A 144,179-nucleotide genomic window follows, 5' to 3' on the forward strand; every position below is an offset into this window, starting at 1 on the left:
CTGTCTAAAGCTCATAATTTTTCATATTATGATTTTTCATCATTGTATATTTGACAGAAAAAAATTGCAAAATTACTGGAGTAAAGTTTGTAATTAATAGGGTTAAGATTTACATTTTAATTTGATAAAAACATTTTCCGCCTTTAAGAGTTTATGTGAAAACTTACGGCTTAAGCCTTGAAAGGCTTATAAAATGCCATTTTGCCATTCTATTTTTGACAGAGAGAATCCATGAAGATGACCAAATTTTATAATTATTTTTTTTCTCAGATTTTTATATTAATTAAGTTATATACGCTGCCCTCATAGTTTGGTAAACTATTAAATGATATTGGTATCAAATTTACATAAGAATTATTTAGCTTTGTGAAACAAAAGTGATTTATTCTCTATTTAAACTATGAACTTGACAGTTTTTGCTACTTATTTGTAACTTAAGATGAAGTGATTTTTAAGTGACTTCACTGACGTTTTGAAGTATCCTGTAACTAAAGTAATCATTTATTCGAAGTTATATTTCATATAGACCTACCTTAACCTGTTTCTAGAAATGCTATTTATCTTGCATCTCGGAAATGATTAACCTGCGCTAGCCTGTGTCATTAGTAAAGAGCCAGGCTAGCTCTAAATGAGCTGTCCCCAATTGACAGATGGGCGAATCCGTCTCACAACTTCAGAAGAAATAGGGTTATAATACTATTTTTCTTTGAGAAGATTTTATGTTTTGCCCACTCAGCTCCTTGCATGGCAGATCCGTCACAATCGTACAAAGATAAAGAAGAAAAAGGCTGTATACATAAATCATTTTACCATTTTCAATATCCAACAGTCACAGTTATATGAAGGAAATAATGGGATCATTATGAAGAGAAAAGATATAAAGTTACTGAACAAAATCGGACTATTTGGTAACTTCGTGCTTTTCACACAGCGTTTTAAATAAGATATAAAACATTAACAACAGTGAATGATCTAGTTTAACAAAGAGTTGTAAGTTACTTGGAAAGTGGGAGTTAACATCTAAGGTCTAATTATTTTGCTTGTTGTATATTCATGTCGTATTGTTAGCTCACCTGAGCATGCTTAGGGTGAGCTTTTAGGATCGATGAGTGTCCGTCGTCCGTCGTCCGTTCACATTTAGTTGTCAACACTCTAGCGGTCGCATGTTTGCCACAAACATTATCAAACTTGGTCAGGATGCTTATCTAGTAATAGCTCGGATGAGTTCGAACATGGGTCATCTCGAATGAAAAACTAATTCACAAGAGCTAAAAATAGAAAAACCTTGTTAACACTCTAGAGGTCACATTTTTTGCCTCAATTATCATCAAACTTGGTCAGGATTCTTGTCTAGGTGATAGCTCGGATAAGTTCGAACATGGGTCATCTCGGATGAAAAACTAGGTCACCGGAGCTAAAAATAGAAAAACGTTGTTAACACTCTAGCGGTCACATTTTTGCCTCAAACATCATCAAACTTGGTCAGGATGCTTGTCTAGGTGATAGCTCGGATGCGTTTGAACATGGGTCATCCCGGATGAAAAACTAGGTCACCGGAACTAAAAAAAGAAAAACTTAATTAACACTCTAGCGGTAACATTTTTGCATCAATCATCATCAAACTTGGTCAGGATGCTTGTCTAGAGGATAGCTTGGATGAGTTCGAACATGGGTCATCTCGGATGAAAAAATAGGTCACAGGAGATAAAAATGGAAAACCCTTGTTAACACTCTAGCGGTCACATTTTTGACACAATCATGATCAAACTTGATCAGGATGCTTGTCTAGGTACTTGCTCGGATGAATTCGAACATGGGTCATCTCGGATGACGAACTAGGTCACAAGAGCTAAAAATAGAAAAAAATTGTTAACACATTAGTGGTCACAATTTTGACTCAATCATCATCAAACTTGCTAAGGATGCTTGTCTAGGCAATAGCTTGGGTGAGTTTGAACATGGGCCATCTCGGATGAAAAACTAGGTCACAGGAGCTAAAAATAGAAAAATCTTGTTAACACTCTATCGGTCATATTTTTGACACAAGTGTCATCAAACTTAATCAGGATGCTTGTCTAGGTACTTGCTCGGATGAGTTTGAACATGGGTCATCTCGGATGAAAAACTAGGTCACAGGAGCTAAAAATAAAAAAATCTTGTTAACACTCTAGTGTCTACTGTTTTGATCCAAATATCCTGTAAATTGGTCTGAAAGTTTGTTTTGATGATTTCTAAGTCAAGTTTGAACATGGGTCATCTCGAATGAAAAACTAGGTCACACCGCCCAAATATGGGAAAACCTTGTTAACACTGTAGTGGTCACATTTGTGACTCACCTGTCATGAAACTTGGTCAGAATGCTTGTCTAGGTAATTGTTCGGATGAGTTTGATGGGTCAGGTGAGCGATCTAGGGCCATCATGGCCCTCTTGTTTATTTCCTTCTTTCCTGTTTCCTTTATTTTATTTTATATGTTTGTCTCTTTTTTTCCTACTTATTCTTTGTTGTTTTTGTTTGTTTGTTTTTGTCGTATTTTTTATTGTATTTTTTTTGCTGGTTGTTGTTTTGCTGTTGGTTTTTTGTGTTTTTGTTGTTGTTGTTGTTGTTTGGGTCAAATGGACATTGAAACAGTATATCCTACTGATAAAAGAAAACCTTGGGTGCCACTTATTGCCTCATTACAGGAATGAGCGGGTACATTAGTAGGTTCACAGTCTAGTATTGAGACTAATTACATCACATTTAATCTTTTTATGTCATGACTAAGTAGCGAATTCATATTTGTCTTTACATTGCTCTTTATCATAAAGCACGTTTGTAATCTCGATTTTCATTGGATAATCGCTTTGTTTACATAATTTATTAACATACATGATTTTCTTTTTAATTGAAACAAAGAAATCAATTGTTTAGCATGCAAATTCGTTATTTAAAGGCTATTTTTTAGTTTATATGGTATAAACGGTTGTTTGGTATAATCGTAAAATCGTTTTTACTGTTTTGCTGCATATAATCTAAAATCTTTAAAACTAATTTTATTATGTACCTAGTATTAGGTACATGTACCTAGTATTAGGTACAAATAAATTCATATATGTACCTATATCACCGAGTAGTACATTTAAACTTTTGGAATAGCATGCACATTTTGAGTTTTGATGCATACTGATTTTAAGATAGTTATAAGTATGTTTTAAATATTTCTAAACTTGTAGGTGTGTCGTTCAATTCCATTGACAAATTCGTGTTTTTTCGAATCATTTCTTCTTTTTTCCTGGTATTTAATAATTTCACTTCTATTAAGTATCGAAAATTGAAGAAATGGAGTAGCAAATATATGAATGATCATTTTCAAAATCATTTAATATTTTGCGCTAATGTTTGAACTGTATGTCATGAAAGAAAATGTCATGCTCCTCTCGAATAGAGGTCAAGCTTTCTGTGAAGATTAATGACATAAGTACAGGTATGAAACTATATGTCTGAATTTTTGCAAATACATGTATAAGCGTAATAAAGGAAGAAGTTCCTGGTGTGTTTTCCCCGTAGCTTTTAATAATTTGTTTCAGTGATCCTATAACAGTATGTGCCAGTTAAGTCAAATGGTTCTAAAATGTTAAGTACATTTTTATTGCAATTTTCATAAAATTGAGTCAGGACTAACACTAGATGGACAGTTGGAAAAACAAACAGATAGAAAAGAAGCTATATTTAACTCAAAATTACCTGAAGAACAATGAAATGGCATACCATTTGGTAAAGATAGAGACAGACGAACGTTCGCAGGCAAACGAACAACGAGATAGAACAAAATCTAGCAAAATATAGCATGTTTATGTTGTTTCATTATATTTAAGTTTGTGACAATTTTACTCTTTCATGTTACAGGAAGTTTTGCAACAGAAAAAACCTTCTCGCGTTGAATCCCCATTATTAGCTTTAATGGTGTCACAATATACAAAAGTTTATGAAATGACTTAAAAATAACATTTTACTGTATTTCTTTTTATTTACCACATCTTCTCTGTTTTTGTTTTCTTTTTTCAGTTTAGCATGGTGTTGTTACAATCTTAACCAATTAGAACATATATTCACTAATATTAACCAAGACAAGTCTGTGTTTCAAGGATCTACACTGCTGGCTAACTATATGATTAAAATATATCACCATCTTACCATCCCTTAAATGCCCATTAAGTCTCAATAATGCTTTCATTGTTATTTGTCAAAAGCTTTTTATTTTTGTTGACAATATATTGTTTCGAAAAAAATGTTACTCACCGTCCGTAAAGCTGAACCAACTTTTGCTTCTGTTGTGTTTCGTCAATTGGTACAGTTATAGTGACTTGTATGGAAGTAACAATACAACTTTGTTTACATTTTGCAATCTTTATTACTGATTATTTCACATTCAACACTAATTTCTTCAGTTGATAATCATCTCTCGTGTTTTAAATCTCTTATTTGCATACACATATTTGCTCATTCTACAGAAGGAAGAAATTCATCATTTTCTGGGGTATAATGTGCCTTAAAAATAATAAAAATAGAAGCGTCCATTCAATAGTCAGCAAGTTAAGGGTTAAAGTAGTTAATTCAGAACAAACTCAACTTCCTCTTCACTTAATTTATCAAGTAGATAAATTTGATACGTGTTTGTAAGATTACTTAGTGTGTAGTCATGCAAGAGTAAAAAAAGGAAAGTTATTCCTTCACTAAGAGAAAGTGGGATCATATTTATCTTTTTCTATATCTGAAAGGCCTAATACATTGATACAAACAAAAGCGAGTGAAAGTGGAGTAAGGAATTATTTAGATAGTATGTACCATTTTTAAATATTACTTTTGTTAACAATTGTCTTATTTGTCGTCTGCTGGACAACATCATTTAACCATAAATAGCCTGCTATAGGCAGCATATGTTACACGTGCGAATTGTGCATACCAAATATCTTCCGTCATTCTGGCACACTCATTCTGTTTGAGAATGGTCTGCACTGATCGCTGCTAAGCGTATACGTCATTTTGAAAATTTCCAAAACCCCCCCACCAAAAAACAACAACGTTAAATAGTTTTGTCCATTTTTAAAGATAAACAGGTGTGTTTAAAATATTTGGCGTGTAAATGGTGAAATAGATTTACTACTTGAAATAGTCTACTGTATATTTGCACACATAAATTTAATATGAAATGGATATGTTAAGTTATATAAGAAATAAGATATGGTACAATAAGTCACTTTTGTAATTACATCAATAATATTTCATATTACTTCAAATTATAACGTATCATGTCATATTATATCATAATATCATAGTAAGACCTGAATGCTCAATTTCACTAGTAAGAAACGATAATTCAACGCTTTGTCTTTTTACCAACATATCTTCCTCTAACTTAAAATTTCTTATCCCGTTCGTGTTTGAAAGGCCCACACAAAAGTTATCAATTTAGCCAAAATCATATTCAGTAAATTGACATGGTTAACTAGAATCATACTTTAATACTCGTTTGTATGAACATTTAGTGCAAATTGTTCGGAATGGTTGGTATTACACAGTCATGAATTTATAAGGATATTGTTATGTCTCCTGTTCGAACTGGTTATAAAGTTTCTAGCATATTTAAAATTCTTTACATATGTTAGTTGTATACCACATTGAAAGGCTTTTAGTTGTTACAACAAGGTTCTTCAAAGTGAAAACTTTTCCTTAAACCAGAAGACTGTTTTAGTTCCATTTACTCTTTAGCAATAATTTGTTTCGCAAACGATTAAAAACAGAAAAAAACGTGTTAAATTCTTATGTGTATACAGCTATATATTAGCCAATCTGACTAAAGGTCAGATCTACATAAGTTATTTCTTTCATGAAACGCATCATTTTCAAATTTACAAAAGCTTGCCGATGATTGGCTGTTTGAAATGTAACAATATGACCTTTTGGTACCCGTCAGATCCTAATGCGTAGCGTTACTAGTATTTGGGAGCTGATTTTAATCATATTGTATATTTACTGTCTGTGAATTGTAAAATTGTTATTTATATTGTGATTTAAATTGTATATGGAATACCTGATATTAAAGAAATGTGTATTTTAGTATATATAAAGGCACGCGTGCAAAATCATCGTCAGCCATGCAAAAATATCTGTGGAATACCGGTATTTTGTTCCGGTTGGCATGTAATATTCATTTATATTAAATTACATAGACATTCTTTTGATTTTATTTTGATGTTTTTATAAAGTACTTGAATATGACCAAAGCAAATCTTCCTCCATTGCTGGTGAAGGAAACGTTGCACTTATTTTCGGGTACGCATTAACTTTCATATTCAACTCAAGGATATGCACGGTGTGTATAAGTGAAACAGAAACAAAAAATCTACACCCTGTATTGTTTGACATTTTGTCAGGATTTCTCGGAAAGCATTAGTCACTGTGAAGACTCACAATAGTATGTGGTGTAAAACTGTGGTGCTTTCAACCGCACAATTAACAAACATGAATGAAACTACAAAATTTACCCAGTTACACTTTCTAAGAAGTTTTTAAACAAGAAAGAATTGTTAAAAGGTAGGTTGTGTTATTTGTTAAGTTACGTCCCATTTATATTCAATTTTCTTTTTTTTCAGTTATTACAATTCTTTGTGTATTTGAACTATGATGTTAATAATCACACAAATTAGTATTTTAATGTCTCAAGTATGGTTTGTTCTTATATACAGTTTATGTGGAATAAATTACATTTTGTGCTAGGCAAGAGCAATTTTGACAAGGGCCATATACGTACTCCATATCTGTTATACATCTAAAACGTAATAGATGTGCTCTACTGAAATTTAGAAAAAAAACTATCAAAAAAAATTTCTTCTCAAATGTAAGGATTCGCCGGAAATTATAACTGACCATATGGTCCAAGGAGAAAATAAGTGTGACATAGGTGATTAAGGCACATCGGACGATGGCACGTCATGTGTCATATTCTGTCATAATACGTTGTGATCAATTTCTCGAGTAATTTTATTCATGTCATTTATTATTATTATTACTATTATGATTATTATTATTATTATTATTAATTATTATTTTTATTATTATTTTTATTATTATCAATATTATTATTATTATTATTTTCATTATTATTATTATTATTGTTATTATTATTACTATTATTAGTATTATAATTATTTTTATTATTATTATTATTATTATTACTACTACTATAATTATTTATTATTATCATGATTATTATAATAATTATTATTATTATTATTATTATTATCCTGTTAAATAAGAAACTCACACACCATTTGTTTTGTGTGTAAATATTGCAGTGAAATATTCCGTTTCGATATTCTGTCCTTGCATTGGTTACAAATGCATTCTAGCTGAGCGGTGGATGTGGGGTTAAGGTATCTGCCCGTCAACCAAGGAATCATGGATTCGAGCCCTAACTGGGCTACGAACGTGTTCCTTCATATGACATTTAATTTAGTATTTCTTAGTTTCAGATAACGGTCTTAAATGTTGTTTGACTTTTGAAGGAAATAAATATTAATATACATCCAGGCTACTCAAATATCTAATTTTCATGGTGATAAAAGTATATGATTATAGGACATTCAAAAATAAATCCCCCGCTTATAACAATGTTTTAACAGCGAATACATTATATTAACATAAGCGCGTACATAACACGGCCGATAGGGAAAAAGGAATGCTTGCATTACAAATTACATTGAAAATGCATGTTAAAACTGGTCACGTGAACTTATTAGCATGTTCATTATTTTTAACAATACAAATATTTGCTAAACATACAATACTCGAATAGACGCAACGCTTTTTATCAAATTTACTTCAAAGATTATAATATAATTAAAACTATCGCTGCTGCTGCTGTTGTTGCTGTTACTGCTGTTGTTGTTGTTTTTTGTTTTTGTTCTTGATGATGATGATGATGATGGTGGCGATGATGGTGATGGTGATGATGATGATGATGATGATGGTGGTTGTGGTGATGATGATGATGATGATGATGGTGGTGGTTGGTGATGATGATGATGATGATGGTGGTGGTGGTGGTGATGATGATGATGATGATGATGATTATGATGATGATGATGATGATGGTGGTGGTGGTGATGATGATGATGGTGGTGTTGGTTGTGGTGGTGGTGGTGATCATGATGATTATGATGCTGATGGTGGTGGTGGTTGTGGTGGTGGTGATGATGATGATGATGATGATGATGATGGTGGTGGTGATGGTGGTGATGATGATGATGATGATGATGATGATGATGATGATGATGAGTTTGGCATTTTTATATAAATTATAAGATTTGATTTGAAATTTTATGGCTAACTGCTCCTTAGTCATAAGTATTTTTTGTATATAGAATAATGTCCTTGTTTTTCCCTTCGCTGTTTATAATATTGCTTGTAAATCCATCTGCATTGATATTTAAAACCTGTGTTATTTTATTTCAACTACTTCCTTTAACAAAGTCTTAACTAATAATAGCCGCTCAAGAAGTCAATGAACACTTAACATAATTTAGAGATCATGTAGCAAAATAAAATGTATTGTTTAAGATGGTGCAGTTATTGTCCAACAATATTGACCTGGCACTTCATTAACTTTCGTAAAGGTCATTTGAATAAACACTGACCAGTATCTATCGAATCTATCGATTTAGTTGCTAACTTCACTCCTCTGTGTGATCTGGTGTAATGGTATAGATGTCGGACTACCGATCTGAAGGTCGCTGGTTCGATTCCTTACCAACACTACGTTATTTTTTTTTTAAAGATTTATTTGCAAATATAAATTTGAAATAGTTTTTCTGCACTTGATTTTAGAATACCTTTTAAGTGTTGTTTTTATTACACAATTATATTTTTCTGTACAGTATTTTTCGACAGTTCGCTTTGTGACATTATGCAATCGTATATTCTTAAGTATTTATATAAAGGATTGGCGACTTTTTTCTGAGATGAGATTCTAAATTAAACATTTGCTTCCTTGTGTGATATTATACAATTATTGACTAGTGAGCCATTGAATATGATGTGATATTCACCGGCAGATGACATATTGACCGAGGCGATAGCCGAGGTCAATATGACTTTCTGCCGGTGAATATCACATCATATTCAATGGCTCACTAGTCAATAATTGTTTTATTTTATGAATAGGCTAAGAAATAAAAAAATCATGAAAAGTACAACCTTATATACATGTACAAATTTTGTCTCGTTGAAGCGCGGGAAAAAAGACGCACGTGTTAGGCGTGCAACGACTTCGCGAACGCTGCGCATACAAAAGTAATTCAATGTTTATACTCATCATTGCGGTGTAGCCTTTAAGTAAAATGGTAATGTATTGATATTTTAATCGAGAAATATGCCATAAAGAACAAAAAGCAACAATTATTTTTTTAAGTAACACGCGTATTTAACAGTCTACGGTGTATGATCATTGAATATGAGTCTCAATCTATTTTTAGACTGGGAAAATCCAATTCAGCCAGTGAATATGATACTACACCCAGTAAATATGATTTTATAAAAAGTTCTGTTGACTACTGTTTGGACCAATGAGATTGCAGCTATATTTAGATGATCATATATAATAAAATATATTTTTAGATGTCACTCCTGTAGCTGTACATGTATATGTCAGAAAAATTAATGTAATATATACTCGTAGACCGGATAAGGAACCAGTTTCAACGTCTTTTAAATAAAACGAAAGTATTTTCCCAACTTACTCTTTAAAGATGCATGCCCCCAGATGAGCCAATTTTTTTTAAAGAAAATCAACATAATTGTAAAAAAAAATGTATTAAGATTGGAAATATATGGTGGCTGATTTGGTACATTTCGCGTTGCGTTGTCGATAGCGAAGCACGCCAAACGGCGCGTTGTTGTGTGGCGCGTTGTCGCCCTGCCGCTTGGCTATAAGCCAATCCTTCGATTTGAACCGAGCGACAATGTGACATCGCGACAACACGCCGCACGACAATGCGCCGTTTGGCGTGTATCTTTAGCGACAGGACGACAAAAACATGTTATAAGCGATTAATAACTGATTTTGCACTATTTATCACCTTATTTCTACTGCGTTACTAAGGACTTTGTGACTTTTATTCTTACCTATGTTTGGTCATTTTCGTAGATCTAAAGTACCATTTTCAAAGTGAAAATCTTTTCGTTGTTCCCTTGGCAATATTTACATTTAAATACATTCTTAATTTTGTCATGAAAAATAGCACGAATCTGGAGGCATGCTGCTTTTAGGTCAATATTTTTTTTTATGCCATGAGTATTATCTACGGAAATTAAATGAACAATTTGGATATCATTTAAGTACGAATATACATTAATAAATCTGAAAATAACGACCCATTTAAAAACAAACGAATATAAAGGATAAACAGTTCTTTCCGATGAATTTCCTTCCACTTTCATCTTTCAAGTGACATAGAAACAACCTGTTATCAAATGCTTCCTTAACTTTTCAATAATTCACTGGCGTTTCAATTGAACTTCGAATGCATTGCAATATAGAGGTGTCCTTGGTTACTGCAGTACTTAATATTTTCGTCTATTTCTAATATTGAAAATGTCTTACTTTTACTACACGTCTTTTTACCAACTCATTTTACTGGTACTGAGTGTTGCATTTGCTCAGAAGTACAATATCCATTAGAATTTAAGTCCGTGCATGGTCAATAATAATAACTTTCAGTCAAGGTGGCGCTACTAATACAAAGTATCCTAGATATATTAAAAGATAGTACGCCTATCTCGAGCAAGTGATAATTTCGCAAGGGTATTTTTTCAACAACCTGATATCTTTAGTTGAAAAAATCTTTTCATTTGAGATCTATTCATGTTACATAATAATGAAATCAAATGTAATATTTTGCGTAATCTTATGGTTATGTGAACTGTATCAGCTGTGAGATATTGTGTTTGTCCGAACTGCCGTCTGCTATATTCATTTAACTAATTTCCTAGGAATTTTTAACTAATGTATATTTTATGTCTTATATTTACTTACACTAACATTGCCTAGTTTTACCACTGAGGAATTTGCAAGGTGCCTTTTATCTGGACACAAATGACAGCCAATATATGAAACATAAATGCGCCATAACAATCTCCTACTCAGTGATCTCCCCTTATCTGTACAGTCTGACAGGGGAGGTAATCACTGTCAGAAGATTAGCGCCATAAGGCATTACAAATTTTGCCGTCTATTTTTTCGTCACAATAATAATATGTCTCAATAACTGAATGTGGTTCGCAAAAATATAAATATTTCAATTAAAATATAATGTACAAAAATAAACCAATCAACGTATTTGGAAGATATACAAATTTCGAATTAATTTCATCAATTAAAAAATATTTGTTTGTTCGTGTGTAAGATGAAATTTTATTTCATCGAGTGGGTTTTAAAAACAGTATTCACACGAGTCGCGTAGCCACGATAGAAAATACTGTTTTTAAAGTTCACGAGAATACAACTGAAACCATTGTTAATAATGTCATGTAATTGAGATTTATTTTCGATACGGCGTTAACATTTTACCAAATGCTATTGTAACCAATTGACGCCACACTTATAAATAATTTGGGTACAATCAAGAAAAGAAGTTTTGTATATGGTTTTATTAAAAACAGTCATACGAAAATATTTTGTAATAAGTTTATACACGATATTATCATGACAAAAATGTTTATAAATAGCGAGATTTATAAGATTGAAATGAATAAAAACGTGAAAATCTGGGACATTGTAACATGACTATTATATATCAAATATGCTTTTCAAATTTCAACACCGGTCAATAATGTAGATTGCTTTATTCTTTATTTTATTTTTATTTCATTTTTATTTGATTTTTTTACCATGTAAACAGTATGTATATATCATTCAATGATACTTAAATGCAAAAGTAAATGTGTTTCTACTTAGCGGCTCTTTATTTACGTGATTTGCTTTGAAGTTCAGTAAGCAGATAAAACGATTCTATCAAATTTCATAGCAATTTATCAATTTATAATGTATGAAGCCATATATCTGCTGCCAATGTTGTTGCTTAAAGTTTAAAAAATAATACTTCCAAAATGCCCGTTTGAAAGAAATATGAACGTATATTTCCTGAATAACTAAAGGCGCATGTATGAAATCATTCGGTAAACGGTTAAAACCCTAGTTGAAATAGCGGCCCGGAACATTTTTTTGTCAAAGTATGATATTCATGTGTGTTAAATAAGAGAGAGATTCTTTGTTACAAATCTTTTAATAATCGACTACAGTATTATGAAATGTGATATGTGATTTTATCGTAAATAAATGTCAGGCCTCGACATTAGCGGTGGTCCATTGGTCCGAGACCACTTGATTTTGGCAAGGACCACCTAATTTTACAGGCAACTGGTCCGTTAGACCACTTGAATTTTCCAAATGGTGCAAGGCTCATCTGGGATAATGGTTATTTGGTCGAAAAACGTGTTCTATAATTGTTGTTCAAAACCATTTCTCCGGTGTACAGGTATATGTTCATTCATCTCATTAGTTCAAAAAGATCTTAAGACATCCATAACTTTTAATTAACTCGCTAACAGCGTAGTTAAAATAGTAGAAAATTATTTTAATAATTAAAGTATAAAATTCATTCAAATGTCTCTAGTACTGCATTGAATATCACTATGGGATATCGGATAAACACATGAATAATGGTGCAAACAAAGGCAAAGGAAAAATTAAATATCTAGTAATCTTGGCTACTTTTTTAAACGATCAGAGATCCATTTTTTTCTTATTTAAAGTACTTTAAAAGGTTATAAATACTTTGTCAAAAATAAATAAATTTCAACAAACAAGCATCTATAATACATCTGTGAGGAAGATAAGCTCAATTATAATGTAGGAATTTTTCTGTTTATCATTAATATTTCATTGTTTCAAAGACAAGAATATAATAACTTAATAGTTTAATTAAAATGGTAATCTATAAAAAGCAATTATTATTCTTATAAGATGTACCAGGAAAAAGCAATTAGTATTTGAATAACAGTAAGGAAATAAGTCATTCACAATTGGTTTCACTATTCCCTAACTTGAGTTGCGGACGAAGTCACTTAACCGAAGTATGAGTACTGTCATGTATGTTTCAATGAGATAATAAATACTTAATAGGATTACAATGACTTACTATCTGATCTAAGATTGAAATAGAAAAAATATATGTTTTCTTCAGTTGTTATAAATCTAATAATAAAAAATAAATATGTCTCTGTCACCAATTTTAAGTGTAGTTCTTCTAAATCTGAAGTTTCCTTAAAAACAAATGAGTAAAAATGAGTAGAAAGATGGACCACCTGTGTTCAGAAAGGACCACCTGAATTTTGGATCCAGTGGTCCGGCATACCACCTGCTGAAAAAGTTAGTGTCGAGACCTGAATGTTATAATAGATTTTATATAAAAAAAACAACATTTCATAAGATAAAGCCTTATAACCTTTAATGGTACACTGTCACAATCTGCTGTTGCATATTAAAGGTAAGCCACGTCTAAGTATTCTTAGGATGATATGCTATCACAAGTTTTTGTTCTACATTAATGGCATATGACGTCATAGTATCTTAAGTCGCACATTGATGGCTTATAACATCTTAATATCTTCAGTTGCATACTAATGGCATATCACGTTTTAGTATTTTAAGTTGCATATCAATGGCATATGACGTCTAAGTATCTTAAGTTGCACATTAATGGAATGTAACGTCTTAGTATTTTAAGTTGCATATAAATGGCATATGACGTCTAAGTATCTTAAGATGCACAATAATGGCATATCACGTTTTAGTACCTACAGTTGCACATTAATGGCAAATCACGTCTCAGTATCTTATGTCACATATTTATGGCATGTCACGTCTTGGTATCTTAATTTGCATATTAATGGCATATCGTGTCGTAGTATTTTAAGTTCCATATTTATGGCATATCACATCTAAGTATTTCAAGTTGAACATTAATGTCATATCACGTCTTAGTATCTTAAGTTGCATATTAATGGTATATCACGTCTTAGTATCCTAAGTTGCACATTAATGGTAAATTACGTCCTAGAATCTTAAGTTGCACATTGATGGAATATCAAGTCTTAGTATCTTTAGTTGCATATTGATGGCATATCACGTCTTAGTATTATTAGTTGCACATTCATTGTATATCACGTCCTAGTATATGATAGCAGCAAACGTCGTAGTATGTTAAGTTGCACATTAATGGCAACTTACGTCGTAGTATCTTAAGTTGCACATTCAGGGTATATCACGTCTTAGTTTCTTAAGTTGCACATTAATGGCAACTAACGTCGTAGTATCTTAAGTTGTACATTCATGGTATATCACGTCTTAGTATCTTAAGTTGCACATTAATGGTAAAAAACGTCGTAGTATCTAAAGTTGCACATTCATGGCATTATTGGCATACCACGTCGTAGTATCTTAAGTTGCACATTAATGGCATCTAACGTCGTCGTATCTTAAGTTGCACATTTATGGTATATCACGTCTTAGTATCTTAAGTTGCACATTTATGGCAACTAACGTCGTAGTATATTTAGTTGCACATTAATAGTATATCACGTCTAAGTATCTTAAGTTGCACATTAATGGCAAGTAACGTCGTAGTATATTTAGTTGCACATTAAGGGCATATCACGTTTTAGTATCTTAAGTTGCACATTAATGGTATATCACGTCTTAGTATCTTAAGTTGCACATTAATGGCAACTAAAGGCCTCAACAGACGGTAGGATTTTGAAGTACAACACCAATTAAAACTAAGATGTACAGACAAATCTTAATGTGTGAAGGCTACTATTTCTTGATTTCGGAAACCTTATGTCGAGATGTAAGGGATAGGACATGTTCTATTTTGAAAATCTTGTCGTACCGATTTTTACAGACCTCCCACAATGACAAGTAACAGATAAGCAAATTATCTCCTGATAATGGATGTAATGAATGAAATTCCAGAACAATTAGGGCTAAAAGGTAAACATAGTAGTAAGATGGGGTAAAAATGATGTTGAAAAAAACTCTTCAGGAGACCCAAAGTCGTGTTGTGTTCGAATCCCAAATTATTCCGAAAATGATTATGTCACGGTATTGAGTTGTTCTCTAATAACATGACTTTGGGGAGGGGAGGTAGTTTGTAGGCTTAGTCAGTAGAGCCGCAGTACGGTATTCCGAGGGTCCCAGGTTTGAGTCTCGGTCAGGCTTCACATTAAAAAAAAAATATATATATATATATATTTAATGGAGGTGTTTCAATCATTACTCATGGCGAAAAAAAGTATTAAGTGAGTAAAGTATGTAAAGGATCAATGTAAAGGGATCCTTTTTAGGGGAAACCTCAGAAGATTCTTACAGTATAGAATTACCGTCTGAATGCAAGTGTTGTATAGCTTTGAAAATTGTACATCTTATCTCTAATTAGTGCTGTACAGCTAAATCCTACCGTCTGTTGAGGCCTTAACGACTTAGTGTATTTAGTTGCACATTAATGGCATATCACGTCTTAGTATCGTTAGTTGCTCATTAATGGCAACTAACGTCGTAGTATCTTAAATTACACATTAATGGCATATCAAATCTTAGTATCTTTAGTTGCAAAATGATAGCATATCACGCCTTAGTATGTTTAACTGCACATTCATGGTATATCATGTCTTAGTATCTTTAGTTGCACATGCATGACAACTAACGTCGTAGTATCTTTAATTTCACATTAATGGAATATCACGTCTTAGTATCTTAAGTTGCACATTCATGGTATATCAAGACTTAGTATATTAAGTTGCACATTAATGGTATATACTGTCTTACTATCTTAAGTTGCACATTAATGGCATCTAACGTCGTAATGGCATAATGAATCTTAGTATATTTAGTTGCACAATGATAGCATATCACATCTTAGTATCTTAAGTTGCAAATTCATGGTATATCACGTCTTAGTAAGTTTAGTGGCACATTAATGGCAACTAACGTCGTGGCATCTTTAGTTGCACATAAATGGTATATCACGTCTTAGTATCTTAAATTGCACATTCATGGTTTATTAAGTCTTAATATCTTAAGTTGTATATTAATGGCAACTAACGTCGTAGTATCTTAAATTGCACATTAATGGCATAACAAATCTTAGTATCTTAAGTTGCACAATGATTGCGTATCACGTCTTAGTATCTTAAGTTGCACATTCATGGTATATCATGTCTTAGTATCTTTAGTTGCACATGCATGACAACTAACGTCGTAGTATCTTTAGTTGCAAATTCATGGTATATCAATTCTTAGTATCTTAAGTTGCACATTAATGGCAATTATCGTCGTAGAAAATTTAGTTGCACATTAAGGGTATATAACGTCTTAGTATCTTAAGTTGCACAATAATGGCAACTAACGTCGTAGTATCTTTAGTTGCACATTAATGGCATATCACGTCTTAGCATCTTTAGTTGCTCATTAATGGCAACTAACGTCGTATTATCTTAAGATGCACATTAATGACACATCAAGTCTTAGTAACTTTAGTTGCACATTGATGGCATATCCTGTCTTAGTTTCTTAAGTTGCACATTAATGGCAACTAACATTTTAGTATCTTTAGTTGCACATTCATGGTATATCACGCCTTTGTATCTTAAGTTGCACATTCATGGTATATCACGTCTAAGTATATTTAGTTGCACATTCATGGCAACTAACGTTTAAGTATTTTTAGGTTGCACATTCATGGTATATCACGCCTTTGTATCTTAAGTTGCACATTCATGGTATATCACGTCTAAGTATATTTAGTTGCACATTCATGGCAACTAACGTTTAAGTATTTTTAGGTTGCACATTCATGGTATATCACGTTTTGTATCTTAAGTTGCACATTCATGGTATATCACGTCTAAGTATCTTTAGTTGCACATTAATGGCAACTAACGTTTTAGTATCTTTAGTTGCACATTCATGGTATATCACGTTTTGTATCTTAAGTTGTACATTCATGGTATATCAAGTCTTAGTATCTTAAGTTGCAAATTAATGGAAACTAACCTCGTAGTATCTTTAGTTGCACATTAATGGTATATCACGTCTTAGTATCTGAAGTTGCACATTAATGGCAACTAACGTCGTAGTATTTGAAGTTGCACATTCATGGTATATCAAGTCTTAGTATCTTAAGTTGCACATTAATGATCTATCAAGTCTTAGTATCTTAAGTTGCACATAAATGTTATATTACGTCTTAATATCTTAAGTTGCACATTAATGGCAACTAACGTCGTATTATCTTTAGTTGCAAATTAATGGCATATCACGTCTTAGAATATTTAGTTGCACATTGATGGCATATCACGTCTTAGTATCTTAAGTTGCACATTAATGGCAACTAACGTCGTAGTATCTGAAGTTGCACATTAATGGCATATCAAATCTTAGTATCTTTAGTTGTACAATGATGGCATATCACGTCTTAGTATCTAAAGTTGCACATTCATGGTATATCACGTCTTAGTATCTTTAGTTCCACATGCATGGCAACTAACGTCGTTGTATCTTTAGTTGCCCATTAATAGTATATGACGTCTTAGTATCTTAAGTTGCACATTCATGGTTTATCAAGTCTTTGTGTTTTAAGTTGCACATTCATGGTATATCATGTCTTAGTATCTTAAGTTGCACATTAATGGGAACTTACCTCTTAGTATCTTTAGTTGCATATTAATAGTATATCAAGTCTTAGTATCTGAATTTGCACATTAATGGCAACTAACGTCGTAGTATCTGAAGTTGCACATTCATGGTATATCACGTCTTAGTTTTTTAAGTTGCACATTAATGGCAACTAACGTCGTTGTATCTTCAATAGCACATTAATGGCATATCTTAAGTTGCACATTAATAGTATATGACGTCTTAGTATCTTAAGTTGCACATTAATGTTATATTACGTCTTAGTACCTTAAGTTGCACATTAATGACAACTAAAATCATAGTATCTTTAGTTGCCCATTAAATGGTATATCACGTCTCAGTATCGTGAAGTTGATATTCATGGTTATATCAAGTCCTAGTATCTTTAGTTTGGTACATTAAGGGTAAAATAATGTCTTAGTATCTTTAGTTGCACATTAATGGCAACTTACGTCGTTGTATCTTCAATTGTTCATTAATGGCATATCAAGGCTTAATATCTAAAGTTGCACATTAATGTCAACTAACGTCGTATTATCTTAAGTTGCACATTAATGGCATATCACATCTAAGTATCTTTTGTTGCACATTAATGGTATATCACGTCTTAGTATCTTAAGTTGCATATTAATGGCAACTAACGTCGTAGTATCTTAAGTTGCATATTAATGGCATATCACATCTTAGTATCTGAAGTTGCACATTGACGGCATATCACGTCTTAGTATCTTAAGTTGCACATTAATGGCAACTAACGTCTTAGTATCTAAAGTTACATATAAATGGCATATCACATCTAATTATCTTTGGTTGCACATGAAAGGTATATCATTTCTTTTTTATTTTAAATTTTGCACATTTCATGATATTTTCAAGCCCTAGAAATCTTAAATTGCAAAATTAAGGGCAAAATCACGCCCTTTAGTATCTTAATTTTGCACTTTTCAGTATTTTTAAACTTTCTTAGTTTCTCAAGTTTGCACTTAATGATATCAAGTTTTTAGTATCTTAATTTTGCCATTTAAAATGGAAACTCCCGTCTTTAGTTTTTTTAAGTTACACTTTAAATTTGTATATCACGTTTTAAAGTATTTTTAAGTTGCCCTTTAAATGGAAACAAAACTTTTCGTAGAAATCTTAAGTTGTATATCTTTTTAAAATTTAATTTTTTATCATTTCACCCTATTGTTGCTTTTAAAAGGGAAATATTTTTTGGGTTAAAAATTTTAAAATAAGCACCGGGCAAGTACAAAAAACCGAAATAAAGCTATCTTGGATATTTAGGGCCCCATAACTTTAAGGGAACTTTAAATTAACAACAAAAAAAAACCTGAGTTAGGGTAATTAAGACATTATGCATAATAATTATCTCATACGGTTAGGTTATATGGATATATAGATGGGCATTCTCTCATCTCTTGACTCAAGGCATATGGCTTGGTTGATAATTCTATTGATAATTTGATATTTCTATTTAACCGTTAAAAGGAGACACAGGCAAAATTTTAATTTCTTCGTTTTGAATTTTTATTTATTATTCTGTAAATGTCCTCAATATGAATACAATAGGCAGACACAGGAACAAAACTTATAAAAATGAAATGGTTGTTTCCTAACTTGACCCACATGGGTCAGATTGGAGCGTAAAGATTTCATAAAACAGTTTTCACAGTGAACTATGGAAGCAATATTTCTTATTGTAACTTCCAGGGTTTGTTCAAGTCGCATGACTAGTTTTAAAATTATTCGGTGATTCTGTCGGCGTCTAAATTTCGTTCAACAATATATAGATATTTTTTACGTTTCAACCCCCAAAATATGGCTTTAAAAAGGGAAATTCATGCGGGGGACTTTTAAAAATTACATTTTAGCGTGTTTTTGAGTACAAAAGAAAATTTTATAATTTTGCCCCTTTTTTTTTGGGGTGTCCTTTTAAATTTAAATGTACTGTTTATCAAATTCAACCCCCAAAATACTTTTAAAATTAATGTTTCGTTTCATTGTCTTTAAATTTTACAAAAACCAGAAAAGTTAAATCAACTGTTTTTGGATTCCTTAAATTTCTTAGAAATTTTTAAATTGTATTTTTTTAATGGGGGGCTCGCCATGTTATTTTGTACACTTTAATTATTTAAAAAAATTCATAATGGGTATTTAAAAAAAGGGCCCCAAAAAAATTGGAAAACGTAAAAAATTTAATTTAACATACATCAAACGTTCGGCGTTCGGAGCCGTATAAGGGTTATGTTAAAAAAGTGAGTGGCCATGAATCATTTTATCTTTTTTATGTAAAAGATTTGAATACAGTAAACACAAAAATGATTTCACTGTGATAAGGATGATAGCACAGAGTTTAAGTTTGTCTTTTCGTCCGTGTATCAATGAAAAAAAATAATCATCTAAATGTTTCATGGCATGTAGTTGGCTAACACTTAAGAGTCAGTCTCTTGAATACAGAATACTTATGATTCCCCTACACCATGAAAGTATTTTTAGTTTCTACAGGAATTAAAGGCCCACTATGCTTTTACTTTTATTTCTCAAAACGTTTTATTGTTGGTTTACTATTATCGTTTACTTGGACAATTACCTGACCCATCTCTTGCTTTGCTGACCTTTGGGAATTAGTAAACATATAGCGATTTAGTATTTTGTATGGCAGTCAAAATACTACTTTGTTTACAGTTTACTACTTTAATGACAAAAATACTTTCACATTCAGCGCTACTTTTTTCATGTAAAAACGCTCTCTAAATCCATTGCATAAACGATGAAAAAACTCATGCATATTTTCCCTTTCTGCAGAAGGGAGTTTCTTTCCTGAGGTATAATGTGCCTTTAATTCAAACGTTGTTATTTCCTTCAGTGTAATGAAATTCATTTTACTACAGCAACCATATAGACTAATGTTTGCTACATCATAAAAATCAAAATTTGTTTAAAGAAATATCAACAGGCAGTTCTAGCCTAGTAGGTTGAACATCTGCCACTCTACCTGTTGATATTGCGTATAATACCTAAACGTGTCACGACCTTTATTTCTCATATGCCACAAGTACTGTTATGCTCGAAAAGTTGGAGTTGAAAATTTTTATTCACAGTGTTGATTATATGAATGTGTGGATTAATTGTGAATCATACTTCATACTCAATTCATTGTTGAATAAATAGAGGTATTAAATCATTTGTTTTGGTCAAAAAGTTCGTAATGAAGTTGAAAATGTCTACAATTAGTAAAATTGAATCATTTCATTTCGTTTCGTTTCATGTGTTTCATTTCAGTGCATCCGTTCAAAAATCAATTCCATAAATATATTTTCAGAATATAATTATATGCTCTGGTTTTGTTTTATTTTTAGATTATTACAAGCCAAACACGTGGTGATGACGAAAATTAAGATTTACGTGTTGCTATCGGTGTTAATCATATTAGCGCAAAGTGCTCATGGATTTCAATTACCAACTTACTTTTCAACGGAACTTGCAAGATATTCAAATATAAGTACAACAAGTACATGTACCGATGGTGGTCCAGAGAATTGCAATACTACCTGTCCGACAAGGACTAGCTTTCCTTCCTTTACGAAACCAATAAAATCGATATTTTCCAAATGCACTGTATACAATGGTTCACCGCCCACACACTCGGATATAGGCAATGGTGGGATCGAATTCAACTCTTCTACAACAAACTGTCCACTGCATGAGGAATATTATAAAGAAACTAATCAGCACTTTACTATAACTATGTGGGTCAAAGTATCAACTAGCACGTGAGTACACAATTATGTAATTGTTGCATTTTGACGGCATTTTTTTAAACTTATTTTAGTATATTTTGGTCACAGTAGATGTTGTTTCCACTGTGACATCATTATTTGAGGGGAAAAAACAATCGCATCTTTTCTGGCCTTTCCGTCATACTTCGGATAAGAAGTATTATGAATAAAAATAGCCGAGGATTTCCGATTGATAAAATACCAATATGGCGTCTCGCATATTGGAATACCTGATCCTATTTTCAAAAGTGTTTCAAATTGTTTATTAGATATACCTACATACGAAAGTCACATTTACAGTGCAGGATAGACACCCACGGGGAAGATCCTAGATAATGTTGGTATAACTTTTTATATGTACTTTGCATTTTGCTTAAGATAATGATGTTTAGATTGTGTAAATATATCATGTATAAAATATACGATAAAATATTATTAAACTAGATCGTGAACAATTACCAACATGTTGTCAGTTGTAAAAGTATTTTTGCAGTTTGATTAAGGAGTTAGGACAAAGGTATGACGGCCTTTTAGTATGCTATAATTTTACATTCAAATATAAATTTACCGGCATGCTCATTAGATTGGGTTTGCAAAGTTGTCAAATATTCCGAACGGTCTTTTTACTTATGTTAACGTGATTTTTGGAAGTGTAACATTGAAAGTCCCCGTTACAAATGTAAGAAAGTATAAGAAAATATATTTTAAAGAAGAAGTTTGCCTGATATATTTTTTCAAAGAAATCATCAAACATATATACAAAGATTGGTCTTTTTTATCTTCTGTTGAACTGACATAATTTTGGGTTGTTTTATATATATATTCTGACTTACTTCTTGTGTAAAAATATATACACAATTCTTTAATATGTAAATAATGATAATTTCAGGAATGTATTAAGCATTGGCAGTGGTCTCAATTTGAAATATGATAGAAATGCATTTGTCTTAAATACATCAAAACGAACAGTGTCGCCAGGATGGTATTTCATCACTTTGAGGGTAAAATGATCACTATTTACCTCCATTTAAAAAGAGTTACATTTCAATAAATGACATTCTGTTATCTTCTTTTTCTAAAAAAAACCCTAAAGAAACAAAAACAAAAAAACACAATTTATCATTTGTTTAGTTTAAAAGTGGCAATTTATAATCATGAACTGGCAACGTACGTTAATCACTTTGTAGTTCTTGCGTGCTTCAGACAACTGAAGAATTATGAATATGTCTAAAGTAGGGTTTGAAACTACGACACATGTGTTAAGAAATAGACACTTTTCAAACCAGCCACCGTTCCCATCAATCAATTTATTGTTTTGGCTTTAATTTAGAAAAAAACTAGTTTTGAATCTTTTGTATCTAAATTAAGCATTGTTTTGTTGTGCTTTCATATTATTTTTAATCTATTTAATTCATTTTGTCTTTCGTAGACATGTAAAGTGTTGTTAAAAACATTATAAGCATCTATTGGTGCATATGCCACATGGTTATAAAATAGCTTCTTTTCAATTCCATTCATTTAAATCTATTTTAAACGTTTGAACAAATATTATGTCTATTTTTTATTTCAGTTTAATGGCAAATTAAGTTGGTTTCTCAATGGTCAGCTGGTTGCGGATGGTCTTTCCTTTACCGCATCAACATCTTACAGTGTTAAACTCGGACCAGGACAAGGTGATAAATAATTCTTCGATTCGATTCATTTTTTGAAGTATTATATTTCATTAAAATTATAAATATGTAGTTTCTTAAATCTGTTTCATTAATGTAAGACACAATGTAATTATCCGTAGTAATCTATCAGATGTATTGTTGATGGACGTGTTCATTTACTTGGCGAATTCTATGCGATCACCGATATAATAGGAGCAGTGCATGCATCTCACGTATCCATGATTAGAAGTAAATTGTTTGCAATTTTTCACAGACACTTAGGTTTGGAGCTTAAAACGCCTTTAAAATTCAAATAAAATGTATAATTGTCAATCCCAGCACATGTACTGATCAGATATATCAAAATCTTAATATAAGCCGTTTTGAAAAAAAAAAATCATATTTCAACGTCTATAATAATACACAAGATAGAAATGTTCGCCGGAAGAAATCCGCACACCTTTTATTCCTTTGGTCCATCGACACAGAAGAGATGATGGTCAATTTTAAACTTCAACGGTAATATAAACGACGCAACACCCGAAATAAACACCAAGATTATCGCCGTTTTACTCCATTTTCAAAAGCTTTCGATACATTCAAACGTGGCTCCCCAGCTTTGCCGTGTGCAAAATGGGCTGCGCTTTAAAGATGGGAACCAGTCGGCTATTGGCGAGGCCATTCGGTAATATGTGCACGGAAAAGCTGGGGCCACGTTTGAATTTATCGAAAGATTCTTTAAATGGAGTAAAACGGCAATAATCTTGATGTTTATTTATATTTAAACTTGACATGTTGTTAGAATATGTTAACAGAAACATTTTAAGCGAAAAATAAATTATCTGCCCTTGAATTGGACTTTTTTGTTAAATTCAAGGGCAGATAATTTACAATGAAGGGATACTATACAGTTTTGTTTCTTATTTTCATGAAGCTTACCTTTGTTTTGTTTCAAGAACAAATTTAGAGTGGGTAGTTTTTATTCCCACTTCTTCTTTTAACCTGTGCATTCTTTCTTAAAAAATGGCATATTTTTTCAGAATTTAAAGTACCTTTATTATGCGCCCACTTCGAAGAAGAGGGGGTATATTGCTTTGCACTTGTCGGTCCGTCGGTCCGTTGGTCCGTCGGTCCGTAGACCAAATGGTTTCCGAGTGATAACTAAAAAACCCTTAGGCCTAGGAACTTCAAACTTGGTATGGTGATTGGTCATGACCAGAAGATGATCCCTATTGATTTTAAGGGTCAAGGGGTCAAAGGTCAAGGTCACATTGACCTTGTAAGCAAAAACGGTTTCCGATCAATAACTAAAGAACCCTTAGGCCTAGGAACTTCAAACTTGGTATGGTGATTGGTCATGATCAGTAGATGACCCCTATTGATTTTGGGGTCAAGGGGTCAAAGGTCAAGGTCACATTGACCTCTTAGGTCAAAACGGTTTCCGATCAATAACTAAAGAACCCTTAGGCCTAGGAAATTCAAACTTGCTGTGGTGATTGGTCATGACCAGCAGATGACCCCCATTGATTTTGGGGTTAAGGGGTCAAAGGTCAAGTGCACATTGATCTTGTAGGTAAAAACGGTTTCTGATCAATAACTAAAGAACCCCTAGGCCTAGGAACTTCAAACTTGCTGTGGTGATTGGTCATGACCAGCAGATGATCCCTATTGATTTTGGGGTAAAGGGGTCAAAAGTCAAGGTCACATTGACCTTGTAGGTAAAAACAGTTTCCGATCAATAACTTAAGAACCCTTAGGCCTAGGAACTTCAAACTTGGTATGGTGATTGGTCATGATCAGTAGATAACCCCTATTGATTTTGGGGTCAAGGGGTCAAAGGTCAAGGTCACATTGACCTCTTAGGTAAAAACGGTTTCCGATCAATAACAAAAGAACGCTTAGGCCTAGGACCTTCAAACTTTGTATGATGATTGGTTGTGACCAGCAGATGACCCCCATTGATCTTTGGGTCAAGGGGTCAAAGGTCAAGCTCACATTGACCTCTTAGTTAAAAACGGTTTCTGATCAATAACTTAAGAACGCTTAGGCCTAGGAACTTCAAACTTGGTATGGTGATTGGTCATGACCAGCAGATGACCCCTAATGATTTTGGGTCAAAGATCAAGGTCACATTGACCTTGTAGGTAAAAACGGTTTCCAATCAATAACTAAAGAACGCTTAGGCCTAGAAACTTCAAACTTGATATGATGATTGGTCATGGCCAGCAGATGACCCCTATTGATTTTGGGGTCAAGGGGTCCAAGGTCAAGGTCACATTGACCTTGTAGGTAAAAACAGTTTCTGACCAATAACTAAAGAACGCTTAGGCCTAGAAACTGAAAACTTGGCATGATGATTGGTCATGACCAGTAGATGACCCCTATAGATTTTGGGGTCAAGGGGTCAATGTCATATTGACCTTGTACTTAATGACGGTTTCTGACCAATTACTCAACAACTCAAGTTGCCTTTGTTGATATTTTTATATTAAACTAAAAATGCTTTTGGTATACACATTTAAAGGTTTGATGTAATATAACAACTTGGCTGTCATTAATGAGGCCTACATGATTCATAAAATTTATGCATATATTATTTGGTAAGATTTGTAATAACTTAAATTGCTGCACACAACCTATGGGGTCACAATAATTATTACCTTGTGATTAGTCATGACCAGTAGATACTAGATAAACCTTATTTATTGTTTGTTCACTGGGTCAGAAGTCATGCATAATAACATGATCATATGACTAATTGGCTGCTGATAGGGGGCATACATGTTTTACAAACATATCTATTTTTTATTGAAAAAAATAACAGAAACGATGTAAGGAATTGCATGTTATTATGTATTGTACTCAGCAATAAAAAGAAAAACATAATCCAGAAGTAAAAACAAGAATTCAGTTAAATATGTATATTAAATTATCTGCCTTTGAAATGACCTCAAATATGTAGAAATGTATGATTCAGGAGCAGATAACTCAAAAACGAGAACGGTGACCCCAATTTTTATTCACTTAAAATGTTACTGTTATCATATTCTAACAACATGCCAAGTTTAAAGAAATTATATAGAACAGTTTTAATTTTGCCTATATATCTATATGAAAACTCCCGAAAACGTCCTTAACATTACTTTTACTTTTTCAGTTTTGACATCATCCTTAATTTTAGTAGACGTTCGCTGGTACTCGGATGTAATTACAGATAGGTAATCCTAAAAATTGTTTTTGTTATTGTATTTTTTGCCTTTTTATTTCTTGCTGACATTTCTTTGGTTTTCGAAAAGCTTTGTAATAATATTAAACGATATCATAGCGATCAATAGGTGCATAGGGTGGTGTTTTATTAAAGTTCTGCCATTTATAGTAACAGTGTTAATATTGGGCTAACTTCGTTATTCTAATATGTAACCGTTAAAATATATTAAGATATGATTTATTCTTTGTTAAATACTAGAAACTGTACAGTTAATTCGTAAAAAATAGATTATGTTCTGTTCTCTGTTCTACTTTTATAGATGCATATTTTTACTTGACGATAAAACAACATTAGTTTTACTATGAAATGCATATGTGTCTTCTTTTTTCAGAGAAATTGAATACCTAAACAAAGGGCTAGACGACAATGATTTTTGCAGGTAATAATTCTCTATATCTTTGTAGCTGTGATATTGTCCATGTGATATAGGTCATGTGATATAGGTCATGTGACATTGCCCATGTGATATAGGCCATTTACAGCCTCGACATTGTCCATGTAATATAGGCTATGTACAGCACTGTGATATGTCCATGTGATATAGGCCATACAGCTTTGACATTGTCCATGTGATATAGGCAATTTTCAGCTGTGATATTGTCCATGTACAATAGGCCATGTACAGCTGTGACATTGTTCATGTGATGCAGACCATGTACAGCTGTGACATTGTCAATGTGATAAAGGCCATGTATGGATGTGACATTGTCCATGTGACATAGGCGATTTGACATTGTCCATGTGATATAAGCTATGTACAGCTGTGACATTGTCAATATAATATAAGTCATGTACAGGTGAGACATTGTCCATGTGATATACGTCATGTACAGGTTTGGCATTGTCCATGTGATGTAGACCATGTACAGCTGTGACATTGCCCATGTGATATAGACCATGTACAGCTGTGAATGTCTTGATACTGAAGTGGCTATTTGCACTTTCTTCTTGGTCTTGATTTAGTTTCCTTGTTTTATTCTTCATATTACTCTTATATTCCAACTTTTAACTAATTTTGTTATTAGAAGTTAGTTTATTAATAAATATTTACAACATTTTAAAAACCAGGTTATGTATTTGATATTTACATTTGCTGTCTTTTGTTATGGCTTATGATTTTTAGTGACAATTAAATCTCCAATTAAAAATATCGCTATATTGAAAGAAATGAAAGAAAAGATTTATAAACAACCAGTGATGTGTTTTGTCCTTTTAATTGTTGTTTCCTTCGTTTCCCTCGCTCTTTTTCCTTTAAGTTTTCTTTAATACTCAAACAAAAGTTTACTCAAGAATTCAAAATGATAAATCGTGGGATTGTAAAAATGTACAGACTCAATAAAACAGGGTCTACAATTTTCATGTTAAATTGTTGTTATTAATGCTCCCGTGAAGGGATCACCCAACTTAACTTAATAAAGTTTTTTTTTAATTCAGATGCCCACCAACACACCCTAAAGTCGTGAAAGATATCCTTCCAGTCAAGAACATGAAGTGCACCGATGGAAGCTCGGAGGTCTTGCGTCTTGGTGAAAACGCTCATAATCCTGAATACATGGCTGATGCCAACGCAACAACCAAGTGGGTGTCTGGCACCGTTAATGAAGTCAATATAACTCTAACATTGAAGACACAGTTTCAGGTAAACATCAAAAGACTCATATTGTCACCTAAGTGCAGATGTATATACTCTTTATAAAGTTTTATAGGAGTTAATGCCCTAAGGTGACGATATATATAAAATATGCATTTATGAAGTTTATAATGACATGCTTGCAAAACACACCTTATTACTTATTAGATGTTTAAAAGGAAAATTGGGCTTTACCAAAACTAATCCCCTAATTATAATACCCTTTACCCTTAAAGTTTCACGGGGGCCCCCTCATAAAAGGGTTGTATTTCCCGTTTCCCCTTTTTTTTAAAAAAGAAATGTTTTTATTAAAGTTGTTTGATTTCCCTGGATTACGGGAAACCAAATTTAAGTATTTTTTAATGAAAATTTAAAAATAAAATACAAATTTTTTTTATTTCTCTTTTTGAAAAAATTATACTGGCATTTACCCAATTTGCAACGTTTACCAATACCCTTTTTCTTAATGTTTTCAAGTTTTTATAAAAAAAAGATTTGCATTTCTGACAAATTTTTAAGAAGCAGTCCTTTTGTTTCAAATGATTAATAATATGAGGTTATATAACATTTTTGAGTACAATAACAAATTCTGTTTGACGAGTACACAGCTTTATAAACAATATTGGACGAAGCATAGTCTGATATAGGTTTTACACCTGTATACAAGTCAAATAGAATCAGTATTGTTCTCAACAATATAAAATGATCTCTTTTTACATCTCCATTTTTGACAGTACTATTACTTCAGTTACAAAAGGGATATGATATAGATTTTTAGACTATCGTAAATGTAACTGAGACTGGATGGAGTATGATATGGATTCGATATAGATATTTTGGACTCTGAAAAATAAAAATGAGCCTTATGAGGTCCGATTTGAATTTGATATAGAATTTTTGGTCTTTAGAAATGAAAATGAGGCTAGATGGTGTGTGATATGGATTTGATATAGGCATTTTGGACTCTGGAAATAAAAAACGAGGCTAAATTGATAAGAATGGAACCAATAATGATTTCTTTTGGAACATCACGTGGTGAAAACTCTGAAAGTTTATAAGTTATATTTTATAAGGTTTGAATAAAGCTATGGATATCAATTTATTCTTATATTCCAGATCAAACGTTTATCGCTCATTGGAATAGCGAAGCCACCAGCAAGTTTAAATGCCATCCTTCTCTTAAATAATGCCGAGGTTCAAGCTATCAGATTAACGTAAGATATGAAATTTATTACGAAATTATAAACCATCACAGTATTATCAAATATATAGTCTAAAGTAGTCCTAGACTAAAACACGCATGGTGTTGTGATTAGTTAATACAAATTTTTATTTGAAGTCATCTGGGTAACACTCTTTTTAAATGTTACAAACGGGCGGTTAGACTAGTTTCGCATTCAAGGTTTTTGGTAACTGCGCCGTATGAGTACATCTGCTGAAGTTTCTTAATTCACAGTTTCACCATTTTGATGTTAAAATGTTCAATTCTGCTAACGCCGGTGCTAGGGGCGAGAATGATAGCTTACATGTACCTCTACCATTCATGAACAGGCTCAATCAACCCGAGCCTGCAACATTTTATATTTTTACTTCAGGGATACCGTTTTTCTCTGTTTTACTTGTTATTTGTGGTCTGTCAAGAAACTAGAACTCCGCGAGTCGGATGTGTCGCCTTGTGAACAATATAGTTAAGGAGAAATGGCCAGGATAAAAATGAAATATAAAAATAAACAAAGCGCCATAACTCAAAAAATAAGCTCAAAGCAGAAGTTTCTGTGCACTGCACTTCTTATCAATAAGATCTATCATCCTATGAAGTTTCAAGTCTATAGCTTTTATAATTTATGAGAAATGGCCTGGATAAAAATAAAGTATGAAAATTAATAAAGGGTAATAACTCAAAAATAAGAAATGCAGAGTACCGGTTCATGTACACTGCACTTTTTCTTAATGAGATCTATCATCCTATGAAGTTTAAATACCATAGCTTTTATACTTTAGGAGAAATGGCCCGGACAAAAATAAAGTATGAAAATTAACAAAGGGTAATTACTTAAAAAATTAAGAAGTGCAGAGTACCCGTTCTTGTGCACTACACTTCAGGTCATTATAAGAAGCATGATACCATAAATTTAAGTCAATTCGAATTATAATGACTTGACTTATGCTCCGGACAAGCTTTAGGGGACGCCGACGCCGACGCCCGAAACGACGCTGCGATAACGAACCGCCGCATAAATAACCCCTAAAAAAATATGGTCGCCTTTTTCAAGGCGACAAAAAAAAATCTTTTATTATCATTGTCTACATGGTTGTTCTTTTGCAGTTTTTTAACTGTATTGTCTTATTGTAACATGTAATTCATTTTAAAACGCGACCTTTTTTCTTCGGCTCGGAATCTTTGAAATTCTTATGTACTTTTTAAACCATTGCATTTGGTGAAAAAAGATAAACGCGTTTAGCTAGGCAAAATTAGTTTGTACATTTCAAAATGATGCCTATTTACGCTCCCTTTCCTATTTCTAGTCACTAGTTCCAACAACAAATGCAAATGTTTTAATTAAATCTTATGGTTCTCTCACATCTAACAAACAATCAGAACAATAATGTAACGGACAGCTTTTTCTTAATGGTATTTATAAGCACGAAATAACTCAATACCCATTTTCAATAGCATTTAGGGAGCATGGGAAAATTATCAGAACGATAAACCTTTCATGTTTTCAAACTTAATACCTAAATGAACATGTAGATCGATGACAGCTCTGGTTGATTCCTTCTTCTGTCTATAAAGTACTTCAACTATGCGGTCGATAGGATATATCCGGAGATTTGGAATGATTGTCACTCATTTTATTACAGTGTTCCTATATTTATCTGGGCCTTTGCGGTTTGTCAGATCTTAAAATTGACTTGTTCTTAAAATGGTCCGGTTTTGGGCACAATTATTTCTGCAGCCTTCGGATTACAAAACATATTCTTAAAGTTCGTAGAATTTTAAACAATTCATTTCGTGGTCATATACAAGTATAGGGAAAAAAACAAGTCATGTTTCAATACTTAGGATATTTTAAGCAGTCGGGGTTTTAAGATCTGTCATAAACACTTTTTTTTTATAAAATTTTCCAATAATATTATACATGTTTGCATTGTGCTGGTATTGATGTTTCGCTTTCTAAAGGAATGGTTGACCTCGCGAGATGTCATTCTTCACAAAGTGAAAGTGTGTTTCATCATTACCGCGATAGAAATTACTGTCTTTGGTTGTCCTTGGTCGAGTGAGTAATATCGTTGTTTTCAAACCACTTGACTCGTACCACTGTGGGTTTTACTTCCGCAAAGGAAATTATTTTAAGACATACTGCATGCTTAGTGTTCAACCGTTTCACAGTTGGACACTACGCTTTCCTTTTTTGATAACATCTGACGAACCAAGTGGGAGAGACAGTTCTTAAAGCCCTTTGGGACTGAATTGTCTTAATGTTCGTCTTCTGCCTTGCTTCGTCGGACCCTTTTAGGTGATTTTCTTGCTGCTCTGTGTTCCTTTAGGGCATTGAGTACTCTTGTTATGGTCATTGGGTTTACGTTTATATGTTTCTACCTGATCATTTTGGTGCTTTACTTTTTTAACCTTTTGTAACCATAACAACTGTTAGAATTGCACTTGGCGGGGATTCATTTTATTTACACTGTCTCGTTTATAGGAACATGGTGGGGCTAAGAGTGGGGTTTGGTGCACCAGTACTTGTGCTGCTGACCGTTCCAAGGCGGCGCCCCACTGTGTTCCTCAGATGTATGTCTTATGTTGTTTCATACTGTTTTGATGACACTTTTGCTTGTGTCCCTTGTTGTTTTCTCGTCTACGGTAGGTATCTCCCCCTTGCTCCTAGTTTTAATTATTTAATTTTACGCCCCCCCCCCCTTCCCCGGGTTTCCGGTCCCCTTCCCCTGTGCACTTTGACTTTATGGGCGGCCTATTATTCAATCATTTATTTTTCTTTGAACTCCTTATCAGTTTCAAAATATTTCCTATTATTCAATCATTTATTGTTTTCTTTGAATTCCTTATCAGTTACAAATTATCATTTTAGTGATTGGTATGTCTTGTGCCCTGTCCTGTTTTTTGTTTGGGGTCCGCCTGGGCTCCTTGCTGCCGGTTATTGTTGCTGGATCGTATGGGGGTTGCGTTCATTGAAAGCCGCTTTTCCTTGTTGATCTTATCATATTTTACCTCTTACTAAGGACCTATGTCTATCAGATGTTAAGGTATAGCTACTTATCAAGCAATTACTTTGTTTCTAAGTGCGATTCTTTTTCTTTTGGTAATTATTCAAAGAAACAGTATGATTTTATATGGCATAATATGTTATCTATAAACAATGTCATGAATTGCACAAGTGAGAAAGGTAGGGAATGGCAAAGGTCTGGACCGAAAGAAAGAAGCTTTACTTTTCATTCTGATCTTGGGCGGGATTCAAGGTGGAAAATATAGAAGCCTTTAAAAATATACATAGAAATTTACTTTTGCCTTGCTGTATCAAAAATGGTGTAAATGTTGAAATCCTGAAGTTCCCATCTTATTAAATAGGTATAATAACTGTTCACCTATTTTTTTAACATATAGGTATTTTGGAGAACATATAGGCCAGCACATTGGTTGAGCTTGTGGAATGGTGTTCCTGTATTCTCGGGTTGAATTCAGGCCAGGCTTTCACATTTTTCATACACTGTGACACCATGTTTGCATTGCCAACCCTGAATTAAGCAAACTAACAGCCGTCAAAGTTCATATGTTACAATCTTTTCTTCTTCTTTTTTGTTTGCTTGTTTGTTTGTTTGTTGTTTTTGTTTTTCTCTTTGTTCCCAAGGCCGATTTAACACATTTTTGTTCATGTCTTTTTGCAGTCGGTCTATCTCTTTCCTTAATAACTTACGAGTACAAAAATGTAATTATCAATTTTTGGAACGACATTTTTTGTAGATAATTACTAGTATTGTAATTTCAGTGTGACTGGTGGAAAAGTTTCGTATGACTTTGAGGAAGGATCAATCACTAGTAGAACACAATACCAAAAGTTCATAGCTAACAAAGTTATTGTCCAGGCTAAATTCAGTACTAATGACTACCTTACTGTAAGTGAACTAACGCTCGAAGCTAGGTAAGTACCTCGGTTAATTTAGATTATTTACATGATTAACAAAAAAAACTAAATATTTGGGTCAGTGTTTTAGAATTTTGAGAGATTTCAATCGCTACAGACAAAATATGGCTTCTTACAATTTAGAGCCTGGTTAATCTGGAGGCTGCATGATAGCCCGGCACTATATTGGTGACAAGAAGGCTATTACGATGAAAGGTTAGGCTCTAGCAGGTTAAGGGTTGACGGAAATCCCACCAGACAATTCTCGCCGGACGTATTGTTCATTATTTTTAAATAATGTACTTTTTAAAAAAATATCTTATCTAAATATCATTTCAAAGAATATCTATTGCGAAGTGTTGCATTTCATAATTCTGGTAAATGTGTAATATTTAGTTTGAAAGTTTTAATTTTTATAATATTCTTAGATAATTTTCTGAGTTAACATCTTATTTTCATTTTTTGCTTTTTTTTTAGTTTTTGTCTGAAAAAGACTTGCAAATTAACAATATGTATAATTATTTTGTACAATGAATGAATGATTGAAGCAAGTTTTACGTCTTGAAAAATATGTGTATTGTTCAGATGTAGTTGTTATGGTAACGATAATGCGTGCAGGATTGTCAAAGATGGTTACACGTGTAGTTGTTTATCGTCCTCTAACACCAATGGGACACATTGTCATGCATGTGGAACCGGCTACTTTCGCAGTGCTGAGCAATTTGTCTGTAACAACCCATGTGGCTGCAACATGACCGGAAGTATTGACACTCAGTGTTTGGAGGTAACCATTCTTTTATTAATTCCATCATCTCGGCCCTTTCCGTCAAACTTAAGACGGATAAGAACCTCGAACACAAAAGTAAGAATACACAGAACGGATACAGTATTTTGGTCTAAGCTACGCTAAAAAACTAAACATGTAATCAAATATTAATTTAATACTAGAAGTTGATGACTTAATTTATACCGTGTGCGTGTAATAAGGTTGGAAAGGTGGAAAAGTACATATGTGGGCCTCCAGGGCCTCACTAGGTTGTTTTCAAATAAACATAAAAGCATGAGAAAGTTTCTGTCATAAACTTTACGACAGCAGCAAACGGCCATTTTTTATTCCCACCGCTTCTGCGATGAAATTTCCACCGCCCGCTTCGATGGACCCAACGCTTCCCTGCGAAAAGCTATGACAGTTTCATTATTATGTTTTTGGTTTACAATAAATCATTTTACTTTTTCTTCGTAATTTAGTGTTATCGTGATAATTTTTTACAATTTTAACAGTCCCGTTCAAAAATTGGTTTGCGTTAATATATTTTATTTTAAATAATCTAACTTTGTTCTTAGTTGTATTATTCTTTTTATTTTTCTTCATATGTATGATACATTATCGGCAAAAATTATATTAATATAGACATAATATTAGTTTATTACATGTTGGCGATTTTACAGACAATCAAGTTATAGAAGGGAAAGAACCGGTCGCTTTACATGCACATTTGATTAACGACATAAATTTTCAGTTGTTATTTTTTCTTGTTGGTATTTTTTCGGTTTCTATAGGGGATATATTTCAATTTATTTGTGTATTTTTATGTAAATGCATTTTACTTGATATTCTTACTAGGTTAAATCGTGTTAAAAATAATTAGGGCATATTGAAAAAACCATTTATTAAATATGAAGACTTTAAAAAATTAAAATTCCATTTTTTACATATACACATTTAAAAGATTATAATGATATGCCACTATTTACAAGGGACGTTGATCGTTTCCACAAATTATTATTCTAGTTTAATGAGGATGATTTAAGGTTTTAAGGCATTCTGCTTACTTTATAGGCGGGGCTTAGTATGCTAAGTGGGTTTTATCCCATGATTCAAATTATCGAAAAATTTTTTCAGTATATCTTTACAATAAATATTTTATACAATATATATTTTCAAATATGGAACATACATATAGAAAATTATCGTACACAAATATTTTTATGATGAACAAATATTCAGCAGGATTGAATAAATATTATGGTATAGAATATAAAATAAGAGTTATACAATATAAATATTGGCTATAGAACAAAAATTTAATTTACATTTAACCTGCCATATTAAATATACAATGTATATATCCACCATTTTCTGTTGTATAATTCATTCACTATAATAATGTTTTTGAAACAAGATAATTGTAATCATAATATCCCTATTCTTTAAACAATTTAATTACGTACGGTTGTTTCTTTCTCGTTACTATTAATCTTCATTCAAAAGACTCTTTAAAATCAGGGGGTTACAATTTATTAAAATAGTTCATGAAACAGAAACACTTCTAATTACTTTTAATCGACTGTCAATCTTTTAATTGACATGAACTACTACAAAGTTTGAAACATTAGAATGAAAATGTCGCTCAACTCGGAAAAATTTGAAAATTTTTCAGGTTGATTAAACTAAACCTGGTATGGAAAAATCTAAACAAATTTTCCTGTTCCCCGAATGCAGAAGGGACAATTAAATTTTAAAATGAAAAATTTTAAATTAATTTTAGAAAAGGTTAAAACAATGATTTTTTATGGGTTTTAAAGTCAAGTCGCCGGAAGAAAAATTTTTGTAAATTTTTATAAAAAAAGAAAAACAGTTTAAAGGGTTAATATAAAAAAAAGAGGAAAAAAGGGTAAGTTTTTTTATAAAAGGTTTTAAGTTTTGCCACAAATTTTTTTTTGGTATAAAAATTTTTTAAAAGAGTTTTTTTAAAAATTTTTTGATTTTTAAAAAAACCCTATTTTAACCCAAAATTTTTTCAAGAAAAAGAATGTTTTTCAAATTTTTAATTAAGGGGAGTTTGTTTGGGAATTTTTTTCCCCAGACCCCTTTAATTTTCAAAGGGGGTTTTGTTTGTTTTTATAACTTATTATCGATTAATGTTAACTATTTTATTGTTAGTATAAATTACATGTATTATCAATTTAATACTGCTCGAGGCCTAGTTTGTAATATGACGAAGTTTTAACCTAGTGGCGCAAGTTCGAATCTTGGGACAAATTCGTGTTTTGTAATTTTCATAAATTTGATTTTTATTATATTCTTTTTTAAATTTGATGAAACTAATTGGTTTAAATCTGTTTTCTTTCAGGCACTTTTTTATTTCATAATTTTGATAAATGGTCAAGTTTAAATTGCAAATAAAAAAAATATTAAAAGAAAACATAAAAAAATTTCACGTTATAAACATACAATCTTAATTTGAAACTAACGGATAAATATACACCTTGTCAATCAAGGGTTGTAAAGCAAGTGATTATGGTTTTAAATTCTACTGTAATTTTCTACTTTATACATATACTGTTGTACCATACAAAATATTACATTGAAATCCGGAATCCGATAATTACCGATCATCGATATTTGCAAAGTGACTATAAAAATATATATGCTTAATTATTGCATAAAACAGTGCAATTCTACTGTAAAAATGGTGTCTGCATAAAAAATTATTCTTATCGAAAAAATATATAATTTAGTTGAAATCAATATTCTCTTCATTCCATTGCGATAAACTATCAACAAAAAGATAGTTCATTAGTTTTCTCTGTATATCCAATACGATTCCAGCCCCATACCGTCATACCGAGATTTTGTAATTATTCATACAAAATTACTTTGATTTGCACTTTATCAGCTTCTATACCTTATGTGTCTGTCTAATATGTCTGTCTTATCAGCCATTTGTTACTAGAAATAGATTTTATAACAATAACATACAATGTATAGTCACGTGATTCTTACAAAGAAACAAGGAGAAATAGTTTATAACTAAATGAAATAATAAAATAGAATAGGTCTCATAAGATATAAACACACAAATAATTTAAAGTGTCATTTCAAATATCATGCATGATATTTTTATCATAAAATAGCAACGCTTGACACTTTGAAATAAGTAAAAGTATCCCTAAATTCAATGACTTATCCATAGGGATACATCAAAAATTCATTTTATAAAAATTGTAATGTTGCTTTTTAAGATGTCAATATTTGAATATTTCATTTCATTGAGCAACGTTACTGTACGTTTGAATTTTTGAGATTACTGAAAACCGTATTGTAGTCTTTAATCGTTCAGTAATTGATATGCTTTTATTTACAGATTTTAAGGCCTTCTCCTACCATAGGTATAATATTAAACTATTACAAATATACCGGTTTCTACCGGGACTAATAATATGATTTTCATTACTGAGTAGATCTGTCCCTAAATAGATTATAAAAATATTTTGTTAACAGGTAGATGGGCAATGCACCTGTCACAGCAACATTGAAGGTAAACAATGTTCCGTCTGCAAGCACAATACCGTGAACTTTTCTGATAGCGGATGTACAGCATGCCAATGTAACCCTGACGGCATCACTAGCTGTAGTGATGATCTAACCTGTAACTGTAAACAAAACGTAGACATTACGTCTGGTAAATGTGACAAATGTCTGCCTAACTATTATAATATATCTAGTCCTTCCGGTTGTGCTGCCTGCGAATGTGATCCATCCGGCACCAGGCTCACGGAGCCTTACTGTGAAAGTGGCAAAGGCAATTGCGATTGTAGAGCTAATGTAGAAGGTTGTTGCATGCTTTTTATTATTTACCACTTTGTTTTATTTACCACATATCATTTTTATGTCATATTCTTAATGATAGATCCCTACTGTGGCCTTTCTTTTGAATAACAATAGATTTATCTACAAACAGTGACATGTGCTCTTTTGTTAACAAATAGGTTGTGGTGAAAACTAATCTGATCATTAAAATTGGTAAAATCAGGGATCTATGCATTGTATTCAGTATTTACAAAAGTAACAGATATACTAAAACCCGTGACGCCCGTGACGTTCGTGACGGCATCATCACGGAAAATATAATTTACTGTCACGGGTTATGTCACGGGTTTTGTTATTTTGTTAAGTTAGATTATTTATTTAAATATAAGATACTAAGGATTTTATTTGATTTGATGAAAGATCACAACTTTATATTACAATAACGTCACGTGATTGACTTAGTAACGACGTCAGTAAAGATGGTAGAAACATAGAATTAAATGTCATTGAGTACAGACCAGATTTTACGTCTTATACGGTCTGAACCGCCGATATCGGCGCTTCCTTTTAGACCAAGAGGTGGCGAAACGTGGATTTTAAAGGGGACGGTCTAAAAGCACAGGATTGGCGAGCTGACGGATATCGTTGGATAAACCAAGGCACTGTGGGTCTTCCACGCAAAAACCCGCGGTTAAAAAAAATATACATACCGAGAATGGTGCATCAAAAGAATTTGTTAAATTTGTTTACCATGAACCTGAATGCATTAACGGTCCTTTTGTAATTCAGTACATCGGCAATGAACAAATCTCACAGCCGATGTCCCATGGAAATTCAAAAAACCAGGAACGCCCTTTTTTAAGATCAAAGCCAAGCAGTCTAGAAAAATGGCTAAATAAAACAAAATCGGAGGATCCAAATTTAGTTTATAAGAAAGAAATTCATGACAACGACGAACAGCCAAGGGACTTAAAACAAATCCAAAATCTGCGACATAAAGGAAACACAGAACTAAGAATATCTCGTGATGCCTTATACAATCTGCATGCTTTAGCTAGAGACACAAGCAATCAGTTCATTCAGGTAATCAATACTTTCCCAAATTTAGTTGTTATATGCGGACATAAACTTATGTTCGAAGAACTGGAAAGAGTTCTTTACCTTGACAATGAAAGTCAGTGCCTCAGCTATGACACCACTTTTCAACTTGGGGATTTCTATGTATCTACGCTGATATTTAGACGTATTCTTTTTAAGGAAATGCCATGCATGCCAGCAATATTTATGCTGCATGAGCGCAAATTCCAAAAACACCACGAATTATTGTTCAATTTTTTCAAAGAAAATATAAGACTTCCAAAAACGCTGTTTGTTTGTGTCACAGACGGTGAACAGGGGATCATGAATGCTATGTCTTGTGTTCCAACACTTGTTGATGTGAGATGTTGGAACCACATATTAAATGATATTGGAAGATGGCTGACTGAACATGGATTTTCCAACTCAGAAGTTCTAGCATACAAGGATCATATTCGATTTATATTTGGAACAGATTCCAGAGATGACAGTATGGCTGCATTTGCCGAATTAAATACAGCCTGGGAAGAACAATTGCGAAAGTATTTTGAAGAAAGAATATTACCTCAACTTGGGAAGGTTTCAAAATGGGCAATAGAAAAAATTACAAAGTACGACCCGGAGAATTGAAAAACCCGTGACAATACAGCCATCTCGGAAATTACAGTCACCCGTGACGGATGAAGTCGAAAAACCCGTGACGATTCAGTCGTCACGGAAATTAGATTCACCCGTGACAGTACCAACTCGGGACCATGAGGGAAAATCCGTGACGACTCAGCCGCCGGAAGAACCATCGTATACTATATATATTGAACAGGGTATTGAACCAGGAGAGCCAGTACAGTCCAACACATCGGTAAGTGGACCAGAATGGCAGCTTAAACTTAAGGACGAAGAAAAAAGTATCCTGTATTCACCAACAGAGTGGTTAAATGATCGGTTGATTGATGCGGCGATGTCTCTTCTAAAGACACGTGCTTTTGGAAATTTCATTCAGATCGTCAACAGAACGCCGGAACAGGGTGGGTCACATTGGCTGACATTATCCACTATGAAAACAAATAACAAGTCGGAAGTAAAAATTTATGATTCAGGTTTCACATCACTAAGTTTGTCTACCCAGCAAGTTATTTGCAATTTACTTAGAAAAGATACACCACCAAAAAAGAATGATAAAATATTGTTGAATTTTATGGACTGTGCAAGAACAATTAATTTAATTAATTAATTAACAAGAACAATTATTTTTAATAAGTTAATTAATTGTTCTTGTTCGTTATTAGTATGTATATCATAATGATAGTGATAAGTGTGAAACTTGTAATTAATAATTTAGCATAGCGTATTGAAACTATTACGTTATTTCAGGTAAAACGTGTAAAACATGCAAAGATGAATATTACGGATTGTCAGGTAACAAAACAGACGGGTGTGATGCTTGTGAGTGTAATATTGTAGGATCTGATTCGTTTATATGTGACAAAGATACTGGTCAATGTCCTTGTTTTGGTGAAAGCAATCATACACAAATTAATAACAGACAATGCGTAAGTTTCGTTGTTATAATTGCACAGTTTCACGAATTTCATGGCATGATTTCCCTGTACTGTTTTTTTTTCTTCTTTACTTTATTAAGCTAGCTTACGAACGTCGGTGGTTCCGCACCGGTACACGTTAGTGCCTAAATATATATTACACGGAGTAAAACTTGAGGCTTCCTTCCATCAGTAAAGCTTGAAAGTCGCCATATGACCTTTACAGTATCGGTGCCCCGTAAAGCATAACAACAATAAACAAAAGAGGGGTAATAGCAATTCGTTTTTATTCCAAACATAATGAGAGGTTTTGTACTGACACAGGAGTTGCGTTGCTTTCTTATCCCGAAAGCAAGCAATGCTGAGCTTAAATTACATCAATGTGAAGAATTAATTATAAGCCAGTAAGAAATGACAAAAGAATTATCAATCTTATTAACATATTGTATTTAATAAAAGCGCCGGAAAACACGTTGTTTTACAGACAATTTTTTTCATGTGCAATGAATGTTATATGAAGATTGAAATACAAGTGACATTAGAGCTACAATGTAAGCTACTACAAAGACTAATTAAACTATTTCAGATACCGACAGCGTTGAAACTGGAACCTTTGTTTGGACCAAAGGCTGGGTCAACATTGCTTACCCTCACTGGAACATTACTTGGTACAAACGCAGATGTAAAACTTACCATAGGTGGTGAAGAACAAACTGTTGTTGATAGGTAAAGTATATTTTGCTTTCACTTATAAGTCAAGTCACTTAAAAATCTACTCCGAGGCTCCTTTCCCGAATTATCGAGGACTGGTGTTACACGAGGACTCCCCAGTAAAGCTTACTCCAAATATCCCTGAGTTGATTAACATAGATGAAGAACACTTTTAGTTTACACATGTTTTATTTCAAACAGAATTTACCTACAATAATTAATAACACAATAAAATGCTTAAAAAAGGTTCAGAACACAAAGCATAAAATGCTTAAAAAGGCTATTGATAATGACTTTTAGTGTCTATCTCTTAACGGATATTCTTCCACAGCTTCATAATTATACTATATGAGTATGAGTATCTCCAGGAAATTTACATTTAGACAAAACCATGTCTTAATGTATCAGTCATATTTAGTAGTATTTCATCTTATTTTAGTAAGCATCTTGAATGTGTTCTTTTCTATAAGGAAAAAAGATAAGACAGTGATTTGTTTGGTATATATGTACAATTCTAAAGTAAAAAACCCCCAAACAAATGGTGTTTAAATAAGATATGAGTTAAACCTGAATGCCTCTAAATGAGCCAAAATATTTCAAGAAAATCGTGAGAAAAATGTACAAAGATTTTAAGATAGGTAAAAATATTTTAGATTAAGATGATTGAGGGGAAATCTGAAATATCTTTATAAAAGATTTAGATATAGATGGTGAAGATCAATAGGCAAGGCATGGGAAATTTGATCAGAATAGATAGATATGAATGGTCAATTATAGTTCTTTGTGTACCAATCTCCGGCTAAGTAATAAATTGGCCGATAATCAATTTTGTATATTTCTTCTTTGCTTCAGGAATCTTACTTCCATAGTATTCAGAACAAAGGAAAGTACAGAAATAGAAAATAAACCAATCAGATTAGTCTGGAGTTACGGAAGTCACACATACAGCGATAACAACTTTGATAACACAACACAAATGTTTGAATACAAGAACAATCCCCAGATGATAGTACCCACATTAAATTTAAGAACATTTGCAAGGTACCGTTAAACAATAATTATTCTTTGGCACTAATTTTCGTGGTTTTCGTGTATAGATTAATCCAGTTTTAAGGTTCAACGAAATATCTTTTTTTCTGCTTAATCATTTTAAGAACCAACAAAAATGTACTTTTTGACAAAAACACGAAATTTCATAACCACGGAACTGAATTAATTGACGGTATTGCTGTAACCGTTTTAGACAAGTTCAGCTACTTCATTAGTTTATCACTTATACAAATGTCTTCCAGGATCATTGATTCCAATATGTATTAGTGTACTTCTTAAGCCCGTGCTATGGGGCATGGAAGATGTTGGAGTTTTATTAATCAGATTCAACTTAGTCTCAATTTTCAACTTTTTGTTGATTTTTAGCTCTACTTTTTTTTAAATAAAAGTTGAGGTATTGTTATAGTCGCGGCGGCGTTGCCGTTGGCCATGCCGTTGCCGTTGACGTTGCCGTCCGCAAACTTGTACCTGGATCATAACTTTTCTGCGTGTTTCTATTTATAGAATTTTCTATTTATAGAATTGCGTGTTTCTGTTTATAGAATTGCGTGTTTCTATTTATAGAATTGTCCTTTTATAGAATTGCATGTTTCTATTTATAGAATTGCGTGTTTCTATTTATAGAATTTTCTATTTATAGAATTTGCGTGTTTCAATTTATAGAATTGCGTGTTTCTATTTATAGAATTTTTTTATTTATAGAATTGCGTGTTTATGTTTATAGAATTGCGTGTTTCTATTTATAGAATTGCGTGTTTCAATTTATAGAATTGCGTTTTTCTATTTATAGAATTGCGTGTTTCTATTGATAGAATTTTCTATTTATAGAATTGCGTGTTTCTATTTATAGAATTTCGCGTTTCTATTTATAGAATTTTCTATTTATAGAAATGCGTGTTTCTATTTATAGAATTGCTTGTTTCTATTTATAGATTTTTTTATTTATAGAATTGCGTGTTTATGTTTATAGAATTGAGTGTTTCTATTTATAGAATTGCGTGTTTCTATTTATAGAATTGCGTGTTTCTATTCATAGAATTTTTTATTTGTAGAAATGCGTGTTTCTATTTATAGAATTACGTGTTTCTATTTATAGAATTGCGTGTTTCTATTTATAGAATTGCGTGTTTCTATTTATAGAATTGCTTGTTTCTATTTCAAGAAATTTTTATTTGTATAATTGCGTGTTTCCGATATAGAATTGCGTGTTTCTATTTATAGAATTTTCTATTTTAGAATTGCGTGATTCTATTTATAGAATTTTCTATTTATAGAGTTGCTTGTTTCTATTTATAGAATTGAGTGTTGCTATTTATGGAATTGCGTGTTTCTATTTATAGAATTTTCTATTAATAGATATGCTTGTTTCTATTTATAGAATTACGTGTTTCTATTTATAGAATTTTCTATTTAAGAATTGCGTGTTTCTATTTATAGAATTTTCTATTTATAGAATTGCGTGTTTTTATTTATAGAATTTTCTATTTATAGAATTGCGTGTTTCTATTTATAGAATTGCGTGTTTCTATTTATAGAATTGCGTGTTTCTATTTATATTTATATAAATGAGTTTATTTATATATACAAAATATGAAGGCAAATCTAATGTGACAAGACAGACCGATTAAATTTATAAAAAGGAAACGTTAAGGTTTGTTCAAACATTTCCCGCCAGGCCTAGGCTCTTGTTTATTAATCAGATTTAACTTAGTCTGCAGTTTGAACTTGTATTAATCAGATTTAACTTAGTCTGCAGTTTCAACATTTTATTTCTTTTTTTCTTATTTATACTGTGTGTATTTGTGATACAAATTGTATACACATATGCCTTTGTATTGCATACGCTGATGTTTGATTTTTCAGTATCAGTACATGTACTTGATTTCTTGTAAAGTTTAGTATTGGTTACTTCCACCATGGCTTTATTTTGTATATGAAAATGTCTTGTACTAGCTATGTGGCCTAACTTTAGTAAGGTGCTCCTGTTAACACAGATGGACTCATTATGAGTGCTCCATTTACCGTTGCAGTTAGATATATTTGGCATTGTAAGGTAACATGTTTGAAAATAATCATTTTCCTGTTATGCAACTATGCCAGTAATATGGAAGTATTTGTTCAGTTTATCTAATTTCCAGATTTTTAGATGTGTGTTTGACAGTTTTAATACTTACAGTTTTTTAGTTATTCAATTATATACCTGCTCATTAAAATGTTTCTCTTTGGCTTGATAGTGGGGGTTGCATCATTCAAGTTGGAGGTGACAATCTTGACAGTGTTCCGTATCCAAAGTTGCGACTTTATCTAGATGGTGGCAAGGAGATTCAATCGGTAGGTGATTTACTTACCTTAGTTTTTTATATAGGAATTGTGAATTCCCATCAAACAACCGTTAAATGTGTAGAAAATAACTTACGTGAAATCTCTATGTATGTAAAATAGACAATAATCAAATATGCAAGATCAGTGAAATGAACGTGCATGGAACCTTGGATAATATTCATTATTTCATCTTTATAGATTCTTCCTTAAGTGATCCCTATTCAGACACAAAATCGTGAGCTACTTTTTATCAAATCATTTTCGTTAGAAATGTGAACAGTGTTTTTTAAATACATTCTCTCTCCGTGAATCATTATTAGGTTTGTTGGGAATCTTGATTAGGCCTAATGATGTTAATTATTGACTGTGTTTCTTTTAATATCTCTAGCCGTGTGTGGCAACAAAAAAGACATTAAAGTGTCCGACTCCTACTATCGATATAGATGATAAAGATAGGAATGTCTCGTATGGATTTTGGCTGGACGGATTAATGTTATACGAGAACGTCACTGACAGACAGGGCTCTGAATTGGAAGTAGTAAAGGACCCTTCTATTTACACCAACATGTCGGAAACCTTCCGGAATACGTTTGATAATATATTCAAAGTAAAGGTATAGTGCTTTTAACATTCCGAAATGACATATCATTTTACTTAGTTACATGTATTTTGAATAACCATTTTTTGTTCAAATTTCTGAAACAAGAAACCAAGTTAGCAGCTTTTCGTAGCAAGTTTATTTCTACAAATGTGCAATAACATGATATTTTAACGACAGTTTGTTTGAATAAATAAAAAATTATGGGATTTTAATACCTTTGTCGAGCTGGTTCAATTTTAAACCATGTTTATTATTATGAAAGATAAAGTAATAAGCATTTATCAGATTTTCAAATGCTTCATTTCATTATTTTATCCTCCTACAAAATAAAAAATAAAACAAACAACAACAACAAAAATAAAACTTGTATTGTATATATGAAACCATCTAATTAGTATAAAAAATGTTTTATCCTTGTACTGTAGAGAGTACGTGATAAATAATAAATTAAACGAGACTTACCTGGAAGTTGAAGTTCAATTATTATTCTACTGGACCACAGGGTTTAATGAGATGAACATATTATCTTATCAGATGACCAAGCAGACTTTCAGAGCATACATAATTATGCAAAATGCGACATTGGCTTATACTTATGGGAGGGGTAACCGGGTGGGCATTAAACCCTCTTGTCCAGTAGCAGGAGAATAATAATTGAACTTCAACTTCCAGGTAAGTCTCTTTAATTTATTAATTCTACTGCACTGGACCACCTAGGGTTGATGAGATTTTAGAGACCATGCTCCCATTTTGATAAGTCGTTAAAACTTCATAACAAAGTACAATGATTACGCTTTTAATCTACGACTATTAACTTTTCAAAAACTCAAAATATAATGCACAAAAGAAAGTATGCAATAGCCATATACATAAAATGATGTAAAAGTAACAATCATTATAAAAAAAAAATACTATTCCCTTTTTCTACTGTGCGGAAAAGGTCATTAGGCTTGACCCCTGCTGCAATGTTATACATTGCATAATTGATATTGCATATTGTAAACAGAAAATTGCAAACAAGTTTGACATTAAATGGTATACACATACGTGTAGCATAAATTCTTTCACATGTAGTGATATTACTTAACCTTATTACTAAATTATTAAAGCAATTGACATTCCCTCTGATTCTCAAATGAAAAATTGAGAAAAGTAATTGTGTAGATAAGTGATCAACGATATTCTATTCGATGTTTCTATGGTTTTAAAACAACACATTTATGCTTTTAATTATAATTACTTTAGGCATGATTTCTGATATCTTGCAAAATCAGTGTTTTGAAATTACTGATCTGCGGTTAAAGGCCCATTAAGCCTAAATCTGCCATTATTCGTTTATATTATTTACATTTTCTGTACATTCAGTGCTATTTACTTCAGATTAAAAAGATATTATAAGCAAATCACATGTTTTTGATGCATTATGACAACTGTTACAGTATAAATGCATTTTTTTAATGGAAATTGTGTTTATTTCTGAGGCTTAATCTGTTTCTTTAAAAGAAATAGGTATCACGGGTTTCCATCACAACTATCTAATAAGAATAGAATACCAGAAAACCACATATGACTTGTGTTTTAAAAAAAACAACTTTCAAACTTCTATCTCGCAATTATATAATGCGAATGACGTATATATGTAAAGAACTCTCATTACATGTTTTCTTCAATAAACACATGTATATTATTTTCAAAATCAGCCCTGTATTGCAGTTACAGACTGTTTTGCAGTACATATTTCTATGGTTCACGTTTTCCATTCCACTCGATACAGGATAGAATATAATGAAACAAGCAAATGAATTAGTTCATATTTCCTATTAATTATTATTATTATTATTATTATTATTATTATTATTTGTTCGGAATCAATCAATCAATTAAATGGTTAATTAAGTCATCAAATGATTTATTTATTTCAAAAACGATAATGAAAACTACCAAAACAAATGGCTGCATCTCTTATCACCACTTACTTATTCAGTTGTTTGAAAAAAAACTTCTATGACCATGCCATTTGGTAGAATAATCTGCTTTCCCCGGGTAATGTAGGGGCAATGACAAGTACGGTACCACATCTACATATAATGATAAATACATTATTAATTTATCTGGCATTTCTTTTTCAAATTTTATAACATTTCTAAATTCTAGTTTACTACTTATCATGCTATCTACAAATATAAATACGCTCATCAACAGTAGAAATGTTTCATAAACTAAATAGCAGCTTTCATTATATAATTAATATTTTAATTGAAACTTGTTGTTTTATGCAGTACTTTTTTAATCAAAATTTTGATGACACTTTGACAGCCCTAGCACAATCAGGATTTTGTATGCTTATTGTTGTTATAGGTCCGACACAAATCCCTCTCTGAGTGATTTATAGTGCCATGGATCATAACACAGTGAAGGTTAATTAGCAACCCCTCCTTGCAAACAAACACATCAAATTAAGACATATGTTTGACCTACAAACCAGGCACGGCTATTAATACCTGCTGTTTTCCCAGTGATAAGTCTGATGATAAACCCTAACAAAAACAATTCTCTGAGAGGGTCCAGTGAGAGATTTATCTGAAGATGTAGTACATGTATACAGTAAAACACAAATTATCCGCCTTATCTAAACCATCTAAACCTGCACATTGCAGCTTTGTATAAACTATCATTATTGTAATGAATGGTAAAACATTGGTCCAACAGTGAAAGATAAGCTTCAAGTGGCAAATGCAAATGATTACCTAGATTTTTTTAATTATCTTTTTTCATCTTATTAGTTTATTAATTTCAATATATGCGAACTACATCAAACATGTATTTATTTATGCATTTAGCTATCTCTATATACACCTTTCATTCGAAGAAAATTCTGGAGTGATTAAATGTTTATTTTCTTCACTATAAACTTTTCATATCTCATTTTATGTTCTTCCATTTCGAATGACATGTCATTTTCTTAAAAATAAAAGCAAGTTCTTTACAATTGACATTGTCAGTGTACTTTACTTGAGATATACAGGTAAAGAATAAAATTCATTCATTATTCAATATAAATTTCATTATTGAATCGTCTCAAGCAGGTACCAATATTAAAGTTATCAACTTACACTGTTCAGGATATTTCGAAATGTTAAAAATTGTTGCCCCTGAGATTCTTACTTCACACTTTATACAACCAATGTTATATAATATGTGTTAACTTTCCGTAAGGAAAGTAACTATTCCTTTACAAGATCAGTTCCAAACGGTGCGTTTTCCCAAGAGCAAATTTCGGATTCACAGTTTTTGGCATTTCTATGCAAAAACTTGCTCCAGCATATTTGATCTTCCTTTATAACAAATTTGGAGTATTCAGGTTTTGACATTTCTATGCAAAACTTGCTCCAACATATTCCTTCTTATATGACAAATTTGGAGTACTCGCAGGTTTTGACATTTCTATGCAAAACTTGCTCCAACATATTCCATCTTATATAACAAATTTGGAGAACTCGGGTTTTGACATTTATTGCAACAATTGCTCTAGGGTATTCACTTTTTTATAGATAACTAATTTGGAGTACACAGTTTTGACATTTCTATCCAAAACTAGCTCGAGCATATTCCCTTTTATATCACAAATTTGGAGTACACAGTTCTTGACATTTCTAGGCAAAACTTACTCCAGAATATTCCTCTTATAAAATACCATTTTAGTGTGCAAATATAATCTCTACAGTACGCTTAAAACAGCAAAACTGAAAATGTTGCATGCTTGGTTTGAATGTGTCTCTTCAAGGATGAAACTGTAAAATGCAAGTTACTGTTCACCCGCCCAAAGCATCTGCTTAAACACTTGTTAAAGATATACTATGCTCATCTGAGAGTAAAATATTTTTATCCCAGAATTATTTGAAATCTATGTATTTCTTTCTTAATATGTCTAATTTTAATAAAAGAATGTACAAACTGTGTGATGGAAGCTGCATATCATATTACAGGTCAAGTAAAGTTGACCCTTTCTTAAAAAAACTGCCAGTTTTTTATTTTGTTTTTATTGACACTATATATTCTTATTGTGTCTACCTAAATTGTTTAGAGTTTAAAACATAAGATATCTTCTTAGTGTGTAGTCAAAACATGTTTATTTTATATTTAAAAAGAGACTGTGTAGCAATTATCAATATTTAAAGTGGCATTATGCTCATATTTTCATAGTCAAGTTGAGCTGAATTGACTTTCTATTTCAAAAGATTGACTATCAAAATGGTGTTCGACCAACAGTTGATTTTGGAAAATGTTTTGGATAAAATTATAAATCTGCCCAAAATTTAAAAAGACTGCCCCACTCTTTTTATAAACTAAGCGTTATAGGTAAATTCTTACAGATATGTACAGAAATTTCGTTTGGATCTGTGTGTTGTTTATTGTTTATGTGAACTTAATTATTAAATTAAAAAGAATTATGGCAAAATGAAAACTTATTTTGATCTTCACCCGTTCACTCACTATATACCCTTGGATGGGCATAATGTCACTTTAAAAATACAAAATTTGAGCATAATTTTTTATTATATCTTTAAATCAAATAATTGTTATTTTAACTTATCATACAGTTACCCAACTAAACACAATTGGTATCACAGAATTATTTATATTTCGTGAGCAAGAGCTGATATTTTCTTATATCAAGTAAAATTTAAGACTGTGAGATACTGCAGATCTTTTGACTTTTTTTTTCTTTTCTTTTTTGCATTTCACCCAACTTATCATGCCTTTTTATTTCCTCAGATTAGATGTAATTCTCTTTTAAAACAGCTTTGCAATGCCCCGTGTGTTACACACATTTCCACAACACTGTAGATCACCAATAGAATAAGAGTCTTATATATTATAATCTGTGACACCTGCATTTCTTTGGCCTAAGAAACATGAATTTAGAGTGTTCGTGGCTCAAGAAATTAAATTGTTAAATAGTATATTATTAATTTTTTGTCTTAATAACTTCAAGTTAAAGCAATATTGTCTTTGTTGTTGTAGTACGTAGTTGTTGTTGTAGCATAAAACTTGGAAGGTCACAACCAACCGTGTTGCAAGATGCCAATGCTTCATACTGTTGTCCATCATTCATTCCATGATGAGAAACAGATTTTCCTAATCGTGTTGCAGAATTAATATTGGACTTACTGTTCCGGCAAACTTTGACTTTCCAAATTCTGTTGGCAGAGTTATGTTTGGGATCTTACCGTACCGGCAAACTCTTGGAGTCGTCGCAGTATCCTCAGTAACTGGTTAATACGGCGACTGTTGGGCTTCTTTGAAAAAGTGAAGTTCCCTACTGGAACTGAACCATTTTGCCATTCTTGTAGCTATCCATGTGGAAAATATAAATGGATAATCAAATCAAAACAGATGTCAATTGTTATATCCAGAATATTGTCACTTTAAATCAAATTATGAACAAACGAATCCGGTATTTAATCCATTTTTAAAAAGTAATTATATTAATTCATTTAACAAGAATAATTGAATAAATCTCAATTCTAATAATAACACATAAACGCATAAATTAAGAGAAATTAACTGCGGCCACTTTTAATAATTCAAATAATAACACATAAACACATAAATTAAGAGAAATTAACTGCGGATACTTTTAGCGTTCTGCTTGGTCATCTGATAAGATAATATGTTCATCTCATTTACCCTAGGTGGTCCAGTGCAGTAGAATAGCAATATATCAGGGGTTATACAAAAGTAACTTTTATCCTGGCGAACTTTTTAACATTTACTTTTATCAGTTAGTACTTATACTATAAGGCGAACTTTCCAAAATTTATGTTTTATCCTTTAGTAATAATAAGACAAACTTCCCGTCCAATAAAGCGGCTTTTCAAAAATTTACTTTTATTCTAGGGCGAACTTTTCAAAAATTACGGTTATCCTTAAAAGCCGATAGTGCTAACCTTCTTAAATTACTTTTATCCTTAAGTGCCAATAAGGATAATTACAATTTACTTTTAGCAAGATTTATTAATAGATGCACCAAATAGAGGTCACCTGCTGAAATTTCATTTTAGTCTTAGCAGTAAAGAATATGTTATAAATGCAAAAAAATGAGATAAAAAGTGCATTAAATAAGACATTTCCTCACAGTTTACTTTTTAAGTTGAGTGGTAAGTACAAAGAATGCGGACTTTCTAAAATTTACGCGCCGCCTTTAGTGGTAATTATCGTCTATTAATACCAGTAAGAGTATTTTACGAATTTATTTTGACATTTAGAGGTATGCCTTTTAAAAGTGCTTTAAGTCAACTTCCTTTTTATCATTGGTTCAAAAACCACCCTTTCATTGTTTATAATACAAAGGCAATGTAAAGATTAATTGATGCATAAGGCATGGGTGGTTATTGACTGAGCACTGAATTACTGTTTCCTGTGTTTTTGTATATGAAGGGTGAGCGTTTGAATGATGCCTGTCGTGACAGCGACGACGTTTCTATTACTCTTGGACATAAAATTTGTGCTATTCTAACCCGTCATGACAACGTTATCAAGTGTGATCCAGGGGAAAGCTTCCCGGGTACAGCGAGATCCGTTAAAGTCAAGGTAAGAAATAAACTGTTGAGATAAAGGAAAACGTTTGTTAAAATTGCAAAAATTATTCTTGTTTTATTTATACATATTGTTGTTTCAATTTTATACTGTACATCGGAAGTATATTTTTTGAATTTCTGTAAAAAGCCAAAAGAAAAGACAAAATGTTTTACTGACACATAAATGTATGTGCATAGGAAGCTGCTTGTCATTCTTAATAACTTGTATTAAAATACAAATTTGTCGTAATCTTTCTGATTTTATGGCTTTGAAGTATAAATTCTACAACAAAAAGTTTCGTTTTTGAGTTTTGACAATATTTTGGTTGGTTAATTGATTTTTACGGCAACTTAAACACATTTCTGTTTATCTAAACAACTTTACTGAATATCTAACCAGTACGCAAGAAATAATCTACTTATCCGACATGATTTCTGAATCGGCGATGAGTTAAACAATGATCATTAGATAAAATGTCCGATATGTCAGGTAAAATTTTTGCCTCGTCCAAATCGAACCAACGAAACCTTGATTACAAAATGTCCGATTCTCTCCATATAGAGCTTAGCGGATGTACTGGTAAAGTTCTGCCGTTAATGAAAGGTGACGCCAAAAAGACATGTTACTCCTTTACGTTGATTTATGTTGCTGCCTTCATGGGAATGCTCTCATGAATGCACAATTCAAATACAAATACTGGCTAAACAGAGTGTACAATCAGCAGTTGTTTTCACCTTAAAACGGCAATTCTTTAGAAAGCAAGTTCAAATGGTTGATGTAATGAAAGCAAACACAACAAAGACATTCATAATAAACAAAATAAATGTATGTTATTTTAAAAGGTGAAGATAGGTAACACTACAGTGGTATGGGGTACACTAAAGATCAACTCGTTTTGGACCAACACTGAGTTTATCTGCATAGCCATTGGCGCGGGTGTGTTCCTTATTATCATCGTATTTTTCGGCTGCATTATCAAATGTCGTCGCAAAGGCAACAGTTATAGCCCTGACGACAGTATTCCGCTTGAAATGGGTGAGTCGTTTCCCTTTCAACGTTTGGTTAAGTGATATAATTCATATCTTTTTCTTACAGTGATGATTACAAACTCATTTATTCCTGTACTTATGAAGATGTAACCTGACTAGCAAATATAATATATAACATATATAATTACAAAAAGAAATTATTCTTTTTTTATTTTTCTTGATTTTTTTATTCAACTTTTAGTAAAATCAGTGTGAAAAAATGTGTTTTTTTAAACACAGGGACAACTGGTAAAACCAAACAAAAAATCTGTACAACAATAAATCCAATTGCTGTAATTCAACCTCAGTCAGCCGAGGTACATACAAAGACGTCGAAGGAAATTGCAGATGATTTTTGCAAGCGTTTATTACACCACGTTGAGAAAGTCGTGAACAGTTCTATAATAGAAAGAAGTAACATAGACCCTGGAAAAATATGCACGCACAAAGGTGAATGTGTGTTGTAACATTTTGTTCGTTATTGATATACTCAATGTACAATCAATTAATTAAGATTATGCCATAATTAAGCTGGAGGGAAGGCTTACAAAAATTGTTTCTATGCATTTTTTTTTGTAAATTGCTAAAATGTCAGGAATCTACTCGTGTGCCTGCTCGTGCCTTAAATAATGGACGTAGGCGCACCTCGGGTCTTCCTCCACAGTCTCCTTAACATTGCTTGGGCGACTTAAGACCCAACCTGTAAATTGTAAGAGGGGCTGAAAATCGATGTTTTGTATATATTCGAACGAACGGTTAGGGACATTTTAATTTCATGAATTCATCAATGTAATTCACCAATTCTCAATTTCAAGTTCATGAATTCACGATTGATTGAGTTGAAATCGTAAACTCGTGATGCTGAAATTGTAGAAACGTGAATTCATGAAGTTCAAATCGTGAAATCGTGAAGCGCATTTGATAACTTCATGTACAATGTAGTTAAAATATCCCCACCGGCCATTTGTACGTTTCACACTATTCAATTTACATAACCTCTATCACAACTTACAGAATTTGTTTGGGTTTGGTCTGACAACGTTCATTCTTGAAGTTAAAAGGTCACTACCAGTCTTTCATTTGAATGGTACGCAATTGTATTGTGCCGGTATTGTTCACAGCATAGAAAATGGAAGTCTAAGTGTAATACTTCTTCGTTTCTACCACAGGCAGAATGATTCAGAAAAAACATGTTTAAGAAAGTAGTTACGATGGTAATGATATAAATTTCCTTTAAAAGTAAAGATAAAAAATTTAAAATATAATGGAATATGATAGAATATGCAAGAAAAAATATCTGACAAAAAAAAATATCCGTCCCTCGGTCACCCGCCCTTGGGCGAAACTCGGCAAGCCTCGTAACCGCCCAATGGGCGGGTCACCTCGGGACGGATATTTCGATCCGAACCGCAAACTATGACAGATATTGTTTATAAGTAACTGGTCAGTGCAGTACTGATGGGGTCATTTACCTGTGGATGGTGATAACCTCAAATGGCAATAGAAAGTCTGTGAAAAACAGTTGTCGGGCAAAAGAAATCATAACAGTTGTCTAAAAGTCCGTCGACAATAGTGTCAGAAACAGAATGCAGTGTTTTGCTTCTACCGGTTTTTTAAGTCAAACAATAGTAATACATATTTGTCCGATAACCCTTAAAAACCCTTGCATGATTGGTTTTGATTTATCATTATTTTCAATTCATATGCAAGCAGCTTCATATTCATATTATTTACTGATTGTAAACAATTGTTAAGGGCTAAAATGTAACTGAGAAATAGATTTAAATCAAAACACGTTCTGTAGAAAACATATTTTGCACTGTCTACACCGATGGTCAGTTTTTCCTTCTGCATTTCCAGGAAAGAAGATACAAAATGCTCTGTTTTTCTTCTATCGTTTTTTAAGTCAAACAATAGTAATACATATTTGTCTGATAACCCTTAAAAAACCTTGCATGATTGGTTTTGATTTATCATTATTTTCAATTCATATGCAAGCAGCTTCATATTCATGTTATTTACTGATTGTAAACAATTGTTAAGGGCTAAAATATAACTGAGAAATAGATTTAAATATAAACACGTTCTATGATTCTCAGTATTTGTTTTGTGTTACTTACTTAATGATGGCACATTTGCGTTCAGTGTTCTGTAGAAAACATATTTTGCACTGTCTTCCGATGGTCAGTTTTTTCCTTCTGTATTTCCAGGAAAGAAGATACGTGTTATAAGCGGACAGTACAATGCATCCACATCGTCACCATATTCTGGAGCCTTACAATCAAAACTTTAATTGATAGATATCCAGGTAGTGTATACAATATACAAGAACAAGGTGAAAAATAATCCCATTTTCGATCCATGACTTTGTTTCGTACGAGGTTTTGGTTTTCTTTTACTGAAATGCCTTTAATTACTTACAAGAACTTACGATGATTGTAGTAGATGAATGCTATTTTTCACCAGCAGCCTATAAATTCTTTCATATGAAAGATTAATTTTATCTGACCGTTTTCGGTTGCAATATACCTCACTAAGGTCGTACCTATCCCAGTACCACACCTTGTCTAATTTATTTTTAAATTATTATGACGGAATCATTTAATTAAAACAATTTGTCGTCATGTAGCTTGTTCAATTAATCTATACACCGATGTGGAAAGCTTTTACAGTTTAATTTATATTTTAGAATAAATTGAACACCGTGATTAACATGTACAATGTATATACATTTTTTTAATTGGGCATTGAAGAGAAAGGCGATCTGCCAGAATGGCTGAATACTGGTTTACTCGAGTGCACCAGGCTTCAAGATTTTGCCAATGACAATGTCCTTAGAATGAAGGGAATCGCGATTGATACAAAAAATTTCTACATTATTTATCCGGCAATGGCGAACAAGACTCTTAAAGATTACCTGATTTCAGAGGTAATATCACTTATGTATCAAGTATTTTCATTTGTATATGGACAGGCATTTCATCCCATGCAAGAAACATGAGTATTTAGATTCATGAAAAAAAATCTGAATTATTCAGTTCGTCTGCTTTCTTAGAACTTTGTAGTAAAAAATACTTAATTTATAAAATGTCAATTGAGAATCGAAATATAATGGCGTTTAACATATTGATAAGTCTTTAAATCTTCTGTGCGTGCATAACGTAGGTTTTGTTTTTTACATATCTGGTAATAAATTTCTTTTATTGTCTGTTTCCTTTCTAGCCGCTGAATGCAGAAAAGAAGTTGGAGATATGTATTCGTGTCTGTGAGGGCATGAACTATCTGAGTTCACAAAGCATTGTACATAAAGACCTTGCTGCGAGAAATTGCTGGTATAAAGTTATTTAGTTAACGTTTAACGAAACAATGTTGTATGCTGAAAACATCATCTGCTGAATTTTTTATTTGGAAACTAACGGAAATAACTGATGCGTCAAACAGTTTGGTACCTGGCATGACGACAAGGTACTCGCCGTCTGGCCGGGTACGAAACTGTTTGATATTCATTAAGCAAAATAGTTGGCCAGACTGTTATGAACGTGTACTTGAAATGTTGGGTATTCATGTATAAGTCAAACACGATAACGTTTACATTAATCGGTCGTACCAATACGACATAATGGGTTGTGCAAGTTATTCAGTTATTACATTTTGCATTTTTATTGGTATAAAGAAAATAAAAGTGAGTATGGACACGTAAATCCGAATAGCGTAGTGGTAAGAGAGTTCAGAAAATAAAGAGTTCATGTTACGAAAAAATCATTTATTTTTCGAGGTTAAATCTGCAATTGTGCAATATTTTTTATGTCTGTATGTTTTTTCTTCTTTCAGAAACATTTTCACATTCTCTATAATAAGCCTATAGTTTATTTAATATTTTGTACAATTTAAAGTTAAACATATAACTGAATGTATTTGATTTTAACAGTCATTGAATAGATTGAATAGTATTGTCAATTTAATTATGTTTAAAACTCTCAATTCAATTTGCTACATTTTTTTGACAATTTCGGATCATTTTGTAATCTTATATTTTTAATTTTCTTCCATTCCTCATTTATCACTATAATCGCGACTGTTTTTATTTTCAACTTAACCTGCTGAAAGTGAATGTATGTAAAACTAAATGTTCTCTAATATTATTGTGTGGAAGAAATTCACAAGGAACTAAAATATCTAAAAACTAAAATTATCTAAGAACACTGACGAAACCAACACCTAACCACTGAGCTATTACGCCGAACAGATAAAATATGAGTAATTGTCTAGGTGATTAAACATTTAGGCCATTTATATAAGAATTATCGATGCCACTTTTTTTAAACAGAGAGAGAATCAAACAATAGGAATGCTGCTGGGTGTGACATCTGTTGTTGACGTGATTAGAACGTTTAACTGCAGTCGCAACACGTTTTATAAACTTGTAAGACGCTTTTGACTTACAGGTGATATGCACGATCTTCCAATGCCAGGTGGGCCATGGGCAACTACCCAAAGGAACGACCGTGCAATTGTTTAAACTCACTTACGTGACAGGTTCAGTACGGCGACATTGACCGCGCCCGCGTTTAACGTAACTGCACAAACCATTCGCAATCGATTGCGCGCACAACAACGCCCGATTAGAGCGCGACGCCCATATAGGCGGTATTCTCACTTTATGCCATCGTCAGGCCCTTATTAGGTGGGCACGTGCGCACCGTCACTGGCGGCGACGTGACTGGAACACTGTCCTGTTGTTACAATCTCAGTCATGCCGACAGCCGTGTAAGAATTTACCGTCAAAAGGGCGAAAGGTTTGCACCTGTCTGTGTTAGACAGCATGATCGTTTGGGTGGACAAAAGACCCGGCTTATTATTATACACGGCAACTTAAACGCACAGAGATACATCAACGAAGTCTTCAATGCCGAGGCTATTCCGTTTATGCTAAGAAACGGTCCCGTTGTGTTTCAACAAGACAACGCCCGTCCTGACATGGCGCTTGCTTAGCTGCAGCCAACGTCAATACCATGCAATGAATAGCAATCTCTCCAGATATGAATCCGATAGAGCATATCTGGGATGTGCTTGACAGAAATGTTCGACAACATCACGCGCCACAGAATATCCTCCAACTGACAAATGCATTGATAGCGGCAAAATAAACTTGTCAACGTTTCGTCAATTCTTGGCGTCGTCGCGTTGACGCACTACTTAGAGCCAGAGGTGGCCACAACCGATATTGAATTAAATGAAAAAATTGCATGCATTTTAAAATTGTTAATGAAATGATTAAAACCTATCTGCACGTAGTCAAAACGTAAAAGCCACAAAATTGATAAATTGAATTTGACCCTTTCTTAAGAACAAGCGTAATTTAACAAACTTAAACATAATCAACCAAGGAAATATGAGTTTACGAGAAATACACGTCAACACCAGAGCAAGTTTACAATATTTTATTTGGGTCTACTAGTTTCGGTCATCTATATGACCTTCATCAGGACAATTTTAATAAAAATTTTGTTTGTTAAGGTGATAAAAAAAGCAACAAAATGCACATCAGTGTTGTGCATGCATCTCTTTCTCATGCCCATTATTCGTTTTTACATTTCCTTCATCGATTTCCTGAAAATGATAATAAAATATACACTGTCAAGTTTCTATTTTTGCTGAGTGTAGATGACACTAATATCTTCAACCATTGTTTTCTATTTTACATTTGAGATAATGTCTTTTTATTTTATATACATTATACACATTATTTTTTGTCTAATCTATACGTTTATTGTATATGTATTTATAAAACTTCCGTTGCCAAAGTAAAAAAACAACAACTTCCAAATAGTGTATTAATAATACAAAATTTAGCTTTAAAAATTGTAGCTTTCTTTTATTCGGCGTCTTTTCGATTGCATTTTACTCTCTAAAAAATGTTTTGAAAGAACCAATCATTTGTTCTTGTTACCAAATCACCTCTACGTATTTCTTTTAAAAACATTTCATGTTACAAAATTCTCCCGTTTACCCACTTAAGTATATTTCTGTAGACTTCAGTTAGGTTTTAAAAGCATTTTATTGTATTATTTAATTATATTTCTTTTTAATAAATGTAGGGTATCACGAGATTTTGAGGTGAAGATAAGTGATGCCTCGTTTAGCTACGATTTATACCCGGATGAATATTTACATAGCAACGGTCGCTATCAGCCAGTACGGTGGATGTCCCCGGAGAGTTTACGTCAAGGTTTCTATGACGCAAAATCTGATGTTGTAAGTGTGACCTTAGGTCAACTATAAGCCAGCTATTGTTTCTCCGTCATATATCAGATAAAACGTATAAAATCTTCAAATTATAAGCCAGCTATTTTTTCTCCGTCATATGTCAAATAAAACGTATGAAATCTTGAAACTATTAAATTACAAAAAGGCTTTGTATTGATTTAGAAACACTTTATTTCAAATGATACATGGTCTTGAGTTTTCATATGATTTTGAGGTAAGAGAAAATGATGTAGTCTACGACATTTTGGGACAACCCTCGTATATCAGATAAAATTTATGAAATCTTCTTTTTTACTAAAAAACGAAAACACTAGTTATTATATCGTTTTAGTAGAATCCACTTACAATTTTATTTGCATAAAATTAAAAGCATGTATACCAGAAGATCGAGTAATGATGAGTTGAAAAATGCAGTACTAATATTTGGTATATTTTCTTTGAAAGTCATCTAAAAAAAACTGTATGTGCTTTAATCAAAAAATGAATTACGTTTGCGTATGTATTCTAACTTTGTTGTGATTTTTTGTTGTTGTTTTTAATACATGTATTGTACATCAAAATACATCACGGCTTTTTTCTTCAAATAACACATGTTTGATTATATATAATATTACAAAAAATTGTAAATTTGGCAGACATTTACGTTGTTGTTTTTTTCTATTGGGCTTTAATAAAAAAAAAGAATTACGTTTGCGTATGTATTCTAACTTTGTTGTGATTTTTTGTTGTTGTTTTTGATAAATGTATGGTACATCAAAATACATCACGACTTTTTCTTCAAATAACACACGTTTAATTATATATAACATTACAAAAAATGTATATTTGGCAAAAAATTTACGTTGTTGTTTTTTCTAGTGGACCTACGGGGTTGTCATTTGGGAAGTTTTTGCTAATGGATTCCTGCCGTACTATGACATCACCGACAATGCGATGATAAAAAGCAAAGTGTGTGACGAGCACTGCAGACTTGGTAAACCTGAGGATTGCGATGAAGCCGTGTGAGTATTTCACCGAACTGACCTGCTAGTACTTCTTGTGCAAATATTCTGAAAAAGCATGTTTTTCAGTATAAAACATGAAATACATGTATTTACATATAAATGTCCCATTTCGCTAGTTATAAGTTTATAACAGTTATGAAATGTTACAATCATATTCTTTTTAACTCTGGTTAACATCACGAGGTATTATCTAAATCCGAACACAATTAAGGCCATATGGCGCCGAAACCAAATCCGAGTCAAACATTTTCCCATGAGTTTCTCTCTTTAATCACTACATTTGTATGTTTTAGTAAACAGAAATAAATATTTTGTGATAAATGAGGGTTGAACTTTACTACTTTTAGAAGCTATGCTCTATTGATCAGAATCTGTAATAATTAAGTTAAAAAAAAGAACATTTCACTTTTCAATATTTTTAGGTTTCAAATTATATGCGATTGCCAAAAAGACAAATTGGAGGATCGTCCAAACTTCTTCATTATTCAAAACATGTTCGACCATATTCTTAATCCTGGTGCCTCATTGGTCCAATACGCAAATCAACAAGAATTGGCCGGACACGAGACAGGAATGGAAGATTATGAGAATCTTAGCATAGTCCCTCCTCCACGACCACCAAAAGGTCATAGACCATAAAAGTGATATTCGAGATCTGAATAAATATTAACCCAAAGATGTTTTAATATTATTTGTTAACATTCTTTGCACGTGGAATCTCTGTGATATTATATGAATTATTATTGAAGAATATTCTAGTTCTACTGTACAAGCAATAAACGTGTGTATATTAAGAAAATGAAGAATTTGGGAATTATAAGAAAATACGTTCTGTAAGCGCACATGGTTTATGACGACTGTTCCGTAAGCGCGCCTGGTTTAGGACGGGCGTGTCGTTAGTGCTTCTGATTGAGGGCGGCATTCCGTGAATGCCTGTCACGCAGATCTGCACTTTGACCCATAAGTCCGCCCATATTCCAAATAGTGCCCATCCTTTTTTTAATTATTGTGTTAAATAAGCTTGCATACAGTTAAACAAGTATTTATACTTCTTTATAAATCAATGGTGACCAAGATGACCATTTGGAAGCCTTTTTTCAAACAAAATTTAAAAAAAAGAGACACAACTTTTAGACTTGCAAGAAATGCGAATACCTCTGTTTGTGTCATTATTTAGTCATTTACTTCAAAATTCGTTTAACGAAAACATGTGAAACTCAGGTATCATGAGGTATGTAGTTGTGTCGTCTGCAATTAACCTACATAATTTCTTAAATGGACTTGCCCCTCCTTCATTTTTGGAACAGTCTTTTACCAAATTAGGGGAACACTAGATGAATTTCGAAAGACTGCACGAGTCTGCAGGCTAACCTGGGCCCTATACTGGTGGTAAATTATTTATTATTTTCAGTTCCAGCTAGTTGAGGGTAATCGTTAGAAAACTTTATCAGATGTATTGCAACTAACATGTTATTTCAGATTTATCCAATGCACTGTTTTCTGACACATATTGTATATATTTATTTCATGATTATTAGATGTTTTAAATCCCTTTGTGTAAAATAATTCGGATAGACTAATTCGTATTTAGCATTTTAGAATATGTATTATAATTTTTGATATATAGTATTCTTTTTATTAAAACAACTGCTTTCACAAATTTTGTATATATTTGTTAACAATAAAAAATGATAAATTCGCAGTTACTTATTTTATTCCAACCAGGCCTTTGTTTGCAAAAGTATCCTTTGCGCTTGTGCATATATGTTTTGTTTTATCCACGCTATAGGAATAAACCGAAAGGAGGGCGTATTTCTAAGGGAGCCCTAACTAGGGGAAATTCTTTCGCTTGTGTGTTTATGTGTGCATCATAATTTAGAATAAGATGGGAAAATATCATACAGGCACTAAGTAACTACCTAAGATTTAACTGTACTTGAATATAGAATACATGTAGTTTCAAAAAAATAAATACATTTATGGCACTAAAATAAAGGAAGGGTTTTACTACATTAAGCATTCTATAGATTATAAAGAACTAATCAAAAACAATATATAACACCTAAACTTAATTCAAAGCATGCAGGAATAGACAATACATTTCTTTCACTAGGGCCAATCATTGATTTTGACTGTGTTATTCATGTGGATGGGACAGGCTTAGGGTAGTGATACTGGTAATGGTAATGCAGTAGGAACGCATTACTTTTCCTCTCAGCAATGTCATGATACTGCATGCCAATTTGCATTACTTGTAATGGTATTGTAATGCAAAATTCATGTAATGTTCATTTCTATGCATTACTTTGAATTACTTCACCAAACCTACTGCGTAGGCTAATCTGATGGAAATCCCTTTAATTCTATACAATCTGAGACATAGATAAATGGTATCTACGTCTCTGGTACAATAATGATAGGTCAAAGAAGAAAATTTTATAAAGAAAGTCAATTTTAATGAGTTCTTTTGATGAATTACAAATGTTCAAGTCTTTACCATATCATAATACATTTGTAAATGCTTTTTCTTTCAAACTGTATTGCACTGCGCAATCATCCTCCAAACAATAACGCCATTTAGTCACTTTATATAAATTTACATAATAATGATATCATTTTAAAAGAGCTTGAAGTAAGCAGTGGGAACAAAAAAATATTACAAACAAAAAAAAATTGGATAGGGACTCTGACAAAAACGAGCGTTTCGTATCGATGCAACAATGCAGGTGAGCAGTAAATGTGGTGGTGGTAACCGCCTACTGATATGCTATATATTCAATTCAATTCAATATATTTATTGCACCAAACATGTAACATATTAATAGCAAACAATACATGAAATACAGTGGAAATGTATGGGTTTTACTTATGTTTATACAATAGTTATTGTCTAATGGTTTTCTGAAGAGCTTATTAATATTAAAGAATGTTTGTTAGTTTCTCAGTAGATTAGCATAATATATAAATTTACATAGATTCTGAATAATTTCGGTTAGTTTCACTTAACAAGTTTTTGAATTTTTGTAAGGTAGGCCAGGTATAATAATAATAAGTTTGTTTTCGTAATTGTTTTTTTCAGTTTAATAGGTGAGCTGGTTTTGTTTTTTGTGTATTATGGTTTTATACTTTTAAGTATGAGGTTGGTTTGCTCTCCATGGAAACTACAATAATTATGTCGTATGGTCCTTTTCCGATGTATGAATGGTCGTTTATGCCTGTAAGGACATAAACATACGCCTTGATAAATAAATAAATAAATAAGACAAACAATTTCTGGCGCAAACCAAGGAAATATTTATACCAAAGTGCATATAAATACAGATCCGAAATACATAAACGATCAATGGAAATATGCATGATAATGAAACATAATGAATAACAACAATTACCTGTAAGGACATAAAACATACGCCTTGATAAATAAATAAATAAACAAGACAACAATTTCTGGCGCAAACCAATAGAAATATTTATACCAAAGTGCGCATGCGTGAGGTGGATTTTCCGGGAAGTTTGTAAAAACTGAGGCCCGGCATGCAAATTATGTCAGAATGAAATATGAGAAATTAGTTGTTATAATAAGATGATGAAATGGAATGATATAGGAATGATATGGGATAATGGATTGTATATCGGACTGTAAACAGACAAATACAAAGATATATATACAAATACAAGGACAAAATGATACATAAAAACGATATTCAAAAACACGAATATCGACCACATGACATACTTCCCCACTTTGGGGAATGTCGCCCCGACATTCATAAAATATTAAAGAGGAAGAGCTTGAATAAGACATTGCAAGTAGTAAGCTTAGACCATAAAGTAACTAAACTACTAGGTACTACATAACTAAATCTAAATACTGAAGGCAATTACAACCTGTGAGTAAATATATAATACCCGGGCAAAATACCTTAAACTCAAGCATGTTCCACAAAAATACCGTATGCCGCGAATCGCGAAAAATATATGTCACGCGGAAACAAAATTTTAATTTATCAGTAGAACTGTGAATTCATTGAAGAGGTGCACTCTCAACAATAAATCCTTTATTTTTAAAGTACTGTAAAGTACATTTATAAATTATCAAGGTAAAATATATGGTACATGGTATAAAACATAAAACGAAACACATCAGGTACTGAACAACGCCTAACTTCAAAGTTGAGACACACCTATACTATAAAGAAAAGAAAAAGCATTAATCTAATTTCCAGTTATCATTTAGCATCCATCCGGGTTTCTTTCTAGTACGTTTCTGTCTCTGTAAATTGTTGTTGTTGTCCTTAGATGGATTTCTCAGTGCAGGAATGACATATTTTGAACCTGTAATAGAATGAGATGTTTTATTTGGAACAGAATAAGAAGTTTGAGTTGTTGACGTGGCATCTTGTTTGCTGTTTGTTGTTCCTGAAAAAGAAGTTGACATACAATTGTTAGAATCATGTATTGTGGAAGAATCGCTATGTGAAAGATTTGATGGACTTGATGTAAGTGAGGTATTGGAATCTAATGGAGCTGTAATAGAAATATCAGAGGAGGGATTGGAGAACGAGTTCTGATCCGAATGTAAGTCAGAGGAAGCGGGCTTGTATAAGGACTCAGTTGTTTTGCACAAAGGCATCCCCATAAAGGGAAGTAAAAGGTTCCTGTGCAAAACCCTGGACCTGTCCTTGCTGTTTTCCTTCTTCACCTCATAGATGGGAATTCCAGAGGTGGGCTGGCTGAGAATGGTATAGACATCTTTCTCCCATCTATCGGCAAGTTTGGATTTTCCCCGAACACCTACATTTCGGACCAGTACTCGATCCCCGGGCTTCAATTCCGCTTCTCTCACACGGAGGTCATAGTACCTTTTATGTTTCTTGCCTTGTTTCTTGGCCTCTCGGAGTGCAACAGAATATGCAAATTTTAGTCTGTTCTGGAGACCGGAGACGTAAGAATGGTCCTTGACAGGAGATTTGTCTGGTTCGATGCCAAGAAACGCATCAATGGCAAGCCTAGGGTGGCGACCAAACATGAGAAAGTGGGGAGAATAACCAGTAGAAGAATGGGGAGTAGAGTTATAGGCATGGACAAGAGCGGGAACATGAGACTTCCAATTGACCTTCTTGTCGTCTTCCAGGGTCCCCAACATATTCAAGAGGGTTTCATTAAAGCGCTCAGGCATCCCATTTCCCTGTGGATGATACGGAGTAGTCCGGGTCTTGTCAATATTGGCCAACTTGCACAACTCCCGGATAACTTCGCTTTCAAAATTTCGTCCTTGATCACTATGGAACCGACTAGGAAAACCATAGTGACAAACAAAATTTTCAAAGAGAAGTTTAGCGGTAGTATGTGCAGTTTGGTTCTTGGCAGGGATAGCCTGAGCAAAACGAGTGAAGTGATCGGTAATGATCAAGATGATTTTTCATAACCACCCCGAGACATCTCCAGAGAAAGAAAATCCATACAGACAATTTCCATTGGATAACTCGACTGAATAGGATTTAACTTAGCAGTCGTTTTATCCAATGACTTTCTCCGGATACATCTGGGGCAGTTTTCGAACCCTGTGTTCGATATACTGTTCTAACTGAGGCCAAAAGAAACGTGAACGGAACAAGGAAATCGTTCTTGTACAACCTTGATGTCCTGCCTCATCATGCAAACCCTGGAAAGCTAAATCAAGCATATGTTCAGGGAGAACAAGCTGAGTAACAGGATAACCATTTGAAGTACCTTTACGGTAAAGAATTGAATCCTTAAAGTAAAGGTTGCTCCATTCCTTCAGAAACGATCGAACCTTGGCCGTTTCATGTGACTTTTGGCGTTCAGTTAACCTATGACCAATTTCAAAGAGTTGAACTAAACGGGAAAGTGTTGGATCATCTTGCTGCTCCTTCTTCCAATCAATTGACTTAAGGCTGCTTCCGACTTCGATCTCGTCTCTGGGATTAAGAGAAAGAACAGTTTGGTTAAAAGAAATACATTCTACGGCTGGAAGTTGACCTGGACCTTCAGATTGAGAAAACAAAAGAGCCTTGACAGCATCTGAAAGGAGAATGTTAGAATCAGGAAGAGAAGAAGCTGAAGGAATTCTAGAAAGGGTATCGGCGTCGATGTTCTCTTTACCAGCTCTGTACCGCAAGTTGATGTCATACGCAGACAAGGAGGATAACCACCTGTGACTGGTAGCATCAAGCTTGGCAGATGAAAACACATAGGTAAGTGGGTTATTGTCTGTTCTAACTTCCACAGAATTACCATAGAGGTAATCATGGAACTTATCACAGACAGACCACTTAAGAGCCAAGAACTCTAGTTTGTGAGCAGGATAATGTCTTTCTCCCGCTCTCAAACCCCTACTGGCATAGGAAATAACATGCTCCTTACCATCAGCACCAACCTGGTAAAGAACCGCTCCCAAACCGCTAGTACTGGCATCAACATTAAGAATGAAAGGTTTATTGTAGTCAGCAAAAGCTAAGACTGGAGGAGAAGAAAGTTTATCTATCAAAGAACAAAAGGCATTTTGCTGATCTGGACCCCAATTGAAAGGAACTTTAGATTTTTTAGAAGAACTTTTGCAGGTGGGAATACCAATAAGAAGGTCATTTAAAGGTTTGGCGATATGTGCGTAGTCTTTAATGAATCTCCTGTAATAACCTGAAAAACCTAAAAAGCTACGCAACTCCTTAAGGCAAGTAGGTACAGGGTATGTCTTGAGTGCTTCAATCTTCTCAGGATCTGTCTTCACACCATCAGCACTAACAATGTGACCCAAATACTGGACTTGCGGCTTAAAGAATTCACACTTGGACCCTTTAAGTTTAAGATTGTGCATCTCAAGACGTTGAAAGACAGACTGAAGGCGACGGAAATGAGTATCAATAGAATCAGAAAAGATGATAATGTCATCAAGATAAATCAAACAGTCACGAAGGTGAAGTTCGCCCATACAACGCTCCATCAGACGCTGAAACGTTGCAGGGGCATTGGTAAGACCAAAAGCCATTCTGTTGCACTCATAGAATCCGAGAGGCCCAACACTAAAGGCAGTCTTTTGCTTATCAGATTCTTTGACTGGGACCTGCCAGTAACCTGAGCGTAGGTCGAGCTTAGAGAAAATAGTGGAACCTATGAGAGAATCTATAGTTTCGTCGATGCGAGGAAGGGCATAAGCATCCTTGATTGTACGGTTGTTCAGTTTCCGGTAATCGATACAAAAACGCAAAGACCCGTCCTTCTTTCTTACTAACACAACATTAGAAGAAAAAGGACTCTTGGACTCACGGATCGCTCCTGCCGAAATCATGTCTCGTAAATGCTCACGTACCTCCTCAAACATCCCTGGTGGTATTCGGCGATAAGGGTCTTTAAAAGGTGTGGGATCAGACAGATTGATTTCATGTTCGACCAAGTCAGTAGAACCAAGATCAGTAGGCCCAGAGGAGAAAATATGTTTCCACTGATTGAAGAAGGAAGTTGCCTTAACCTGCTGTTCAGAAGTTAAAGTATCAGTGGGAATAGAAATACCAAGGTCATCAAGAGACTTGTCTGAATTGTGGGATTTATCAGCAACGCCCTCTGAAGGATCAATGGTGCGAACAACAGACACATCATGTAAGTTACAAAGAGTCATTCTTGGATGAATGGTAATAGCTCTAGCAGTCAAGTTACAAACACGTACTGGAACTCTGCAAAAAGAAGTACCAGGTTGTAATTTAACCAATCTAGGGCACACATTCAACATAAGAGAATCAGTAGACTCTGTAACACCAGATGACATGTTGCCAATATGTCTCACCTTTCCCTCAAGTGTTGTTGTTTCAAAAGGCTTCACAATGACAGTCTGATGATGAAGAAGAGTAACAGGTTTGGTGACAATGTCAGACAAGGAAGATATGATGTCTGAAAGTGGAGATGATGTTGACTCTGTTTCTGATGACTTCAAAACATTCAGTATGTTAGTGCCTATTATCAAAGGAACTCTGCAGGAGTACTCTGTGTCTGGAACAATCAGAATAGGAGCTGAAAAAGATTGTAATGAAAGAGAAGGAAAAGAAATATCAAGAACTGAATATCCAAGATATGGTACCTTAGAACCATTAGCAGAAGAAATATCCAACATAAAATCTGACAACTGTGACATGACAGGCTGAGGCTTTAAAGATTTGAAGAAGGAAATTCCAATAGATGAGATCATAGAACCAGTATCTATCAAAGCTATAGTAGAAGTGCCATTTAGAAGAATTTCAGTTTCATTAGAAGAGCCAACTAGAGGAAATGTAGAAGCAGGGGCATTAGAAGGGGAAGAATGACCTCTCATCTGCCCTGCGATGGAGGTCGACTGTAGTTTAAAGGACTGGCAGAGGCTTTGACATCCTGAGTGGAAGATCTCTCTTGTGTCAAGCCCTTGAGTTCCTTCTCCATACTAGACAGCCTGGACTCCATGCCTTCCATCTGCTTAGAAAGGGCCCTTATTTCCTGGAGAAGTCTACTATCTACAGTAGTGGCACACTGCTGTGCAGGAACAGACTCATTAGGAGTATTAGGTAAAGAAACATTGGCCTGGGTTGCCTGCTTGGGTGGAAGAGGGAGAGCAGTGGCTAACCGAGACAAGCGTAAGTCTTCCTCAATGGCTCTCAACTCTTTGCGAAGAGTATTGAAGTTGAGGTCCTTCTGAAAAAGAAATCTAGAGGCATTCTTAAGCTCTATATCACGAAGGCCTGACCACAACCTACCCCGCAGCATCTCATCCTTGGACAACCTATCAAGATTGCATGGTATCCTGCTAAGCAACCTCTCCAGACGCAAACTATAGTCAGCAACAGACTCATCCACCTTCTGCTGTTCATTATAAAACTGTTCCTTCAACCTTTCAGTTGAATGAACATTACCATAAATGCCATCTAACTCATTCAAGATCTCAGGAACAGTGGCATTTTCACCTAAATGCAAAAGAACACCTCTGGCACTGCCTTTCAAAGATTTACGAATGGCCTCCCTGATAATAAATGGTGGATAATTACCCTCATCAATGACACAATTGACATCATAGCGCCATATCTCGAACATTGACGAGTTGTATTTCCCATCTCCTGAAAAAGAAGGTAACTCAGGGATACGGGCATGTACCAAGTCCCTATTTGTCACAAAAGACAAGTATGGTTGAGGGTTAGGCATGGGTGGAGGAATGCTATAAACAGGTGGAGGAAAGTGAACCTGATGTGTTCTGCTGATATGTTCCCGTATAGGAGTAGGTGTAACATTAAATGTATGACTTGAGTGTACTGTATGAGGTGTACTTGCCATTGCATTAACTTGAAACTTACCAGATTTCTGTAACTGTCTAGCAAAAAATTCTAGATCTGCATCTGAATAGTCTAAGGACTGAGTTGTACCATCCGCCATGATGAGAAAACAAAAAAAAATGGATTGGACCAAAAAAAAAATGAACGTGACTTAAAATTCAGGATTTCAAATGGCCCAAATTGTACACCATACACTAAAAAAAATGATTTACATCAGTAACCAGTTTAGGTCTATATAGATGTAATAAAAAACAAACAATAGAAATAAAACAATTTTATTTCAAAAGAAAAAAAACACAAAGACTTGAAAATAATTAATCAACTTTATTCAAATTATGACCCACACAGTGCACCATACATTACACAAAATTTCAAGGTCACCTGAATAATATAAGTACCAGATACAGTCAGTAAATTTAGATCAAAGTTTGTAAAACAATAGATCTAATAACACTGATATTCAGTCTCTATTATAAAGCAGTATTAAATTCAACTGAATAATATTCAGTGCTTAACTCACTAAATAAATAACAAACACCTAAGATTGTCAAGTTACAGGTAGCAAGTCTATAAAATTATATTGTGAAATGCACAGACACTTGTTCAGTTACTTGCTATAGTGTATAAATTTCAACTAATTTATGGTAATTGCAAAAGACACACAGGCTTGTGAAATTATATGCAGGAATTCTGTATTGCAAACAATGTTCAGTCCAGTACTCTATACAATATCAGGAAAAAAAAATCCCAAAGATCTAACTTACATGTATATAGATCATCTATAAATTTGCCTGTTCAGGCACAGACTCAACTTAATACAAGTACACACAAAGCTAACCGGAATAAATAAATGTGTGAAAGTTTCCTTTCTTCTGATTTAGACAATTATTTCAATGCAAAATGTTTGATTTTCAGTTCATAAAGTAAAATAATATGCCTATCAACAGACTTTTTTATAATGACTAAACGAGTAGAACCCAAATTATCAATTTTTCAGATGTGATACAGTAGCAACAATTGATTTACTATTTGTATATATGTTAAATTCTTGTAAATATAGAATAATTCTATATATTAAGAAAATATATTACCACTTACACAAAATACTTCACTATTCGAAAATGAAGAAGAAGTTTAGTGTTGGTTCTCACAAACTGTGTATAAAAATATATAATCAGCGGGATTCAAAAATGAACAATTTATTCTAATTAAAGAATAAATATTTCACTTCAAATCTATTTACCGGCTACATGATACCGTCGCAGTATTTCAAATGAAATGCTATTTCAAGTTTACAGAATTTTAAATATAATTGATTTTAACTGCCCGGGTTGAACAATTTATTCTAACTAAAGAATAAATATTTCAAACCTACTTGTCTACTTTATATTTACTCACAAGTCAACTACAATGATCTGTTCCTACAATAAATGCTAAACTATTCAATCTACATGCTTACTTCAGGCAAAATTCGGGTTCAAGCAAGTCCTGCTTTTAATAAATAATAATAATAAAGATTGGTACAGTAAGTAATCAGCTACAATAAGTTATCAGGATAGGATATATGAAATAATTCAGATGTTGGATATATAATATCTGGGGTAATATAGGATTTATTACAGTAAATGGACAATACCAGACTGGGTGGAATTAACTTCAAATAGGGACAGGTGTAATATACTAGTTATTCAGACCAAGATGAAAGATAAAAGAGACAGAGTGTTAGCTCACCAACCACCTGATAGTTAAATGCTGTGTCTACATGTCTGTGTCAATCTTCAAAAAGCCAGCAACAGGATAAAAATCAATATCACAGAAGCCTGAAGTACAAGGCTTTGTGGAATTCAACCTAAAATATACAAAATCAAATAATAATATACATGTATATCTATGGTTCAAAACAAATTGATTTTCACATGTAGATCTTGATCAAGATTTTACACCACTGGATATAGATAAATGAAAAAAATCAACCCAGATCTACATTTTACAATATAACTATGAAATGGCACTTGATACTAATTAAAATGAATAAGACACTTATCCAAAATATGTAAACACTGAATAATTTTAACTGTTTAAAGAATTTACACTGTTTGTTTACAAATGTTCAAAGTCCACAAATATAAAGTTGTCGTTTAAATGGTCCGAAGAAGCGAATGATCCAACGTTGATATATAAATAAGAATAGGTACCTTTAATTAATTTAATGTTAGAGCTCTTTAAAATATAGAAATATAACTAGTAAGTTGAAACTTTTGCTTGTTTTGATGGAATTCCTCGGGAGTACCCGGTCACCGGAAGTAAACAAAAAATATAAAAGCTGTTCTGATTGGCTGGAGTCGGGAATTCCCTACGTCACCGTTTGTGTTCGTTGTTTCGTCACCAATATATTCGTACCAATAAAAAACCAATCCAAACATAAAAATCCACACTGGCCACCAATGTCGTATGGTCCTTTTCCGATGTATGAATGGTCGTTTATGCCTGTAAGGACATAAACATACGCCTTGATAAATAAATAAATAAATAAGACAAACAATTTCTGGCGCAAACCAAGGAAATATTTATACCAAAGTGCATATAAATACAGATCCGAAATACATAAACGATCAATGGAAATATGCATGATAATGAAACATAATGAATAACAACAATTACCTGTAAGGACATAAAACATACGCCTTGATAAATAAATAAATAAACAAGACAACAATTTCTGGCGCAAACCAATAGAAATATTTATACCAAAGTGCGCATGCGTGAGGTGGATTTTCCGGGAAGTTTGTAAAAACTGAGGCCCGGCATGCAAATTATGTCAGAATGAAATATGAGAAATTAGTTGTTATAATAAGATGATGAAATGGAATGATATAGGAATGATATGGGATAATGGATTGTATATCGGACTGTAAACAGACAAATACAAAGATATATATACAAATACAAGGACAAAATGATACATAAAAACGATATTCAAAAACACGAATATCGACCACATGACAATTACTTTAAATGTTAGAGGGTTAGGAAATAGTCAAAAACGAAAACAATTATTTAATTGGATGGATTCACAACCATATTCTATTTATATGTTACAAGAAACCCACTTAACAAATCAATATGAACCTTTGAAAAATGAATGGAATGGCACAACTTTTTTCAGTGGAAATAAATCTAACAAAGCAGGCGTTGCATTTTTGATTAAAAACGATTGTAATATTAAAATTTTAAATAAAAAAGAATTGATTATAGGAAAATTAATAATGATTGAAGTAAAAATAAATGACAAGGATTTCACAATGATTAATATTTATGGACCAAATGATGATAACATATATATTTTTGATATACTTGAAAATTTTATTCTTGAAAATGACGACAAGAACATTTTATTCGGTGGCGATTTCATTACAGTAATTAATACATCTTTGGATAAAAAGAATGGAAATCTTCATACAAGTAGAAAATGTAGAGATAATATAAAAAACATAATTGAAACATGTAATCTAATTGACATTTGGCGTTTTAAACACCCTGAAAAGAGGCAATTTACATGGCACTCTAATGGAAAACCAGTCATATACTGTAGACTTGATTACTTTCTTATATCCGATTCGCTTAGAAACATCATTTCAAAAAGTAATATTTCACATGGCTTTAAAACAGATCATTCTCTAGTTACTTTGACATTTAATGATCATGCAATGCAAAAAGGACCTGGATACTTTAAAATGAACAGTGCTTTATTATTAGATGAAGTTTATCAAAGTCAAATTAAAGAAATTATTCAAACAACAGCGGAAATAAATAAAACATCAAATCCAAATACTTTGTGGGAAATAATTAAAGGTGCAATAAGAAATGAAACAATACGTTATGCAAGTTTTAAGAAAAAGAAAGAAAAAGAACAAGAGTTAAATTTGATCAATGAAATAAAACAATTAGAAGAAAAATACTAACAATTGATTCCTATAAAGAAAGTGAAGATGAAAATAAGTTAAAAAAAAGAAATTTTATTAAAAAAAACAAAAAACTTGATGAAATTTATGAATATCGTGTAAATGGCTCAATTTTAAGAGCAAGAGCTATTCATGTAGAACATAACGAAAAAAAATAGTAAATATTTTGCAAACTTAGAAAAAAGACAAGCCGAGAAAAACGTTATACATAAATTAAAAGTAGAAAATAAAGTAATAACAGAAATAAAAGAAATATTAAAAGAAGAAAAATCCTTTTATGAATGTTTGTATAGATATAGAACTTCTCAAAACTCAAATATTAATTTTTTTGATACAGATATAAAATTATTAAATGAAGAAGAAAAGATCACATGTGAAGGGAAAATTAATGAATATGAATGTAAAATAGCTTTATCACAAATGAAAAATATTAAAAGTCCAGGATCTGATGGTTTAACAGTTGAATTCTATAAATTATTTTGGAATAGCATAAAAGACTATTATCTAGCTTCCATTAATTACTCTTTTGATACTTCAAAATTAATAAAATATGAAAAACAAGATCAACAAGGAAAGGCGGCGTTCAATGAACACTTCAAAGACAAGGAATAATATCCCTTATTCCTTAACCGGATAAAGATCTTACAGATATTTCAAATTGGAGACCAATAAGCTTGCTCAATGTTGATTATAAACTTGCAACAAAAACAATTTCAAATAGAATAAAAAAAGTTCTGCCGTCTATAATAAGTTTTAATCAAACTGGTTTTATGAAAAATAGATATATTGGTGAAAATGTAAGGCTGATTTTTGAAATTATTGAACATCTGCAGAAAGAAAATAAACCGGGTTTATTATTCTTTGCTGATTATGAAAAAGCATTCGACAGTCTAAGCCATCAATTTATATTTGATACACTGAATAAATTTAATTTTGGCAAAGATCTTATAAAATGGGTTAAAATCTTTTATACTGATATATCAAGTATAGTTATCAATAATGGACATTTTTCAGAGTCTTTTAATATAGAAAGGGGAGTACGTCAGGGATGTCCATTATCATCTTCATTATTTATTTTATGAATAGAAATATTATCAAATTTCATAGAAAAAGATAGTGAAATTAAAGGAATAGAAATCGCGAACAAAACAATAAAGCAATCCTTTTTTGCAGATGATGCAACATTTGTTAATGATGGATCAGTGAAGTCTTTTGAAAAACTTGTATATGTCATAACGGAATTTAGCAAAAATCTCTGGTTTAAAACTTAATACAAAAAAATCCACAGTTCTACGAGTGGGATCGCTCACAAAAAGTGATATAGAACATTGTAAATATAAAAAATTCAATTGGACATCTGATTCAGCAAAAACTCTAGGTATTCTTTTCTCGTCTAATTACAAAATAAATACAGATTTAAATTTAGAACCAAAACTAAGAAATTTTTTTTATTTGCTTAAAACAATGGCAACACAGAAAACTGACCCTTATGGGTAAAAGTGATGGTAATAAAAACATTTGCCTTACCTAAACTGTTGTATCCATTTTCAGTTTTAGAAAACCCATCAAGTAATAAGATAAAAGAAATAATTAAAGCAATGTTTTTGTTTCTTTGGGATGGCAAGCCAGAAAAAATCAAACGTAAAACATTAAAACTTAATGTTAAAAATGGTGGTTTAAAAATGATCGATATTAATAATTTTTTAAATGCAGTAAAGGCAAATTGGGTCAAACGATATATAAATGAGGACAATAAAGGATTATGGAAACTTTTTATAAATCAAAAGATAAAACAGTATGGAAATGACCTTATATTTGACTGTAATCTTTCGAAATCAGATATCAATAAGCATTTTCCTCATAATTCATTTGTAAACAATGTGCTTTCGTCATGGTTTCATATTCAACAAGAACACAATAATAAAAAAGATAACCTTAAACATATAATATGGAATAATTCGAATATTAAAATTGATAATAAATTGGTGTACTATAAAACATGGCATCAAAAAGGTATTCTATATTTAGAACATCTATATGATTATAGGAAAAATGAACTCTACAAATTTGAAGACCTTAAAAATATCTATGGTATGGAAAATGCTGAGTTTTTAAAATATTACACGCTTGTGAATAATATACCAAAAGGATATCTTAATAGTCTGAAATCTACAAGAAATTATAACCAAGTACAAGATACACTCCTAAATAAAGTTAAAAAATCAAAATCTACAAATAAGCTTTGATATAATATTCAACTTGAAAATGATGAAAGGTTCAAAAATACAAATGAAGAGAAATGGGAAAAAGAAATAGAAACTGAGTTGGATTGGCAAAAAATATATATGGTTCCATTTAAAAGTACTACAGACGTGTCATTGAGAAATTTTCAATACAAATTTATTCATAGACTTATTCCAACTAATACAATGTTATTTAAGTATAGTCTTTGTAATTCAAATCTATGTGATTTTTGTGGTAGCAATTTAGAAACGCTTTACCATCTTTTTTGGGAATGTACTATTGTAAAAAATTTATGGTCGAAATTACATTCTTTTCTTTTATCAATCAATATTGTTTTCTACGAAAGACCGGTGGTGACATTTCACGTTCACGAATTCATGATTTCAAGACTTTAATATTTCATTATTTTTAGAGTGAAATATTGAATTTTTATATCGTGAATTCGTGAATTCATAATTTCACGATTTCTCTTTAACAAACTGAATAAATGAAATCGTGAAATCATGAATTCACGAATTCACGATTTCATTTTTTAAAGTGAAATCGTGAAATAATGCAACCGCGAATTCATGAATTCGCGATTTCATAATTTCACGATTTCTCTTAAAAAACCTGAATAAATGAAATAATGAACTTGCGAATTCATGAATTCACGATTGCATTTTTTTTAAAGTAAAATCGTGAACTTATGAATTAGTGAATTCGCGATTTCATAATTTCACGATTTCTCTTAATAAAAACATGAATAAATGAAATAACGAAATCGTGAATTCATGAATTCACGATTTCATTTTTTAAAAATGAAATCGTGAAATTATGAATTCACGAATTCACTATTTCATCTGCACAGTTGTGACGTCACGATGTCAAGTATGGCACGACGCTTGAGCATGCGCTTATGGCTTTTTCCGTTCAGAGTAAAGGTGGCGAGAGTTACAGGAGTTGCAATTCATTTTTTTTCAAAAGTAAGTACTCTTCCTTTATTTGACACTATATTTTTCATAATAATGCATAAATTTATATAGGCCGCCTTTTTCAGGTATCGATACAGTTTTAGAATCTGTCCGCACAGAGAATCCTCATTTTTTATGTTAGTCCAGCACTTTTTGGGTTTCACCAATATTCTAAAATCTTAAAAGGGATTATTTTATTTTGGGTCGATAAAAAGAGGGGGTGGTTATCTGTGGGGTTTACAAAAGAAAGAAAAAAATGTAATCGGAGCTAGATCTACGTCTCGAACTTGCATCCTCAGTGTCTATTCTAGGAGGGGGGATGGGGGTTTACTCATATTTTTCAGAATCCCAACCTACTTTTCACCCTATGAACTAGTGGATCTCTACCAAGATTGTTCAAATCATGAGCCCCGGGGTCAAATCGACCTTGACACAGGGGCCACTTGATTTTACATAGAGTTATATGGGGAAATCTTAGAAAAATCTTCTTCTTAAGAATCCCAAGGCCCAGAGCTTAGATGTTTGCATGTAGCATTGATTAGTGGACCTCTACCCAGATTGTCGAAATCATGCTTTCCGGGATCAAATTAACCTTGGCGCAGGGGCCATTTGATTTTTACATAGACATACCAAGGGAAATCTTAGAAAATCTTTTTCTTAAGAATCACAAGGCCTAGGGCATAGATATTTGGCATGTAGCATTGACTTGTGGACCTCTACCAAAATTGTTCAAATCATGACCCCGGGGTCATATTGACCTTGACAATCATAAACTTGGTAGGAGGTTGGCTATGACAAACGCCAAAGGTCAGATGAAACAGGTGAGCGAGATATGGCCCTCTTTTTTTGGTTTGTGTGTCTTTTCAGAACCAAAGAATTGTCACTCACATAAAACCAAAATTTAAGGACGTCCATCTTAGCGTCCGTCCTGCTTTGTCCCGTCTATATTTTGTCTTTCTTTAAAGGAGAACAAATTTGATACCAAATATTCACCATGATGTGGTGGTATATCTAATACAACACCCAGATCTGCTGCTCAAAAGCCAAGGTCACACTTGGGAGTCAGCGCAAACCCATGACCCAAGTGTAAATCCTACATGCGTAGAGGGATTTAAATATAACTTGGGACAAATAATCTCCATAGAAAGGCGGAGGGTTTCGCAAAAAAATCTTTTTATTGGCACTGTATCTTGCTTATACTTTAAAGTATTATGTATAGTGATCAGAGGATTTTTTCAAGCCCGCTTTCACTGAGCTCAGAGATAGTTGTCAAAGTGGCTATTTAGTGTTTGTGTGTTCATCAGAAGTTACCCATGCCATAACTTCTTTGATCATGGAGGAATTTCATATGACATGAATTGTCATGCACATGAGCCAGTTCACTGGGTCAGAGGTCAGGGCCATCTAAGATGATGCAATGTTGACCTTTTGCCTCGAGTATAAAGAGAATGTGTTGCCTACATCTAACCTATGTATACATCTTTTTCCTTGATCTGAAGCTTATAGGGTCACGAGTGGGTATGTCATTGATACCTTAAGTACACGAGCATGTTTAACTCATTAAATAGGTGAATAAGTTAAGCTGAGTTATGGCTTTTGAATTAAAAAAGAAATTTGTCCCATAATTAATTTGCTATCGGCAGGTGACACATGTGATCACTGATCTAGGAAAAAAGAATAGTCTGAATTTATGTATGATGAAAAAACACAAGATAAATCTTACATAAACCTTATTATTTTCTATTGTTCGCTCAATTGCTTGTTTTCTTTGAGTTCCTTGTCGGTTACAGGTTGTTTGTCGTTTTGGTGATTAGCCTGTCCGTGCTCTGCCTTGTGCCCTGTCCTGTTTTTGTCGGGGTCCGCCTGGGCTCCTTGCCACTGGTTCTTGTTGCTGGGTCATGTGGGGGTTGCGTTCATTGAACGCCGCCTTTCCTTTTTGATCTTGTTTTTCATATTGTTTACAATCAAGAGACTAAATTTTTTATGTCATCTCAATGAAACTTTTCAAAATAATTTACCATTCATGCCTAAAAGATTAATTTGAATATGGTCATGTCAGACCCATAACTAGGACACTAGGTCAAATTTTAGAAATAACCTTGTATTTATGCCCCCATTTCGAAGAAAAGGGGGTATATTGCTTTGCACTTGTCGGTCCGTCGGTCCGTCGGTCTGTCGGTCCGTCGGTCCGTCGGTCCGTAGACCAAATGGTTTCCGAGTGATAACTAAAGAACCCTTAGGCCTAGGAACTTCAAACTTGGTATGGTGATTGGTCATGACCAGTAGATGACCCCTATTGATTTTGGGGTCAAGGGGTCAAAGGTCAAGGTCACATTGACCTTGTAAGCAAAAACGGTTTCCGATCAATAACTAAAGAAACTTAAGGCCTAGGAACTTCAAACTTGGTATGGTGATTGGTCATGATCAGTAGATGATCCCTATTGATTTTGGGGTCAAGGGGTCAAGGTCACATTGACCTTGTAAGCAAAAACGGTTTCCGATCAATAACTAAAGAACCTTAAGGCCTAGGAACTTTAAACTTGGTATGGTGATTGGTCATGATCAGTAGATGACCCCTATTGATTTTGGGGTCAAGGGGTCAAAGGTCAAGGTCACATTGACCTTGTAAGCAAAAACGGTTTCCGATCAATAACTAAAGAACCTTAAGACCTAGGAACTTCAAACTTGGTATGGTGATTGGTCATGACCAGTAGATGACCCCTATTGATTTTGGGGTCAAGGGGTCAAAGTTCAAGGTCACATTGACCTTGAAAGCAAAAAAGGTTTCCGATCAATAACTTAAGAACCTTAAGGCGTAGGAACTTCAAACTTGGTATGGTGATTGGTCATGATCAGTAGATGACCCCTATTGATTTTGGGGTCAAAGGTCAAGGTCACATTGACCTTTTAAGCAAAAACGGTTTCCGATCAATAACTAAAGAACCTTAAGGCCTAGGAACTTCAAACTTGGTATGGTGATTGGTCATGATCAGTAGATGACCCCTATTGATTTTGGGGTCAAGGGGTCAAAGGTCAAGGTCACATTGACCTTGTAGGTAAAAACGGTTTCCAATCAATAACTAAAGAACCTTAAGGCCTAGGAACTTCAAACTTGGTATGGTGATTGGTTATGACCAATCAGATGACCCCTATTGATTTTGGGGTTAAGGGGTCAAAGGTCAAGGTCACATTGACCTTGTAGGTAAAAACGGTTTCCGATCAATAATGAAAGAACCCTTAGGCCTAGGGACTTAAAACTTGAGATGGTGATTGGTCATGATCAGTAGATGACCCCTATTGATTTTGGGGTCAAGGGGTCAAAGGTCAAGGTCACATTGACCTCTTAGGTAAAAACGGTTTCCGATCAATAACTAAAGAACCCTAAGGCCTAGGAACTTCAAACTTGGTATGGTGATTGGTCATGACCAGCAGATGACCTATTGATTTCGGGGTCAAGGGGTCAAAGGTCAAGGTCACATTGACCTTGTAGGTAAAAACGGTTTACGATCAATTTACTAAAAACGCTTAGGCCTAGGAACTTCAACCTTTGTGTGATGAATGGTCATGACCAGCAGATGACCCCTATTGAGTTTTAGGTGAAAGGGTCAAAGGTCAAGGTCACATTGACCTTGTAAGTAAAAACGGTTTCTGATCAATAACTCAAGAACACTTAGGCCTAGGAACTTCAAACTTTGTATGGTGATTTGTCATGACCAGCAGATTACTCATATTGATTTTGGGATTAAGGGGTCTAAGGTCAAGGTCACAATGACCTTGTAAGTAAAAACGGTTTCTGATCAATAACTAAAGAACGTTCGTCCTAGGAACTTCAAACTTGGCATGGTGATTGGTCATGACCAGCAGATGACCCCTATTGATTTTGGGGTCAAAGGTCAAGGTCACATTGACCTTGTATGTCAAAACGGTTTCCTATCAATAATAAGAGAACCCTTAGGCCTAGGAACTTCAACCTAGGCATGGTGATTGGTCATGACCAGCAGATGACCCCTATTGATTTTGGGGTCAAGGGGTCAAAGGTCAAGGTCACATTGACCTTGTAGGTAAAAACGGTTTCCGATCAATTTACTAAAAACGCTTAGGCCTAGGAACTTCAACCTTTGTGTGATGAATGGTCATGACCAGCAGATGACCCCTATTGAGTTTTAGGTGAAGGGGTCAAAGGTCAAGGTCACATTGACCTTGTAAGTAAAAACGGTTTCTGATCAATTACTCAAGAACACTTAGGCCTAGGAACTTCAAACTTGGTATGGTGATTTGTCATGACCAGCAGATTACTCATATTGATTTTGGGATTAAGGGGTCAAAGGTCAAGGTCACAATGACCTTGTAAGTAAAAACGGTTTCTGATCAATAACTAAAGAACGTTCGTCCTAGGAACTTCAAACTTGGCATGGTGATTGGTCATGACCAGCAGATGACCCCTATTGATTTTGGGGTCAAAGGTCAAGGTCACATTGACCTTGTATGTTAAAACGGTTTCCAATCAATAATAAGAGAACCCTTAGGCCTAGGAACTTCAACCTAGGCATGGTGATTGGTCATGACCAGCAGATGACCCCTATTGATTTTGGGGTCAAGGGGTCAAAGGTCAAGGTCACATTGACCTTGTAGGTAAAAACGGTTTCTGATCAATTTACTAAAAACGCCTAGGCCTAGGAACTTTAAACTTTGTATGATGATTGGTCGTGACCAGCAGATGACCCCTATTGAGTTTTGGGTCAAGGGGTCAAAGTCATGACCAGTAGATACTTTATAACCCTTATTAATTGTTTGATCACTGGGTCAGAAGTCATGCATTATAACCTTATCACATGACTAATTGGCTGCTGATAGGGGGCATACATGTTTTACAAACATATCTTGTTATCATAAAGTCTGCAATTGTCATCAGGTCTTGGTCAAATGATCGCTACAGTGAAAACTAAATCACCATTTCAGATAGTAAAAATATGAAATATACAATTGATCGTAATTTTCTTTAAGACTGATAGTTTATCATAGTTTGTTGTCGATATTATTGCAGATGGTCTCAGGTTAACAATATTGAGTCATCAATGCTCTCTTATAAATATCAGTATGCTCCTGAAATAATACCCAATATGTTCATATACGATTCATTCTATTGATATTTTGATTTTTCAGCCTGAGCAAGATAAAGAAATGACAGTAAAAATCCCCTGCAAAGTGAGGTCAATGTCGGGCACTCGCAGTCTATCAAATAAAGAAAAAGGTGGAGTACACGAATTAGACTGAAAAAACATGAATTTACTTATGCATATATCAAGAGTGAAGTTGAAAACATTTTAAAGGGAATGTTGAACCTGGACTGGGTGATACTGGAAAAGATATCTGGAATGAATCTTGATAATAGAGGGGATGATGATAATGATGACTCTGATAGTGAGGGTACTAAAACACTGGAAGAAAACATGAAAAAAGGGATTCAGCCCCATTGCCTGAGTTATCTACAATGAGGAACAGAATTTCCAGATGCAGTTATTGAAATTGTCAAGAAATGTTTAATGTATGATATGACAAAAAGACCAAGTGCTATTGACATTGTTGTTAAACTGCAACACTTGCAGAAAAAATGTAGCAGATGCTGCAAGTCTTCTTAATACCTAGTGTGTAATCACATTCAAAAGACATTTTAGCTTGACTATAAGAATATCGATCACTTAACTAACTAGTTAATTAAAATGTTAACAAGTTACGTAACTAGTTAATCTCTTAATTAACTAGTAAATTAAGAGGTTAACTAGTTACATAACTAATTAACCTCTTAATTAACTAGCTAGTTAGGAGGTCAACTAGTTACGTAACTAGTTAACCTCATAATATTAAGTTGCAAAATAATAAAAGGATGGCAGTTGTAGGAACTAACATGCATTTATTTCCCGTTATGATCTTTTATTTATTGAAAAATTAACTAGTTACGTAACTAGTTAACCACATAACTAGCTAGGTAATTAAGAGGTTAACTAGTTACGTAACTAGTTAACCTCTTAATTAACTAGTTAGTTATATGGTTATCTGATGGCAGAAAAATGCCACCATATATATCTCAATTTTAAAGTTGATATTGCTATTTAAATGTTAATGTTTAGATGTATTTGTGTTCACTTTTTATTATAAAATATTTTATTAAGGGTTTTCAAATCCACTCGGTTTCTGATAGTTTGTGTGACCGGTCTATAAATCCGAATGGTCAAGAACTCGGTTTTTCAAGGCAACTTTGTCTATAAGCTGTGTTATAAAGGGTAACTTAGAAAATCATCTGAATTACCTGAAATATGATTTATTTTTACACCTTATAAAATTATTCTGACCAGTCAACGACTGATCTTTGTCTGTTATTTCCTTTGTTATCTCATAGTGTTAATCATTTAGATATTGTGTTCTTTGATGTTTGACATGCGGTGGCATGGCATTTGCTAATGCAGCCTTCTTTCAAGATGATTAATATTAAATATCACTAGATTTTAATTTGGGATTAGTTTGATCATGGTTATTTTAATTGTTTTCAATTTTACTTTTATGGTAGTCCTGATAAACAGTATAAATAAAAAAAAATAATTACATTTTAACTGTTTATGTTAACGTCTGTCAGATGTCACGCTGTTTGCTTTGTGTCCAAAACATAATAAAAACCTTTAGATGGATTTTTAGCATTTTAATAACGACTTTAAGCCCCTAAATGCGTTTGTTGTTGGCCAAAATGTAAAATACAAAAATCTTATCCGATGACATTGGATAAAATTTTTACAAAGTGATAGTCCTTTTTGTGCGGTAGTGATCATGTCTTTCTGATTTCAAAAGCCTTGTTGACTAGAGTTCTGACTTTACGCTTTATACATGTAGCAGGCTATCAAATTTTCATGTCAAGGTACTAAAGGTCTTGATGATAAAGAAACGACGGCGTTTATTAGTTTAAGCTATGTCTAAAAGGATTTTTTTGCTTTGCAGCAATATTCCCCAGTGAAATAGCGCAAATATGTATGTATGTATGTATGTATGTATGTAAATAAGCCCTAAACTGAAGGTTTGAAGATTTGTGAAACATTCAGAAAAAAACAACAACAAATTATAAGGTTTTGAATTACACATGTATATGTCTTGATAAATAGTAAAATCAATGTTACAAAGTACTTTTATGCTTTATAAACGAATATATAGTTGCTTTGTTCCCTAAAAATAAATTACGTTACCAACTTTTGTGCACATTATAACTTTTTTACAATGAGACAATCAATTTTTGTCAATGATACATAAAACTACTTTTTATACTTTATTATGGTGCAAGAATAGTCGTTAATCCAAATGTTTCGAGCACAATTTTTTGTTTAGGCATAAAAAAAACTATCAAATATTTTTGAACATGAACTGTATACATGACACCAATAATATAATACTTCAAATGAATTGTAAAAACGTGCTTAAACGATCATAGGAAAACCAAACCTTTACAATTCAGTTAAAATCTATAATAGTCTTTTTTTAATAAGGAAGAAAAGCCAACATGAATATTTAATTTTGTTAAGTACGTTACGGTAAATTACCTGACCAGGACATGTCCAAAACTGCTAGTAAAAGTGTAGGGACAATCTTTGATGTCAAAACCAGAAGCGTTCTGCAAGGCTCAAAAGTTTTTATGGCTGCAAGTGACTTTTAGTATGAAATTTTCAGATATACTCATGTTGTGTGGCTACCTATTTTAATTTTTTGTCAAATATTTCGTGGTATTTTACCAGAATATTTACTAAATATATAAGATACGATATATAAAAGAGTTACCTCGGTAAACCTGACACATTAGTTTAGTTTAAACTTATTTATTTTAGCTCGACTGTGAAAGAAGTTCTTATACTTATATAAATCATTCTCGAGTCCGCTTCCTGGAACCAACCAGTACTGGTGCCATATGAGGAATCATGGTCGTGACCCGTTGGGGTTCGAACCCACGATTCCGAGGTTGCGAGACAGACGCCTTAACCATTAGGCCATCGCTCCCCTGAAACTTTATCGTGATATATGTGTACAACGTTAAAATATAACATTATTTACAAAAATAATCTCAGAAATATTTTGTTCTTTCAATGGATGGGAAAAACCTAAAGGGAAACACACAAAAAATTCAATCACTACAAATGAAATGGTGACTGAACGTTTCCACCCCCCACCCCCAGTTACGAGTTGACACTAGACGATTCTACCTCAACCAGTGCATTGTTATACTATTCGGAAAAATATAGAATAATATGGTAAAATATGTTTTGTCAATAATTTGTTTTGAAACATCCGGAAAATTCTGGAATGGAATCGTCCTTGGGTCGAAACATTCATAGGGAAACAACCTTTGTTACCTTTGTTGATATGTAGCCAAAATCATAAAAAAACGAGTGAAACATTTTTCGACAAAGTCATAACAAGACTGAAACCGCTATTTAGTGTGCTTTAAATAGAAACTGTTTTACGAATAAATGACGTACTATTACGCCGGACAAAAGTTGGCACCTAAGTACCAGAGAGATAAAATATTAAATACATTATAAACATAAACATAAATTATGTATAGATGAACATTTATATTGTTACATTCGATCAATAAAATATATGATAGATATATAAAGATTAAAAGCAGCTTCAGCATTCATCTGCAGTTCCACCCTACCGTTAAAACTTATCAAATCAAACAAGGTAATAAATTCAGGCAAACAGCCCGACGTGTTTGGTTGCCGAGTATATAATGTTTTACATATGTCTATATCACCATAGTGAATATTGTGGTGATAACTTTTCTTCTTTTTCAACTCGGGTATGGTAAACAATATCTCAGTTTTTCCTTGGAGACCACCTTCCTTTGAACAAGATTAAATGTCATGCAACAGATGCAAGTTTCACTCTTGTCATAAAATTTTGAAGATCCCGTGAAATAACTGGCATGAGACAATATAATAAAATTGTCGATGAAAAATATCTGCATCATTATAAAGACCTGTGCAACGCATATCTTTAAATAAGTTGATCCAGAAATCCATGCCTTGTCGGCGTAACATTGTCCATGAAGACTCTATCATTTGGTTCGAAGTACCTTTGCCCACTAAAAAGCTTCTTCCTCCTGAATGGGCATCAACATGGCTATTACGTTTTCTGTGCCCCGATACTACCAATTAAAGTTGGAATAACGGCGCCTAAATACTCAACGGTTTGTAGAAAATATCTTGCAACTATTTTTGGATCGTTATTACTTGTTCAAACAGACAGCCACAAGATGCGTCACTATATCCATCAATTGACCATGTATAGCGAATCCGAATGGCTTTATTTTGTCATATCCGTCAATATGCCAAACAAAATAAGGACCTGGACAAGAATATTGCCGTCAGAGTAATCGCCTTCTCTTCTGCCTTTCCATTCCTGCTGGATCAGCAATCCACATTAATCGAAAAACGGTAGAACGACACATCCTTAGTCAGTCGTTTCCATATTGTTTTGTACCCAATACACTTCCCACTCCCTGAAAGTTCCTGAAATATTGCTCGAATCGCTTCGTCAATCATGCTTTCAGGGATCCGTCGACGTAAATTTAGAGATTTAAGTAATCTTTTCAAATGTCTTAAACTCAATTTTATTTCATACACAACTAAAAGAGCATTTAATATTTCTTTGTACTTATATCCTATGGTGAAATAGTGGGTAATAACCTGCACTGTAGTTTCATGACTCGCTTCGGGTCTTGTGAATGCGCCATAATCCTCTTACATGGGACAATAGCAGAGTCTGCAAAATAGAAAAAAAGATCCTGCAGTATCTTGATATCAGTGTTTAATTTACAATATTCTTTAATAAAATGCTGTTCATGGCCGTAGGACAAGGGAGGTCGGTTAAGGGGCTTAACCCATAATGATTTCCGCCTAATATTTAACGGTAGCGTGCAACGTCCAAAATGAGCCAATTTTTGGCAAAATCTTTGAAAATGTAACGTCACATAATGATGAATTATTAAAATCTTAAATTATTGGAACTCTTATGAATATCAAATATACTTTTTTCTTTTCAATCTATAAAATCTGAATTTTGGCTCGTTTGCTTATACTTTTCTTCCATTCATTAAATTCAAGCTTCCAGAAACAATGGCCAAGTTTATTATCAGTTTTAAGAAAACAATTATAAAATGAAAATCAGAGAATAACATTAACTTTACTGTTTTATGATTAAACTGCCCAAACCATCCCTGTCAAGATGTTTGAAGATTTTTCAAAATGTAAAATCCGGTTATTAAATCTGTGAACTAGAAATATATTGGATATATAATTCAACAATCACATAAAAACAACTTACCATTGCCAAATTTTTAAAAAAAACGTGCCATGATGATATCCTTTAATATGCACAGATTCAAATGAGCTTTTCCTTTCAAAAATTGTCTGACTGCGCATGTCATTTCTGACGTCACAGATGTAATAATTGAAAATGTGAAATCGTGAATTCATGAATTCGCGATTTCATTATTTCACGATTTCACTTTAAAAAATGAAATCGTGAATTCATGAATTCGCGATTTGATAATTTCACGATTTCTCTTAAAACCAGAATAAATGAAATAATGAAATCATGAATTCGTGAATTCACGAATTCACGATTTTATTTTTTTACAGTGAAATTGTGAAATACTGAAATCGCGAATTCATGAATTCACGATTTCACTTAAAAAATGAAATTCTGAATTCATGAATTCACGATTTCACGATTTCATTATATCATTAATTCAGGTTTTTAAGAGAAATCGTGAAATTATGAAATCGCGAATTCATGAATTCACGATTTAAAAATTCAATATTTCCCTCTAGAAATAATGGAATATTAAAATCTTGAAATCATGAATTTGTAAACTTGAAATGTCACCACCGGTCTTTCGTAGTTTTCTCATATAATTTAGAAACAGTGTTTTTTGGAGAACTGAAAAACAATATTAATAGTATTTTAGTAAATTATATCATCATACTTATGAAATATTTTATCCTTAAAATGAAATACCAAAAGCATGAACCAACTTTTGATATTTTCAAAAACTTTTTGCTATTGAGAATACAAATTGAAGAGGAAATTGCTATTCTAAATGATAACGTTGAATCACACAAACAAAAATGGGGTAACTTGTTTAACGCTCTAACCTACAAACCAACAGTAAGAGAAAGTTAAAAATAATTTCAAAACCATAAAACGTAAGAAAATAAATTGAAATTAGCTCGCTTGTTCCTTTTTTTGTATCTTTTTTTGCGATTGTATGTATGTTTTGTATGTATGTAGGAAAAAAGTATCTTTTTGAATGTCTGTGTGTATGTTTGTGTATGTATATTTTTCTCTGACATTTTTTTTGTTGTTTTTTTTTCTCTCTCTTTCCTTATTTTTACACCAAATAATGTTAAATATTTTTGAATATACTTCAAAACTCCTTCTTTTTTTTTCATTCTCCCTTTCTCCAAATAATGTTAAAATGTCTTTGAATATACATGTACTTTAAATTTTCAGTCCCTTTATCTGAAATACTCTTTCTATTATTCGAAATGAATAAATATATAGTAGAAATATGGAGTAAATGGATGTTTTTTCATACTTATGTAGTTTTTTTTTGTTTTTGAAATTATAGGTATGAGTCTATGAATTGTATGTTAATATGTATGTTTGTATTGTTATACTACAAATATCAAATAAATGAAAAAAAAAAGGTATAATAATAACGTTTTAAATATTTTCCACGTAGTTCTCTAAATTTTGGACATTTAATTAAAAAAACAATTTAAACAAATTCTCTCCGTCCTAGGAATATTGATGTAGCGTCCGCATTTTTTTGCCAAATCATGTGAAGATGAACGAAATTTCGTTAAAGATATTCTGAATTTTGCTTCCTGTATAAAGTCGAGATAACTTTCTAATTTACATTCATGTTTAAATAAACAATACGTTTCGAGACAAGGAGAGTAAGTTATTTATTGATGAGCACCATCGTTGATGATATACATCTAATATCCGTTGCTTAATCATACTTACGTTAATTTGAATGTTAAATTGGTTTTGCCAGAAATACATTAAACCGTGATTATAAAGTATTTCTTTAATCTGGCTAGCCCAGTTATTACCATTATGTGTATTTCCTAATTGAATAGTAGTGATTGATTATCTGAAGTAATAAATTTAACCCAGTATTTTATCAATATAATTTTTCGATACACATTTATTTGTGTCCTAACTAATTTGCCGTACAGAGCATCTACGTGTGTGGAGCGTTTTAAGCATAGAATCTCAATATCTGCCCCAGCGTGATGACCCCATACCTTCTCACAATAATTAAGAGTAGACATTACAAGGGAGTCAAAAAGATATATCTTTTTGGATACAGGTAATTCTAATTTGTTGTAAACAATGAATAAATAATGAAGAGAAAACTGAGCATGTTGAGCGATTCTCTGTTGAGTGTGATTCCAGTTCCCGTTTTTAAACAAATGAACACCAAGATATTTAAATGACTGAACGATGTCAATACGCGAGTTACATATATAAAAGTCATATGATGTATGACGACCGTTTTCAAATATCATTATTTTTGTTTTACTGACGTTTAATCGAAGTCTCCGTGTATTACAGTACGTCTGTATATCATATAACATTGATTGTAGAGATTGAGGGTCATAAGCAAATGTATTATACCTTGTTGCCAAGTTTCTGGGAAGATACCTTCGATGAATAATTCGTTGTACAATTGAAGTAAGAAAGGGGAAATAATATCAAAAGAGTGCTTAAATACTTCGGTTATTAAGTGATCTGCACCCGGACATTAATTATTTTGACTGTAAACAGCATATTTCAGTTCAAATATAGTGAATACCGCATCTAAACAATCATTTTGGACAATTTGTTCTTGTTGTTCACTTATAATCCGACATAGGTTGCGTTAAAATTTCCAAATAAATTATTGAAATGCATATAGAAATCGTCAATAGAAATTTTTATTTGGACGCCCGCCATTTTGTTTAGATTGCGATTTAACGTCTTTCCAAAAAGCCTTTAGATTTGAACTTGCTAATTTTGAAACACGTTTACCCTCGTTACTTTTGAAAAGATTTTTACATTTATTCCTAACACTGTTATATTCTATTTTTTAATTCAAATAAATATTTTTATTTTCTATTGTTTAATGTCTTAAATAGTAATTTCTCGCCACATTGAATTTATGACGGGTATTATAACACTCGTGATTAAACCATTTCTTTTTATCTTTTGACAATTAACATAAACTCGGCTTATTTATTTTTCTTCTTTTACCAAAAAACACTAAAAGCATGTTCTTGCATATAAACCGTGAATTGTTCGACCGATTGATCAACGCTATCATGTGTAAGTTTTGATATGCGCTTTGTAATCTATTACAGCATTCCTAAATAAATCATCCCTCGCTATTCGGTACTACGTCATCATCGCGCTTCGGACGAAGGCGTGGTTTGCACTGCAAATGAATATGTATAGCGTTATGGTCTGAAAATTCGGTCGGTTTTATAATATCAAAGAGGGATATCATATCAAAGTTTATCCAATGTGTTAATAAATAATCAACTGTTGAAAATCCATTATTACCGATAAAAGTAGTCACCTACATTCTTGTCGCCATGAAGTCGGCCGTTACATATTTCTTTTATTCAGGTAACAAGCATCTTACATTTCTCTGATACCATTATCTTAACATTATAAAATTCATGTTTGTTCTTTCTTAATAAGATTTCCCTTAAAAAAAGCCTCTGGCAAACGGTTGTTACGGAGCTTACAAAAACACCCCTAAAGTTTAAGTTATTTATAGTCCGATCGAAAAATTTGATATTTCACCATAACATTGCAATAGAGTATATATATTAGTTCTTTAAAAAATATATTAACTGCATTTTATTTCATCCCCATCATTGTTAAAATGGGGCTCAATATGGCACCAAAAGTTATCAAGTAAATGATTAACAGAACGGGATATTTTTTCGGGGCATCTTTTAAGTTTAGGAATACATCCACAATTTATGTACTAGAGTACTTTGTTATTAGATATTTTAAGCGGTAAATTTAATGAAACTTTTATCACTTAAGCACCAAACAAAGTATTGACCGCCATCTTGAACTCAAATATGTCAATGTCGAAGATCGGAAATAGGTCAGTACTCAGTATTGAAGGAGAACTCAGATCATACCGTTAGACCTCTGGAACCCAAACAGGGGGTCGAACGTATAGCTGTGCGATACTCCTTTAAGCGAGGTGAATTTATGCGATACGCCCTAATGGCGGACGGGAGCGAAAACGAAAGTGGGTATGAGCATGTTTTTTTCCAAATATTTGTTGTCTATTGTAATTATTTGAATAGTATTGTGCATACTGATCAGAACTTATAATTGTGCATGATTGTCAAAATAAAATACTAAATTTTATGGAATTGAGGAAGTTATTGAGGTATTTGTTGCTGCAAATTCAATCGTCAACCTGATATGCACATGCAAACGAATAATGTATCAGTCGTTTTAAATAAAGATATTCGATTAGTTTAAGTCCCAACATGTTTATTTTTGAAAACAAAACGATATACAAGAGTAGTTTTCCATATCTATCTGAAAATATATAAAATATTTCCAGTTTTCTTACTGTACGCCTAATATTTGGTCCGATAAAACAACTGTACGCACAAATGTTGGTATGTTTTTCTGTAGCAACTTCCTTATTACAGTACATTCTTATTCAATTTTGATGAAATATCAAGTTTTGAGTTTGTATGTTAATCATATGTTACCAAAGTGTCAATTAAAACAACAGTGTCAATTAATGTATTATGCTATGATATAGTTAATTAAAATATTCTTTTCTCACAAAGGTTAATCATTAAAATGAGGTAAGTTAAGCACAACAATTTGAAATTCTATCAAATAATCAATAGTCACGATAATATTCGTTTTGTTTCTTCCATTTTTTTTTGCAATGGAACTTGAAATTTATAAAAAAAAAATACTGGTTTGATTTCCTCTATGGATTGGATGTTAAATATTATATACAGAGCACATCATTGTATTTCAGTAATTCTAATTTTTGTCATTAGCTCTGTCGCTTTGATTATATAACTATACTACTCCATAACCATTGTATACCAAACAGCTTTGTGTATTTGCTTATGAAAGGATTCATACTTTTTAGTGATTTAACATATCTGCCAGTAGTTTTTACTTTTAAAACTAGGCTTTCTCTGCAACATTTAATGTATAGCATTACCCCTCACTTTTTTGTAAATATTCATTTTCACTAGGAGTTACTCTTATTGTTAAAGCAAGTTTACCAAGAGATTTGTTCTGTTACAGGCCAACAGCACTTTTTAACAGTATAAAATCTGGGCACGTTTTTTTTTTATGTAAATAAAAGTATTATAGATTACAGTATCTGTTCGGGAAATAAAATAAATAACACACAAGCGTTTGTGAGTAACAGTAAAAAATATCAACCCTCCTAAAAATACTGTTTCCCTCGGCTAACACCTTGGCTAACAGTATTTTCCTTGGGATGATATTTTAACTGTAACCCACAAACCCATGTTTTATTTATATATTACTCCATAAGCAGTGTGACTCAATCTAATATTATATACTCAATAGCTTTTTGTTTATTTGCACATGTGTCAGCATTTGTACTTGTGGTACTTTACCTATCTGGCAGTAGTTTTGTTTGTTAATCAATTTGTAATGTTTTAATTGCTCTGCATCATTTACAACTGTGTGTTTGCACATGTGAGCATCCGCTGTTCCTAAGAAAGGCACTGAGCTGTTTGGTGTCCAATGACTGACTGAATTTTGAAATTGTAGTTTTGTGTTTTTTCCTGACAGGCCACAATTATGTGCACTACAAAAATAGCCTGTTCTAAGCAACATTTTAGAAAAGAATTCTACCACCTAAAGATTTTTACCACCTGGTTCTCAGTCTCTATCTCTAGAACAGCAGTGAAATGTACTTTCACTGTATTTTATAGGTTGTTTGAAATGTTTAATTCTATTTATAATATGAAAAAATATCAGTTTGACAGCAGCATGTACAAAAGATCTTAGAACCTCATGAAGTAAAACAGCCCTTATATCATATATTAACAGCTATTTTTCTGAAATGTTTCTGCTTTGAAAGTGAGTTAATTTATACAAGATTTTCTTAATTTGTTTCTTAAATTCATTCTTACATATTTTGGTCAAATTCCTACTTTTTTATCTAAGATCTTAGAGTAAAGGTTTATTTTTTCCAACTTCTAATTATCACAAGATAATTATTATTAATTATTCAAAATTAAGTTCAAACACTTATATAGATGGTTATACAAAACTTTTATTTCAAGTAAATCTTTAAGGAAAGAAGAAGATTTGAGAATTTCGGAAACGGGCACATATATGGTAGATATCTTAGTATAATCATAGGAAAACATGTACAGCAAATGTGATGATGAAAAATATCGAACCTTTAACAGCGTACAGTTATTTTATCGCACCAAGTTAGCGTCTATGTATATCGGAGCACAAAGGTACTTGCTATGCAACTCAATTGTGATTACTCTTATAGAATAGAAGAAAAAGAAATTAACTATATTAATATAAGCTTGCATTAAGCGATTTTATTCACAGACCCAAAATTAGTTGCCGTCAGTTTACCTTCAATAATTTTTTAATTATGAATTTAGGCCTCTGTAATTTTGATGAAACGTGTGTCGGTCCTATTTTCACATCCTCAATAAATAGTACAGGATACTCAAGTAATGCAAAAGTGATAAAGATATAATGTAACAATGTAGCAACGTTTATCCTGATAATGAGCATAATAATATGCAAAAACTAGTTATTGAATTAACATAAGGTAATGTTTCCCATATATAATGATACAAACCACACTTTCATTATAACTGCGTTTTTGTGCCTTCAAACGAATCGTACGCATGTCTTCTACATTCAGCAAAGTTAACAGTACTAGAATGCGATGATACATGGAAAAAATTCTGGAAACAAAGTGATCCCTCGGAAGCATTAATCACAACACAATAACATAAGAATTGCAGACTCGGTTTGATTGAGTCTGTACATGAGGGATAATGAATAAGTGCAACATCCCTCACGCCCCCTAGCACCGGCTTGAGCGGTACTCAATTCTCAACACTTTATAGTGTTGGCATCAATGATCCCGAAGGACCAGAAAATATAACAACACTGAAGTGAAGTACGGGGCAACTTTTTACGGCTGCCACACAGCACTTGACACCTGCTGTTGTGAAGTACAAAATTCTGGAAACAAAGTGATCCCTCGGAAGCATTAATCACAACACAATAACATAAGAATTGCAGACTCGGTTTGATTGAGTCTGTACATGAGGGATAATGAATAAGTGCAACATCCCTCACGCCCCAAAATCAGAGGATATTCAAAGTCAACTGTAATGCAGTAGATGTATGTGAAATTTATAACAGTTTTATATAATTTGAATATTTTTGTACAAGCAAGAGTTACCTCTCTTTATATTTTACCCTCGTGAAAATTGGCTCCACCTATTAATTTACGTCTATTTCCGTGACAATTCCATATATGGAAGTTGCAAAATCGTTTACAAATGTTGATCGCGTTAGAATGTAAAAGGAAAAGGTGGTGTTGTCAACCTGAGAGTGTCAACTGATGCAGTTATATTCTCAAAGTCATGGTGATCAGCATGAAACGCATTGTGTACGTTCTATCGTTTACATTTCTACATGTCGCAAATTTGAAGTTATACATTTCTAAATACAGTTTGCAATCAATCTAAGTTGCATGTTTACAGCTTCCATTGTATCAAATCGAGATAATCAAAATGCTTAATACATGTGTAGTATGTATCTCTCGGATTGACAATTAGATTTTTTTCTTATCTGTTTAGTAGAACCGAAGTATGCATTGTCAAGTTTCAATGGCTGGATTTTTGGCAAGGAATAGCCTCCATAGAACTTCAGCCAAGTTCTGATTAAAATTGGATAGCCCGTAGAAATATAGAGCATTCAAAGATACCAAAACTAACAAATATGGAAAGAAAGATCAACAATGAATGGGTGCATTCAATAATGAACAACTAGTAAGGAGCCCAGCAGGGCAACAAACAAAAACCCCAGTATTAACTGTTGAAGATCCTCCAAATTAAAAGACTATAGTCACTTGCCTGCATAGATATATTAACAGACAAGAACAATTTCATTGTTTTCGAGAGATGTTATTTCGATGCGGATTAGTATTAATGTAAAACAAACTACATTTGTTGCATTTTTGCTTTGTCTTCATTTTGTCTCTATCAACGGCCTTTCTGCTGGCATATTGACCACTGACTGATTTTTAAAAGAATATCCTAAAATGCCAAGCCTTTACCGCCCGACTACCACGCGGCGACCGTCCGATCCATTTATAAATCGCACTGACGCCGTCCGGACATCGAGCGGCGACCGCCCGGTCTTTCAATGCGGCAAAAAATTGCCCGGCGACATCTTCATTTATAACAACGAAGGTGTCAGATTTAAAATCGCACAGCATTGCAAAAAGATCGTTAAATCAGGCGGCGGCCATTTTATTTGTGGCCAAGCCAATATGCAGAATTTAACATTTAAACACGAAATTGATGAAACTATGGATTACGAGACATCCACAGATGTGTTCATACGGGGGATTTCATAGAACCTTCACTGTGACACATTCGTTCCATTCTATAAAAACAGGCGTAATATCCCCAAGTAAAATAAGCCTCTGCCCTAAACGAGAAAGCAATGGACTGAACTAAATGGAATTAATGATCAAATTTAAATGGTAAATTACTTTGACCTAAAAAGATTGTTAATCAAAACGCGCCGTTGTCAGCGAACAGGTCATAATAATTTTCGTCTTATTCATACAAAATATTTTTTAATAGGCTAAGTTTTTAAAGGTGGGCCGTTAAGAATGAAAACTATTTGTAACAAGCGAATCCGTTGAATTGTATCCCCCGCCGAGTACTGGTTATTATAAACATATCAATTGGAGATATAAGGATTTATTTACATAAATTTATCATGGCATGCAAATTTCCTTGCCGCATTGATGGTTGCAATAAAGTCTTGATGAAATCAAACCAGTAGCTGAAAAGAAATAGCAATTTTGCTGTATATACATATTGCACAACTAATCAAGGGCCATTACTCTGTCTTAAAATGTCTGACTTGAACAAGGCAGTGACATACTTATCTTCCCTTGGAATTGATTGTGCCAATAAAGTTTCATTGAATTGCTGAGAAATAGCGAAGAAACGATTAATTGCTCTATATGCATGCTGCATAACTAATTAAGGGTCATAACTCTGTGTTGAAGGGTCTGATCAGAACAAGGCCATGATATGCTTATTTCCTCTTAGTATTGATGGTTCCCAAAAAATGTCAATGAATTCCAGCCAGTAGTTGCAGAGAAATAGCACGGAAACGATTATTGCTCTACATGCACGATTATTGCTCTACATGCATACTGCATAACTAATCAAGGGCCATAACTCTGTCCTGAAGAATCAGACCAGAACAAGGCGACGATATACGCATCGCCTCTTAGTATTGAAGGTTCCTATAAAGTTTAGTTGAATTCTAATCAGAAAATGCAGAGAAGTGAGTATTGCTCTATATGCATACTGCATAACTTATCAAGGATCATAACTCTGAATAAAAGTGTTTGACCGGTAAAACGCGACGATGTGCACATCTTCTTTTCGTATTGAAGATTCTCATAAAGTTTTGTTATATTCCAGCCGGTAGTTGCATAGAAGTAGTAAAATATTGCTCTATATGCATACTGCATAACTAACTAAGGGTCATAACTCTGTCTTAAAATGTCTGACTGAATCAAGGCAGTGATATACTCATCTCCCCTTGGAATTTTTCCAATAAAGTTTCATTGAATTGCTGAGAAATAGCGAATAAACGATTAATTGCTCTACATGCATGCTGCATAACTAATTAAGGGTCATAACTCTGTATTCAAGGGTCTGACCGGACCAAGGCCATGATATGCGTATCTCCTCTTGGTGTTGATGATTCCCATAAAATGTCAATGAATTCCAGCCGGTAGTTACAGAGAAATAGCACGGAAACGATTATTGCTCTACATGCATACTGCATAACTAATCAAGGGCAATAACTCTGTCCTGAAGAATTTGACCAGAACAAGGCGACGATATACGCATCGCCTCTTAGTATTGACGATTCCTATAAAGTTTTGTTGAATTCTAAACAGAAAATGTAGAGAGGTAGCGCGGTAATGAGTATTGCTCTATATGCATACTGCATAATTAATCAAGGATCATAACTCTGAATAAAAGTGTTTGACCGGTAAAAGGCGATGATGTGCACATCTCCTTTTGGTATTGAAGATTCCCTTAAAGTTTCGTTGAATTCCTGCCGGTAGTTGCAGAGAAGTAGCGCGGAAACGATTATTGCTCTATATGCATACTGCATAACTAACCAAGGGCAATAACTCTGAGTTAAAGGGTCTGACCGAAACAAGGCGACGATATGCATTTTCTCTTGGTATTGAAGGTTCCCATAAAGTTTCGTTGGATTACAGCTTGTAGTTGCAGAGAAGTAGCACGTAAACAATTATTGCCTTACATGCATACTGCATAACTAATAAAGGGCCATAACTCTTGAGTTAAGGGGTCTAACCGGAACAAGGCGACGATATGCGCATCTCCTCTTGGTATTGAATGTTCCCATAAAGTTTCGTTGAATTCCCGCCAGTATAGTTGTAGAGAACTAACGCGGTAACGAAATTCGGACGGACAGACGGACGGACGGACAACGCAAAAACTATATTTCCCCTCCCAATTCCATCGGCGAGGGATAAGAATGATGTTAAAAATTAGAAAAGAGAAGCGCCTACCTTGATTTTCCAAATTTTTGCACACAATACCAACACCGGAAATCGCACTTCTATTTAAAAGCAAAGCGCCGATATTGCAAAAGGTGTACGTTGAGCAGGCCTGGTATCCAAATGAACATGACAAATAGTCATTTGGTTTGTAAGAAGAAAACAATGACTGTTTTCTTTTAAAGAATAAAATATTGAGCCGCGCCATGACAAAACCAGCATTACGCGTTTGCGACCAGCATGGATCCAGAGTCAGCCTGCGCATCCGCTTTCAAACCCTTTAACAAGTAGAGAAACTGACACCGAACAGCATGGATCCTGATTAGACTGCACGGATGCGCAGGCTGGTCTGGATCTATGCTAGTCGCAAACGCGTGACGTTGCTTGTGTCAAGGCGCGGCTCAATTATAATTTTATTTTGAAAAAAGACATGTTTTATTAAAACTAAAACATTGAAGCAAACCTTTATTCCACTTTCAACGTAAATTTTAGATATAACAATCCCTGTCTAGTTTGTCAATATTAAGCTGAACAGATTTTTATTATTAAATATATCTCTTTCAGTTTATATATCTATATTGTTAATATGTCGAACAGTTGTTAATTACATCTGCTTTATGATTTCACGTAATTAAAAATGAAACAAACAAAAAACAACAAAACAAAAGAGAAGTAAAATCGATTAACAACGATAGTGTTACAATTGTATTAGCTTTTTTTTCCTTGATTTATTTCACGTTTAAATACATCTAGCAACATTTACATTGCTTTTTTTAAGCATACTCGGCCTAATGACCTAATTTATAAATATTTATTTAAATGTTTGTAGCTTTGTAAAGTGTTTTAACGCCGATTTTACCACATTTTGGTCATATCCACATAAACTACTTTCCTAGTTTACCAATTTGTCCGCAATTAACCAATTACTAATCCTACAACGGTGAGATATGAAAGAATATACACCAATGCTGCAGATAAAATTGTCACGGAGAAATTCGCCTCGGCCGAAGATCGAATGAAAGATCCTTAGATTGCAAATCCAGTGTTCTCCCAATTTTAACTGAAGCGGACGGTCGTGTCCATTACATACCGGTAGTATATATAAGAGGAATTTAGGTGTTAATTAAAAACAGCAAGTGGATATTGTTCATATTTAAAGTGTTTCATTTCTTTAAATTTCATGTCATATTAGCCCGGTGCCTTTTTAACGTTGCAACGATGGATGCCTATACGGTTTCTGGTTTGCCTATATTTTATAAGCGAAATTTTTTAATATCCCGTTAGCATGCATATTCTTAATAAATAATCATATCATACATGGATATCCAGTAATTTCTTTACTTAAAATTATGCTTTATGCAACAAGTCAATGATCTGATTGCAAAGCAAATGGGTCAAAAATATAAAACGAGATCAGCAAGGAAGGGCGACATGGAATGAACGCCAGATGAAATTGCAACTTGGGTAAAAATAAGGGACACACCAGTCTGATGTGTAAGAATAATAATATTTGATATATGTTGCAGTTCGGATCGGAATATCAGTCCCGAGAAAACCTTCCATTTGGTAGTAACGAGATCTATAATTATAATATCTTAGTGCTGTTTTCATTACTTCAGAAGGATCACCAATTAAAATAATATTCCTTATACTTTTAGAATCTTGATTAGTAACCGCTACTTACAAGCATTATCTCGTGTAACGAAGTAAAGTGACCCCATAGAATTATTATTTACGGTCAGTATTCTATAAAACAAAATGACTCCTTTTATATTCTATAAAACAGACTTTTAACTTCTAGAAGCTTCTGTTATTATCGTTATCTTAGTCGTATATTTATGTGCCCTTGATTATGTCCAAATTTAAAGTTCATGTCTATATTTAGAGGCTGACTTACTTTTTACATTATGTTGCTGAAAATAAGATTACTGTTTATAAGATACATGTAAAGTGAAAAGATGCAGCGTCTCTCACGCCTCTATCACCGGTTAAAGCAATGTTCAGTCGTCAACACATAAAAGAAATGGAATCAATGATTCCAAAGTAAAATATGACAAGACTGAGATGAAGTACAGGACAACATTTTACAACTGCCATATTTTATTTTAGTCTGACATAACCAACATATGTAATTTTGTCCAGTGATATTTCACTATGTGATCATTATAAATACTCCAAATTGATTTTAATTAAAATGGAGAAATGATTACTTTTTTATTTAGCATTGTTTGCTTTAAGCATTTGTGTATTGGAAATAAAATACTTAATGATATATTTTATATAATTGTATTTATATAAGTTTTAAAATAATAGGATAGCTAGCTACAACATATGCTACACTGAATCAATAAATGATGAAATGTATATTTTGCAATTCGTGAGATGTTTTGCTATTGCTAGCTATAGGTCTTTGCAACTTGCACATCTTGATCATATAATAACTTTGTTCATGCTTAACAAGATATGCAAATTGTATTGAAACTGTACAGTAAAAGGAAATCATAGAAAACAATTAATTGAAGATACATAGGCCCACAAAGTAAAAGTGTACAGGGGAAGGGGGCACGAGATTCGGGGAAGGGAAGGGAAAACTTAATTTATCTGAAGAAAAAAAATATCTGCTTATTGACCTCTCCTCCTCCTAAAAAAAAAACAAAACTATATGTTCCTTTATCATTCCTATTTAAAAACATGTTGTCACTTCGCAGACATGCAGAGTAATACTTGACAGTGTTCTTCTACAAAGTATGACTGTTTTTCTGCCAAGTATCATGCAAACATTTTAGTGTTCCGCATTTCATACCGGTACTTTGACATTTAACAGCATGCACGATTCCTTGTGTTTGTTTTCCTGTCTTTTATCATGTACTTTTTTCTTACATCAGTATTGACATATTGGGGTGTCGACAATTCTTTTATAAACCATATAACGTACCGCTTAAATGTCTTTTTTCAACTGAAGTATTATTACTCAGGTATACCCATTCAGCATTTTCACAGTGTAATAGCGTAAATGCTCCTAACTTCGTTAGTGTAGAGACCCTGGTTCCAATCCAGAAAAAGGCATATTTTGATTTATTGTATTTTTCTGATTCAGATATCTTTGCAACTAAATGAATTTTAGTTCCTCCTTAATATCGTTCACACAATGCTATTTAAAAATATTAAGTTCTAAAGAAATCTAAAATCAACGCAGTCGATAATTAAGGTGCTAAATTACTAAAAATAAACTATGGCAGAAAATAGATATAAGCAACAATTTGACAAATTAATTAAAAGCAGACATACGAAATTCAGAGTCTGTTAAAAATACATTATATTTTTTCTTAACTTTATTACGGAAGGGGGCATTAAGATTTGGCCTTGTATGTGCATGCGTGCGTCCATTCAAGTGCTTGAGCGAGAGTCAACAAACTTTACAGAGTTGTTGATCAGCATGTACAGTTGTGCACCAGGGGGTTCGCATGTGAATTAATTCAGTTTTGTTTGCCTTATTATACCCACACTCTATCGGGTTCATTTAGCATGTGTGGTTATGCACCTGACGTGTATATTTATATTTAGAATTTGTATAGTCATTGCCCTAAACTTAGTAAAATCCGTTCGGAAATGTTCTATCACATGTTACTCTAAGTGTTTGTGCTAGAGTTAAAGAGCTCTACAGGACTGTTGATCAGCATGCGAAGTTATGCACCTAGAGGTTTGCGCGAGGATTAATTTAATTTTATTTAAGTTATTGGCTTAGTAGAAATTACCTTATAAGCAAATTTGTAATTTACAACTTCGTTATTTTATAAACGTCTATATTGTCTGAAGAAGACACAATTTCGGAAGCTAAGAAAAGCGTTTGATTTTTAATGAACTGATTATATATATTACCAAGAGTTTTGAAACGTTACAGGTATGGGACATACGTATCCTATGGACACATTTCTAGTTGCCTTTGACTTTGTAAAAATTTGCAATTTTCAATTTGCGTCGAGAGTAGATTATCAAGGAGTCATGAACTTTACAGAAATGTTTGTGAGCATGTGTAATCATGCACCTGGGAGGTTGTTTGTACATGTGTATTTTATCCAGTAGAGTAATTTCAATTAAAATTAAAATAAGTTTTGCATTTTCAACTTTTGCTCCGCGAAGCCCAAATGGTATTTGACCTAGAGGCATAACACTTTACAGAAATGTTTGCCAGTCAGTATCTGTAGTTGTACAACTAGCGTTTTGCTTTTATATTCATACATAATTTGTTATTGCCCTTTAAAAACTGTCCAAAATATTATGCCACATGCACTTCTAAATGTGCTCGGGCTAGAGTCCACAAACTTTACAGGAATGTTGGTCATCATGTGAAGTTATGTACCTGTGGGTTTGCTTGTGAATTTGTTCAGTATTTGCAGAGTTATTGCCCTTCACTAAGTAAAATAAATACAAGTTTCAACTTGTGTTGGGCGAAGCTTAAAAAGTATTTGACCTTGAGTCATGAAACATTAAAGGAATGTTGGTCAGCAAGAACTGTTGTGTACTTGGGGGTTTGATGTGCATTTGCCCCTGACATTGCAATTTTCAACTTGTGTCGTGCGTAGCCCAACAAGTATTTGACCTAGAGTCATGAAACCTAACAGAAATATTGGTCAGCTTGTGCAGTTATGCACATGGATGTTTGCTTGTATCTTTACTAAGATTTTGTAGAGTAATTGACTAATTGCCTTTGGCTTAGTAAAACCGTTTCAAAATGTTGTGTCACGTGTACCACTAAAAGAGCTTGAGTAAAAAATATTTTACAGGAATGTTGGCCAGCTTGTGTAGTTATGCAAATACATGTAGATGTTTGCTTGTGAACTTATTTATTATATGTAAAGTAATTGTACTAGACTAAGTAAAGAATTTGTAATTTTAACTCGTGTGTGCGTTACTCAAAAGGTTATTAATAAAACTCTACATGAATGTTGGTCAGAATGTGTAGTGTGCATTTGGAGTTTTGTTTGTTTGTTTGTTTGTTTGTTTGTTTGTTTGTTTGTTTGTTTGTTTGTTTGAAGCATAATTGAGGATGTAAAATTGAGATTTGAAATTAATATAAGGAAAATCAATATGTCAACATTGGAAAGATCATATGTTGTTGTTATGCCCCATCCACTTAGGGGTGAAATTTTACACCTTGTGTTGCGCGTAACTCAAATGCATTTAACCTGAAGTCATAAAACGTTACAGAAATGTTGGTCATCATGTGTAGTTGTGCATCAACGGTTTTTCTTTTAAGCAAACTCTAGAAAGCAAAATTAAGATTTGGTATTCTTTAGCTCAATATTGGGTCAAATTAAGATGTCAATATTAAAAAATTGGATTTCATTTTTATGCTCATGTAGAACTTTCTCTGTCTATCATGACTACTATGCAAAACGTCAGTAGACTGACAAAAAAGTGGCATGTGTGGGTATCCGTGATATTTGGACACATTCTAGTGAAAGTTGAACTTTCAGTTGACTGTGCAAAACATCACATTGATTAAAATGATAATGTCATGATTATACTTTTATAAAAAAAATAAACTTAAGAAAACATACTTTTATCTATTTTGTACCCTACTATACAAACCGTAGTCTCACGATTCGCCTGGTAATATGATCAAAACATTAAACATCCTGTTATTTTCATTGAACTTTATTGATATTCCTTAATATTAACAAATATACCAATTTTTCAGCATATCTTACACGTTTTGCTACAAATTTGAACAGCCATTAGTGTGTTGCTGCATACGTCATATCCGGTCTTTAACATGACCGCGCACTGAGCCTCGTCAACACATGGTCCAGAAGTATTTGCTAAAGGTATAAGTACAAAATAATTGAATATTTTGTTAACTTTTAAACGTTAATTTTATCGAGGTTAAACTTCTGTTTTAAAGACAATCATGAATATCTATAGCGAGAAAAACTTTAAAGTTTGGATCGAAAACTTGAAATTGACCTGACAGTTGTTGTGTGAAAAACTCAAACATTACGAAAAGAGAACATTCCATTCTTAATTACTTATTTTCCGCGTATTGGCCACGTCGATGAGTCGTTAGAGAGAATAAAATTCCCTAAAATATATACATTACTAGTATATCAGCAAATCCGAATCGTAAGAGACGAAATAATTTATGTGTCACCGAGACATATCGTTGCAGTGTTAGCCCAAAGCAAGCACGCGATAAATCGCACTACTACACACGATTTGTAAAATGTGCAAAATAAAATTGAAAACTCCAACACTTTTTTATGACAATAGTAAACCAGTTATGAGTAGATGTGTATTATTTTCATCATAATATATTACCTTTTATATAATGATCATGTAGTTATCAATATTAAATTCGTATTATTAAGGTTGTAGACTTTTGATCATTTACTCCTCACTGCTGTAGATTCGAATCCCTTCAGGGGCTTTGGATGTTTAAACGTTAGGATGCTATCAGCATAGCTTACTTAATATAGGTAGTCTAACTCAGATAACCGCTCGTGACTGAAATACTACTGTAAGAATGGACAACTGCGATCATATTCAACCAGTACAACTGAGAAGTAGCAATGTAACCTTCACAGTATCGGTTTCACTTTAAATCAAATGAAAGCCCCAAGCATTTAATATGGAGTAACCTAAACTTTAGTATCATATTAACTTGCAGATAATGTAGTTATAATGAGCAAGAGCAAGAATATATCAATTTTTAGTTTAAACTTAGATAATAAGAGGTTTAAATGATAAATTTAAATCTTTTTTGCACTTACATGAGCATTTATCGTTGCATAGGTAGGTGTCACAGCATTCCCAACATTTACCAGGTGTGGCAAACCTCTTTCCAGCCTCACACAGCTGTATAATGACACAACATAGTATAAAATCAAAGCAACCTGGGCCATATTTTTATTGAAAAGAAACTCCATTCATACATTTAAAGATGTTTGATACGGTAGCTCCCTTCATGCATGTACCAGATTGACAAATCTCCTTCTGGTTTCACACGACTGTATTACCGTATAACATTTAAAGTTGTTGAACTTAAGTTAACAAAACCAAAATATATTTCATACATTAGCAAGCTTTATTACACATATAAAAATTGATTAAAATCAGCTCTAATTGACGCTACGCATAAGGATCTGACGGGCACCAATAAGAGGTCACATTCTCGTGACCTTTCAAACAGCAAATCATGGGCGAGCTTTCACAATTTTGAAAGCAATAAAGCCTCGGGAAGGCTCGTTACTGCCCAATGGGTGGGGTACCCTCGGGACGGATATTCCGATCCGAACCGAAAACAATGACAGATATTATTAATCTATGAACCGGATATAAATCTAGTGTTTAATGCCGTAGGCAGCTATTTTGTTTTGGATCAACCTGAAATAACATAACTCGTTCAACACGGTAGGTAAAACTATTAATCAAGTTACTTACTGGTACTAGACATCCACTTAATTCACCTGTTTGACACGTTTGGTAAATTAAGAATCAAGGAATAAATCATCCACTGTTTAACATTTTTGGTAGTTATAAATTAAGTATTTAATTGAAAGTCATTATAAATGCGGAAGATAGTCAATAATCAAGAATCTAGTTGTCTATCATTTACGGATAAGTACGGATAAAGAATCTTGGTATCCTTCATGACATGTCTATATGACCCAGTTCTTTAACAGTACTTATCTAACTTGCTTTATGTGCTTTATACACATTGAGATAATGAAAGATAACACTGTATGTGACTCCAGAGGTTAGTAAGTATACTCACACTTTTCTCTAAACATTTAGCAGTGTATTTCTTGTTGCCATCTTCATACAACGAACAAACCTGGGGAATAAATTGAAATATGATGAGCGTGTTTAGGATTGTTTACCCTCGCCACCGGAATAATTACCATATGTATGGAGCGAGCATGAGTGGAACTACTTTTGTTTGTTCAGGTATGTTTACCCTCTCCACTGGAATATTTACCATATTGGCGAACAAACATTATGCTACATATTGCGGATATTGTTAGTTCCGGCTGTATTGGAAATTATTATAGTACCAATATACAATTAATTGTTATTCACATGTTTATTGAAAGAATGAACTTTTTTCTTACTATTGAAGTTTGTTTACTTAATCTGAATAACAACAATTGCAAGTACATTAACATAATTATGCACTTTTAATGATATATAACCGTAACTGAAACATGCATAAAAATGTTAAAGTTGTTATAAAAGTGCTTAGCCCTGCCATTAGTGGAGGGCCAGACCAGCTTGTACATCCATACCATCTGACCAGTATCTTTAAATTTTACTGACTAACATTCATTTTGATATTCCTTAACATGTTTATGGACTGTTTCTAAATTTAAAAGATATTAAACACTTATTACCTCCCCTGTCTGACATCTTGTATGGGACTGAGATCCTCCGATGCTAGTCTCGTTTGCATATGTATAACAAACTGGCCTTTGGTCAACTGAAATATGAATTTTGATAATAGTTTTATGGTCATGATTTGAAAAGTCATTAGACGATCTTTTTTAATGTTATCATTTTTAGAATGTTAGTTCTTTGGAAACAAAGTGATGTCTCGGAAGAATTTATCACAACAAAATTATATGAAAATTGTGGTTTGATGAATCTGTACATAACTACATGCAAAAATGTCTTGCCCGATCATAAACGATGTCAAAATTCTTCATAACGAAGTTATAACATTGCAAAAAAGTTTTTGTTTCTTTTTAACCTTGCAGCAGACATGTGCATACGAAATATTAATGACACGAATGGTAATGATAATAGGCAGTATTATAAGTTCATATAACACTCATATTATGTTCAAAAGAAATCAAACTGGCTTTCATGGATATCTCACTAGTAATTACCAATTTCTCAGAAAGTTACCGACTACTAATCACACATGATATCTGAGTCAGCAGTGTGAGACAAATGACCATTATAGTCAATGACCGGGTCAAATTGTCACGGAGAAATTACGCCTCGTTTGAGGACCGAACCAGTGGCTATTTGATTACAAAACAATTGGCATTGAAAGGCATTGTGTCTGGTCAAGAAAGGCTTCAATTGGTTGTTCCAAGTAACCTGCGTGATGAGATATATAAGGCATTTGACGACGATTAAGGTCATCAAGGTCGTATTAGGACTTTATTACATTTTAGATAACGGTTTTTAGAGTAGGTTTGGACTCGTTTGTGATTTCAAAATTGAAAAATTGCCATCGTTGGTTTCGAAGAAAAGCCAAGACCAGTTTTGAAAAACTTATACCTTTATCTACAATAGCACCAATGAAGGTCGTCTATTTTGACTATTTATCTCTAGAACGATCTAGTGGGGAATATGAAAACATATTGGTTATGACTGACCATTTCTGCCGATTCGCTAAAGCATATCCTACAAGAAATCAGACGGCTAAGACAACTGCCTGAATTCTCCATGACCCATTCTTCTTCCGCTTTGGATTTCCCACTCGGATACATAGTTACCTTTGAATCGAACATAATTAAGGAACTTTGCCAAATATCTGGTATTTCTAAGTCAAGGACGACGCCCTACTACGCGATTGGGAACGGCCAGGTAAAATGGTTTAATATAACGTTATTAAAGATGCTTGGTACATTACAAGAACACAAAAACTTAGATTGGACGGCTCATTTACCAAAGTTAGTTCACGCATACAATGTAACCCGACATAATAGTACCGGATATTCGCCGTACTTCCTCATGTTTGGAATATACCCTATGTTGGCGATTGGCACATTTTTAAGGATTGCCTAATGACCACCTTTCAGCGCCAAAACATACTGAACATGTCACTAAATTGCGAGAACGACTTAACGACTTATGTAAAGAAGCTCGTAGATGCGCTTGAGATGCTGGAAAGAAGACCAAAAATAGTTATAACCAGAAAGCTAGAAGTATAGAACTTGTTCCTCGTGATACTTTTCTTGTTAGGAATGTACGAGTATAGCAGAAATAGGCAGACAAGTGGGAGCATTTCCCAAGTACTGTTGTTAGACAACCGAAGATATTCCCGAGAGATGGTGCAAGATATAAAAAGACTCGCATGCTCCATAGAAATCTTTTATTGTACTTCATGAGCATTTCTGCAAATGAATTGCAAATAATTTGATTGCTCGGAGGATTTAGAAGAAGATATTGGTTTTCACTACAGACACTTATCAAATTATAGCGATGTTGCATATAGTTCAAATACTGATAGTTCCTATACAGATAGTTATTTTTCTTGCAGAGTCCCGCAATACAAGATCTCAGCTCAAAGACCTGATGAAAAACGACTAAAGTAAAGACATTGGACACTCTACAAGCACTGCTCATTCTACAAGACCATTTAGACGCAGACTGAAACTTAAGTGGATGAACACTAATGAATGGCGATGTTGTATAATAATTTGAAATTAACGCATTTAAGCTGTATAATCAATTATACGTACGTCATTTTAAATTCAAAAATAACAATGTCGTTGATTAATATTGTTTCAACTCGATACAAACTATTTGTTTTCATGTAAATGAAATGTATATATTTATCAAATATAATTTATCAAACTGTATCAAAATTACTAAGATAATGTTGAGGACAACATTTTTAAAGAGGAGAGTAATATTCATATGTGTAAAATATAGTCAATATTAAACATAAATTTTTCGTTAAAGAAAGTGTTATTATTCGTATATTCCTTTATAAAGTCCCAGAATGAAATTTTCCATTAATATATGCCTATAAAAATAAGTTATATACAGACGTAAACCGTAAAACAATTTTTACTAATTATCACTTACTTTATACTATACATCTTCTCTATTATTTTGTAAATAAGTATATATATGTTATCTGCATAACGATAGACATCGCTTTTGCAGTACATGATATATACTGAATTTAATATTCATATATCATTTATAAATTAGTATTTAATAAACATATTTACTTATTACAGAGTTATTCATTTTCCCGATTAATTTCGTTTCCATAACGCACCCTAGCCTACCATGAATTTATAAAAAGAAGCTGAGCTAACCTACCGGCGAGATGCTCTCCCTCTTGAGGTAAGCGGGCGGACGATAATTACTATGAAAATACAAATATCCTAAATCATAAGTGTTCAAATATATATAATAATCATTTTCTATTAACTTATATGATTTGTTGCTCAATTTGATCAAACTTATGTTGTTTATTACTTTCCTGCCTTGTTCATACCTCTTTGTCTCCTTCTCTAGTGGTAAAAGTATATTATTGTGACTTACTTACTAACATGTGCATCAACCTGTTAATGGTATAGTTCTCACTTTTGTTTTTAGAGAAAACGAAACTATGTGTTACCTGTAGTGCTAGGTGTAGATGGTGTAGTTACGGGTGCCTGTGTCACGTGTACAGTTAGTCTCTCTGAAATTAATTTAAATTCTTTGAGAAAATGTCTTATATCTCCCTAGATATATACCTCGGCTGCAGCACTGTTCGCTATTCAATCAGTGCATATTTTGAATTTTCACAGATTCCACGATTTACAGGTCCATTTAAAATATTTAGGCTAGTGCATATTTTGAAATGTTCTCTAAAATGATGAAATGTTTCTGGATGAAAAAGTCATTTTAAGATATTAAACGTGGTAAAGAAAAAGGTCAAAGATAAGGTACATGGTCCTTTAGCCGATTATATTCACGAAAAAAAAAGATGAGCTTCAGGAGTCTGTTGTTGAGATGTACAATTATAAAATGTAATATGACCAAATCAAGTAATAATTTCATGAAAACAACAAGAAAAAGTTATTGATTGGTCAACAATTTTACACAAGTGTCACTTTGACCTTAACCGTTGACATTATTAAGCCAAATCCAAAAGGGCTTCTCTATTTACCATGGTCTTTGCCAGTTGTAGTTTCAAAAACGACCGGGTTATTGCTCAAACAAGTATATTACAATTAGAAACTAATTTTTTACCTAATGACCTAAAAATCAATCATAAATTGGACCTAAAAGTAACCTGGTAATTGAGCGGATGTTGGTAACAGCTGTACCAACAGGTTTGGTTTACATTTTTTATTTGTTTGTATGCGACATTTTCCGCACACAAACCAGTCAAAATTAAAAAGATTATTCACAGAATGAAGCTACTGAACAATTTAATGTTGGCCAGGACAGATGTGTACAGACATTCTATTTCATCAAACGATCGAAAGTACTTTTGGGGTAATAAAAATCAACAACAATCATGATTCTTACGCGGAGTTGGTTGAGTCCCGTGTGTAGAAGTTGCCGATACTGGTGCAGTGGTTGTTGGTTGCTGAGGTAGAGCGGTCGGTGGTGCGGGTGTTAATGGTCCTGCCACAAAATAATTGAGCCGCGTCATGACAAAACCAACATAGTGGGTTTGCTACCAACATGGATCCAGACCAGTCATCCGCGCAGTCTGATCAGGATCCATGCTGTTCGCTATCAGTTTCTCTACTTGTAATAGGGTTTGTAAGCGAACAGCAGGGATCCTGATCAGACTGCGCGGTTGCGCAGGCTGGTCTTGATCCATGCTGGTCGCAAACCCATTATGTTGGTTTTGTCATGACGCGGCTCATATAAACATATATACAAATCATAAAAAAGATATGTAAGCATCCGCTGAGTTGTTTTCAGAGAAATGCGCCTCAAAAATTAAGGTTTTAGAAAAAGAAGTGACCAAATACTGTATAAAGACAAAGCTTTTAAAGAATGAACTAACGTATGCAGCATATACACAAAGACTCAAAGACACAAATATTTTATTCAACTGATATTTTTACCTGTAATTCCAAGTTTAGTTAAAGATGGTTTTGGTGCCGGATACATGTTTAAATTAGATATTGACATATTCAAAATAACGTTGATATCCAAATTTACGGCAATGTGACCGTTTCCCAGCCGGAGAGGAACTGTACTTGTATGGGGTGTGCTGTGGGGTTTTGGATTCCCACACGACCCGACGAGATGATTGTTCAAATGTATATGAGCACCAGTGTGAGGATGCCATGATGTTGAAACATGGTGTTGCTGTGTCCCCAAGTCAACTTTTATATTAACCTCCCATTTGTGTGTTGTAGTACTAACATGGAAGTGAAGTGAATTGTGTACACTGTTATAACTCAATGATGACCCATGGTGTCCGTACAGATGTCCTCCATTGGAATAAATATAATGGTGGCCATTATGATTATGTCCGTTCTGAACATGCATTGATGTTGTAAACCCATGGTGATTATTCGTTAATCCATGCATACAATGGCTTTGTCCATGGTGATGTCCATTGTCGTGGTGGCTGTTACTATGACTGTATTGGCAGTAACTATGGTGCCCATGATGACTATGGAAATGACAGGAGTGTCCATGGTGATGATCACGTCGACGGTCCTGTGATAATGTGACGTCACCAACCACGTCAAATTGAGCATATGGAGTATTGAGTTTGTGGTTTGTAATATCTGTGAAGCTATAATCTTGCTGTTTGATGTCTTTAGCTAGAAAAATGTAGAAAACGCGTTTTCATTTATAGAATTCATGCATTCTTAAAAGGTATGCATATTTAAAAGTACAACTATATTACCGTCTTTTGTAAATATTAAGGATAACACAACTTACGTAACTACATATAGCCAAATTAATTTAAAATTACAAGGTTCATAACCATTGTATCATAATATCAGACAATTTCAGATTTTTATGGACATGTCATGATTTTTACAAAGCATTGCTTGTGATCTAAACATGTTGCAGTAAAGCTTACTTCTTCAACGACAAAATTTCATTAAAGCGATAGTTTTTTGCAAAATATCAAGACCTCGTTCATGTTATAAAGCATTTATTTATTAATACATAGAAAATAATAAAGTTGCTGCATAATGCTTAGTTCTAACTTTCACACCTGTCATATCGCAACGGTCTCCAGCAAAACCTTGTGCGCATGCGCAATAATTTTCTCCAGCACATTTTCCCCCATTCATACAAAATCCTGGTTGACATAAATCTATAAAAAAAATGTATATGTTACTAGTAAATAATCATGATCAATACAGCCGGATTGTTATACTTTGATGTTATTGTACTATAAACAATTATTTTAGTTCTATTCGCCTAAAAGATTATTACATGGCACTGGCAATTTGGGTTAAAATTTAAGTATAATGTTCCGGACGATAATATGGTATTAGGTATTCAATTCAAAAACGAGATTAAATGCCAAAATGGTTGTTCAAGAGAAAGTAATTCATTGATTTCAAATGGTTATATAATTCTAGATATTGATTTGCCAATTTATTTCATTTCCATTTACTTTATTTCAAAAAGACGTGACATGTTCTTTTGTATATTTATAAGTATGTGAATAGTTCACCGCAGGGTTAACAATTTGTTAACTGCATGGTGCATTATCATCATGGTATTATATTCTTTTGCTGTTTGTACTATAAAAGCTATACACTGCAGAGTGTAATGCAGCTTTGTCAAAACTTTATGAGGATGAAATAAGATGTTGCAACACGATTTTGTATCAGCTTAATGAATTACTGAATTTATGATTAAAATCGAAAAACTAATTTATTTAGGACGCCATTACTGAACAGAGCAATGATAAGTTTATTTTAGACATATTATTTCTCAAAACGCTAATTGTAGTCCTAAATACTCAATAGTTCTGAGTCTTCATTGCATTTTACTCTGGTAGTTAAAACTTCATGAACAAATTTTCAATCGTACTGGCTGCAGAGCATCCGACCACGGCAAATCTAAAACATGGGTAAATGTTGTGTGTTTTCGGCGTAAGCGTCAGAATCCTGGTCACCAAAGGTGGGTCAAACTTGAATGACTTCTCTGCCGACATTCCGTCTAAGGCGGGCAAGCTCTACAACAACAAAAGCAAAAGAAACAACAATTTAATGAGTTGATTTTTTGTGGTGAGTTTGAAAGAATTGAAATAGTTATTGCATGATTAACTTATAGTATTAAATGATTTGGTCAAACTGTTCTATATAATGTCATGTGAATTTATAAACAAGACCGTTTTGTAAAGAAACATAACAGTAATTAGAAAATTTAGATGAATTATAAATTACATGAGATTTAATTTCAATTGAACACTGCATACAATGGTTACAAACGTATCACGCGCCAATAAAATATGAAAAAATATATTGAATAAAATGTACCAACATCAGTTTTTACCAACTACCAAAAACAGTGCACATATATTTTTTTATAACTTGTATACAACGCTATGGAATACATAAAATGTTAACACCCACACTCTAATAGAATATCCTGTAACACCGCTATAAAATACATAAAATGTTAACACTCTCAAACTAATAGGCACCCAGGAACAACGCTATTAAATGCATAAAATGTTAACATCTATACTTAAACTAATGAAATACCCAAGAACAAAAGCTATAAACTCCATAAAATGTTAACACGATCTACACTCAAACTTATAAAATATCCTGTTAGAACGCTATTTAATACATATTATGTTAACATTTACACTAAAACTAATAAAATATCCACGCTAAACGCTATAATGTAATAATATGCTAACATTTACATTCAGAATGTTAACATATCCTGGAAAAAACGCCATTAAATACATTATATGTTAACATATATGTTAACATCTATCAATTTTTCACCTCGCCGAACATCATCAGTGTGTTCGTATTATCTCCAGGTAAGACATATTGTAAGTCAAAGGTCTCAAGGAAAGCATCTGTAGCAAAGTTGTGCGTTGCCGAAGGACAAGACGCCAAGGTTGACTGGAACACTAATTCGTGAACAGCTGTCTCTCCTGGTAAGTTGATCTGAATCTTAGGACCCACGTCATGAGGATTCGGGCACCATCCTATATATTTCTGCCTCGGAAGTGCTATAATACAAAATTTGTTTTATTTCAATAAGTGTTATTATACATGTGTTTATTTCAACACTTATGCCGCTTACAGTGGAAGTTTTATTATTTTATCATTAGAATTTTGGTATTTAAAGCAGCACACCTCCAGATTCATGTTAATTTTCATGAAATTAATTTAACCCATTACTTCATATACACGCCTTTTAACGCCTTTTTCACCCCCCCCCCCTTTTTTGTTGTCTCAAATGATGAAAAATGCCTTATTTAGGCCCCAAGCACTTGTTTTTGTTTGAGAAATGTTGTTAAAAAAAGTGACCTCTTTTTCGGCGCGGTCCCCCAACCAAAAGATACATCAGGGGGTTGCCAGAAGGGGGATGTGCCCCCTTCTGTTTGGGGGGGGGGTTTGAAGGGGGGGCGGAGCCCCCCTCATCGCCAAGAAAATTTTGGACTTGTGAGAGGCTGTAAATGACCCCAGATTGATCATAAGGTAACATGTAACCAACGTTGAAAAGCATTTGACTCTATCTCAATCCATTGAGAAGTTGCAGCACTTTGAAATCAATTTTGATGGAAAAAATCAACGCAAAATAGTGATTTTTGGCAATTTTGAGATGTCCCCTCGTTGCCATGGTAACAGAAAATTTAAGCCTGATCATGTTGTTGCAAGGGCAATGGTCCAGTCAACATTTGTGCCAAGTTTGATTAGTGTTGAAGCAGTTTTTATAGTATTATAGCAATTTGAACTTGTAACGGGAGACTTTTCAATGAAAACAGCCATTTTTCACAAAATGCTCATGAAGTAATGGGTTAAATGGTGAACAAATTTTACATATTGCAAGCGGCACTTTCAATCAAAGAAAATTACAAAAATGTGGTCCACATATGCAAAAACAGCCCTAACTGCGTTAGTAACGCAGTAGCAATATGGTCATAAAATACCGCAAAATCAGTCGGAAATTGCACATAACATGTAAAATGTAACCTGGATCTTAAACTTTTTTCCTAGTTTTCTATCTATTAATAAATTAATGCTTTATAACATGAAAGAGGTCTTGATACAGTACATTTTTCTCAATATTGATTTTCCTGAAATAGTTTGGCTGATCTGGAGGCGTGCAGCTTTAAAGGTATAATTATACTCTGTGTGTTGAGAGTGTCTTGCTAACCACTTCGTTTAGGATGTATAGTGTTTTGCATATGGGATGGTCAATTCTATTAAATTTCTAGATTAATGTACTATATGATTAATAAAGATAAGCCAGCTATAGTTTATAATCAGGTCAAACGATTAAAATTAAGATTGGTACAAGTCATCTCTATACAGGCAAATTTATCTCGCGGAAACAAAATTAAAGAATACTTTGTGAAAGTAAAGGTCAAATCTTATCAAGTGGGAACAGCTGTTGCTTTAAAGTTCCTATAATGATGTGATATTGTATTATAAATTTCGTCCTAATTTGCAATAGTTCACATATCTTTAATAGAGGTTTACATATGTGAGACCTACCGTTACTGCCAATAAAAGATTTGAGCAAACAATTTAAATTAAGAGCCATTATTAAAATTTAAAATGGATATACAACCAAAGTTCACATGCATGTTTATTAAAATATCTCACAACATTTAATGAGCCAGGCGATAAAAGCATTTTCCCAAGTTGTAATAAAGTCTAGGATTGTAGGTGTTTTAAAGAAATAAGAAAGAATTTGAAACATACCAGAGCAGTTTCTATTTAATATATCCCCTTCCTCGTAATAGGAATCCGACGATGTTGCCATGACGGAACCTTTATGGAGAGGTATAGTGCCCACATTGCAACTACCTGCTACAAAAATAATAGTCAATTATAATCATTGCAACAACAACAAATACTTATATTAGTATCAGATTACAAACATATAATAACAAGACTCATTTGGTTTATTGTAATATGAGCCACGTCACGACAAAACCAACATAGTGTGTTTGCGACCAGCATGGATCCAGACCAGCCTGCGCATCCGCGTAGTCTGATCAGGATCCATGCTGTTCGCTGTCAGTTTCTCTACTTGTAATAGAGTTGGTAAGCGAACAGCATGGATCCTGATCAGATTGCGCGGATGCACAGGCTGGTCTGGATCCATGCTGGTCGCAAACGCACTATGTTGGTTTTGTCATGACGCGACTTATATGGGTAAATTGATGGGGACAGGCTTATCACAGTTAAAAAGTAACAACTAGTTGATAAGAAGTAACACCATCATGTCTATTTCAAATTAAACACAATACATGTATAGTTTAACTACAATTTGTAGAGCGTCTCGACCTTAGTATTATCAATATGTTATCTTGCAGTAGTTTTATCAAAGTTTTAACCGGTAATAATAGAATAACAATGATGATGATGATAATAAGAGCAGCAAAATTAATTATTAGTAAGAAGTCATCGGGTTGTGAAAAGAACATTATACAAATTCATTATATAATCTAAAGGTCCAAAAAAGGAACATGAAAAAATGCTGATTTCGTCTAATTTAAAAATGAAATATAGATTAAATGAAACATACAAAAGCAAAAGTTTTAATAGAGGCTGCCATAATGCAACTAGACACTAGTAGTTATTTGGGGCAATAATAACAAGTTATAGCTGAAAAAAGAAGGAAATGTGTCCAATTTTTGTAACTATTAAGATAAATTATATTTTTGAATTTAAGAAATGACTATACAACTAAAACAATACGAATTGCATATATTTCAGCATTAAACACAAAGCTTAACAATTTGAAAATATTGTAGAAGAAACAATTATGTTACAAGGACTAAATAACGATGTGCATGGCGATGTAACACATCCTTGAACGTTTACTGAAGACTTTTTATAACAAAAAAAATGTGGTCAATTGCTAAAGAAAAGCAAATAACTTCATATCATATCTTATCTCATTAGTAAATCTAATTCAGAAATAATCAAGGGAAGATCCAACAGTCCTTATCCATTGAAATTTATACAAAGAAATCATCATCTGCTTTATTAGCTGTCTTGTCATTACATGTAAATTTATTGTAATGTAGCACATTATTGAATGAATTATTCTTTTACTAATGATTTGATGTTAATTCTCAAAGTAAAATAAGAAAAAAGTTTGAGTCTCGAAAAACAGAGTGAATATGACAAAAGTCTTTAAACCCAAACTTTGGTCTGCGGAAGATGGAGCATATGACTTTTTAAAACAAGGATCACAAATATATACGACATGAAAAATTGACGTACCCGTAGAGACTGTTGTTACTACAAGGAGAACACCAAGCAATCCGTACATCATTCTAATTGATCAAAATGTAACAAAAATAATATTAATGCTTAAATAATATAAGATTTGACAGTCGTTAGTATAAGTAGCTATGTTTGACCTATTTTACACATTGATTAACATAACAATGTATGACTTAAAATGTTTAAATGTAATATATGTTGAAAGAAATTCATTTTATTAAAGGAAAGCAATGCGTTTCATTTTAGTTATTGGCATACCGGTGCTTATGAATATTTTTAAGAAAAGATAATAAATACCTTTGACTGTTCTGTTCAACAAGCAGTGAAACAGTAAACAATTATCTTTAGTACATCGTTGTAATGATAAAGCAATATGTATCTTTATTTAGACAAAGTCGTGAAGAAATCTAAGGTCAGGTTTATTGTTACACTTTGGTTGATAGAAGTCATTGATAAAAGGTAATTGAACAACATTTGGTGTCAAACCCGGAAGTTGCGGTTCAAATCATCTAGAAATATATCTAAACAAAAATGGAAATAACTTTGATACATTGTAAAGAGAGTTAAAAGTGACCACCAGCATTATGCCGCATTTAAAATACCAGACTTAACAGAACTTCAAGTTCACTATGTTTATCTTTTTTATCAACGATGCACAGTTCTAAAATCAAAGTTACACAAATTAAGTTTTAATACCTTTTCAGGCAAGGAAACTAACTTGGGCGGCCTTAACTTTAATGTATCAAAATCTATTTTTTTTTATTATGATTAATTATTGTTTTATCATTATTATTGTTATTATTATTAAAAATCAGAATCAACTGATAAAAAATCATTACTTAATTGTGTAATGGTGCCTAAAATTTCATAAATTTACAGATTAGTTAGTAAAATACATTTTATAAACCAAAAGCATTCAAGAAAAATAAAATTTAATACTCTACAATAAAATATAAATAAAAAAATGAAAAATATATTTGCAAATAAATCGTTTGCTTTTTAAGAATGTATTTGTACGTTTAAATAAATAAATTTGAATGAAAAATCATCGCAAGTATTAAACCATTTTTTTATTGTTGCTCCAATTTTTTAACATTTGACCTTCAAAGTCAGAAAGGTATTACAACTTATTACGACTTGACCTTACTTGAGGGCAGATAAGGAAATAAGGACCAAATGATAAAAGAACGAAACTAACGCTATTTAAGAATAACGAAACATTGAAACATTTGATTTAGCACATGGTTAGTATCATTAAGTATAATTAATTCAGACAAACCAATAACACAAAGCTGGTGAGTTTGATAGCAAATTGATTAACAAATTTATCTCGACTGCCCTGCTTTTTACATAGGTTCAACAAAATCCAACGAAGAATCCAATTAAGAACGCTGGTTTTCAATCTATGACAAGATAAAACTATATGTGTTATGTATCAATTGATGCAAGTCACTGTGTAACATTTGCCTTTATCAATATACTTTCTTTTATTCTCCTATTTAATGTTTAGTATGGCAATAAGATAATTGCTCTTTTAAGCATTTATCTGCAATGCCAACCACTCGCAACGCTTGATATATAAAATGAACGTGCCCATCATTCTTTCAAAGTAGACAAAACCATTCATCATGTTTAGGAGCAAAGTAAAAATAGTTCTGACTGAATAGCAGTTTCGGTTTCAGGTTTGTTGGCATATCGGCATACAAAATACCAATGACTTGTTACAAATATAAACTAGACAGTCTGGAGTACAGCTAAATCCTCTTCCGCAACATACATGAATGTGTACTTTTTACCTGAAACCAACTATGACCTTGATGTTGTGTCATGTATATCATAAGCATATAGTCTCATGATAGTAATTATTTGTGCCAAGTAATTTAAAATCTTCCATAAAGTTAGAAATTTAATATTGACCTTGGTGGTAGCAACCTGGATGTTGTACTCTGCAGATTATGTCATGGTGAGGATCATTTGTGCCAAGTAATTTTAAGACCTTTGAATTGTCAATAAGTTATAAAGCAGACATGAAAAAAAGATGTTTTTATATTGGACCTTTGAGTGTGACCCTGATCTTGAAGGTAGTTACTTGATTGTTGTGCTCTGCACATGGTGTCATAATGGTGATGATTTCTGCCTAGTTATATTTAAAAAATTGCAGCGGTTTAAATATTATGAAGCGGGAACGAAATGTAGACTTTTTAACACTTGACCTTTAAGTGTGACCATGAATCGGACTTTGTGCTAGCAATCCAATTATTGTGCTCTGCACATTGATCCATAATGGCGATCACTTGTGCAAAGTTATTTAAAAAATGTGTCAGCGGTTTAAAAGTTATGGACCGGGAACTAAATGTAGATTTTTTTAACACTTGACCTTTAAGTGTGAACTTGATTTGGGGAAGGGGAAAGCAACCCAATTATTGTGTTCTGCACATCGTCTTAAAATGGTGATCACTTGTGCCAAATTATTTTTAAATAATTTCAGCGATTTAAAAGTAATGGAGTGACACAAAATGTAGACACTAAAAACTTGACCTTTAAGTGTGACCTTTACCTTGGAGGTAGCAACTCTCTAGTAACAACCCAATTATTATAATTTCTACATTCATCAAATCCTGTTATCTGCTTGTTTAGTAGGTATTGTTCCACTTTCGAAATATGTGTTATAAATAAGTTTGAAATTTGATATTGGTATGTAAAAAGGGAATGAACTCAACTGTATTTTATTTTACCAAACTATTTTATTTGCTTTATGAAATCTGAGACAATTGCGAGTTTCAAAATTGATTCGTTCCACTAAGGAAAATATATTATAGACAAGTTTAAAATTGATTTTGTGATTTTGATGATTCTTTCTTACAATAACAATGATTTAATTTCTATATTGTTATATTTTGTTCGATTAAAATATTTTACTATAATATTATGGGGAATCATTGCATTTTATTCTGTTAGATTGTTTTAATCTGTTTTGTTACGGAGGCTAAAGTTAAGTTTTAAAATTGATTTTGTGACTCTCTCTTATCCGTAATCTTATTTTAGATTAGATCTATAGCATTTTATTCTATCAAACTGTTTTAACTGTTTTGTTAAGGGGGTATGGTTCCTCTTTAGAAAATTATTTTAGATGAGTTTTAAAATAGATTTTGTGATTTTGAAATATAAGAGGGAATGATTCCCTCTTCCCGTTAACATTGGTTTAATTTAAAATTTCTAAATCCGAATAGTTGAATTTCAAGCCAACTCGAAGATCGAAATTGAAAATGTTGAAGAGTCAAATTTAAAAGCAGAAATACATGTTATAACGAATGTGCTTAAAAAAGCCAATAAAGTTATATATTAATTTCTTTATCTGTTTCATTGTAGATAATTAAAAATTCATTTTCTTGGATGTTTAAAGGTTTACAGTATACTCGTATAGTTGCATAAAGCAAAATAATCTCATTCTGTAAAAGCACACAATTTTGACCAGTATTCAAAATATATAAGAAAGAATGGGCTGGCTATCTATTAGTTTATGTATCACTCACAAATATGTCTTTGTACAGTAATGACATCGGTTTCCTCATTAAAGACACTTAATAGACAGAAAATATAGTATGTACTGCGGGGAATATTAATAACTTGAATTTTAGAGAAAAAACTAAGTGTATCTTTTGTTTTGAAAATCAGTTTAGACTGTGATAGCTTCTTTACAGCAGCTCAAATTTACCGTATACGTGTGTTTCTTCACTGCTATCTAATTACGAACTATCATTAATAAAATTTTTTGGGTATAGATAATTATTTTCGTGTTATCAAAACTATGGTTAGGTTCGACTTTATAGCATATGTTCTGGCTTTACATATTTCATAGCATATACATGCAGATAGACGATATATTATTACATTTTTATAACCACTAGTTTTTATTTCTTTCATTTATGATATAAAAGAATCTGCAAAAATACATAAACTCATTCTACCTAAAAAAACAAGATTGACACAAAAGCTTAAGGTGGTATATACGTGTCTTGAAATTACGAAAAACAGAATGAATACAATGCAGGATTTGCAAAATATGGTTTTAATCACTAAGGTCTTGCGACAATCGCAAGCCAGAAAACTAAATTGCAATGTGTGTATTTCCATTCTTACTGAGAAAACATTTACTCATTAATAGTATGTAAAATTTTGAATAATGTTTTAATGATGCATTTTTAGTATTCAAAATCATAGTCTCGACACTTTAGAACTAAAATTAAATCTAATAATAATATATTAATAATATATTAATAATATATGAAGTGACCCCGTAACTGCATCAAGATGTAGGTATTTTAAACGTGCGTCTATTTTCCTCGTGGTAAAATAGAAAAATGAAACAAAATGGAGAAAATCTGATTAAAATTAACTACTAAATCAAGCTTTGTGTGTACGAAATAAGTAGATAAAAAGGAAACTCAATGACATCTTGTATTATGTCGACTATGATAGAAGTTGCTAATGCTTGAAAATTATGCTCTAATTTGAAGACTTATTTTATCATTAAATCGATGTTTCGCACGTGGTATATGTAAAACTTGCCTGATTAATTAGAGAAATTATTTTGTCATTAAATAAGACCATTTGAGCCGCGTCACGACAAAACTAAGATAGTGCGTTTGCCACAAGCATGGATCCAGACCAGCCTGAGCATCCGCGCAGTCTGATCAGGATCCATGCTGTTCGCTTACCGACTCTTTTACAAGTAGAGAAACTGATAGCGAACAGCATGGATCCTGATCAGACTGCGCGGATGCGCAGGCTGGTCTGGGTTCTATCTGGTCACAAAGCCATTATGTTGGTTTTGTAATGGCGCGGCTCATTTCATACATGTAATTGGCTAAAGTAACTGATGGCGTTTTGTTTTATAGCTTACTAGTAAATATATACTTCTGATATTAATCGCACATTTATGAATTCCATTAAATTACATTTTTTTTATTTAGCCTTTACTGTCAATAAGTGGCCGAGTGGTTAAGGTCGTTGACTTCAAACCTCTTGCCCCTCACCGCTGGGGTTCGAATCCCGACAGGGACTTTGGATTCTTTCATGTGAGAAAGCTATCCAGCTAGCTTACGGAACGTCGGTGGTTCTACTCAGGTGCCCGTTCGTGCCTGAAATAATGCACGGAAGGGTACGTAAGGTCTTCCTCCACCAGTTAAGCTGGAACCTCGCGATATGACCTGTACTGTGTCGATGTGACGTAAAAAACCCAAAAACAAACAGACAAACAATACTGTCAATATTTTTTCTATAAAGTACATGCATATTTTTTACATGTATATTAGTGCGTACTTCTCTTTACGGCCATACAATGCATTCCTACGATTGTGTGTGTGTGTGCGCGCGCGTGTGTGTGCGTGTGTTCGAGGTTTATTTATACTCGGCGGCGCCGGAATGAACCCTATGTCCGAGATGTATTAGCGTGCATGCCGGTCCAATGAAGTAATCTCATCTTGGTGGACATTTAAAGCTGAGTCCCCCATAGCCTATTCTTCGTTCGTAGCTTGTGGGGGGAGGTACGACAATACTGTGAGGGCATCACCTTTATGACGACAACAAAACTAAAACGCTCTTTAGCGCCACCCTCCTGAAATAGTTACGACAGGTGTACCTTCTCCGCGATGTGCACGCCCCGTGATGGATCTGGAAAAGTGACGTTTCGGATATAAACGATCGTAATATATCGTCTGTAGAACGAACGAAAATCATAACGGCTAATTAAGATAATTGCTTCCATGCGTAATGATGTATTTTAAATGTCTTTTTCACGCAAATTTAAACTAATCTTAGTAATTTCCATCACTAAAGAAAGTTCTTTACGCAACATGAAACAAGTGCAGGAATGTTATAGAATGTACCATGAGATGAAATGTATATATTTCATATTACAGAAAACATTAATTTCATAGGTTTCCAATGACAAACTTGTAACTAGTAAAACCACTTTTAATTCATTAGAAAACACGGGTGTAATTTGTAATAAGTCAATCAAATAGACCATAATGATACGACAATTTAATTCTCTAAGCATCAACAATTACATGGTATTATTGACTTTACGCAGAACTATTTAAGATTAGTGAGTCTTCAATGTGACATTACTCCACGACAGAACAGCAAAATATTTGTAACAACTTAATGAAAGTACATAAAAATTAAACCTCTAGGGTGAAACGCTGAGATTTGTGATAAAGAAGATACTTTAGAAGGAAATATTACCGAGTTCATGATTAAGCTAAATCACATATTGACATTAATATTTGCTTTACCATTGGAAACGGGAATTAGTAAACTGAATGAATAATTTGACCATTATGTGATGCAGCTATGTCGGACCGTATTCGTAACGGACCGTATTCGTAACGGATCGCATTCGTAACAGGCCACATTCATAACAGGTTTTACAAAATATGTAATGGAAATGAAGTATATACGTAACATGTGCTAGTTACGAATGTGAGCGATGCCGATTTTTGATGTGCCATAGAAGCATATTTGTAAAAAATCAATATGCAAAATATAGCAAAAAGTGCATGTTATTTCTGAAGTCCATAATTAGTGCCATAACAAGTTGAGTCAATAAATCTGGAACTTAGAGTACCACCTTTAATTTATTTGCTTTATGGGATTTAAAGGCGTTAAATGCACGTAGTGTATTGCAATTCAGGTCGTTATTTGCTGTCCGTCTGTCTGTCTGTCTTATTGTGATTTTGTTTTGTCTGAGTAAATACAGTTATATTAAACAATAACTTCTGTATGGTAAAAGTTATCACAATTATATGTATGAGATAATTATACCTTTTAGTGTTAAAGTAATTTAATGATCATACAAGTGAAACTTTTAGTGAAAAAGTTAGCATGTTAGTAGTAGTGGTGATTTCACTTTTGCTTGCAACATAATTGATTTAAAATAACTACTCATAGTATTTGCTTGGACGTTGATACATGTTTTTGAATTAACGTGTCACTTTCTAAGACCCGTAACTTTGACATGTATTTAAAAAGAAATAAGGTCGTTTGTGACCTTGACCGTACAAAATTTGTTAGTCAATATTCAAGACACATAGCCATGTCATGTATTTTGAAAATGAAATCTTCTTTTTTATTGTCTTTTATTATCCAGGCTCTTTTTTACAAATTCGCAAATTTGCTATGATCGTTTGCCTTTCTTGTTATCCAAATGAGAATGATGAACAAATAACTTTACTTTGAAAAACCATCATCATTTTCAACTACCAATATAAAACACGGAAACAAACTTTACCATTTAATTTTGTTTGAAAGTGAATAACGCTTCACATCTCTGCTGCCTTCCTTTAACAATTTTTGCTTGAAATTTGAAAGAGAGAAGTTTAAAAATGCCTGTATTTAAGGAATATGTTAGTATATTTCATTTTAATCGACTGGAATGGAACATGTATGGAATTATTGCTAAATGGTTCAAACCTTGCATAATAAAATAATAACACAATATTTTGTTCCTTGACATTTTATTTTGTTTGAACACAGTTTTCATATGTGTTAAACTAAAGCAACATTGTATATTTCAAATCTTTCAAGAATCTACCATAGAAACAACATACATGTAATTTTACGTGTTTAAATTATAAAAAAAGAATATTTCATTAGATATAGCTTTATATATATATTTTTATATTTCAACATACTTTTGTAAACAATCATCAGCGAAATCTATCGGACGTCTCCAGACCAAGTAACTAGGCTACAAGTAACCCATGCAAAAGTAACAGTACGAGTAGATCTATATCTACGCGTGCACAAGTGTTAAAGTACAAAACACTTTTTGTTTATAGTCTCAACCAAATTGCTTAACATTATCACAGTCCATTAAAAGCGTACACTGTACAAAGCGTGTAACTGAAATGCTTTATAAATAAACTTTATATGATTATATAATATGATGAATCATGTCAGACTGGCATGTAAATATCATAATGTATTAGTAGATACGTCAATATAATTTCCTAGACAACGAAGTTCTTGTTCAGTATTGCCTAGCAGCGCAATTATTAGCTGCGAATTGATTTAAACGGAATATATATGCATATGAAAACATTTAACATCACGCTATAAGTTTCCAAGATTTCATCTCAGATAACTTCATAGATAAACATTATCACAAGCTTTACAAATACGTGTAAAAATTATCAACATTTTCGTTTTGTAAGGTAATGTTATAAACGGACTGAGTGTTGTACTTCTTAATTGATATGTTATACACTTATGATATATTGTTGCATTTTCAGTGTCTTACAACTGAGGCGAGGGTGTTTTTCAAATTACTCTCATTTATTTACAATGCGCGGATGTCTTGGGAAAATATTCGTTTTTCTATAAGCGGATATCGATGCGAGATTTTCTTCTTTTAAAGGCTCATCCAAGATCAACAAACTCGTTTCAAAACTGTTCAATCGTCATATTCAGTTTGTTTCTAATTTGCAAACAATAGAAAATGTGTCATGCCAATTTATGTTATGAAAACGTTACGATGACATATGTAAGTGAACAATCGTATTATTGCTCGTCTATAATAAACTAATCACTTAATATTGGAGGATAAAAAAGAAAGAGGAATATTTGCATTAACAATTCAAAATTTATTATTTGCAAAGTTGGGCTTTGACATTTACTTAAAGTAATAAATGATTTGCATGCATTTCTTAAAGTTGTTTCTATTATTGTTAGGTAATACATCTAATAAATGTCTGATATTTATAAAAACGAACATGAATCACCTAGGCAACAATGTACACTAGCGATAAATTTTTGGTCATTTTTGTAAGTTATCATAAGGTGTCTATTACAACACAAAAATAGAATCTGAAAAACATTCCTGTCAAATAAAAATCATGCATGACATCGGCTGTTTTGGTAACGAGCCGAAGTCGAGATACTGTATTTTCATTTCCGATAATAATTATTTCAGCCGGGAATTGATTGATAAACATTAACTTACAAATGAATTACAATGTATTATCCTAAAGTTTACTGCACTTTTGTAAAAGTGTTTATTGTAATATACTTACTCGTGACGTTAATATTTTATTCAAACACGGCTAAAAACAATATAAGAATTATTATTATTATTTTGCGAGTGCGCAGTGTTATGATTTCATTATAAGAATTTTGTCCGGTTAAATTGTGATTTGTAATTGGATGTGCGCTACATGTATTTGTATGTGTCTAATTGCTCGGGGTTAAGTAATCATGCCAAATAGGCTTCATAACTGATAAGATATCAAATAAAAGTAATCGCCAGGGAAATTCATTATGAAATTGCAATTATCTATGAAATCTGATATCAAATACAAAATTTGCATTCTATATCAAATCAAGCCATATATGTGAAATTGAAATTTGGAAAAAATAAGCATTCTTATTGCAATATATATTAAAGGCGTATCCCAACAAAATCGGTCAATTCGGTTTTTAACCAAAAAGCCGGCTAGAAAATGCAATAAACGGTAACCGAGGTTAGTATTAGACCAATAGTCAGAGATGTTTTAAAATAATTTTGTATAATACCCCTGTTTTACTAGATCTTACAAGATATGACATTCTGTTTTTAATTTAGTCGTTCAGACCTTTTTTCTCAATTGCATGCTATCGTATTATGTACGGGATGGCCGTAGTGAAAATAATTACTCTTAAATTGGATATCTGTTGTAATCTTGTCTATCTTTCGTAATCTTGTCAAATACAACAAAAAACGAACTAGATGTCATATATTGTGGTAAAGTTACAAAGTCATTGTTAAAAAATTCTGACAGTCGGTTAAACGTTTAACACGGTTATTAGGTCGCCGTGACAGACATTTTCTTTCCTGACATTTTAATAATCGGCAATAATGTAATGTGAGAAAATTTGTATAAAAACCCCATCACATTGCTGCAATCTATTAAGGTCACGTAATTCGGCGTATTATAATTATTAAGTAATAATTATTATTAGATGCAGATTATGCTTCATTAACAAGTATGAATTTTCCTCTAAAGAAAGGGCAATCCAGTGCTTTTTTAATGTTTTGAATAATAGTTTTGTCTTCCGTACATAATATTTAATATAACTTTACCAAAAAAGCATAACTTTCTTTAGCGTTATGGCCAAGTAACTAAATTACGTATCACAGGACAACAACAAAATAACAAAAATTTTGAATTTTGAATAAGAATCGTTACATTTATTTGGCTTCTAAGGCTTTAAATTACAAATTCATATTCAAATGTGAATGCAAGTCATGCCTTTAGAACCATTTAATTAAAAAAAATAGAAATCAGTATTTCCTTTTAAAGGGGAGGAATTAAAGTTTGTTAGCAGACATGCATAGGTACAAACAGTTAACAAACGGTTTTACTGAAATCCACCTTGTATTGTAGGAAGAATACAATTTACAAATTCGTACAAAAAGACATTCTTAAAATGTGTACGCAAATTCTTCCGTACCATCCGATTTTGCAGAAATCCATAATTTTTAATTAAAAAAATCAAAACTCCATAACTTTTGTTGAATTTGGAGAAATTAATTGTTGTTAGAAACCAGGGGTATATACACATTATTTAAAATGTTAATATAATCCAGTTGTATTGCAGGAACAGTAGCTATTACAAATTCGTACGAAATTCGTTTCGTTCGGACAGAATGACACGAAGATAAGCTGTCTCCAGTATACACCCTTAAACTTGTTTGAGGAAGGTGGTTTGTATGTGGAGGTATTCTGATTGATAGGTTTGATATAACCTTTTAAAATATGATATAAGCTTTGATGCTGCAGTATTTCATTAAACCTGATATCAGATATATATGGAAAACAAATTCATTTTTAATGTTCTACATGTATATAATTCAATATTAAATTAGAATAACTGGAAACATTACCGTAATATCTCAAGTACCGTTATGTTCAAAACAATTTAATAAAATAGTATTGCAAGGTTTCAGCCAATCACTGATTCTCTTAATATTGTAGTGTTAGAAAAACGATTGGATTCATGGTGAAAATATTTACATAATTCAAACCATTTTTATAACAATAATATATTAAATATGATACAATCTAAAGTAATGTAATGACTTTTATAATTATAATAGTTTTTAAGTAACATTTTAAGTTCTGAAACGGATCATTAGTATTCAAATTTATAAAGATATAATGTATAAATAAAAGTTGATGTAACAAGGAAACATAAAATTTGGACCTAATGATAAGATGTTCTTTTCAGTGCTGGTCAAGAATCAAAATTCAATTGATATACTATCATCCAAAACATGGTATACTGTATATCGGAGAAACAGTGTAAGGATTGGTTGTATTACAATCCTTAAAATTGTTTACAAGATCATACATTAAAATTTAACATAAGGGTACAAAAATATACTAGTACTATAATAAAAAAATCACAGGTTTTTATTAAAGATAGGCAGACTATCAAAGTATGTGCTACAATAAAAAAAACAACTTATTTATTCATTGTCTTCATTCAAATAGATAGACCTACTTTAGTTCAATACACTAAACGTCGCACATACAGTGACATTAACTTAGTACTAAATCATCTAACTTTGCAGTCAGTTACTCATCTAATTTGAGAGTCAGTTACTCTAGTCAGCTCCATCGGTGATATGTCATTTGGTCTGCAACAGCAACACCATTTTGAAAGGCACACGCGCATGCTTCTACGTAACTTCCGGCGAAGCAATCCGTACAAAAAGGGATTAACACACGCGCTACAAAGCGCGACTCTATAGCACACAAAGTCGGCAACCAATGATCTGTGAATGTCGATATAATTACACAAAGTTCGTATCTGAAACAAAAAGAAAGAATTTGTAACGTATATGAGTGTATTATGGTTCCGCCAAACAGTTTTGACAAGCGGTCCGGAAAGGGAGGGGGGCGGGGGAAGGAGATATTTCAAAAGTATTCCTAACATAAGCGAGAGTTTTTATATGGCAAATAATACATTTAGGTTATGCTTCATATAAATTGTACAAAAATAGTGAGTAGATTATAAACACTCTAGCATCTTAATTTTACAGAAATATTATTAAAAATAAGATACAATTTAAAAGGCTTATGCCTCTCATTCAATCATATTGAAATTTGAAATTTAACACGCCTGACTAGTAATCTAAGGATTGTTGGCCGCGTGGGTTGAAATCCATATAGGGTAAAGTTGTTGTTTCCACGAGCAAGAAACATTACATTTGTTGCTTTTTACTGGTTGGTTTCAGGAACGGATTTGAGAGTGTTTTAATAACCTTATAGCTTCAACAAATAATCAAACTAGAATAAATTTATATAAACTGAATTGATTATGAAAAAAAACTGAATTATATCTTTATCTAGCCTCCTTTCTATTTGAGAAGCATATTTAAACATACAAAACCAGAAAAAATAAAAGTAAAATGAAAAGTCACAGATATCAAGTAAGTAAAATGACTTTGATAATAACAGCGCATAAAATCGTTTTTTTCCGAAATGGGTTATCTAATGGAGTTAATTCTAAATTCTCTATGAATGTTTTCTAAAAATTTATTCTTACTAATTCATTGTCACTATTCTGAAGTCTTTTATCGACTTTGTATGAGGCCTTTTCTATTTCATATAACAATTGTTTGAATTTTGTTCATATTACAAGTGGTAATTATGATCCGTATAACAGGATAGCATAATTATGGTGAATTTTATTCATATAACAAGTACTGTTTCTTATTCTTTTAACTGAATAACAAGTGATGATTCTTATTAATATAACAAGTCGTGATTCTTATTCACATAAAATGTCTTCATTTTAATTCAGATAACAAGCCGTATTGATTTTAAGCAAAATAAAGTTTAGAACTTATGTAAGTTCATAATTGAGTCGCGTCATGACAAAACCAACATAATGGGTTTGCGACCAGCATGGATCCAGACCAGCCTGCGCATCCGCGCAGTCTGATCAGAATCAATGCTGTTCGCTATCAGTTTCTCTACTTGTTATAGGGTTTGTAAGCGAACAGCATGGATCCTGATCAGACTGCGCGGATGCTCAGGCTGGTCTAGATCCATGCTGGTCGCAAACGCATTATGTTGGTTTTGTCATGACGCGGCTCAAATTTTGATTTTTTTAAAATACATACCATATTCGGCGTTATCAGCAGCACCACAACAATGTTTATTGCTATCATAAGTCGTGAAAACTCCTTTCCCGACATGGCCATAAGGTCTTGAGCGTTCCTCCTGTCATTCGAAGGTCGTGGGCATGACTCCCTCAACCTTCTTTCCATACCGTTAAGTCCACTAATAACACTTGTATTGCATATAAAAAGCATTACAATCAAAATAAAATCCTGTATGAGTGAGAACACTGTAAAACCATTGGAAATGTGTGCAAATTTCCATTTCATTAATGACCTTTTGGGATAAACGTCGTATTCTAAACTTAGGAACAATGATTGGCAATTTCTATGCGTAACACCATTATTATTTTCCAGAAACGTTCTGAAAAGGTTCCTGTCTAAGAATACCATCACCGTTCCATTTAATAAGGAGTACATCACGAGAAAAACATGCACTATTGTAAACATTTTTACTGAACAGTTCCGTACATAGAAGAACGGGGCTCTTATAGAAATAAACCGCTCTACCGCCATTAAAACCACTGTCAGTTTTGATAAAATACTAAAACACCCCAGGATGAATCTTGTAAACATATACATTTCTAGATAAGATGAGCTAAAACATGGTGTCATAGTAGAAATTACCAATCTGGGTAAAATTCCAAACACACAGCAAAGTGCGTCAATCAGTGAAAGCAGTATAATCAGTAGCTTTGGCTGGCTGAGTCGTTTTCGTTGAATCCAGACTTTGCTCTCCAAAACTATTAGAATAGTATTAGATAAGACAGCGATGCAAAGTATCGTGCATAAAGTGGCTGTGTCGATTCCTTCAAGGCTTTCTGTTTCAAAGTTGTACTCCGTGCGGTTGACTGTTTGCAAGTTGGTACTTTGTGTCACCATCTTAGATTTACCATCAGCCGTGTGTATCATCTGCTCAGATATCATTAATGCGGGTCATTCGATAAATAAGCATCCATATATGCACACATTTATATACTTATATGTGACCTTTGTTCGTATTCTTAATGGGCTGATGTTTCATTACGAAAAAAAAAATTGATTAAATAAATCCTATCACTTTGAACAAGCGTGTATGTTTTATGTCCAATCTGTCAGCAAAATGGTGGATTTGAATATTTTTTAATGTAAAACAATAAGATAGTTCATAGTTTACATTGTAGCTTAGTATATCTATAATATCGGCAATACACTGTCCAATAATGAATTGTCATGTAAGATTATTCTCAATTTTAAAATAATTCTTCCACTCATACATGTCTCACAATATGAATGAAACACAATTATAACATTTGCCGTGCTAAAATATTTCCACTATTACTAAATCAAACAGATTACATCACAATTTGTATTCTATGTTCTTGTTCCATGATCATCTACCTCCAATCAAATGCCGTGATGCTAAAGAAAAAAGAGATGTTGCTATTTCTGTGGCATGTGGAAACCAAACTGAGAAAAATTCAAGGCGGTCGTTAATTAGTTGACATATTGATTTTAACATCACTGCTGTTTCACCAGGAATAAACACCATTGCATGAAGACTGGCGGCTGGTATGTTGTTTATTCTATTAGACTTTTTTAAACTATTTCAAGAACATGTATGTAGCAAACTTTGAACCTTTAAATTAGATAACTTTAAAGGTCAAGCGACACGGCAAAGTTAAACAGTACATACATGCTTATCATATTACGATTTTACATGTATATACGTACACATTCTTCCAACATTCTTTTTTTAGTTTTTCAACTTGGAGGCAAAGATATCAATGGAAACGATGATCAGATGCGCAATTTTAGGCACACCATTCAGTAAAGAGTTGCTTAGAAAAAGCCAAACAGGAGAATTCTGTGTTGACAGTATAACACAACCACGTGTCTGCGACATTATTTTATAATCCCTAATTAGAAAATACCTTTTACTACAATATCATTATTTGAAACTTGTCACAATTTTAATTTCCTTTTCTCTTTAAAACTGACATGTTAAATGATGTAAAATCCTTTAGAATTAATTGCATATTATCCTTGATTGTTTTTATATTTGCTATCATATAGCGGTCAGGTTGATTCTGTCTGTAAACGTGCTGCAGTATTTTATAACTACAATCCCTCCCTCTATAGACTTCTCTAATAGTTAGTTTTGTGACAAGGATAATTGCAGTAACATTATTGACTTTACAGAATCAGCATGTTGTTATACTTCATTGCCTTAAACAAAACAAATAATGGAACCGTTTTACTTGTCAGTGCAAGAATATATTTAGTGTTTCGAAAAAAAAATTCTAGATCTAATGTTATTAAATTATTATATATTTTTTTTAAAGTAATCAACTGAAATTTCTTTTACACAACTGGACTAGACATATTTGTCCGTGATTTATGTACCATTTGATGTATGTCTAAACCAATACTTTTCAGATCATTCCCTCACCCCGTTTTTCTAGATCATTTCTTAACCCCGTTTTTCCAGAATACACCTAAAAAGAAAAGCATTGGCAACTCTTTTCACTCAAATCAGTCTAAGAATTGCATACGCTCTTGATTTTCCAATTTATTTCTGGTATATTTTCTATCGTCCTTAAAGTGCTCCGCTTGATCTACATACATTTAATTTCTTATTTTAATAATCTGTTTGGTGTTTTTTCCTCAGTGAAACTCCTTATAAAAGTAAAAACCAGTTTAGTTGCAAGGTATATTATTACTCGTTTTATAACGTTTAGCGTTTAAAGACAAAAGGGAACATAGCGTTTGTGACAATAGGTGATATTAGAGCTCTGCTTGCAATATCGCCTATCAGTTTCCTGTCTATATCAGTCACAAGGTGACAGGAATATTGCACGAATATAGTGAGTCCAGCCAGTATTACGATTCAAACTCGCAAAATAGTACTCCACTTACATAAAAATAAATTAAGTGTATTACTTGTTATGTCTACAACAGAAGTGTAATTCTTATCTACAAATGTAGTAAAACATTACGTGACTGTGGACCAGTCAATGCAACAAACAATGTTAAGGGACAAAGTAATGTGCGAAGACTATGGAATACTTACCAAAAAGTAGTGGTGTTCAGAGAAAACTAAAAAACACATAGTTTTTTATATTACAGCCAAATAATTTTCTTAGTTTTATTATATTTATTAAATGATATGTTTCCTTAAGGTTAAAGTTAAACCATTGTCCTTTGAAGGCTAATCAATTCAAACAAATACAACTTAGATACATTACTGGGGAGAAAAATACATCTACTTTTAACAATCACCCTTTAATTTTTGCTTTTTCTTTATGCTAATATGTCAGTACACAAAGAAAATAAACATGATGAAATTAACGATCAATGCGTGGAAAAGAAAATGAAAACAGCATGATAGGTATATACATTAGTATCTTGAAAAACAAAAGTTGTTGTATAAGCAAACACTAAATGAATGTCTCAAGTAAACGGGAACTGTTTTATTTATCCTTTTTAATCGTCGAATATCAGTGTTTCAGAACTATCTTGTTTCCAATTTGACGGAATTTTAACTTGGCTGGTGGAATTTAGTGTGAAACACTTTTTAAAAAGAAAAACAGAACGATTTGTAGTAACTTAAAACGTTACACGTCAAAACATTTCCTGTGAAAATTGCAAATTACTTTGATGATAAGGTTGAACTTTGATGATAAGGTTGAAATTAAAAACTCAGACTTTTTAAAAGGTTTAAAACAAAAAGAGCGGTGGGGCTTTTTGTAATTTCACAAGGAATGTAAAATATAATAAGCAAAAAATGCACTCAATATAGTACTTTTAGCAACAACATTAAAATGTTGTTAAATATCAATCTGTAAATAATGACAATATCTTTGCTGCACATATATCAGTATCTAATAACTATCTAGTTTAATTGTGACTGAAATTTTAACTCGGTTGGTGGGAATAATTGTAAAAGACAAATTTTAAAAAGAAAAACAAAACATTTTGTAGTAACTGGAAACCTTAATTGTTAAAACATCTACTGCGAAAATTGCAAAAAATGCTCTGATAATGAAGTTGAAAGTTAAAAAATCAGAATGCCTTTAAGTTTTAAAAAAAATGGAGAAGTGAGGACTTACGTAATTTCAGAGGGAATATAAAATAATTAATTTAATTTAATAAACTTGCAAAATATTTTAGGAACACAACTGCGAATGTTTGATAATGCAAAATGTTACCAGTTTATGTTAAATGTAGAATTATTCCCAAGCCGGTGCTAGGGGGTGGGGCGTCATAAAATCAATAGAAATTTAAGGCCGCGGGTTGGTTTTTTTTTTGTTTTTTTTTTCTGTGAACTATTTAATTCTTTCTTATTTCATACGTAGAATAAACATAAACATATATTACAAGAGCATATAGAAATATTATTTTCTGGTAAAATTTTATGTGAAATATAAATATATATAAATTTTAGCAGTTCAAATATGTGTTGTTTGTTTCTATATTATCCCAGTATGTAAAAGTGTTTAGAAGATATCTGTTAAGGGCCAAGTACCTGCAATTGTTTCATTAATTCCTTGCAATAAATTGAAAGCATATACAAACAAACAAACGAGCGAACGAATGAACAAACAAACTACCCCCTCCCCACACACACACAAACATTGTCGAATCCGGGCAATTTGAACACAATCATTCTTTTAGTATTCTATACAGATTTGCTTTTTTTCCATCGTCATCAATGAGCAACATTGAATCACCAGATTTCAAAAATCTTTCTAAAATCTTTTTGAAATTTGAACCCTTTTAAAACAGCACGTGTCGATTAGAAGTTATCTAGAATATTCTTGTTTTTCTTGAAAACATTTTGACATAAATATTTAATTAAATCACGTCTATTGCTTTGAACATTAAAGTTAAATGAAGGTTTGTCAGTAACAGAATTTGATGATATCTAATTGAACAGGGATATGAAATTGTTTGATTAATGTTAGCAATAATAGCTTTCAAATTAGTTGGACATATGCGGAATAGCAATGCATGTAATAAGTACTTTTGAGAAATTAATCACTTTTTATGAAAATATGATAAAACTTTAGAGTATAATATACTAGTATCTCTTTGAAGTTCGGCGTTACTTAACTCTTACTAGATATCTTCAACTTATCTTGGACATCTAAATTAACCATTCATCATTTTTAAGGAAAATATCAAATAATGTACTCATTGAAAAGAGAAAAGTGCAAAGCAAGGTCAGGCAGTACATATGACACGCTAATCTTAACCTCCACAGTTCGCATGAATAAATTGTGTTACTATATGCATGGTAAAAGGTTTCACTTGTGTTCGGAAGTTTTCTGATAAGATCTGATAATATTATTTGATTTAATTGCATTTTGTCAATGCATAATTTAATTCATTAAAATATATAATCCAATCGTATAAATTTTTTTTGTATATTCATCATCCTTGTAAAAATACCTTAAAATTGTAGAATGTTTGTATATAATCATAACCTTTATATAACTAATCATAATTGAACAGTTGTAAAAATATTTTCATTTTTTTAATTATGTTTAATGGTTTATAGCATCTGATAACGATATGTATACTAATCCAATAATATACTGTTTGCCTATCATAATATGAGGGAGACGTTTTATTTTATGTGTACTTAAAAAATCGACTAAAAAGGTAACACAGGACATAAGAATTCGAATATAACTAAAAACTAAAACAATGTGGAGACTATTTTAACTACATGAATATCAGCACATAACTAATACTGTAATCGGTGGTCTATTGTATCAACGGTTTTAGTAGTTGTTGTAACAGATGTATCATACTTGATTCTGTGAAGAGGCGAGTTTGATTTACGCGCATTCATTCATTTTAGATTTTTTTTAAATATGAGTTCAAGCAAAGAAAACCCACAATCCTTATTATTAATTTTGTCAAAGTGATATTTTCAATAAAACAAACATAATAATGTTGTAACGCCAATTTACTTGTTGAATATTATAGTAATATCCAAATTTCAATAACTTTTATTGAAAATGATAAAGATAATTTTACAGTTCAAGAAATCATCTTTTAAATATTCATAGTGTATTATTAATTTTGTAGTAACTATACACTGTGCGTTGTCACATATTGATAAATAGGAGCATTTCAACACAACGGTTTGGTTCATTTCCTCATTATATAAAGGTAAAATCTAAACGCAGTACTAATATAGAACTATATGTTTAGAATTAGTTACTTATATATTAAAAACCGCAAGTAAGAGAAAAATATGTATATGCTATTTAAAGTCAGCATCAAAGTTGCCGCACAACAGCAAAATTTTCACGTTATCCACAATGATCAAATCCATCATATAAATAAGGTACTTTCATTCTCTTTTCTAATTGAAAGGGAATTATCTTTATTGTATTAAATTATACTATTATTGAACATCACAGCTGGCTGACAGAATATTTTACATCAAATATATTTTTTTTAAATCTTTATCGCAATTATTAGAAACTCCCGGTTTAATACTGTCGACACTTAACCCCTCTACAGATCTTTATACATCGCAGACATACTATATCAATTCTAAACCACTTGCTCAGAAATTTGATTATAAAAATCTTACTGTTTTAACCATCATTTTGTCACAGAAACATATCAGCAAAATAAAATTGTCAAATTCCACTTCTCTGAAGTTTCGAATGTAATATATATAAATAAATGAATGAAAATTCGTTAAGTTTGTCTTTTATCATCATCGAAAAACAAAAGCACCGCAATCGGTTTTAAAGCTCGCCAGTTTTAAAACAAAAATTTAAAGGAACACAGCACAAAAACATACAGGTTCCAGATGTATGACCCTTGTCTACACCATGTCAAGATAAGCAATATTTCCAAATTTCATTTTGGAAACTTTCAAAACATTTTGCACGACGACAAAACCATCAAATCATCATTTTCTTCAAAAAAAGTAGAGCTAAAATGAGAATTACCATTGAGGTGAATACAATGCACTATTGTATTTTTTCTCGTCGCTTTATTTCTCCTAAATAGAAGAATATTCGCTAAATATTGGTCAAATACAGACTATATTAACACCAATGTACAGATCTTAGTATGTTCGATATTTTAACAGCATGAAAATCAAGTAAGCTTTGAGTCACATATTTTGGTCAAATATGAGGTTTTTTTCAATGACAGTTGGTCGTATATCAATGTGTAGAACACACGCTTTCTAGCCCCAAAGCAGCAGACTTAGGAGAAATTAAGACTCCGACTTATCTTTGAGAGAAATTAAAAGATGTTTAGATTTTAAACAAAAACTGTCAAATGTTTAGATTTTAAACAAAATGTGCAAATGCACCATCATTAGGTAGGTCAAAGGTCAAGGACGGAGTGATGATCCAGATGAGCACATAGAGGGATAGAAGTCAAGTAGTGACTTCAAAGTAAGTGACCTTTCACAAAGGATTTGAAACGTCTTTGGACTTAGGTATATTTAATTCAGTATTATGAGCTTTGAGTGACAAATCAGCAATTATAAGTTTATCAATAACTTATTATATTATATTTGCTCTACATATGATAAAAATTATAACAAAATCAAATGCAATTCAATTGAATCGTAACAAAGAATCATTTCACAGGTAATTAGTAGTTGAACTTCATATAATGACTGTTAAGCAGAGAGGGAGTAATTTATTAACAAAATACTTTCAAAACCACCTTCTTGAAGGCTACTGCCTAAACATTCTTGGACCACAATGGCATATAATCTGAATTTCCATGGCCTTGAATCATTACTGAATTGCTTAGTATTTATTTAGGGGAAAGCAATATCTGTGCCCGAAAAAAAGACTTAACCATATTATATGTTCTAGTATAGAAAAGCGTATTACTCATTGTCATATTACTTTGTTTTGCATAATTAACCCTGGACTCAGAATTGGACGACTCAATGATTAACCTACACATGTAACCATTGCATACCAAAATCATCCGGTACATCCATGCCGTCTAATCTTGGTATGTTATGTTCGCTTTTTAGTCAGAATATATTACGAAATTTCAATATATTCCAATATCTACCATATGAATCACTTCAGAACTTACTCCACAAAGGATAATTAATGAGATCACAATCTATGAAAAGCTTAAAAGACAAATGAAAGTAAATCAAGTACAAGTCAGTGACTTAAACCTGAGTCTATAGTCATTTTTGGACAGATTATACCTACAGATATATTTGAGTACAAGTTAGAGTATGTCTGAACAAAGTAATCAATAGAAATTCAATTACCTCTGCCAAGAACATGTAGATAAAGTTTCATAAAAACACTACCACAAAATCAGTTTTACATGTTGTTTTTCTTTTTTATCCAACTTCAAAATCCTGGTAATCAATTTTGAAAAATTCTTTCAGTCATTCAATCATACATAATTATCTGCAAACCTAAAACACAAGCAGTTCATTGCACAATATTTCAATGCCATATTATGAAACATAGCAACAATGTATCATCTGGAATTTATTTATATGATTTAATGCTCAAGTTGTTATTTTTTTAATTTATTGTGATAATGTTAATCCATTTCTAATTATATCACCATGTCTTGGCCCTGCATAATGTTTGAACGTCTCATTAAATACACATACTGCTAAAATTAAATGCTTAAACCTTGCTAAATGTTCATTACAAGGTACAACATTTCTGCGCATAAATTATATTTAAACTTCTGTTACTTAAATGCATCCAAGGTTTATATTGTCATGGCCGATGCTCAAATTTTCATGTAAAATACATGTGGCCAATGCTCAAATTGTCACGCGAAATACATTTGCAAGAATTCCTGTAGCGAATGCTTATATTCATATATTGTCATGTAAAATCTGTGGACATTGTTGCTGTGTCAATGGCATGATACATAGCATGTGTAATGCTGATTCTGAATAAAGCTACAATGTAATGATAAATTATTAATTATAACAATTTGTACTTTTCACTTTTTCACTGTAATTAATGGATCACTTTTGTTAGTAGTCAGTATAAAATATTTCTACTATAGATATTTTCTTGATTAACATGGTCGATTTATTACTTCATTCTTAAATGTGTGAATCTTAAAATCTATACATTATAAATAACAGTATACAAACAACTGTTATATGGTTATTTGGCATGAACAAGTAACTATGTTGCTATGGCAAAGAGAAAATATTGATTCATGAAATCATGTAATAAGTGATATAAAATTTTCACATTGTAAAAAATGAAGATTATTAGTGATAAATGTAACATACATTAATTGCATTTATACACACGAGATTGAGCTGAAAATTGTGTTATAATTATATGACTTGTAAATGTACATGTGTTATCTAGTTGTTTCATTTATTGTCAATTGTGACACAAGTTTGTGCAACTAATCAAAGACTTCCCCCCTACATTTTACAGCTTTATTTAGGCTGTTTCCATTTGTTAAATACAGTCTGGTAAATTTACATCTGAACAAACTATAGTTTTTCGTAAAAAATGCTATACTTCCTCCAAAAGTAATATATTGTCCCTTAAAATGCTATATTCTCTCCTGAAATACTATATTTCTTATAAAGTAATAGATTTTTCGAAATATGCTGTTCTTTCCCCTAAAATGCTATATTCTCAACTAAAATGCGATATTTCCAACAAAAATGCTATATTTTCCCCTAAAAATGCTATATTTTCTCCTAGCGTAATATTTTTTCCCCTAAAAATGCATAAAATTCCACCTTTCTAACAAATGTTTACTAATGTTATCAGGTGGCTTAAAATTAACTTATTGATCGATTAAATGCACTGAAAGGCTGATACTAACTGAATTTAAATTCAAAATTTGATTAATTGCGTGGTTACATGGTATTCAAAGTTATTGGTGGTTAATTTCAGATACTAGCCTTTTTCAGATTTTTAGTCTATAATATCCCATTTAGAACGCTGGAGGTTGTTACAAAAAATAGAAAAAAAATGTTGATCATAAAATCTACTTGAACAGAGATACGAAATTATTTGAAAAATGTTAGCAAAAATAGCTCTCAAATTATAGTTTGACATATGCGGCAACTGCAACAAATATATTGTCTTAAATAAGTACTTGCATTTTAAACATTTGAGACATGAATCAATTTTTCTTAAAAATGTAAATTTCAAATAAAATGTACTATTATCTCTTTGAATGTCTGCTTAACTGTTACCACACTAAATATCTAAAATGGAATGTCCATCTTTAACTTTGAACAACTAAACCATTAATCCTTTGAGGGGAAATATCAAAATGTGTACTTATTGCAAACCAAGAACAGACAGTACAGATGATTGGCTAATCTTGTCTTCACTTGTCGCATGGATATAATTATTGTTGCCTGCAGGGTCAAAGTTAAAATGGTACCAGAAAGTTTAAACTGTAAAAATAAAGGATTTTATTGCATCCTTCATTGTAAATTCATTTAAATATATAAACCAATCGTTGTTGATTTTTTTTTGACAAATTGTATATTCACTGATTATGATGATTGTAAAAGTCATGATAATCTGTGTTTCTTTTTATGTAACTAAGTTTTATTAAACTGCCGTTCATTTGCTTAATAATAACGTCTGGAAACAGTTATGTGAACTAATGAATAAATAGATACATTTATTACAAATGTACTACATTAATTTAAGCTCCTTTATAATAAAGAAATCTTTACACCAATCGCTTCTTGGAATAATGCACTACAAGCGTTCCTTTCAGATGTTTCCTGGGAACGTCTAAACTAAGCGATTCAGATAAATATGTATGCATCAACATTAAACGCCACTTTTAAATGTCGTACATGTATCAAACTGTCATGCAAGTACATACTATGTATATAATACAATACAGAAATGAGTATCATAAAAACTGTATCATGTATTTTAGTAATTTTTGTTTAGTAAAATGTTACTTGGTTTTATATTGAATGAAATTATTTGAATACCTTTGGAAGATGGTTGCATTGTAAATTGTTTAATACAAGCGTAAGAAAGACTAGCCGACATAAATACCACATTATGTCATGAAAACACCCATCTTTTGGGTTCTAACACTTGTGAAAGATACGGTTGAAACTTAAACAAGTGAAGACAGTTTATCCAAGCCAATCAGTAGCTTAATACTTTAACAAGTGGTGTAAACTCGCAAGTTAGATAAAATGAGAGTGTAAGATAAGAAAACCTCTTATACATATCATTCATCAAAACAATATATTTCAATAAAAACATAATAATGGTACAATATCAAGTCTTGATTAAACTTCAATAACTTTTATTGAATATGATAAAATGTTTCACATTTCACGAAATCAACTTTTAATTCAACACTGTTTATTACATACTTTGTTGTATACAAGTCCCTGTTCGCTTTCGCATTTTCATCAAAACGCGCATGCCAACATAGCGATTTAGTAATTTATATATAGTATAAAATCAAAAGACATGTAAACTTATGACTTGTTATACATTATAAACAACAAGTAATAAAAGAAAGAAAATGATAAAAAAAACTATCTAAAATCAGTATTAATAATGTCGCACAATAGCACAATTTTCATGTTACCGATTGATCAAGTCTTTTTTTAAATTAGATATTTTCACCCTCTGTTCTAATTGACGCTGAAATTATCTCTATTGTATCAAATTACACACTTCTCAGACAAGAACATCACAGTTGACAAATGATTAATTATCAAAATTATCTTCTTTTCCCTTTAAATTACATTTAATCGTTTTATCGCGATTGAAAGAGACACCGGTTCAATCCTGCCGACACTTAAATCTACAATTCCTTCTTCATAGTTGTCACACTTTGTCAGTTCTAAATCACCTCTCCAGATGTGTGATTTTGTTGAACAAGTCTTAGTATCAATATCATTTCGTCACAGAAACATATCAGCAAAATATTCGTCAAATTCCTCTTCCCTAAAAATATAAAGGTAACGAATAAATGCATACATGAACGAATGAATAAACGAACGGACAAACAAACGAACGGACGAACGCACGCACGCATAAACTAACGAATTATTGAATGAAGAAAGGAACGAAAAAAAGGTCAAAGTGTTACCATTTGATAAGGTAAATCATTTCTTAAAAATAATTTTGAAAATTGCCATTAAGGTGAACATATGTATGTATCGTGGCTGCATTATCTGAAGCTTTGACAATTCTTCGGGGCTTTGTTATGTGATACAATTGGTAAAAGTGTCCAAAAATGTTTAATTATATGAATTGATTATATTTAATTAAGACAAGGATAACTTTGTTTCAACTATATCTTCTTTAAGATAAATATGCATTTTGATCAATCTGATTAAAAGCAGCTCTAAATAGCGTTCCGTTGTTAGATTCGACTGTGACCTAATACAAATTTATTTCTGGTGACCTTTCACACAGCCAATCATTTGCTAGCTTCATAAGCCAGGTAAACTGGCAAAACAATCTTGCCCATTAAGAATTGACAATTATTTCAAGTTAATTTGTTAAAAAACACTCCATACATTCTTTTGTCTAACAAAATCAACTATTTGACTAACTTCCACGGATAACGGTATTTTGATACATCTACTATTGCCTATGTAAAACGGTTTGATTCTATGGCTAAAAAAAACTTTCTCGGGAAATCCGAATTATAAAAATGGCGAAACATATACGGTCGTCATCAGATCTTCATAAAAGAAATAAGTAGATCTGAACTTTAGTGAGAATGGCTTTTCGATCTGTCTTAACCTTTACCTTATATATATATATATATATAGTATATATATATATATATATTATATATATATATATATATATAGGTTTGTGAAAAATATTTGCATCTACAAAATACCTTTCAAAAACACTGGATCCAAAGAAGGATACAAGAACGTGGAAAAAACAATAAATTTGGAGAAAATAAACGTTCATACAGTGCTAAAGTATAAATACCCAAGTACTTTCGGCGTATTATGCCTTCATCAGGGGTGTATTACATGTATAATGTGCACACAATCGAGCACAAAATCTCAATACTTGTGTACTGTATAGTATCAAAAATTGAACTGTATGAACGTTTATTTTCTCCAAATTTATATATATATGAAAATAAATAAATGAATCAATTAAAAAAATGCTGACGCAGAAAGAAGAGCCAATGAACAACAGATCAACAATCTTACATATTCCAAGAGCTACACAGCTTGTTTCTAAAATAGGAAGGATTAAAAGAGCAGGTCAATAATAATCAACACTGGTGAAGATCAGTTGAATAAAATTGACCGACATAAATCTCACATAAGATTTAAGTAAATGAATGTGTTTAATCAAAAGCCTACCGTGACAAGACAGTAGTTCTTTCAATCAATATCTAATTAAATATAATTTGCATCTATTATGAGGCAATATAATTGTAATGGTCTTGTACTAAATATAATACTAGATTGAACGTAATGATATTGTATAATGTTACTCGTATATGAATTTATTGAGCTGTTTATGCCATAAAAGTCTCTAATTAAATAATTTGTCATAAGCAGGCATACATATAGAATATTATAAAATACATTATGATGACTTCGCAGGAATACAACATAGAAAAGTGCAAATGCCTTTCAATGCATCTACTGATACATTGATAGATATAACGAACATCTGACTGTCCACCAGCTTACTGCAAGAACGGGCGTAACCAAGTGAACAATCAGTTGGCAGTCACAACTTCTTGGCCCTTTCCGTCAAACTTTGGATTAGGATTATTATGAATAATAGTCGAGGTGTGTTCCGAATGAGAAATCGGTCCACACAAGTCATTCATCTTGGGGCTCAAGCAAACGATTTGATACATATGTACACACAGTCAAAAGCAACATCTAGCATATACCATCTTTATAGCTACCTTAAAAGATAATATAATATATTACCCCTGAATGGAATTTTACAAGGGACAATGATCTGATATTTCTCATTTTTTATAAAATGTGAGGTGACGTAATACACTATAGTATATCTTGCTTATTCGCAATTGTCCGTCTATTAGCATATTTTTACAAATAAGAGGACATACATTTTATTTTTGATCAAAAGTCATATTATCTTAATGTTAAACAAGATTAACGAGAAAATGTGTACATTAGCCTTTTTATAAATTAAGAAATTGTCGGCCAATGTACGTAACACAATGTATGAAACATAAATAATTAAGCATACACATGTTTTTTTAATTGTTTTGTTGGGTAATAAAGGGACCCCTAACGTACTTATGAACTAAAGAAATATCCAACCAATGTCCACTACAGCAGACAAATTATCCAATGTCACTTGAATCGTGACATGATAGTTTAGTAAAATGTAAATCATACAAATGGGCGCTCATGCACAAATC

The 144,179-nt window shown here is 32.6% G+C and overlaps 3 protein-coding genes and 1 long non-coding RNA gene across 5 annotated transcripts; 3 read left to right on the plus strand and 1 right to left on the minus strand.

Annotated features, from left to right (window-relative positions):
- The first annotated feature begins 21,161 nt into the window (after positions 1–21,161).
- On the plus strand, positions 21,162–52,808 carry LOC132734454 (usherin-like). Its single transcript, XM_060721196.1, has 17 exons — positions 21,162–21,566; positions 22,462–22,573; positions 23,143–23,245; positions 26,382–26,442; positions 26,824–26,871; positions 27,927–28,131; positions 29,239–29,336; positions 33,129–33,281; positions 33,849–34,047; positions 37,549–37,879; positions 40,306–40,484; positions 41,059–41,198; positions 42,036–42,224; positions 44,468–44,564; positions 44,944–45,168; positions 51,598–51,750; positions 52,581–52,808. The coding sequence occupies exons 1-17, from the start codon at positions 21,178–21,180 to the stop codon at positions 52,806–52,808; spliced, it is 2,910 nt and encodes a 969-aa protein (XP_060577179.1). The 5' UTR covers positions 21,162–21,177.
- On the plus strand, positions 52,585–61,735 carry LOC132734457 (tyrosine-protein kinase transmembrane receptor Ror-like). Its single transcript, XM_060721200.1, has 8 exons — positions 52,585–52,773; positions 53,007–53,216; positions 54,977–55,074; positions 55,520–55,695; positions 55,989–56,098; positions 58,865–59,021; positions 59,892–60,034; positions 60,460–61,735. Exons 2-8 carry the CDS (start codon positions 53,203–53,205, stop codon positions 60,674–60,676), a joined length of 915 nt encoding a protein of 304 aa, XP_060577183.1. The 5' UTR covers positions 52,585–52,773; positions 53,007–53,202; the 3' UTR covers positions 60,677–61,735.
- Positions 61,736–103,108: 41,373 nt separating this feature from the next.
- LOC132734444 (uncharacterized) lies at positions 103,109–117,008 on the minus strand. 2 transcript variants are annotated; one of them, XM_060721187.1, is made up of 13 exons: positions 116,924–117,008; positions 116,624–116,676; positions 115,091–115,198; positions 113,156–113,388; positions 112,227–112,371; positions 111,397–111,498; positions 110,282–110,992; positions 109,731–109,829; positions 108,832–108,894; positions 105,857–105,942; positions 105,241–105,300; positions 104,237–104,321; positions 103,109–103,288 (listed from the first exon to the last, which is right to left on the minus strand). In XM_060721187.1, exons 2-13 carry the CDS (start codon positions 116,673–116,675, stop codon positions 103,164–103,166), a joined length of 1,869 nt encoding a protein of 622 aa, XP_060577170.1. In that variant the 5' UTR covers position 116,676; positions 116,924–117,008; the 3' UTR covers positions 103,109–103,163. The 2 variants fall into 2 exon arrangements, with proteins under 2 accessions (XP_060577170.1, XP_060577171.1); XM_060721188.1 differs by having other exon boundaries at positions 115,091–115,195; positions 116,924–116,982.
- LOC132734446 (uncharacterized) lies at positions 105,271–108,947 on the plus strand. The gene is made up of 3 exons (XR_009626318.1): positions 105,271–105,413; positions 107,737–108,554; positions 108,810–108,947. It is a non-coding gene; the product is annotated as an uncharacterized LOC132734446 (long non-coding RNA).
- Positions 117,009–144,179: the final 27,171 nt, after the last annotated feature.

Source organism: Ruditapes philippinarum, unplaced genomic scaffold (assembly GCF_026571515.1).
Source record: "Ruditapes philippinarum isolate M1 unplaced genomic scaffold, ASM2657151v2 ctg216_1_1_1_1, whole genome shotgun sequence".
NCBI classification, from domain to species: Eukaryota; Metazoa; Mollusca; class Bivalvia; order Venerida; family Veneridae; genus Ruditapes; species Ruditapes philippinarum.

Excerpts from the sequence above, each read along its gene's own strand:
- LOC132734454 (XM_060721196.1), top strand. The coding sequence starts at position 21,178 with ATGACGAAAATTAAGATTTACGTGTTGCTATCGGTGTTAATCATATTA. Across the intron at positions 26,443-26,823 it reads TCGGATGTAATTACAGATAG|AGAAATTGAATACCTAAACA; the intron begins GTAATCCTAAAA and ends TTCTTTTTTCAG. Across the intron at positions 42,225-44,467 it reads AATTTAAGAACATTTGCAAG|TGGGGGTTGCATCATTCAAG; the intron begins GTACCGTTAAAC and ends TTGGCTTGATAG.
- LOC132734457 (XM_060721200.1), top strand. Across the intron at positions 55,075-55,519 it reads TTTAATTGATAGATATCCAG|AGAAAGGCGATCTGCCAGAA; the intron begins GTAGTGTATACA and ends TGGGCATTGAAG. Across the intron at positions 60,035-60,459 it reads GAGGATTGCGATGAAGCCGT|GTTTCAAATTATATGCGATT; the intron begins GTGAGTATTTCA and ends CAATATTTTTAG.
- LOC132734444 (XM_060721187.1), bottom strand. The coding sequence starts at position 116,675 with ATGATGTACGGATTGCTTGGTGTTCTCCTTGTAGTAACAACAGTCTCT. Across the intron at positions 112,372-113,155 it reads CACTGATGATGTTCGGCGAG|AGCTTGCCCGCCTTAGACGG; the intron begins GTGAAAAATTGA and ends TTGTTGTTGTAG. Across the intron at positions 111,499-112,226 it reads GGTCGGATGCTCTGCAGCCA|ATTTATGTCAACCAGGATTT; the intron begins GTACGATTGAAA and ends TTTTTTTTATAG.